Source organism: Calonectris borealis, chromosome W (assembly GCF_964195595.1).
Source record: "Calonectris borealis chromosome W, bCalBor7.hap1.2, whole genome shotgun sequence".
Classification (NCBI taxonomy): domain Eukaryota; kingdom Metazoa; phylum Chordata; class Aves; order Procellariiformes; family Procellariidae; genus Calonectris; species Calonectris borealis.
The window spans coordinates 41,909,405-42,053,583 of record NC_134351.1 but is presented as its reverse complement, the minus strand read 5'-3'; the positions used below and the strand labels follow the sequence as shown (position 1 = coordinate 42,053,583).

The window sequence follows — 144,179 nt, the reverse complement described above, 5'->3', positions numbered from 1 at the left end:
ACAAGCCCTCAGCCTCTGGAGGCGACTCCTGTCAGGCGTGAAGGAAAGGTATCCCTTCAAGGAAGATGTTATATGCCACCCAGGAAAGTGGACCACCATGGAGAAAGGTATCCAGTACCTGAGGTGCGACGAGCGAGGGAAGGCAAGCAGTCGACTCAATGTGAGTGATAAGGCCAGCTTCAACTTTATTGTAAAACCCTACACATATTTATACACTAAGTTCTACCTTATGCATACTTGTCTCACAATCATTGGCTTAGCTCTAAAAATTACATTATCATATTCCTCCTACTTTCGGTTACTGCTACGTGGTCCGGGTTCCATCCTGTTTTTCTTATACTGTACTTTCTCAAAGTTGCTTATCTGCACAGAGCAAGGTCAGCATGACTTTCTTTTCTCCCTTGTCAGCATGACTCAGAATTTTCCCACCGCGGCCTAGTCTGGCTAACTTTCTCCAACAATTCCCCCTTTTTCTTTTTGGACCACCAATACATTGTGGTTCATTTTTACAACATTATTTAAAATACAGTGATATGCTATTTTTACTATAACTATAATTGTTAATAAAATACCAAGCCAGCGCTTGCGCAGTGCCTATGTTAGGCACTAGGGAAGCAAATACATTGGCTGTGGTTGACCATAATTCTATATTGTCGTTACAATACCATTTACATCATGCTCAGGTCCCACACTATCCAATACATTCTCATTATCCACCATCCCCCTTCCCATCTTTTGATATAATACACAGATATCATTCCCTTAGTCTATGGACCACCCCTGTAAAATGTCCATAAAATATCCATAAATGTACACAAAATGTCCACTGCGTTCGTTTAGTCCATGACTTTGGGCTCCATCTGTTATGGTGGTCACTCAGGTCAGCAGAGGTGGTGTGTTGCGTGGAGTTACTGGGCACCAAAGCCGGCTCAGGTCAGGTCACTGCTGCACTTGCACTGCTTCTTGTAAAGTTTGTCCTCCGTTGGTTCAGGTGGTTCCTGCTGCTTGGGCATGGGCTTATCCACAGTCACAGACGCCTCGGGGTGTCCTGTCCCGCATGGACTCAGTCACAGGTCACAGTCCCTTCGATTCGAGTTCACGCTGCAGTTCCAGCCTGTCCAGTGCAGCAGCACAGAAGCAGCAGCGATGCCCTGGCCATCTGCCAGCCCAGGCGCATCCCCATTGCTGTTATCAGAATGTTCCCAGGCACAGCACAGTAAGACGATCAGCAGTGCAGCAGTACAGCAAGCAGCGAGAGCAAAAAAGCAGCCACTAACGAGCACAAGACTCTAATACACATTAAGGCAAGCAAGCCCCATGGCAAGCACAAGAGCCTGCGAATTAATAGCTAAACAGCAGTAACAGCTATAAATTCAATATCTAGCACATTCCAATCAAACGTGTCGTTATCTTGAACCCCTCGAGCCCCACGTTGGGCGCCAAAAAGGACTGTCGTGGTTTAACCTGGCAGGCAGCCAAATACCATGCAGCCGCTCACTCACTCCCCCCACCCCCAGCGGGACGGGGAGAGAATCGGAAGGGTAAGAGTGAGAAAACTCGTGGGTTGAGATTAAAGACAGTTTAATAGGGAAAGCAAAAGCTGCGCACACAAGCAAAGCAAAACAAGGAATTCATTCACTACTTCCATCGGCAGGCAGGTGTTCAGCCATCTCCAGGAAAGCAGGGCTCCATCACGCGTAACGGTTACTTGGGAAGACAAACGCCATCACTCCGAACGCCCCTAGCCCATTGGCCAGCTGGGCCAGCCAAAGTAGTTGTTGTGATTGCTTCAAAATAAGCCTCATTATGTTCTTAATATCTTCTGGACATAGCATCCCGCTACCCCAGATATAGTTTAGCATTTGCCTTGCAGGCTCGCTATGCACTCCCGACTCATTAACTGTGTTTCGCAATTGATTTAATATTTTCCAATCTAGGGCCTCATGCACCCCAGTCATAGCCCCTGCGTTATCTACCTGGTAGATTACCGGGAAGGCTTGAGGGCTAATTTGATCTAATAAATCAAAATCTTTTTGTTCAATAGCTTCTCGTGCTATTTTGTCCCAACCAACCCGCACTAAACACGGCTGTTGATGAGCTCGGGACGGTTTGGGGGTGGCCTTTAAAAGACTTTCAGCTTGAGCAGTCTCCTGTCCGCTACTGTCTACCCTTTCATCTTCACTGGGACCCTCCCCCTCCTCCTCCTTCTCCCCCGGCGGTGCGGAGGGACAAGCCCTTTCTGTCGGTGGATCAGGAGGGGGACGAGAGGGTCGGCGAACGACGGGAACAGGAATTCCCGAAGGCGGAGGTGAAAAGTAGTCACCCCCTGCTGTGAGACGTCCAGCGGCAGGATCGGACTGCTCAAGCCGATCGGAGGCGGCTGTAGCTATTCGCCTTTCAGTTTTATATCTTTTTATACAATTAATAACATCTCTCCAGGATTTCATTAATTTTCTTGCTGATTTATCATCATCAATTACTAGATCCCACAAACAATCTCCATAAGAACGCCACTCGTCTACTTCAAACATACTTTCAGGGTCTTTAAAAAACCCTTTTGCTTTCCCTAACGCAATTAACCCAGCCAGGTCCAGGTCTTTTAATTGGCTTACTCCCCGCTCTTCTAAAAAGCGTTTTAAAATATCGAAGGCTACCTCTACTTCCATTGCGCGCTATGTTGACCCTCTTAATTATCCGGTCGTTTGCAGCCTTTTCCCACGGGTAGCCTTCTATCGGACGGCGAACCCCTTTTAATAGTCCTGGGTTCGAGCACGGATCAGGCGCGCCGCGACAGCGTCCGCCGATCTTCTGCTCCCTGGTCGCTGCTACCAGTGCTTCTCCGATCTCGCTGTCCGGTGAAAAACAGGGATGGGGGGTCCCTGTTCGGGCGCCACTTGCGACGAGCGAGGGAAGGCAAGCAGTCGACTCAATGTGAGTGATAAGGCCAGCTTCAACTTTATTGTAAAACCCTACACATATTTATACACTAAGTTCTACCTTATGCATACTTGTCTCACAATCATTGGCTTAGCTCTAAAAATTACATTATCATATTCCTCCTACTTTCGGTTACTGCTACGTGGTCCGGGTTCCATCCTGTTTTTCTTATACTGTACTTTCTCAAAGTTGCTTATCTGCACAGAGCAAGGTCAGCATGACTTTCTTTTCTCCCTTGTCAGCATGACTCAGAATTTTCCCACCGCGGCCTAGTCTGGCTAACTTTCTCCAACACTGAGGGAATTAGCCATGCTGGAAGTGATTTATGATGACCTGAACAATGAGCAGTTACCCAATGATCCAGATGAAGTCAAGTGCACACGACCCATGTGGCGGAAGTTTGTACAGAGCGCACCATCGTCGCATGCCAGCTCATTGGCAATAACGACCTGGAAAGACGGAGAGGAACAAATGATGGATGAATTGGCTGGCCAACTCCGGCAATATGAAGAAAGTCTCTCTTCCTCCCTACGGGCCTGCGTCTCTGCTGTGGAGAAACTGCCGGACATGCTAACCGAGAAACTGTCTCGGGAGTTCCAGCAACTCAAAGAGGATATGTCCAACTCTCCACCTGTACGGGCCAGTGTCTCAGCCATTAGGAGTAAGCGCCCCTCAGCTCAAGAGAGAAGATATAGTGGATACATGCCCCGGGGCACCCTGTGGTTTTACCTGCGTGACCACGGAGAGGACATGAGGAAGTGGGATGGAAAATCTACCTCGACCCTAGAGGCACGGGTACGTGAGTTGCAAGGAAAAGCAATCACACAAGGGGGTTCTTCCAGGAAAACTGCTGCTCCAGTCTCCAGTGAGCAGTTCCCCAGACAGAGTAGAAGGGCTGATCCCACTTCTGACCTTAACAAAGAGACTTCTGATTCATACTTACAAGAAGTGAGTAACGAATACTATGACCAGGACTAGAGGGGCCCTGCCTCCAGCCAGGTGGAGGAAAGGGACAACCGGGTTTACTGGACTGTGTGGATTCGATGGCCTGGCACATCAGACCCACAGGAGTATAAGGCTCTCGTAGACACCGGTGCACAGTGCACCCTGATGCCATCAAGCTATAAAGGGGCAGAACCCATCTGTATTTCTGGAGTGACAGGGGGATCCCAAGAGTTAACTGTATTGGAGGCCGAAGTGAGCCTAACCAGGAATGAGTGGCAGAAGCACCCCCTTGTGACTGGCCCAGAGGGTCTGTGCATCCTTGGCATAGACTACCTCAGGAGAGGGTATTTCAAGGACCCAAAAGGGTACCGGTGGCCTTTTGGTATAGCTGCCCTGGAGACGGAGGAAATTAAACAGCTGTCCACCTTGCCTGGTCTCTCAGAGGACCCTTCTGTTGTGGGGTTGCTGAGGGTTGAAGAACAACAGGTGCCGATCACTACCACAACAGTGCACCGGCAGCAATATCGCACCAACGGAGACTCCCTGCTTCCCATGCATAACCTGATTCGTCGACTGGAGAGCCAAGGAGTGATCAGCAAGACTCGCTCACCCTTTAACAGTCCCATATGGCCAGTGCGAAAGTCTAATGGGGAGTGGAGACTAACAGTAGACTACCATGGCCTGAACAAAGTCACGCTGCCACTGAGTGCTGCTGTGCCGGACATGCTAGAACTCCAAATACGAAATGGAATCAAAGGCAGCCAAGTGGTACGCCACAACTGACATTGCTAATGCGTTCTTCTCAATCCCTTTGGCAGCAGAGTGCAGAGCACAGTTTGCTTTCACTTGGAGGGGCGTCCAGTACACCTGGAACCGACTGCCCCAGGGGTGGAAACACAGCCCTACCATTTGCCATGGACTGATCCACACCGCACTGGAACAGGGTGAGGCTCCAGAACACCTGCAATACATTGATGACATCATCGTGTGGGGCAACACAGCAGAAGAAGTTTTAGAGAAAGGGAAGAGAATAGTCCAAATCCTTCTGAAGGCCGGTTTTGCAATAAAACGAAGTAAGGTCAAGGGACCTGCACAGGAGATCTAGTTTTTAGGAATAAAATGGCAAGATGGACGTCGTCAGATCCCAATGGATGTGATCAACAAAATAACAGCCATGTCCCCACCAACTAGCAAAAAGGAAACACAAGCTTTCTTAGGAGTTGTGGGCTTTTGGAGAATGCATATTCCAGATTACAGCCTGATCGTAAGCCCCCTCTATCATCAAGTGACTCGGAAGAAGAACGATTTCAAATGGGGCCCTGAGCAACGACAAGCCTTTGAACAAATTAAACAGGAGATAGTTCATGCAGTAGCCCTTGGGCCAGTCCGGGCAGGACAAGATGTAAAGAATGTGCTCTACACCGCAGCCGGGGAGAATGGCCCTACCTGGAGCCTCTGGCAGAAAGCACCAGGGGAGACTCAAGGTCGACCCTTAGGGTTCTGGAGTCGGGGATACAGAGGATCCGAGGCCCACTACACTCCAACTGAGAAGGAGATATTGGCAGCATATGAAGGGATTCGAGCTGCTTCGGAAGTGGTTGGTACTGAAGCACAGCTCCTCCTGGCACCCCGACTGCCGGTGCTGGGCTGGATGTTCCAAGGGAGGGTCCCCTCTACACATCATGCAACCGATGCTACGTGGAGTAAGTGGGTCACACTGATCACACAACGGGCCCGAATAGGAAACCCCAGTCGCCCAGGAATCTTGGAAGTGATCACGAACTGGCCAGGTGACACGTGCTGAAGAAGCCCCACTGTATAATAAACTGCCAGAAAATGAGAAGCAATATGCCCTGTTCACTGATGGGTCCTGTCGCCTTGTGGGAAAGCATCGGAGGTGGAAAGCTGCTGTATGGAGTCCTATACGCCAAGTCGCAGAAACTGCTGAAGGAGAAGGTGAGTCGAGCCAGTTTGCAGAGGTGAAAGCCATCCAGCTGGCCTTGGATATTGCTGAACTAGAAAAATGGCCAGTACTTTATCTCTATACTGACTCATGGATGGTGGCAAATGCCCTGTGGGGGTGGTTGCAGCAGTGGAAGCAGAACAACTGGCAGCGCAGAGGTAAACCCATCTGGGCTGCCGCATTGTGGCAAGATATTGCTGCCTGGGTAGAGAACCTGACTGTAAAAGTACGTCACGTAGATGCTCACGTACCCAAGAGTCGGGCCACTGTGGAACATCAAAATAACCAGCAGGTGGACCAGGCTGCTAAGATTGAAGTGGCTCAGGTGGATCTGGACTGGCAACATAAGGGTGAATTATTTATAGCTCTGTGGGCCCATGATTCCTCAGGGCCATCAAGGAAGAGATGCAACATATAGATGGGCTCGTGATCGAGGGGTGGACTTGACCACGGATGCTATTGCCCAGGTTATCCATGAATGTGAAACATGCGCTGCAATCAAGCAAGCCAAGAGAGTAAAGCCTCTTTGGTATGGAGGATGGTGGCTGAAATATAAATATGGGGAGGCCTGGCAGATTGATTATATCACACTCCCACAAACCTGCCAAGGCAAGCGCTATGTGCTCACCATGGTGGAAGCAACCACCGGATGGCTGGAAACATATCCCGTGCCCCATGCCACTGCCCGGAACACCATCCTGGGCCTTGAAAAGCAAGTCCTATGGCGACATGGCACCCCAGAAAGAATTGAATCAGACAATGGGACTCATTTCCGAAACACCCTCATAGACACCTGGGCCAAAGAGCATGGCATTGAGTGGGTCTATCACATCCCCTACCATGCACCAGCCTCTGGGAAAATCGAACGATACAATGGACTGCTAAAGACTATGCTGAGAACAATGGGTGGTGGGACATTCAAGCATTGGGATACACATTTAGCAAAGGCTACCTGGTTAGTCAACACCAGGGGATCTTTCAATCGAGCTGGCCCTGCCCAGTCCAAACCCTTACGTACTGTAGAGGGGGATAAAGTCCCTGTCGTGCACATAAGAAATATGCTGGGGAAGACAGTCTGGGTTACTCCTGCCTCTGGCAAGGGAAATCCCATTCGTGGGATTGCTTTTGCTCAAGGACCTGGGTGCACTTGGTGGGTAATGCGAAAGGATGGGGAAGTCCGGTGTGTACCTCAAGGGGATTTGATTTTGGGTGAAAATAGCCAATGAACTGAATTGTATGATGTTAATTGCTATATAATACTGTGTGTCATCACTTCTATGGTTACTATATGCCATATGAACAGTATTGCAGTAAGAATCACCCACATTAATGAAGAATGAACTTTGATGAAACCAAGCAAAGTGCAGTGGTGATGGAACCAGAACTGGCTTCAGGATGCAACAATCCAACACCACACACCATCTCTCCTGCCCTGAAAGACTGTTATGACAGATGGAGCCCAAGGTCATGGACTAAATGAACTCAATGGACATTTTAGAGGGATAGTCCATAGACTAAGGGAATGATATCTGTGTGTATATATATCAAAAGACAGTGAAGGTGGTGGTGATTAATTGAGATGTATTGGAAAGTGTGAGACCTGGGCATGACGTAGATAGTATAGAATAAGGGGTGGATACTGTCCTGGTTTCGGCTGGGATAGAGTTAAATTTCTTCCTAGTGCTGTGTTTTGGATTTAGTATGAGAAGAATGTTGATAACACACTGATGTTTTAGTTGTTGCTAAGTACCCTATTAGTCAAGGACTTTTCAGCTTCTCATGCTCTGCCAGGTGCACAAGAAGCTGGGAGGGAGCATAGCCAGGACAGCTAGCCCAACTGGCCAACAGGGTATTCCATACCATATGACTACATGCTCAATATATAAACCAGGGGAGTTGGCCGGGGGGGCAGCGATCGCTGCTCGGGTATTGGCTGGGCATCGGTTGGCAGGTGGTGAGCAATTGCTTTTTGCAATAAATAAAATAATAATTACAAAACCCCCCAAAAACCCAAAAGCTGTGGTAGTCCATTATTTATGGAATTTTTTTTTTTTTAAACAGATTATCTGTGACACTAATCCCTTGGAAGCTGGACTGGAATGCTCTGTTAAGCTAAACATATATTATTTACAGTGTTCTATTATGTACAAGGTTAATCCTTTAAGTGTTTGAAAAGAAAAATGTCATAATCTGTAAAATAAAATAGGTATTAGAAAATGAACTCAGCAACCTTTTTCACTGTATTTAAGAATAATTACTTTATTAAGTACTGATTTGATTAAAAAAATTTTCATATTTTTCCATGTTTCTTGCTAACAAAATTATACATTAGATCAGGAAGTTGCAAACACTCATTTTAATGTTGTCTACAACAAAAATAATTCTTTGTGCTTTATTTTCCTAGAGAAATTTGTCATGTGCTTTTGCAAGCATACAGTATCTATATACAAGCTGAATAAGCCGAACAAGCCTGTTCATATTGTGAAAATGTTTTACCTGCTTATTCTTGTTAAAGGAGTTGTTCTGTAGAATCATTTTCCCTGGCTACCACTCTGGTACAGCAATTACTGAAAAAACCAGTAGATTTTTCAGAAGAACTGCTTACTGACAACTTGGCTATACGTCAAATATAAGATAAAGTAATATATTGGTTATAAAAAAATAAATTACTTGTTCATAGAATTTCTGAAGAGGTCCTCTGCTCATAATTTGTTCTTGCCTGATTTGAAGTTCAGAGAATGGGACTAGTTGAATTGAAATGCGTTGTAAAAATGAAAATATGTTATTCTATCTCCTTTTATCAGCATCCCCATTTTCTTATATTAATATTTTAGCAAATCAAACTCTGTTATAGTCTAATAGATACAGAAATTGCTTGTAATTCACTTTTCCAGTCCAATGAAACCCAAACCAAGTGTCAAAACTCTGTCAAATAGAGGACCTTTCTGTGAAACCCAGTGAAATAGTTTCCTGTGCAGCTCTAATGCCATCTCTTGCTACCAGTTAGCCCATCAACTCAAACAGCAATTGCCTGTACCATGGATGTGAAGTTTCTAACCTAAAAAATCAGGTCCTAGACATTTCAAGCTAGGTGCCCTAAATTAGGAGATATTTCTGACTTAATATTTTGTCTCAGTTTTTCATCTGTAAAATAGAGAAAGTGCCAACATTTTTACATTAAGAAGAGCGAGGAGAAAAATTAGCGTTTGCAAAGCATTTGGTCTTTACAATGATGTAATGTGATGCAGGGTCAAATTCTGTTCTTATTTATATTCCCTTTATACCTGAAAGGGTAATAGATAACAAATGACCCTTGATATTTTTTGTCGTGTCATGTGGAGGCACTGTGGAACTGATAAAAGGAATCCCAAACTTTAAATTACAGCTCCAAATAAGCAACAAATCTTAATCTTTGGGTAGGCAAGAATTATGGAGGCATGTTAAACCTAAAATGATGCTTTTATCTACATGAGTTCACCAGCAGTAACAGGAATAAGCCCAGGAAGATGTTTTCCCTCTCCAGCTGTTGAACCTGTCTATATGTGTTGAAGTTCTTCAACCTATGCAGGATTGATAAAACATCAATTTTTTTCCCTATTTAACATCAATATGTGCTCTAGCATGAAATACAAGTTCTAAACTTACTCCTGCCCAACTACAGAGCTCATCCACTGGAAGGCAAGGTGCTCCCAGGGATGTCAATGGCAGTTCCTACATGTAGTAGAGTTATAGCTGTCTCCATTGGGAAGTGTAATTTCACCCTAATCAGAGAAAATGACACATGCAAGGAAAGTAGAGTCTTATGGAATAGGATAGTGTTTTATTTACTCATCAAGGACTTTCCCATCTTGAGGAGAGCATTAGCAGGATTACAGGGGAATGCAGTGAAAAATAATTTCACTGTTACTAGTTTTTCTTTCCAGTTCCATTTGATACATCTGTTTTGTTTTCTTTTCTTAAGTATAAGCAGGAAAGCAGCCATTAGCAGGGAAAGCTGTTGCTTGCCAAGATGCCCATGCAGAACATGCGAAGGCACTAATATGCATGAAGCACTTGATTCTTTATTGCTCCACACACTTCTCTGCTTGGTTGAGATGCAGGGTTGGAACAGCTCTCTGGAGCAGATATTCACATTGTACATGAATCGTCATGGAATGAATCTCCAGCATAGATGCAGGATGTCAGCCTAAAACATTTGCCAGTTTTGCTGAACTAATGTGAAAAAGGAATTAATCAATGTTTATTTATTGACTCGGAAGGGGACGGTTGTGACTGTATGTTGACACTGCAGAGGTACCTGAGCTAACTCAGATATTGGAAGCAGTCTAAACAGTGTAGCATGAAGCACCGTGTGAGATTATTTACTCTGCTTCTTGGCAGTTTGGGGTTGTGAGACCCAATTTCATGCCTCTGGTTTTGGTGTCCGTTTGGTATGGCAGAGACCTCAGCATTCCTTAGAGGCCACCATGACTGAAGACAAGCAAAATACTCTGTTGTCATTTGCTCCTATTGTTATGGAAACTTCCCCCCCCCAAAAAAAAAGGGCAAACGGGACACAAACTATAAGCAACAGATACTTAAATCTGTTTGACATCTTGGTCTGTAGGAAGTTTCTAACAGGGATTATTCATTTAAGCATGCGCCCCCAACTGGGGGAAGTGCTGATTTCTGTGTAAATTAAAACCAAAATGCACTGTTCAGTTAATTACTGGAGTGTTTCTTACTGTGCAACAAGCAGCTGAAACAGCTCACAAAATGGGCAAAAAGTCTTCACTTCAATATAAGTGAATCTCGAGTGGTATGTCATGGAAAATGTAAATACTTTATAAACAGATTAAAGTGAACGAACAACCAAATGCCAATGAAGATAATAGAGTCAAAAAGTTTTTTAATTTCCACGAGAGGAAATTCAAATATCTGGGGAATAAATACGAAGATATGTAAATTCCCAATAAAATATTGATATTTCTCTGCATTTACAAAGTTTAGTGTATGCATCATCTCCAGGTACATATGGACTAGTAATTTTATTTGCATAACAGGAAAAACTCTTAACAACTTAAGTTGCCAAATTTTTTTTCACAGTCTATTAAATTGTAGCATGACAATAAGTAAACCTGTTTCCTCAGGATTTCTGTGGCAAATTTCATTTTATCAATAAGGCTGAAGATGTGGTATTGTTCTATGTGGTTTCCTCTAGACTGCTTGATACTCCTTTTTTCTCTAATGTTAGTGTTAGTTGCTTGCTTGCACAGATGAGCAGGATGGGATGTGATTAAACCAAAGTGGAGGGATGATAATAGAATTAATTTCTAATTTAAAGTATACATTGTCTTCATAACTTCACAAGAAAATCTGTCCGTTTTAGAGGTGGGATTTTTTTTTAATACCTGTTGTCTTTCTTTTGTTTGTTCAATTGGTCTTACATTTAGTATAGCCTCACTCACTAATACTTTCATCTCATGAATAAGCACTCTGCTACTAAATATTCAATAGAGTCCTAATGGTCTTTGTGGCAAGAAATTCACAGAATATCTTTAAAAAAGAAAAAGTTGCAATTCTTTTTGTTCCACATCCCAGAATAACATTTTAGTTCTGCTGCACATTTGAACTTTCTCAGGTTCAAGTGGTCAAAGATATAGCATATCACCTCTGAATGCTTTTTATTTTTCAAAACCCTGGTTTAAAATTAATGGATTTTTCAAATATTATCGTAGAAAAAGATAAGCAATCACCAGATGTTAATTTACTCCAGACCCTTGTTCTATGGTAAAATCAACTACATCTGTGTTTACCTTGCCATATGTATAAAATTTCATGTGTAAAATTACAAAGACCTCTCAGTCCTGAAGATCCTGTAGTCTCCCTGGGCACTCCATTCTAATGATTCACTATCCTTATGTTAGAAAATGTTTTCTTGCCACACTTTAAACTTACCTGGTAACACTTGGTGACTCTATGCTTTGATCGCGTGGTCTGTAGCACTGTTAAACAGCAGTATGAAATAAAAACCTTTCACCTGCAGAAGACTCAGAGGTTTCAGAAACATGGAGGCAAGGAGTGAGTAGGGGCAACCAGAAAAACAACCACTTGTAGCCATTTGCTTATATTTTCCACTTCTTAATTGTTTGGGTTTTTTTCTTTTTTCTTTTTTCTTTTTTTCCTTAAGCAATCGCTGACTTTAAAATGGGAGCTGTGTTTGCAGAACCATAGCAAATGATTCATTTTTATCTTCTCATTTCTAAAATCCAGTATAGGGTGTATAGGGCAGGCTTAGCGGGTAGAATGCCTGGCACTTGCTGTCCAGGTCTGCTGGGAGCAGTGCTCCAACTTGATGCTGGACAGGCCAACCTGCAACAGTTTCTGTAACTCCCCCTTATTGCCATTGTCCGTCCTTCCTTCCCTTTCTCCAACTTTCATCCCTCCTGTTCTGAGAGGAATGACCACAGTAGTGATCACTGACCCCACTCCACAACCTGGAATAAGGTTATGTTTTGTGCCATCTCTACTCTAAGCAAGAAAGGGAGGAGGAGGGAGAAGAAAGAGTACAGACTTTACTGAAGAAAGGATAAGGAGGCTGGGGGAAAGCAGAGGGATCTGAAAAAGGATGGAGTGATGAATAAGAGGTACTAGGTATTTGAGAGGGGGAAGGGTACTTTTTTTCCTTTCTCTTTCACTCCCCATTTGCCTATAACATATTTATTCAGTGTACTTTTCCACCTAAATCCTGTCCCCATCCAAATTAATTTAGGAGTGGAACCATATTCTATTGTTACTTCATTTGATATCAAGAGGGTCATAAACCAGAGGACTTATTCCATCAATTTACACAGAGTATGAAACACATTAGAAAGAAATCTGCAATGATTTTGTTATCTGTATAATATGCATGCCTAGTTACTCCCAGTGTGTTTGTTGTGTCATGTAAAGCAATAAGCACCCACTGAGCTAGGAATTTTGAGTGAAAATAATTCATACATACATACTGACTGGCCACATCTCCCTTAGAAAACTGTTTTGTGCGGTGTAAACTGTAGCTTTGGTTTGCTGCAGAAAAAGAAACTTGTTAAATATTTGCTACCTGCTGAGGAAAATGATCTTCAGTTATCACCCTGGTGAGGGGGATATTATTTGGAGTGTTACCCTGAAATTATTCAAGAGCATCCAACTAAGAATAATTAATTTCAAAATATTGCATTGATGCTGCCTCCAGTGTGTTGTAATGCAATGGTTATAGCAGATCGCAGCAGCTGTTGGTGCTGCCTTACTCAGTTGGGTGGCTTTGTGTACATAATTTGGCAGTATGCCCACAGTCATAAGTAGCATACCAAATAAATTACAACATTTCATTATTAAGAGATTGGCATATCTTTGCTGCCAGTTATTGTTGAATGGATATGACATTTTTCTTCCTAGATACCTAGACTTTATTGTTAAACTGCACAATCTTAAAAAAAAAATTGAAAGTTTTATAGATAATTTCTATTCCTTTGCTTCCCTTAAGCCACAAAAGATTTTTATAGAGGATTAGAATTAGGATCTGTATACAATTGAAAGCCAAGCACATTTGAAACACAGTAAGTTAAACTTTTCAGGGTACATCACTGTGCCTAAAAATCGCCTCATTGCTTAATGTCTCCTGAACTCTTTAGGAAACAAAAAGTATTTTTATCTTGTGCTAGCAAACACATGGTAACTGACACAAGGTAAAAGCCTGATGAGGACAAGGGCAAGGCAGATATCTATGTCTGATATGTTAATAGATGAGATAATCAATGGGCTCCCTTTAGCTATATGCTATTTGAAAATCTTAACTGATTTGTCTTCGTGATAGGATTTGCCATTATAATCTGTGCGTTGGGTAACACAAGTAAAAAGCACAATCTATCTTTTTAGGTTTTGTCTGGTGAACTGCACTCAAATTAAAGAATATGAAGATAAGCAGCAGATGTCCTTATCTTGCTCCTAAGAAGCTTTTTTTTTTATTTTATGTGAAAAACATTACACCTGCCTCAGCTTAATGCTTTGGGAGCTCATGCCAAGATAATGGAAAGTCTTCTGTATTTTGGGCTTAGCTTATTGGGACTCTCATTACTCTAAGTAGTAAAAGTTTTACATTGTTACTACATGTGAAGTGATTGTTTTTTTTAAACTAAGAGACAATAAGAGAAGCTTTAAATTTGATATTTGTTTGAGGTTGGAATTGTTTAGGATTTTGCTTTGTTTCTGTTCTTTTTCTTCTGTGGTTTTTTTTTGCTTTTTTTTTTTTTAAATATTCTTTTACTGAATTATACTGTCTTGAATGGGATATTTTTCTTGCATTATATTTAGTGTGACAAGCTAAAACAAATAGAAGCAATACCAAACTGACTATTTTTCTCCTAGAAACAGGAAGCAGTTGTTACCAAGAATAGCCAGACTGAGTTTGAATTAATCAGTTTCCAAAATGCTGTTTTGATTGGAATGAATGACCTCATGTACACACACTCATAAATCAAAACTGGAAAATGGTGGAAATGTGCTTAGCATACAATTGACATGGATACCCAAGAACTGTAAAATAAGAAGACTGAACTAGTCAGATTCATATGGTTAGAATTTCTTAAGAAGTCGTCACTTTAAATGTTTAAAAAATGTATATATACATCTTTTTTTTGCAGAATTGTACATTATATATACACATATATGTTCATACATACATTTTTATCCATGTTCATATAGTGTTCAGATATGTATGTGTATTTATATATATATGCACATATACATATGTACACACATTTTTGCAGAGTGTGTGTATATATATTCATATATGTGTGTATATTTTGCAGAGTTTGAATTCTAGATTACCTCTTAGTTATTTTTCCAGGCCAGAATTCTAAAAAGACAAGAATATTTTTAACCTTCATAAATCAACAAAGAACAAGCCCATTACATGAAAGCCCCTAAATCCATCTCCAGTTAGCATAAGAACTATGTAGTGGTTTATTCCAGGTGGCCGAAAGCCTGACCCAGTTGAAATTAATTGGGTAATAATTTAATTTTGTATCTGTGACGAATAACAGGCAAAGAATGATCCAGAAATACACAGACTCTAAAAGCTGCTAGCTCCTTGCTCTAATGGTTTCCATACCTAAAAGGTAATTAACAAGTGGAAGTAAAAATTATTTCTGCTGTGTCGTGGTTTAACCTGGCAGGCAGCCAAATACCATGCAGCCGTTCACTCACTCCCCCCGCCCCCCGCAGTGGGACGGGGAGAGAATCGGAAGGGTAGGAGTGAGAAAAACTCGTGGGTTGAGATAAAGACAGTTTAATAGAACAGAAAAGGGAGAATAATGATAATAATAATAATGATAGAATATACAAAATGAGTGATGCACAATGCAATTGCTCACCACCCGCGCTGACCAATAACCAAGTAGCGATCGCTACTTCCTGGATCACGCCTACCCCTCATATACTGAGCATGACGTCACATGGTATGGAATACCCCATTAGCCAGCTGGGCTGGCTGTCCTGATTATGTTCCCTCCCATCTTGTGTACCTAGCTCAGTCAGTAGGCATGGGAGCTGTCCTTGGACTAGGAGGGCACTTAGCAACAACTGAAAACATCAGTGTGTTATCAACATTCTCCTCATACTAAATCCAAAACACAGCACTAGGAAGAAATTTAACTCTATCCCAGCCGAAACTAGGACATGCTGTCAACCTCAAGATTCCAGTAATTAGTATATTAACAGGAGTTAACTGTCATCTATACAGTTAATCTGGAAGTGACCCATTAAAGCAGTACACATCTGTTACCAAGTCATACTCAAGGCTTTGATTATGGTTGCTGCATTAACCTTTATGGAAACTGTTTTTCCATTTCTAAATGAGGAATTCATAGAAGTATAAATTAACCAGAAATCTTGAATAAAAAAAAAAAACACACAACAACAAACAAACATGAAAATGATAAATGTTTTATAGGGCTTTCATCTCTCTCTACATCTATGTACTTGCAAGTATCTGAATACTCCAGAAAAAAGAAGCTGTGCTCTCAGTACAGCAGTAGCTACGTCAGTGCTATGTGATACTGCATTCCCAAAGCCACAGGAATTCTTTCTTCTGGAAAACTTAATGGTGACTCAGACGAGGAAAAGGGCACAGTAGAAGAATGCTGTCGGAAGCTGGTTCCGAGAGTCCTGTCTGTTGCCACTCTTACGTTACTAAGAGACCTAAAGATGGGAATTTACAGACATCCATACTGCCATTTTAGATGCTTTAGTGTATCAGTAACATCCTCACTGGGTTGGCAAATATGACACAGGAATGAAAGGAGACCTAACCTCTTCCAGAGCAGCAGCCAGAGGCCAGTCAGAAGTCCTGTCCTGGTTTCGGCTGGGATAGAGTTAAATTTCTTCCTAGTGCTGTGTTTTGGATTTAGTATGAGAAGAATGTTGATAACACACTCATAACATGCTCAGCATATAAATAGGAGGCGTAGTCTAGGACGTAGCGATCGCGGCTTGGTTATCGGTCGGCGGGTGGTAAGCAATTGCATTGTGCATCACTCATTTTGTATATTCTACCATTATTATTATTATTATTATTATTATTATCCCTTCCTTTTCTGTTCTGTTAAACTGTCTTTATCTCAATCCATGAATTTTACTTTTTCTTGCCGATTCTCTCCCCCATCCCACTGCGGGGGGGTGGGGAGTGAGCGAGTGGCTGTGTGGTGTTTGACTGCCTGCCAGGTTAAACCACAACAAGGCCCCAGGGCATATGACATTGCATTTGAATACCTGTGTTTAATTCCACAGTTGCATTCCTTGAGACTAAATGCCAGGTCCTACATTAGCATGCATAGGAAGGAGTTGATTCAATGCTAAATCCTAAATCTACCTGTACAATATTTAATTTCTGGCTTTTGCATATGTTCCCACAGAACTCAGCAAAGTTGGACAGAAATTAGAAGCTGAACTTTTAGGAAAAAATTATTCAGCAACTATTATACAAGAGCCACTGGTGCTGACTGAACCAACAAGAATGTGCTTTCAAAGAAAGGGTGAAAGTCTCAAAATATAAACACAGATGAGGATACAGGAAAGTGTGCAGTAGGAAATAGTACCATTAATATATCCTGGAGTGTACAATAACAGTTATCCTGAGACAGGCTCTCACATATACTTTCCTAATAAGCTTCGCTATGCCAAAACTCTGTTTCAATGATGCCTTCCACATCCCAATCCGGAAGTTAGAATCAGGTTTGTAACTCCTTTTCCAGCTTGGAAGAAAGAAGTGCTATTCATTACCATGTCAACCAGATCAGTCTGACTGTGCAGAAGGGGCAGGCTTTCTGCAGCCTGAGCAAAAGGTAATGAATCACAGATGTAATTCCTACAGTCAAGTGAGCTCAGAAACTGTACCCTCCATGGGCTTGTACCGCATTTCCAGCTGTAACCTCCCAACCACTAATTTCTCCTTGTAGCTGATGCAGACAGCTACCTGTCTCATTTTACAGCGTAGTATTTTAGAGGCCCAAACACTGATTTCCTTGTGGTCTTCTCATTGACAGCTGTTGTCACCCAAGTCCCACCAAGATCGAGCCTTTGCCTTTGAAATTTCAATTTCGTTTCAAGATTTGGGGAAGCAGACAAAAACCATGGAATACTGTTTCTGGGACAAGGCAATGCAAAGCAAAATTTCTTTAGTGCAGCCAACTTGTAAGACCAAAACAACTCCCTTTTCATCACTCTCTTACCTCTTACAAATGGCTGTGCTTTCTGTTTAACAATGCATTCAGGAGCAGAGATACCTGAAGTAGTTTTAAGCAAGTGTGGCTAAGTATTAGAATCACTGTAGCTACGATAGCCATATGTCTGACAGGGCTTCCTAGTTGACCTAGCTTCTTTTTTACTGCTCTGATACCCAAGTCAGCTTACTGAGTATTTAGGATAGCTCACCGTTGCAGCACTTTGCACAGCATGGATAAACTGTAAGGGGAATGTTCACACATATAAGTCAATCTTTCATAGTTATAAAATGAAAAGGAAAAACCTGAAGAAATGGATGGGGGATCTTGGCAGCTTTTGTGGTTTCCTGTCACTGCTTCTTTTCATTGTATGTTGTGATACGGTGTTGCATAAACTTGTGGTGTCAAGATACAACAAGAGGAAGTGAATAGGAGCAAGAATGTTTAAGCAGTACATCCATGTTTTAAGATGGCTTCCAACCAATGAAACCGAAATACCAGGGTAGAAAGACTGGCAGGGACATCTTTTGAGTCTTCTGCAACCTCATTAGCTAACAGAGGAGACACCTCTGTAATGAGGTGGAAAAATGACAATTGGTCATCTTGGAAATTTTCTGAAATACTCAAATTTCTGTGTGTGGAGAGATCAGGACATGTCAAAAGGCAGGTTTCTCAGACACATTTTATATAATTTTCCTTTATTCTCCTTCTAGCTCCAGAGAATTTTAGTACCCCAGAGTAGATGTCACTACTACCATTTGAATTTTTGTTCCAAGTTCCCACATACTATGGCAAGATGTGCCATGTTCATACTTTGTGTGGAATGATAAATCAACACGGATACCATAATCTTGTGTGTCACTCTAATGATTTCATTAATCATTGACCTCAAAACAGCATCCAAATTATTCAAACCCAAATTCAGAAAAGGTAGACTGAAACATAGGGGACTGAACATAGGCCATTTCCAGGATTTATTCTTTTGATTCAAGAGAATACTCTCTGATATAAATAGTATTTTCTGATTGGGATTCCAAATCCCTCAAATAGTAATTAAAAAAAATCCCACTAAGAAAATATGACAGCAGCAACATTCAGACTGTGACTGTGCAGTATCTGCTGTGTATGTTTTAGATGGTTTGATTTAATGTTTTAACTCTGGGAACTCAGGCAATCAGGTTATCCAATTCTGGTGGAGCAGGATAAACAGCAAATAACTCCTGACACCCCTCTACATGGGCATATGAGTTCAGTGGCACTTGAACACCGTGATACCTTTGAAAACATGTCAAGTTAATAGGTATTATGAATTTTATTGCAAAATTTGCATCCAACATTTCTGATTTCATCAACGCTGTCTAGATTTTCAAAGTAATTATTTTGAATGAAGAAGAATGGATTCCATGGGAATGTGCTAACATTTGAATGGAATTTTACATATAATAAGGACGTGGAAGAAGTTAGTAAAATATACAATTCAGTGAGACAAGTGTGACTGGTGATGGGATCTGAAATAAAACCAAGATAAATTGGAAATTTCCAGCCTTTTGAACAGTATGAATCACATATCAACAAAGAAAATATAACTCATAGCCACATACCAGCTTGCCAGTAATCCTGGAATTTACTTCAGGGAAAAGTGACTTTAGGACAGTATTGTTGCTTCTTGTTCCAATAGCAGTGTCCTATTTTGACACTGGGCTGATAAGCAAAAAAAGTCTTGTTGGTCTCCGTTCCAAAGAAAGAAATTTGGGTATCTGTTGTGGTTTAACCCCAGCCAGCAACTAAGCACCACACAGCCGCTCGCTCACTCCCCCCACGGTGGGATGGGGGAGAGAATCAGAAGGGTAAAAGTGAGAAAAACTCGTGGGTTGAGATAAAGACAGTTTAATAGGGAAAGCAAAAGCCGCGTGCGCAAGCAAAGCAAAACAAGGAATTCATTCCCTACTTCCCATCGGCAGGCAGGTGTTCAGCCATCGCCAGGAAAGCAGGGCTCCATCACGCGTAACGGTTACTTGGGAAGACAAACGCCATCACTCTGAACGTCCCCCCTTCCTTCTTCTTCCCCCAGCCTTATATGCTGAGCATAACATCATATGGTATGGAATACCCCATTGGCCAGTTGGGTTAGCTGTCCTGGCTATGCTCCCTCCCAGCTTCTTGTGCACCTGGCAGAGCATGGGAAGCTGAAAAGTCCTTGACTCTGTGTAAGCACTACTTAGCAACAACTAAAACATCAGTGTGTTATCAACATTATTCTCATACTAAATCCAAACCATTGCCCTATACCAAATACTGGGAAGAAAATTAACTCTATCCTAGCCAAAATCAGGACAGTATCCACCCCTTAATCCATACCATTTAAGTCATGCTCAGGTCCCACACTATGCAATACATTGTCATTACCCACCCCCCCAATTTCCATCCTTTGATATAATACACAGATATCATTCCCTTAGTCTATGGACCACCCCTGTAAAATGTCTGTAAAATATCCATAAATGTCCACAAAATGTCCACTGAGTTCATTTAGTCCACGACTTTGGGCTCCGTCTGTTATGGTGGTCACTCAGGACAGGAGAGGTGGTGTGTTGCATGGAGTTACTGGGCACCAAATCCAGCTCAGGTTGGGTGACTGCTGCACTTGCACTGCTTCTTGTAAGGCTTCTCCTCCATTGCTTCAGGTGGTTCCTGCTTGTCGTGGTTTAACCTGGCAGGCAGCCAAATACCACGCAGCCGCTCACTCACTCCCCCCACAACCAGTGGGACGGGGAGAGAATTGGAAGGGTAAGAGTGAGAAAAACTCGTGGGTTGAGATAAAGACAGTTTAATAGAACAGAAAAAGGGAAAATAATGATAATAATGATAGAATATACAATTTGAGTGATGCACAATACAATTGCTCACAACCCGCACTGACCGATAACCAAGTAGCGATCGCTACTTCCTGGGTCATGCCTACCATTCATATACTGAGCATGACGTCACATGGTATGGAATGCCCTGTTGGCCAGCTGGGCTAGCTGTCGTGGCTGTGCTCCCTCCTCCCAGCCTCTGCATTTGGTAGAGCATGAAGCTGTCCTTCACAGGGCACTTAGCAACAAGTGAAAACATCAATGTGTTATCAACATTCTTCTCATACTAAATCCAAAACACAGCACTAGGAAGAAATTTAACTCTATCCCAGCCAAAACCAGGACACTGCTATAGTAATTCCTATAACATGCAACTCAAATCATGGGTTACAACAATTTAAAGGTATATCCATTACAATCTCCACCCCTGGTCCCTTTGGACCAGACCATAGGGTTTAACATTGCAATGAACTCCTTCCCTTGCCCCTGCTCCGGCTTGGACTTATCCACAGACTGCAGTCCCTTAGGGGAGTACCTGCTCCAAGTGGAGCCTTATCTATGAGCCACAGTCTCTCCAGGGGTATACCTGCTGCGGCATAGACTTATCCACAGCCACAGTCGCTTCGAGGTGCACCGGCTCCAGTGTGGCCTTACCCACAGCCATAGTCCCTTCAGAAGTAAACCTGCTCCAGCATGGCCTCACCCATGGCTGCAGTCCCTCCAGGGGTGTACCTCCCCTGTCATGGGCTTATCCACGGCCACATGCTTTGAAGTGCTCCAGCATGACCTCATGCACAGCCACTGACGCTTCAAGGTGTACCTGCTGCAGCATGGACTTATCCACAGCCACAGATGCTTCGAGGTGTACCTTCTCCAGCGTGGACTTATCCTTGGGCCACAATCCCTTCAGAGGTATACCTGCTGTGGCACGGACATAATCACGGCCACAGACGCTTCAAGATGTACCTGCTCTGTCATGGGCTTATCCTCGGTCACAGACGCCTCGGGGTGTCCTGCTCCCGCGTGGACTCATCCACAGGTCACAGTCCCTTCGACTCGAGTTCACGCTGCAGTTCCAGCCTGTCCAGTACAGCAGCACAGAAACAGCAGCGATGCCCTGGCCATCTGCCAGCCCAGGCGCATCCCCATTGCTGTTATCAGAATGTTCCCAGGCACAGCACAGTAAGATGATAAGCAGTACAGCACTACAGCAAGCAGCAAAAGCAAAATGCAGCCACTAACGAGCACTAGACTCTAATGTACAGTAAGGCAAGCAAGCCACATGGCAAGCACAGGAGCCTGCCAATTAATAGCTAAACAGCAATAACAGCTATAAATTCGATCTAGCACATTCCAATCAAACCTGTCGTTATCTCGAACCCTTCAAGCCCCACGCTGGGTGCCAAAAAGGACTGTTGTGGTTTAACCCGGCAGGCAGCCAAACACCACGCAGCTGCTCGCTCACTCCCCCACGGTGGGATGGGGGAGAGAATCAGAAGGGTAAAAGTGAGAAAACTCATGGGTTGAGATAAAGACAGTTTAACAGGGAAAGCAAAAGCCGCGCACACAAGCAAAGCAAAACAAGGAATTCATTCACTTCCCATCGGCAGGCAGGTGTTCAGCCGCCTCCAGGAAAGCAGGGCTCCATCACGCATAATGGTTACTTGGGAAGACAAACGCCATCACTCTGAACGTCCCCCCTTCCTTCTTCTTCCCCCAGCCTTATATGCTGAGCATGACGTCATATGGTATGGAATAGCCCATTGGCCAGTTGGGTTAGCTGTCCTGGCTATGCACCCTCCAAGCTTCTTGTGCACCTGGCAGAGCATGGGAAGCTGAAAAGTCCTTGACTCTGTGTAAGCACTACTTAGCAACAACTAAAACATCAGTATGTTATCATCAACATTATTCTCATACTAAATCCAAACCATAGCCCTATACCAAATACTGGGAAAAAAATTAACTCTATCCCAGCCAAAACCAGGACAGTACCTTATTTATGTAACTTGTTTAATTTTCACCCAAGTCCTAAAGCAGAGATGAACAAAAGCACACAGGAAAAGCCTTCTTCCAGAACTTTCAGCACACCAGTGCTCAGTCCCAAAAATTGACTCTTAACCAGAGACTCAGGGACACAAGTCTCTGGAGACAACTCTCTCTTTCTTCAGAGACTTGTCAATCAAAAAGAAAGACACGATTCTGGCATACTCAATATTTGCCTTTCTTACTGAGAAATACTGTTTTTCATGTGGATTTTTCTTTCACCTGTTACCAAACGGCTATATAAATTCGGGAATGCACATATAGAATCATAGAATCGTTTAGGTTGGTGTCCTGGTTTCATCTGGGATAGAGTTAATTTTCTTCCTAGGAGCTGGTATAGTGCTGTGTTTTGGATTTAGTAGGAGAATAATGTTGATAACACACTGATGTTTTAGTTGTTGCTAAGTAGTGCTTACACAGAGTCAAGGACTTTTCAGCTTCCCATGCTCTGCCAGGTGCACAAGAAGCTGGGAGGGAGCATAGCCAGGACAGCTGACCCAAACTGGCCAACAGGGTATTCCATACCGTATGACGTCATGCTCAGTATATAAGCTGGAGGGAGTTGGCTGGGAAGCAGCGATCACTGCTCGGGGACTGGCTGGGCATCGGTCGGCGCGTCGTGAGCAATTGTATTGTGCATCACTCATTTCGTATATTCTATCATCATTATTATTATTATTATTTTCCCTTCCTTTTCTGTTCTATTAAACTGTCTTAATCTCAATCCATGAATTTTACTTTTTTTTTCCAATTCTCGCCTCCATCCCACTGGTTTTGCGGGGAGTGAGCGAGCGGCTGTGTGGTGTTTGGCTGCTTGCTGGGTTAAACCACGACAGTTGGAAAAGACCTTTAAAATCGCCGAGTCCAACCACAAACCTAACACTGCGAAGTCCACCACTAAACCATGTCCCTAAGCACCACGTCTACGCATCTTCTAAATACCTCCAGGGATGGTGACTCAACCGCTTCCCTGGGCAGCCTGCTCCAAAGCTTGACAACCCTTTCGGTGACGGAATTTTTCCTAATGTCCAATCTAAACCTCCCCTGGTGCAACTTGAGGCCGTTTCCTCTCGTCCTATCGCTAGTTACTTGGGAGAAGAGAGCAACACCCACCTCGCTACAACCTCCTTTCAGGTAGTTGTAGAGCGCGATGAGGTCTCCCCTCAGCCTCCTCTTCTCCAGACTAAACAAACCCAGTTCCCTCAGCCACTCATGGGACTTGTTCTCTAGACCCTTCACCAGCTTCGTTGCCCTTCTCTGGTGTCCTGGTTTCATCTGGGATAGAGTCAAATTTCTTCCTAGTGCTGTGTTTTGGATTTAGTATGAGGAGAATGTTGATAACACACTGATGTTTTCAGTTGTTGCTAAGTGCCCTCCTAATCAAGGACAGCTCCCATGCCCTACTGACTGAGCTAGGTGCACGAGATGGGAGTGAACTAGTCAGGACAGCTAGCCCAGCTGGCCAACAGGGTATTCCATACCATGTGACGTCATGTTCAGTATATGAACGGTAGACGTGATCCAGGAAGTACCGATCGCTACTTGGTTATCGGTCAGCATGGGTGGTGAGCAATTGCATTGTGCATCACTCATTTTGTATATTCTATCATTATTATCATTATTTTCCCTTTTCTGTTCTATTAAACTGTCTTTATCTCAACCCACAAGTCTTTCTCACTCTTACCCTTCCAATTCTCTCCCCGTCCCACTGGTTGTGGGGGGAGTGAGCGAGCGGCTGCGTGGGGTTTGGCTGCCTGCCAGGTTAAACCACGACAGTCCCTTTTGGCACCCAACGTGGGGCTCGAAGGGTTGAGATAACGATAGATCTGACCAAAGTGTGTTAAGGCAAAATTGTTATAAGCATTCATTATATTGATTGGTCACAATGTTGATTTATTGGCTGTCAAAGCTGTGGGGCTAGCTCTCAATGTTGGGTCATGTAATACCTTGCTTGCAGTATATGTTCCCGGTTGTGCTGTTTATCATTATTCGGAACGGGGCCAAGATTATCATTTTGCTGCTGTTTTATGAGGTGATAAAATCATTGGTCATAAGTCTAATCTGGTATCTGTACTCACCACTGCCGTCATCTCTGTACCTCGGGAACCACCTCTTAGAAACTATCAGTAATTACACTTTTTTCTCCTCGGAGAATGAATTTAAGGGGGAGACAGGATGGGACACTTTCTCCCACTTGTTCATCTTCCCTTCCATATCTTCAGAAAGTCCTTTTTCTTCTCTCCTCTTCATGAAGACGTCCACAATATTCCCTGAGAATTTTGAATATCCTTGGGATGTTCAAACAAGTGTGCTCATATTGCTATGTCTCCTGAATGTGGTTCAGGCCTTGTTTAGGGTTAAACAACTATTCAGGAATACTGTCCAGAGATCAACCCACAGGAACAAGAAAAGAGGGAGGGTGAACGGCGGTACCTCGTCAGGGTGGGCGGAGCGGTGGGTCCTGGGGGCGGCGGGCATCGGGAGATCAACCCCAGCAACAGACACGGTGGCTGCTCAAACCCCCACGACAGGCACTGTGGCTACTTCAACCCCCACGACAGGCACTGCGGCTACTCAAACCCCAACAACAGTCACTGCAGATACTCCAATCCCCGCGACAGGCACTGCAGCCACTCAAACCCCGGCAACAGTCACTACAGTTACTCTAACCCCCACGACAGGCACTGCAGCTACCCAAACCCCAGCAACAAGCACTACAGCTGAACCAGAGGACCAACCCTTGCTGGTATCCGTTGCCCCTGTACAGAAGAGGAAATCTTGGAAGCGGAGGTCAGGTCGTTTAGAAAGGGATGATGGAAAAGCAGGGCCATCACGAGGAGGGGAGGATGAAGAGGAAGAACTCATAACCGAGACGGAAACCACCTGATCCCTATCGCTGAGTGAGTTGCGAGATATGTGGAAAGATTTTGGCCGTTGTCCAGGCAAGCATATTGTCACCTGGCTGCTCCGACGCTGGGATAATGGGGCCAGTAGCCTGGAATTAGAGGGGAAGGAAGCCAAACAGCTGGGATCCCTTGCTAGGGAAGGGGGCATTGACAAAGCAATTGGAAAAGGGACACAGGCCCTTAGCCTCTGGAGGCAACTCCTGTCAGGCGTGAAGGAAAGGTATCCCTTCAAGGAAGATGTTATATATCACCCAGGCAAATGGACCACGATGGAGAGAGGTATCCAGTACCTGAGAGAATTAGCCGTGCTGGAGGTGGTTTATAGTGACCTGGACAACGACCAAACGCCCAAAGATCCAGATAAGTCCAGTGCACGCGACCCATGTTGCGGAAGCTGGTACGGAGTACACCAGCATCGTATGCCAGTTGGTTGGCAGTACTGTGCTGGAAAGAGGAAGAAGCACCAACGGTGGATGAGGTGGTTGGCAGACTCCAGGAATATGAAGAAAGTGTCTCCCCCTCCCTTGTCTCGGCTGTCGAGAAACTGTCTCAGGAGGTCCAGCAAATCAAAGAGGGTATGTCCTATTCTCCACCTGTACGGACCAGTATCTCAGCCATTAGGAGTCAGCGTCCTACTGCTCAAGAGAGAGGATATAGAAGGTACACACCAAGGGGCACCCTGTGCTTTTACTTGCTTGACCACGGAGAGGACATGAGGCAGTGGGATGGAAAACCTACCTCGACCCTAGAGGCACGAGTACGTGAGTTGCAAGAAAAGACAATCACACAGGGGGCTTCTCCCAGGAAAAATGCTGCTCCAGTTTTCAGGAAAAACCTGTCTCACGATGGTCCAGTTTCCAGTGAACAGTTCCCCAGACAGAGTAGAAGGGCTGATCTTACTTTGGATTGCAATGAAGGAATTCTTGACTCGCGTTTGCAAGAAGTGAGAAACAGATACTATGACCAGAACTAGAGGGGCCCTGCCTCCGGCCAGGTGGAGGAAAGGGACAACCGGGTTTACTGGACTGTGTGGATTCGATGGCCTGGCACATCAGACCCACAGGAGTATAAGGCTCTCGTAGACACTGGTGCACAGTGTACCCTGATGCCATCAAGCTGTAAAGGGGCAGAACCCATCTGTATTTCTGGAGTGACAGGGGGATCCCAAGAGTTAACTGTATTGGAGGCCGAAGTGAGCCTGACCGGGAATGAGTGGCAGAAGCACCCCATTGTGACTGGCCCAGAGGCTCCGTGCATCCTTGGCATAGACTACCTCAGGAGAGGGTATTTCAAGGACCCAAAAGGGTACCGGTGGGCTTTTGGTATAGCTGCCCTGGAGACGGAGGAAATTAAAAAGCTGTCCACCTTGCCTGGTCTCTCGGAGGATCCTTCTGTTGTGGGGTTGCTGAGGGTTGAAGAACAGCAGGTACCAATCGCTACCACAACAGTGCACCGGCGACAACATCGCACCAACCAAGACTCCCTGATCCCCATCCATAAGCTGATTCGTCGACTGGAGAGCCAAGGAATGATCAGCAAGACTCGCTCACCCTTTAACAGTCCCATATGGCCAGTGCGAAAGTCTAATGGAGAGTGGAGACTAACAGTAGACTACCGTGGCCTGAACGAAGTCACGCCACCACTGAGTGCTGCCGTGCCGGACATGCTAGAACTTCAATACGAACTGGAATCAAAGGCAGCCAAGTGGTACGCCACAATTGACATTGCTAATGCGTTCTTCTCCATCCCTTTGGCAGCAGAGTGCAGGCCACAGTTTGCTTTCACTTGGAGGGGCGTCCAGTACACCTGGAACCGACTGCCCCAGGGGTGGAAACACAGCCCTACCATTTGCCATGGACTGATCCACACCGCACTGGAACAGGGTGAGGCTCCAGAACACCTGCAATACATTGATGACATCATTGTGTGGGGCAACACAGCAGAAGTTGTTTTTGAGAAAGGGGAGAGAATAGTCCAAATCCTTCTGAAGGCCGGTTTTGCCATAAAACAAAGTAAGGTCAAGGGACTGTTGGAGAAAGTTAGCCAGACTAGGCCGCGGTGGGAAAATTCTGAGTCATGCTGACAAGGGAGAAAAGAAAGTTATGCTGACCTTGCTCTGTGCAGATAAGCAACTTTGAGAAAGTATAGTATAGGGAAAACAGGATGGAACCCGGACCACGTAGCAGTAACCGAAAGTAGGAGGAATATGATAATGTAATTTTTAGAGCTAAGCCAATGATTGTGAGACAAGTATGCATAAGGTAGAACTTAGTGTATAAATATGTGTAGGGTTTTACAATAAAGTTGAAGCTGGCCTTATCACTCACATTGAGTCGACTGCCTGCCTTCCCTCGCTCGTCGCAAGTGGCGCCCGAACAGGGACCCCCCATCCCTGTTTTCCACCGGACAGCGAGATCGGAGAAGCACTGGTAGCAGCGACCAGGGAGCAGAAGATCAGTAGACGCTGTCGCGGCGTGCCTGATCCGTGCTCGAACCCAGGACTATTAAAAGGGGTTCGCCGTCCGATAGAAGGCTACCCGTGGGAAAAGGCTGCAAACGACCGGATAATTAAGAGGGTCAGGAGAAGCGCGCAATGGAAGTAGAGGTAGCCTTCGATATTTTAAAATGCTTTTTAGAAAAGCGGGGAGTAAGCCAATTAAAAGACCTGGCTGGTTTAATTGCGTTAGGGAAAGCGAAAGGGTTTTTTAAAGACCCTGAAAGTATGTTTGAAGTAGACGAGTGGCGTTTTTATGGAGATTGTTTGTGGGATCTAGTAATTGATGATGATAAATCAGCAAGAAAATTAATGAAATCTTGGAGAGATGTTATTAATTGTATAAAAAGATATAAAACTGAAAGGCGAATAGCTACAGCCGCCTCAGATCGGCTTGAGCAGTCCGATCCTGCCGCTGGACGTCTCACAGCAGGGGGTGACTACTTTTCACCTCCGCCTTCGGGAATTCCTGTTCCCGTTGTTTGCCAACCCTCTCGTCCCCCTCCTGATCCGCCGACAGAAAGGGCTTGTCCCTCCGCACCGCTGGGGGAAAGGGAGGGGGAGGGTCCAAGTGAAAATGAGAGGGTAGACGGTAGCGGACAGGAGACTGCTCAAGCTGAAAGTCTTCTAAAGGCCTCACCCCCCCCACACCCCCCCACCCCTCACCCCCCCCACCCCACCCCACCCACCTCCCCCCCACCCCCCCCCCGTCCCAAGCTCATCAACAGCCGCGTGTAGTGCGGGTTGGTTGGGACAAAATAGCACGAGAAGCTGTTGAACAAAAAGATTTTGATTTATTAGATCAAATTAGCCCTCAAGCCTTCCCGGTAATCTACCAGGTAGATAACGCGGGGGCTATGACTGGGGTGCATCAGGCCCTAGATTGGAAAATATTAAATCAATTGCGAAACACAGTTAATGTGCAAGGCAAATGCTAAACTATATCTGGGGTAGCGGAATGCTATGTCCAGAAGATATTAAGAACATAATGAGGCTTATTTTGAAGCAATCACAACAATTACTTTGGCAAGCTCACTGGCAAAGACTTTGTGAAATATCTGCGCACTCGCCCCAAGCTCCAAATGATCGTTTAGCTGGAGTAACTGTAGAACAACTAATGGGTATAGGTCCTTTTGCCTCTGTAGAAATGCAGATGCAAACTGGCCCAGACGTGTTGTTAGAATCTATGAAATTAGCACGAGAAGCCTTGCAGAAAGTTAAAACTACACCAGCTCCTCCCTCATATATGTCAATTAAACAAGGAAGAGAGGAGCCTTTTGCATCTTTTGTAGAAAGAGTCACAGACGCTATTGACCACGCAGATATGGCAGATTTTATGAAAGGACCTTTGCTGAGACAGTGTGTATTAGAGAATTGTAATACTTATACGAAGGGCATCCTTGTCACCTTACCCTTAGACGCCACCATAGAAGTCATGTTAGAGCGAATGAGTAGAGTTCCTGTAGGAGCTCAAGCCATGTTAGTTGAAACAACCAGAGAACTAGAGGAAAAATTACTCAAGGCGCAGGGACAGGCGTTTGCAGCTCTTGCCCCACTGAAGCCTCCGGATGCCCACCAAAGTAAGACGACTGGCCGACGAGAGTATAAGTGCTTCCGATGTGGCTACTCAGGACATCTGCGTCGACAATGTCGGGAGCTGCCAGAACTGTCAAATGAATAATCATAATACTACGGTCTGCCGGCATTCGGGAAACGGGAAACCGAGCGCCAAGAGCCGCAGCGCGCCGACACCAATCGCGGCTCCGGTCACCTTCAGGCCAACGGCAGCCCCCAACCAAATGACAGTGCAGAGATACCAGACGCCGCAACCCAACTTCGACCAGCAACCAGGGGGAGCCTCGGACTGGATCTGGCAACAGCAGTAGATGTCACGCTAATTGACGACCGGCCGCGAAAAATTGCTACAGGAATTAAAGGGCCCATAGTTGTCAATGGACAATCTCATGGAGCGTTGTTGTTGGGGCGATCATCCAGTGGTCTCCAAGGACTTTTTATATTACCAGGACTTATCGATTGTGATTCAAAAACTCAGTACCCACATCGTTGACCGAGCAGTGGATCGTATTGACCCTGACTTACCTGTGGACTTAACCGTTTTGCACGGCCCCACACATTTTATTGGTGCACTCACGCAGTGCAAAAAGAAAAAGGGGGAGACTGTGAGAGTATTAGAATGGATATTTACCGGAATGCAACCAAAGACTACAATTCAAGATAACGACACGTTTGATTGGAATGTGCTGGATTGAATTTATAGCTGTTACTGCTGTTTAGCTATTAATTCGCAGGCTCTTGTGCTTGCCATGGGGCTTGCTTGCCTTAATGTGTATTAGAGTCTTGTGCTCGTTAGTGGCTGCTTTTTTTTTGCTCTCGCTGCTTGCTGTACTGCTGCACTGCTGATCGTCTTACTGTGCTGTGCCTGAGAACATTCTGATAACAGCAATGGGGATGCGCCTGGGCTGGCAGATGGCCAGGGCATCGCTGCTGCTTCTGTGCTGCTGTGTTGGACAGGCTGGAACTGCAGCGTGAACTCGAATCAAAGGGACTGTGACCTGTGGCTGAGTCCATGCGGGACAGGACACCCCGAGGTGTCTGTGACTGTGGATAAGCCCATGCCCAAGCATCAGGAACCACCTGAACCAACGGAGGACAAACTTTACAAGAAGCAGCGCAAGTGCAGCAGTGACCCGACCTGAGCTGGCTTTGGTGCCCAGTAACTCCACGCAACGCACCACCTCTGCTGACCTGAGTGACCACCGTAACAGATGGAGCCCAAAGTCATGGACTAAATGAACGCAGTGGACATTTTGTGTACATTTATGGATATTTTATGGACATTTTACAGGGGATTGTGCGGGCCTGTCCTACGTGTAGCCACCATGGGCCTGGTCTCGGAATCGGCGTGAATCCCAGGGGACTCGAGGCCAGAGAATTGTGGCAAGTAGATGTGACTCACGTTGCTGACTTTGGCAGACTGAGATATATACATGTTACGATTGACACCTATAGCAAATTTATATGGGCCACGGCACAAACAGGAGAACGAGCACTCCACGTAATGCGACATTTGACTAGTTGTTTTGCAGTTATGGGAGTGCCACAAACGATAAAAACTGACAATGGCCCTGCATACATAAGCGCCAAAGTGAAACGTTTTTTCCAAACATGGGGAGTGCGACATACTGCTGGTATTCCGCACTCACCCACGGGACAAGCTATCATTGAAAGGGCGCATCAAACGCTGAAACAATATTTGCAAAAATTTAGGGAAATCTCAGATGTACAAGAAAGACTTGTTAAGACTCTTTTTGTGCTAAATCATTTATGTATTTTTGCAGATCAGAAAGAGCCACCAGCATGGGTGCATGGTTATCCTAAAGAAAATAAGGATGACAAGCCAGTTTTCGTTATGTATAGAGATCCAGCAACCAGACTGTGGAAAGGTCCAGCAGAAGTGAAGTATATGGGTAGAGGTTATATGTGTGTACTTACTCCCACAGGGCCGAAGTGGATTCCAAGCCGCTGGACCAAAGCTGCTGTTGCTGATGATGATCAATGCAGCTCTGTCTGTACTGATCCCAGCGATGCCGTTGCCCAGCCGTGCGAACTTATGGGTGGCGTGGGCAAATAAAACTGGGATGACAGATTTTTGCCTGAGTTCAGCTATGGCAACTGAGCCCTTTAAAACATGTCTGATAGGCTTTCCTGAAATTATTGCCAGAGATTTTGATAATTGGACGTCTGTAACAGTTAATTGTATAAATGTTACTGTAGCAAATTGCTCGGTACAACTAATAAGAGCCCTAAATCATACTCTCCCTTGGGACCCCCAAGAAATTGACCTTTTGGGGTCAGAAAAAAATTGGAAATGCAACTGATAACGTTACTACTCAGACATGTTTTGTGTTTGGCAGCTTTAGCCGCTTTGCCGCACAGGCCCAGACCTTTCAGTCATTGATCGGCATACGCAGCTGCACTGATAACAACCCTTTTGTTAATACCACCGGTTGGACTGTTGTTTCACCTTTTACAATATAGAATTATGGTCAACCACAGCCAATGTATTTGCTTCCCTAGTGCCTAACATAGGCACTGCGCAAGCGCTGGCTTGGTATTTTATTAACAATTATAGTTATAGTAAAAATAGCATATCACTGTATTTTAAATAATGTTGTAAAAATGAACCACAATGTATTGGTGGTCCAAAAAGAAAAAGGGGGAAATGTTGGAGAAAGTTAGCCAGACTAGGCCGCGGTGGGAAAATTCTGAGTCATGCTGACAAGGGAGAAAAGAAAGTTATGCTGACCTTGCTCTGTGCAGATAAGCAACTTTGAGAAAGTATAGTATAGGGAAAACAGGATGGAACCCGGACCACGTAGCAGTAACCGAAAGTAGGAGGAATATGATAATGTAATTTTTAGAGCTAAGCCAATGATTGTGAGACAAGTATGCATAAGGTAGAACTTAGTGTATAAATATGTGTAGGGTTTTACAATAAAGTTGAAGCTGGCCTTATCACTCACATTGAGTCGACTGCCTGCCTTCCCTCGCTCGTCGCAAGGGACCTGCACAGGAGATCTAGTTTTTAGGAATAAAATGGCAAGATGGACGTCGTCAGATCCCAATGGATGTGATCAACAAAATAACAGCCATGTCCCCACCAACTAGCAAAAAGGAAACGCAAGCTTTCTTAGGCGTTGTGGGCTTTTGGAGAATGCATATTCCAAATTACAGTCAGATCGTAAGCCCTCTCTATCAAGTGACCAGGAAGAAGAACGATTTCAAATGGGGCCCCGAGCAACGACAAGCCTTTGAACAAATAGTTCAATAGGGAGATAGTTCATGCAGTAGCCCTTGGGCCAGTCCGGGCAGGACAAGATGTGAAGAATGTGCTCTACACCGCAGCCGGGGAGAATGGCCCTACCTGGAGCCTCTGGCAGAAAGCACCAGGGGAGACTCGAGGTCGACCCTTAGGGTTCTGGAGTCGGGGATACAGAGGATCCAAGGCCCCGCTACACTCCAACTGAGAAGGAGATATTGGCAGCATATGAAGGGATTCGAGCTGCTTCGGAAGTGCTTGGTACTGAAGCACAGCTCCTCCTGGCACCCCGACTGCCGGTGCTGGGCTGGATGTTCCAAGGGAGGGTCCCCTCTACACATCATGCAACCGATGCTACGTGGAGTAAGTGGGTCACACTGATCACACAACGGGCCCGAATAGGAAACCCCAGTCGCCCAGAAATCTTGGAAGTGATCATGAACTGGCTAGAAGGCAAAGATTTCGGAATATCCCCAGAGGAGGAGGTGACGCATGCTGAAGAGGCCCCACTGTATAATAAACGACCAGAAAATGAGAAGCAATATGCCCTGTTCACTGATGGGTCCTGTCGCCTTGTGGGAAAGCATCAGAGATGGAAGGCTGCTGTATGGAGTCCTATACGCCAAGACGCAGAAACTGCTGAAGGAGAAGGTGAATCGAGCCAGTTTGCAGAGGTGAAAGCCATCCAGCTGGCCTTGGACATTGCTGAACGAGAAAAATGGCCAGTACTTTATCTCTATACTGACTCATGGATGGTGGCAAATGCCCTGTGGGGGTGGTTGCAGCAGTGGAAGCAGAACAACTGGCAGCGCAGAGGTAAACCCATCTAGGCTGCCGCATTGTGGCAAGATATTGCTGCCCGGGTAGAGAACCTGACTGTAAAAGCACGTCACGTAGATGCTCACGTACCCAAGAGTCGGGCCAGTGAAGAACACCAGAACAACCAGCAGGTGGACCAGGCTGCTAAGATTGAAGTGGCTCAGGTGGATCTGGACTGGCAACAGAAGGTTGAATTATTTATAGCTCTGCGGGCCCATGACACCTCAGGCCATCAAGGGAGAGATGCAACATATAGATGGGCTCGTGATCGAGGGGTGGACTTGACCATGGACGCTATTGCCCAGGTTATCCATGAATGTGAAACGTGCTGCAATCAAGCAAGCCAAGCGAGTAAAGCCTCTTTGGTATGGGGGACGATGGCTGAAATATAAATATGGGGAGTCCTGGTAGATTGATTATATCACACTCCCACAAACCCGCCAAGGGAAGCGCTATGTGCTCACCATGGTGGAAGCAACCACCGGATGGCTGGAAACATATCCCGTGCCCCATGCCACTGCCCGGAACACCATCCTGGGCCTTGAAAAGCAAGTCCTATGGCGACATGGCACCCCAGAAAGAATTGAGTCAGACAACGGGACTCATTTCTGAAACACCCTCATAGACACCTGGGCCAAAGAGCATGGCATTGAGTGGGCAATGGGTGGTGGGACATTCAAGCATTGGGACACACATTTAGCAAAAACCACCTGGTTAGTTAACACCAGGGGATCTTTCAATCGAGCTGGCCCTGCCCAATCCAAACCCTTACGTACTGTAGAGGGGGATAAAGTCCCTATTGTGCACATAAGAAATATGCTGGGGAAGACAGTCTGGGTTACTCCTGCCTCTGGCAAGGGAAATCCCATTCGTGGGATTGCTTTTGCTCAAGGACCTGGGTGCACTTGGTGGGTAATGCGAAAGGATGGGGAAGTCCGGTGTGTACCTCAAGGGGATTTGTTTTTGGGTGAAAATAGCCAATGAACTGAATTGTATGATGTCAATTGTTATATGATATTGTATATCATTATTTCTATGGTTGCTATCCATGGTATAGCAGTAAAAATTACCCAGATTAATGAAGAATGAACTAACTCCGATGAAACCAAGCAAAGTGCAACGATGATAGAACCGGACGAGCGCAACAATACTGGAAATCAGAACTGGCTTCAGGATGCAACAGTCCAACACCACACACCATCTCTCCGGCCCTGAAAGACTGTTATGACAGATGGAGCCCAAAGTCGTGGACTAAATGAACTCAATGGACGTTTTAGAGGGATGGCCCATAGACTAAGGGAATGATATCTCTGTGTGTGTATATAAAGATATAAAAAGAAAGATGGTGGTGATTAATTGGAATGTATCGAAAAATGTGAGGCATGACGTAAATGGTGTAGAATAAGGGGTGGATACTGTCCTGGTTTCGGCTGGGATAGGGTTAAATTTCTTCCTAGTGCTGTGTTTTGGATTTAGTATGAGGAGAATGTTGATAACACACTGATGTTTTCAGTTGTTGCTAAGTGCCCTCCTAGTCCAAGGACAGCTCCCATGCCTACTGACTGAGCTAGGTACACAAGATGGGAGGGAACATAATCAGGACAGCCAGCCCAGCTGGCCAACGGGGTATTCCATACCATGTGACGTCATGCTCAGTATATGAATGGTAGGTGTGATCCAGGAAGTAGCGATCGCTACTTGGTTATCGGTCAGCGCGGGTGGTGAGCAATTGCATTGTGCATCACTCATTTTTTATATTCTATCATTATTATTATTATTTTCCCTTTTCTGTTCTATTAAACTGTCTTTATCTCAACCCACGAGTTTTTCTCACTCTTACCCTTCCGATTCTCTCCCCATCCCACTGGAGGGGCGGGGGGAGTGAGTGAGCGGCTGCGTGGTATTTGGCTGCCTGCCAGGTTAAACTACGACATCTGGACACATCCCAGCACCTCAATGTCCTTCTTGTAGTGAGGGGCCCAAAACGGAACACAGGATTCGAGGTGCGGCCTCACCAGTGCCGAGTACAGGGGCACGATCACCTCCCTACTCCTGCTGGCCACACTATTTCTGATACAGGCCAGGATGCCGTTGGCCTTCTTGGCCACCTGGGCACACTGCCGGCTCATGTTCAGCCAGCTGTCAACCAGCACCCCCAGGTCCTTTTCCTCTGGGCAGCTTTCCAGCCACTCTTCCCCAAGCCTGTAGCGTTGCCTGGGGTTGTTGTGACCCAAGTGCAGGACCCAGCGCTCGATCCCCTCATCCAAATCATTGATAAAGATATTAAACAGAACTGGCCCCAATACTGAGCCCTGGGGAACACCATTTGTGACCAGCCGCCAACTGGATTTAACTCCATTCGCCACAACTCTTTGGGCCCGGCCATCCAGCCAGTTTTTTACCCAGCGAAGAGTATGCCCGTCCAAGCCATGAGCAGCCATTTTCTCCAGGAGAATGCTGTGGGAGACAGTGTCAAAGGCTTTACTAAAGTCCAGGTAAACAACATCCACAGCCTTTCCCTCATCCACTAAGCAGGTCACCTTGTCAGAGAAGGAGATCAGGGTGGTCAAGCAGGACCTGCCTTTCATAAACCCATGCTGACTGGGCCTGATCACCTGGTTGTCCTATATGTGCCGCGTGGTGGCACTTAAGGTTATCCGCTCTATAACCTTCCCCAGCACTGAGGTCAGGCTGACTGGCCTGTAGTTCCCCGGATCCTCCTTCCGGCCCTTCTTGTAGATGGGCGTCACATTTGCTAACCTTCAGTCCACTGGGACCTCCCCGCTTAGCCAGGACTGCTGGTAAATGATGGAGAGTGGCTTGGTGAGCACTTCCACCAGCTCCCTCAGTACCCTTCGGTGGATCCCATCCAGCCTCATAGACTTGTGTGTGTCTAAGTGGTGTAGCAGGTCGCTAACCATTTCCCCTTGGATTATGGGGGCTTCATTCTGCTCCCCGTCCCTGTCTTCCAGCTCAGGGGGCTGGGTACCCTGAGAACATCTGGTCTTACTATTAAAGACTGAGGCAAAGAAGGCATTAAGTACCTCAGCCTTTTCCTCATCCTTTGTCACTATGTTTCCCCCTGCATCCTATAAAGGATGGAGATTCTCCTTAGCCCTCCTTTTGTTGTTAATGCATTTATAGAAACATTTTTTATTGTCTTTTACCACAGTAGCCAAATTAAGTTCTAGTTGGGCTTTGGCCCTTCTAATTTTCTCCCTGCATAACCTCATGATGTCCTTGTAGTCCTCCTGAGTTGCCTGCCCCTTCTTCCAAAGGTCATAAACTCTCTCTTTTTTTTCCTGAGTTCCAGCCAAAGCTCTCTGTTCAGCCAGGTCGGTCGTCTTCCCCGCCGGCTCGTCTTTCGGCACATGGGGACAGCCTGCTCCTGCACCTTTAAGATTCCCTTCTTGAAGAATGTCCAGCCTTCCTGGACTCCTTTGCCCTTCAGGACTGTCTCCCAAGGGACTCTGCCAACCAGGCCCGTAAACAGGCCAAAGTCTGCCCTCCGGAAGTCCAAGGCAGCAGTTCTGTTAACCTCCCTCCTTACTTCTCCGAGAATTGAAAGCTATCATTTCATGATTGCTGTGCCCAAGATGGCCTCCAACCATCACATCACCCACAAGTCCTTTTCTGTTCGCAAACAACAGGTCCAGTGGGACGCTTTCCCTAGTTGGCTCACTCACCAGCTGCGTCAGGAAGTTATCTTCCACACACTCCAGGAACCTCCTAGACTGTTTCCTCTCTGCTGTATTGTATTTCCAGCAGACATCCGGAAAGTTGAAGTCCCCCACGAGAACAAGGGCTAGCAATCGTGAGACTTCTCCCAGCTGCTTATAGAATATTTCATCTGTCTCTTCATCCTGGTTGGGTGGTCTATAACAGACTCCCACCATGATATCTGCCTTGTTGGCCTTTCCCCTGATTCTTACCCATAAACACTCGACCCTATCTTCACCATCGTCAAGCTCTAGACAGTCAAAACACTCCCTAACATACAGAGCCACCCCACCGCCTCTCCTTCCTTGCCTATCCCTTATAAGGGTTTATAGCCATCCATTGCAGCACTCCAGTTGTGTGAGTCATCCCACCATGTTTCTGTGATTGCAACTATATCATAGTTTTCCAGCTGCACAATGGCTTCCAACTCCTCCTGTTTGTTGCCCATGCTGCATGCATTGGTGTAGATGCACTTCAGCTGGGCTATTGATCCTGCCCCCTTTATTGGGGGAGAAGCCCTAATTCCTATGTGACTGTTCTCAGGTGCTTCCGTGGTTTCTAACACATCAATAACCCTTGTGTCTTTGCTGCCATGTGGCTCTCTATCCCCTACCTCCACTGAGATGGCAGACTGAAGGACCTCGCTAGCACACCGTCCCTCAAACATTGGCATGCCACCCCCAGGCTTATCTCTAGTGAGCCTGGTTTTATCCCTTTCCCCCTTCAAATCTAGTTTAAAGCTCTTTCAATGAGCCCTGCTAACTCCTGCACAAAGATCCTTTTCCCCCTTTGAGAAAGGTGTACCCCATCTGTCACTAGCAGGCCTGGTCTTGTGTAAACTGACCCATGATCAACAAACTCAAAATTCTGCCGGTGACACCAGGCTCAGAGCCAGGTATTGATCCGCTGGCTCTTCCTGTTTCTTTCCTCATCATTCCCTGCAACTGGAAGGATAGAGGAAAAAACCACTTGTGCTCCTGATCCCTTAACCAGTCGTCCCAAGGCCCTGAAGTGTCTCTTGATTGCCCTTGGTCTTCTTATTGCAACTTCATCGCTGCCTACCTGAAAAAGCAATAATGGATAATAATCCGAGGGCCGTACCAGGGTAGGAAGTTTTCTCGTCACATCTTTAACCCGGGCCCCAGGGAGGCAGCAGACTTCCCCAAGAAGTGGGTCTGGTCAGCATATTGGGCCTTCTGTTCCCCTCAGAAGAGAGTCTCCTATGACAACGACCCATCTTTTTTTCTTTATGGAAGCAGTTTTGACACAGGGCGTAGGCCGACTTAATCTTGGCGACACCTCCAACCTAGATGGACCATCGTCCTCGTCATTGTTTGGTTCCACTTGCAGAGCCTCATACCTATTATGCAAGGGCACCTGGGAAGGCGGGGTAGTCACAGAGGAGTTGTGCTTGCTGCACAGGGCAGGAACTTGTTGCCATTGCCCTCTATTCCTTAAGTCACCGGGTGACTTCTGCCGGGTGAAGAGAGGATAGGGAATCCCCCATATCATGTGTCCTGTCTGCCTGATGGGCCTGTCCCAGGGAAGATAGGGTGCGGTTCCAGTAGTCTATCTCTCTCTCAGACTCCCTGATACTCCTCAACCTATTCACCTCCTCCCGGAGCTCTGCCACTAAATTGAGGAGTTCCTCTACCTGGGCACACCTCCCACAGGTGTGCTCACTACTGCCATCCAGTACTGGCATAAGAGGAGGGCACACCCTGCAGCCTGACACCTGGGTGGCAGCATGTTCCCATGGGAGCTCTGTCTGGGAAGCTGGATCAGTCATGGCGGGTGCAGAGTTTAGAGTGGACATAGCCTTCTGTCGGGTGGATACCATTGCGCTCTGGTTGAGCCGGCAGAACTGCGCGTCGCGCCGCGCCGCAACCTATTTGCCCGCCCTAGTCGCTAGCGCTCCCTAGGGGCTTCTTTTATACGTGTGGGGGGCTTGGCCGCCGTTGCTCCTGGCCCCGCCCAGGTCTCGTCAGCCGCTGTCGCGCAAGCTGCGGGCTCTTTGGCGGTTCTCTCAGCTCCCCCTGAGGTTTCCCCGGTTCAGGAAACCCCCCTTTACACCGCGCTAGAGCGCTCCGCTGCGGATCGTGCCGGCACCGGAGCTGCTCGCCTCGGCGACTGAGATACTCCGCTAACATCAGCAACAACAATCTCTTTTTAAAAATAATTTCATAAACTAATCGGCCTAGAGCTACACTGCTTTCACCCACAACAGATATTCCGGAACCTCGCTATTTTTATCGTTAAACAAGCTCGGACTGAGCTACAGCACAGGGGTGCAGGCGTGGGACCCTAACCCTAACCCCGGGAGGTCTGCGCCCCAGCCCCGCCGGGCCGGTGCTCGAGGACGGGTGCTCCCCGCGCCACCGCCCCCGCAGCCCACCCCGCGGCCCAGTTCCTGGTGGCGGGGATGGCGCGGCGAACGGGCGTTCTGCCGCCGCTCTGTTTGTTGCGGCTGGTGGCGGCGCAGCCGCCCGCCCCGCACCTGGTGGTGGTGCTGGCCGATGACCTGGGCTTGGGCGACGTGGGCTGGCACGGCTCGGCCATCCGCACGCCGCGGCTGGACGCGCTGGGGGCGGGCGGCGTGCGGCTGTAGCGGTACTACACGCAGCCGCTCTGCACCCCGTCCCGCAGCCAGCTCCTCAGCGGCCGCTACCAGGTAGGGCGCAGGGCGGCGGTCGAGGGGGAAACCCGGGAAAACTCAGTCCCGGAGTTGTTGTACAGGCATGGCAGCGTATCGTGAAAAATATCCCTGTCTTAGTCATCTTCTGTTATGTACTTCTGAACTGGCCAGGCACGCAGTCAAGATGCAGTCAGAAGCAGATCAGCACTACGTGCTCGGTTTATGCAGCTAATTTTCCAGTGCAGCGTTTAAATGCATCCTAACCTGTACATTCTCCTTCATATGATGCCGTAGATGTAGACATTTATGGGCCCCTTGATGGAGTGCACACAGACTGAGCCTTAGTCTGGGTATCTAGCTGCTTCGTCATCATAGTTATGATTTTTCCCATTTTTTTTTCAGTTGCACAGGTATAAGAATTGGACTTTATCATACTGCTATACTTTTTTTTTTTCCCCTCTACCTCTTATTTTTATTGCAACTTTGGCAAAAAATGGTGGTGGTGGGGAGAAGAATACAACATGGACAGAAAGAAGAAACTCACAAAGGGTTAAGCGTATTTCAGAAACTTCCCCTCTCTCTCTAAAAAGTCCTGCATGTACATGTTAACCATAGTGATTTGTCAAAGAAACTGTTCAGAATGAAAATAAATGTCATCCTGTAACAGTGGATGTTATCTCTTGTTGTCACAGGAAGGTTGTTCTAGGTGATACTTTTTCCAAGCAACATTTGTTCTGTTCCTAGAAACTCCAAGAGTCAATAATAAAGAATAGGAAGATGTAATTGACTTTTTTTTTTACCAACTCTTTAAATTGTTTTATGTAAATAACCTAAAACATGTCTTCATTTTGACTATTTCTAGAATACAGTTCATACGCTGAACATGCTTATCTAGAAATGGGTCAGGGTTAACTGGACGTTGCTGCATCTGATTTTAAAGTGGAAATTGGAAATGCTCATAGTTCAGTCTTGATTTAAATTCATCATATGCATCTCACTTGATAATTTAATCATCTTCATGTTGACCTTTTTACAAATGAGTAAAATAATATTAGAAAATGGAAGTAATTTTTCTATAAAATTGAGGAGACATTTTGTGCAGGAAATAATTATGTAGCAAGTATATGGGATTTTGTTTTGTTTTACCCATTGATATGATTAACAATTGCTCAGAAATTTGAGAAAGTAACCTAAATCTGGTCCTGTCTGGAGTTGGAATTTTGATAGTCATCTTGCACTCCATAAAGAAAGAAGAGCAAAGGTATTGGTTTATGAAAGCGATAGATTTATTATTATTGTTATTATTGTTATTTTCCTCTCCTTTTTCTTGCTTTCTAGAGACAGTGGAAGAAATTACAATGCTTTGCTAGCTTGTGTCTTTCACTATATTAATAATCTTTTTTGTAATGCTGCATTAAAAAAAAAACAAAACCAAACAAAAACAAACAAACAAACAAAAACCACCTAAGGGTTTTTCCAGCTCCTGTTTCAAAGAAAATTAGTAACTAGTATACCCTTTGTGAGAGTCTACTTACCCACTCGCCTAAGATCAGGGCTTATTTGGTTTAAAAGTGAATTCAAAGTGTTGCTAAAGCAATGCTTTTAAAATTAATCATGCAGCTTGCTACACTGGAGTGCTTAGTGGAGTTATAAAATCTGTTGTCTTGTGGTCTAGGGGGTCTTGGAGGTTTTGTGCTTTGACACGTTACTAGAATTGACAGATTACTAGAAATATTTAGTAAACAAACAAGATATTTATACTTGTATGTGTATGTTTCCTGACCTAGGTTTAGGGTAGTGTGGTTTGGGTTTTTTTTTCCAGTCACAGTCAGCTTATAGTACACAGTAACTGAAGAGGTTTCTTGCATCAAGCAAAATGTACTACTTGGAGTATCGTTATCAGTCATGCTTTTGTAAAGAGATATAAAATTCACCACTTATTAAGATTGGAAACTTATGTGGAACTATTAGAGTTTAGATCTAGGCAGCATCTAAAACATGTTATCCCCAGTATCCAAATGCTTTTTTTGTTAAAGTGCTCACACTCACTTTAAGTATGTAAATAAATATACAAATGTGCCAGGTGACTATTCTCTGATACAGGTAAAAGCTTGGTAGCTTCACCTGCCATGCGTCTTTTTGCCCACCTCTATCCCATTTAAAATCTCTCACTCTGTGTTGAGATGTTGTCCCTAGCCTTCAAAGAGACCACAATGGTAATTGTTACCTGTTAGGATTTTTAGATGAAAACACAAAAGGCTCTGGGGTTGGGTTTTTTTATTGCACTCGATTTATGCCTGGGAAGATTTTGTTAACCCCTGTGGTGCTATTTCCTTGTCTTCCTCCATACTCCTCCTGTCCTCTACCTGTGGCTTCCTAATCTTCCTTGGTGCTACATCGGTGAAAACAGCAGGCCCTAAAACTAATGCTAGCTTCTGGTGTAGCTTTGTTTCTTTTTGCACCTGCTTATAAAGTAGCCTACAGGAATGTGTCACTGTGTTGTAACTAATATCTCTTCCTTCTTTTCTCTACTAGATCCACACAGGTTTACAACACCAGATAATTTAGCCATGCCAGCCCAGCTGTGTACCACTGGATGAAAAAACTCCTCCCAGAGCTACTTAAAGAGGCAGGATATGTTACCCACATGGTGGGGAAGTGGCATTTAGGGATGTACAGAAAAGAATGCCTTCCAACCCACATTACTTTGGTAATGGTTAAATTTAACATGGGCAATAAATGTGGTGTTAAAAATAATGAGAAACTGCCTGATTCTTTGAAGAACAGCAGATTTATTATTAGTGTATAAGTAAATCAATACTTGGGCATGCGTGTTTCCAAAGTATAACTGCTTAAAATAAGATAGTGCCTTAAATGCATGCCCAAGATTTACAACTTATTGAAGAAAATATCATAATTATTGAGTGGCTCCAAAGAAAGTATTTCTCTCTTAAGACCTGCATTTAATTTGTCTCCATGATGGTTAGAAGATTTAAGGTGTAGTGATTGGTTTGTTTTTAGAAGTGTCTTTAATCTGAATGTTTTGGGTTAGATCAGACAGTAGACATCACTTGCTCTGCAAATAACGTTACACTTCTAAAAGCTGATATTTTTAAAAGAGAGAAATAGATGTCATACCATGCTGTTTTCATACTCTGTGAACAGAGTAGCATTGGTTTCCCAGAGCCTGTGGCAAGGAAGGTGGTGTGAGAGCCTCTATAAAACAGCATCCAAAAGGTGTGTTATAGGAACTCACAAATTATGAAGTCAAGTCCTCAGATTAAAAAAAAAAGTGCCAGAATTAGATTGTCCAAGTGTGAGTGTGTTACAAAGCAACTTGTAACTGCACGTAGTTTATTCTTCCTCTTGCGAAGGCTCCTGTCCCAATATTGATTGGACATTTAATAGTTTTGCACAAGTATAATATATATGGATCATAATATAACGGCTCATTGCTTAAATGTATATGCCTCCTCCCGCATTGACTGCCTGCTCCTGTCCCTTCACAGGAGCTTGGGATCTTTTTGACAGCATAGATGTAGATAGGCTGGTGCTCGTCGTGAAATCTCACCCTGGGACTGAGCAGGCTCTTAATGCGGGGGCCTTAATACAGGCTGGCTCTAGGCATGGTCGTTGGGTGCCCAGCGTGACATTATTTTTCAGAGAATGTAGTAGTTTAATATCCTATAATGTTCATGTAATTCCAGTAGGCGTTGATTGCAATTAGGGGCATTTGATTCTTTGGCAAATTTGATACAGTCTCCCGCAATGGGCACTCAAAATGGAAAAACACAACTTGCGACTGAGTATATTGATGTAGGCAGTCTGCCCACAAAATCACTCTTTATGCTTTAAAAGAAAAGCCATTTTTTTCTCCTAAAAATGTATTAGAAGTTTGTATTGTATTTAAAATAGAACTTCATTCTTTCTGTACATACTTTTTTGCACAAGTAACTGTATTTGAAGCTGCTGAATAAAAATTCAAGTGAAGTTCCTCCATTTTGGATTTTTGTCCCCGGTTTTAATTTGGTTTTGCGTAACTTCAGAATATATTTTCCCAGATTCAGCTGTTTTTTCAGGGTATTGGGGAATAAATCTGAAATCTAATTTCAGAAATAATAATTACTGAGATTCAAACAATTTTGAAGAGTTTTGTTTCTGGTCAATAAAAAGCAAAGGCACTCAATGCTTAACAGGATATCCCTTGATAGGAGCAAATCTATACCTCTAGAATTTTTGCATAGTTTGTTTCTTTTGGGTGTCTTTAAATAATAATGTCTCTTTTTTTCACCAGTTGGTGTCAGCAGTGGATCAGAAATTACTTTGCAGCTGACATAAAGAATACTTCATAATTGGATGCCTTTGAATAAATGTAAAAAAAAAAAATCCAAACTTTCTAATAGAGAGAAAAGTCTTATGTGAAAATACAAATATACAAAATCATAGGTCATTGCCTTTGCTATCAGTGCATTAGTTTAATGCTAATGTCTGATATAGTTATGAATATAAAGTCATTGAACTGCTTTCAAAATGTTTTGTGTGTTTTGAAATTATTACTTGCATTAGCAATAAAAAGTCTATGAAGTGTTAAACGTTGAGCTACTTAGACCCATCAAGGGATGTCACTACAGATTGTCAAATGTTGGATGAGTGTTTCAGCTCAAAACCACTAAAGTTTTGACATTTATTTTTTTACTTCCATCCCGCCCCCGATGTATCTGTTTATATGACATTATGTTGGCCCACTTACTTGTCATCTTTTCCTGTTCTAGGCTATCTTCTGTGGAGTGAGGGTTATTATTCTCATGACCATTGCGTCCTCATCAAAGCAAATAATGTAACACGCTGCGCTCTGGACTTTTGAGATGGAGAAGAAGTTGCAACTGGATTTAAAAACACGTACTCCACTATTTATTCACAGAAAGAGTTATAGATCTTATAGCCAATCATAAAACTGAGGAGGCTGTGAGAGACTGAAAGAGTTAATGTGAGGTTGATGTCTCAAACATTGTAGCAAAACAAGTTCTGCAAGTTCTGCATAGCAACGATAGACCGCAAATGAGAAGTCGGTTAACGGAGGGCGTGGAGGGCGTATCGGAAGATTCGCAGTTCCGTGTTCTGCCAAGCAACGATGACTTATCACAAATGGCAAAAGGTCATACAGAGTTTATTTGAGGAAGGGGTTCGCGACCACCCGAGAAACCCTTCGCGACCACTGCCCCCCCAGTGACGCCTGCGCAGAAAACCGAGAGGCTGCGTGACTGGCGTGGTCGGGGGGGGTGGTGGTGGAAACGACTATAAAAGGACACCAGCCTAAGGAGCGGCGCGCCCCCATCACTGGAGGGTTGCTGCATCCGTCATCGTGGGATCCAAGGGTGGTGGTGATATCTCTCTACCTCCTTTCTCTTTCCTTTTTCTTTTTCCTCTTCTCTTTCTAAATGTTTCAATAGAACCCACATTGCCTACCGTTACGCTTTTCAAGTTTAGGTTGCTTACCGTTACGCTTTTCAAGTTCAGGTTGCTTCTACCTTAAATAAAAGGTTTAATCGATCGTTTGGTGTCGTTTCACCTTAATTTAGCCCGAGGGAATTTCGAAACCTCTACGACCTGCCCCCCCCCGCCGGTTTGCCCGGTCCGGGTCGTAACAGAGGTACAGTCACCAGCTGTTACTTTGATAACTTTTAACACTAAAGAATATTTAAAATAATGTTAATGAAATATTAATGCAGAGACCTATGCTTGGGCTGTAAATCAGGGCTTTTCAGCAGGGTGCACAGTGACAGCTAAATGTGAGAACTAGCACTGATAAAACTTGCCTTGTCTCCTATCAGAATCAGTTTTGGCTGCACAACCGTGGCCTGCTACCCTTCTCCATTTCTTTTTTAATAATAAAAGTAATGAATTTATAGAAATTATTTAGCATGTAGTTTGCTCTTCTAAAAAGAGAATGGAAAGTTTAGTGGGAGAAGTTTCATAGAAAGAAACTCTGTGTTATGAAGAAAAGATACACTTGATGTTTTTCCACAGCTTCACATAAGTCCTTTATCAAAGTTTTATTAGTTTATGCTTAGGGATTAGAAGAAAGAAGTGTAAAAGAAATCAAAACACAGTGCCTGTACCTGTGGATGAATCGGGGCTGCTTTTGCTGCAGTAACTTTGGCATTTAGTACTTCATGTTCAACTAATTTCCATTCTATCCCTTCCACCCCAGCCCCTCTTTCTCTTCCTTGCTTTTCAGTCTGTCTGTGAACCTCTTGAGTCTCTGAAGAATACATGAAACTGTATTCCTCTATTAAAGATGGAAAGAGGTGCCATTATGCAGGAATGGTGGCTCTTATGGATGAAGCTGTAGGAAATCTTACTGATGCTCTGAAAAGATATGGTCTTTGGGACAACACAGTTCTTGTTTTCTCTACTGGTAACTTAATTTAAATATTCTTTCAGTAATACCTTTGATATGGTGTTTAACAAGCTGACTGCAGAGACATCTGCCCCCTTTGTCCTTCCTCAATATATTTTGTAACTACAGAAGAGTGATGAAAGTGAAACAGAACTTTATACCAGAAGGAGCAGTTTCTCTCCCCCCTCTTATGGCTATCTCAAGCATGACTAAAACAGCTCTGAAGAAGCATCTGTGGAAATAGGGGATACTCCTATTGGAGTAAAAACTGAGGAGTACGGTGAAGTTGGAGGCATCTTACTTGCCACTGTGGTCACCGAGTATCTGTCAGAAATGAATCCTTACTGAGAGCTATCTACCAAATTAATTTGTCCTGAGCTATAGGTAGCTGTCCGATCAGTCTATAAATTGCCACATGTTGCATGAGGCACAAACTGCCAGACAGCAAGCACTTTGAAGACAAAACTCTTTCTTTCCCTTACTTTCATGTAACATGTAATTTTTGTCTTGCTTGAGATATTTTGCTGGCACCTTACTCCTATGAAGCAAAGGTCTGTTAATAAAAAAGCTTAATATGTGATGATACAGTTTAGGCTGCCAAATTACAGGTTAAGTTTTTGTATGTATTAGTACACGATCTGGTTTCTAGATTATTAGGATAATGCAAATAATACATTACAAAGCAGTCTCCTTTATTTCCAAATTAGGAATAAAACAGAACCTTTTTGAAATACAGCTGCTTGGCTGGGTTTCAGGAAAATAGTTGTTCTTGTTTGATTGGGACTGGGAAGTAGCCTTTGAATGCTTACAATTGCTCTTTTGCCCAGTCTTTACAGATTAGGGCTGTCAAAATGACAAATTCATTTTCTGTGAACACTTTAAAAAAACCAAACCAAACCAAAACAAAAAAAAACCCCAAGTTTTGATGAAAATGCAGTGATGTGTTTTGAGTTTAGCAGCTGCTTCATATAGGACTTGGAATCTTGGAATTTCATTTTAAGTCCAAACTGTTTGCCTTGTGGTGTTACATTTGTGTCCAGGTTTTGGCTCTAACAGGATTTGATAACTCTTCTATGCTTGTTTCTGCTTACGATGTTTTCATGTTTAGAACTGAAAGTAAGCAAATCCATATGGAAAATGATAGCAATATTTATTCCATATGGAAAAAATCCAGTCTTTGCTGATGGGGTCCTGGTAGAGTTATTTCAGTAATGTTTGTTCAGTACATTGTGGAATAAAACTAAAGACATCTGAGTTGGAATTATGGGGTATGACTGAATTAAAAAGACAAATTTATTTTTTGTTTATAAACATTTTTTCCAAACAATGACTGTATATCCTGCTTTTAACAGTAGTTATCTTGCAATCAGTTACAGGTACATTTCAACAAGAGTCAGAATCTAGTGTCTGTCCTATCTAATGGGACTTGTCTTGAGTTAATTAACATTTTAAACTGCCAGGAATGGAATTTAATATGATTGAAATGCAGGGAGATTGGGCCTAGATCAAGCAGATCAGAGGGCAGTGATTCATTTTTTCCAGTGTTCTCTCTTCACTTCAAACAATTATTCTTTACAGGCATAAACCATTGCATGCATTAAAGACCCGCTTTCCAAAAAAACAAATGTTGAAACCATCATTAAGCATTTAAAAAAAAAAAAAAAGGAAAAAAAGAGCGTGAAATCTATTCAGCTTTTCTATACTATATTTATTGCTTTCGCAGATGGTGTGTTTTAAAATGGGCATTAGAAAGTGGTTGAAAAGAAACATGAGAGGGTCTGCAATTGGGTGTCTTGTGCAGAGACTTGTGCTATATGAGATTTCTCTGCACAGCTTTCAAGTCCTTTGTAATTGGGAGTCTTAGTATGCACTGGTAGTTATAATATGGGTATATACTTATAGTATGGTATTAACTTTAGCTCTTGAGGGCATGCCTGCTTGAGGAAGCTGTGCCCCATCTTCCTGCCCCAAGTGCTCTTCTGGAACCTGTAGACCCTCCTCTTGTTCGGTATGGCAAAAGAGACATATTTTCCTCTAGGATAAGGAATTCTCTCCAAGAAAGTTCTTCCCATGTTGTGGAGTTAAGAATCAATTTAAGGATTTAAATGAAGACTGCAATGGAGAATCTAGGGAAGGATAAAATGCATCCATAATTTTAATGAGCAGTATCTATGTGTCTCCTCAGCATAGTAGTTAAAGACACAGGATCATAAAAGCACTCTCTGTTTTGTAATAAACCTGTGTAGTTTGAAAACTGTAGTGTTGGAAACCTGTAGAGGAAAAAGAAGTGACGATCCTACTTTTGCAGTAGGTTTTACTAGATTCATTACTAGTCCCTGTTTAATTGTGGCCAAAATTCACACTTGGATGTTTGCATCTCATTCCTTCAAAATTCACCAAAAAAAAAAAAAAATTTACAGTGATCATTTGCTATTGTGTGCTATACCAAGTAGCGTTAAAACAAACATACAGTCTTCCAGTCGATTCCTTCACTGTGAAATGTCAACCCCAAAATTAGAGATTTCTTTTTAGTGGGTGCTCATTGAAATACTCTAGGAAATTATATAATCTTTGCTCTCGTGGTAGATTTCTTTTTATTAAACTCTTTTGTGTTTCTTCCTATTTGTATATGTTATGGCTCAACCAGGATTCCCTTGAAAACATGCCAGTTGGCAAATGGAACTACTGCACATTTTAAAAGGGCCTTTAAAGTTCTTTAAGGTGACCTGATGGAAATACTGGGCCAAGAAAGAAGTAATCTGGTCATTAGCAAAGTCTGACTCCATCAAAGTAAAGCAACATCTCTGGTGTCTTTTTGAACAGACAGATACACAAGCTATATCTACAGGTAAATAAAGGGGGGGGGGAGATGACCTAGTTCAATGGTATGTGGTTTTATATTTGTGTATCAAGTAGTAGCTTGACAATTCTTGACTGGTGCAATATAAAATAGAATTTGCTTTTATAGAGCACCTTTTATACTGCAGATACAAGTAAGTCTATGCTAATGAGATCAGTGGTGAAAATGAAGTAATTGCCTGTTCAAGCAAAACAGAAAAAAATGTCTTGGGTGCCCATGGCCTTTTATCTGTTTGAAATCAAAAAGAACGAGATGTAGGATTTACTTTTCTTTTTAGGAAACATAAGAGAATATAACTACAACTTTCCTGAAGAAGATCTTGATTTAAAATAACTAGAAGTCGTAAAAAGCATTAAAGTGGTACAAATTTACCTCAGCATAATTAACACTGCCTTACAGTCCAAGTTTTGCTTCAGATGTAGACCTATGATTAGAGGTAAGAAATGGGGATTTACTGTGCAAACGCAATCCCACGAATGGGTTTTCCTTTGCCAGAGGCAGGAGTAACCCAGACTGTCTTCCCCAGCATATTTTTTATGTGCATGACAGGGACTTTATCCCCCTCTACAGTACGTAAGAGTCTTGATTGGGCAGGGCCAGCTCGAATGGCAGATCCCCTGGTATTGACTAACCAGGTGGCTTTTGCTAAATGTGTATCCTAATGCCTGAATATCCCACCACCCATTGCTCTCAGCGTAGTCTTTAGCAGTCCATTGTATCGTTCGATTTTCCCAGAGGCTGGTGCATGGTAGGGGATGCGATAGACCCACTCAATGCCATGCTCTTTGGCCCAGGTGTCTATGAGGGTGTTTCGGAAATGAATCCCGTTGTCTGACTCAATTCTTTCTGGGGTGCTATGTCGCCACAGGACTTGCTTTTCAAGGCCCAGGATGGTGTTCCGGGCGGTGGCATGGGGCATGCGATATGTTTCCAGCCATCCTGTGGTTACTTCCACCATGGTGAGCACATAGCGCTTGCCTTGTTGGGTTTGTGGGAGTGTGATATAATCAATCTGCCAGGCCTCCCCATATTTATATTTCAACCATCGTCCTCCATACCAGAGAGGCCTTACTCGCTTGGCTTGCTTGATTGCAGCGCATGTTTCACATTCATGGATAACCTGTGCAATAGCGTCCATGGTCAAGTCCACCCCTCGATCACGAGCCCATCTATATGTTGCATCTCTTCCTTGATGGCCTGAGGTGTCGTGGGCCCACTGGGCTATAAACAGTTCACCCTTCTGTTGCCAGTCCAGATCCACCTGAGCCACTTCAATCTTAGCAGCCTGGTCCACCTGCTGGTTGTTTTGATGTTTTTCAGTGGCCCGACTCTTGGGTACGTGGGCATCTACGTGACGTACTTTTACAGTCAGGTTCTCTACCCGGGTAGCAATATCTTGCCACAACGCGGCAGCCCAGATGGGTTTACCTCTGTGCTGCCAGTTGTTCTGCTTCCACTGCTGCAACCACCCCCACAGGGCATTTGCCACCATCCATGAGTCAGTATAGAGATAAAGTACTGGCCATTTTTCTCGTTCGGCAATGTCCAAGGCCAGCTGGATGGCTTTCACCTCTGCAAACTGACTCGACTCACCTTCTCCTTCAGCAGTTTCTGCGTCTTGGCGTATAGGACTCCATACAGTAGCCTTCCACCTCCGATGCTTTCCCACAAGGCGACAGGACCCATCAGTGAACAGGGCATATTGCTTCTCATTTCCTGGTAGTTTATTATACAGTGGGGCTTCTTCAGCAAGCGTCACCTCCTCCTCTGGGTATATTCCAAAATCTTTGCCTTCTGGCCAGTTCATGATCACTTCCAAGATTCCTGGGCGACTGGGGTTTCCTATTCGGGCCCGTTGTGTGATCAGGGCGACCCACTTACTCCACGTAGCATCGGTTGCATGATGTGTAGAGGGGACCCTCCCTTTGAACATCCAGCCCAGCACCGGCAGTTGGGGTGCCAGGAGGAGCTGTGCTTCAGTACCAACCACTTCCGAAGCACCTTGAACCCCTTCATATGCTGCCAATATCTCCTTCTCAGTTGGAGTGTAGTGGGCCTCGGATCCTCTGTATCCCCGACTCCAGAACCCTAAGGGTCGACCTCGAGTCTCCCCTGGTGCTTTCTGCCAGAGGCTCCAAGTAGGACCATTCTCCCCGGCTGCGGTGTAGAGCACATTCTTTACATCTTGTCCTGCCTGGACTGGCCCAAGGGCTACTGCATGAACTATCTCCCGTTTAATTTCTTCAAAGGCTTTTCGTTGCTCAGGGCCCCATTTGAAATTGTTCTTCTCTAAGGATAAACCCCCCATAATTCAAGAGTATGAAGTTAATGACCTGCTACGCCACCTGGATGCTCACAAGTCTATGGGGCCGGATGGGATCCACCCGAGGGTACTGAGGGAGCTGGCGGAGGAGTTTGCCAAGCCGTTCTCCATCATTTACCAGCAGTCCTGGTTAACTGGGGAGGTCCCGGACGACTGGAGGCTTGCCAATGTGACGCCGATCTATAAGAAGGGCCAGAAGGAGGATCCGGGGAACTACAGGCCGGTCAGCCTGACCTCGGTGCCAGGGAAGATCATGGAGCGGTTGGTTTTGAGGGTGCTCACGAGCCATGTCCAGGACAACCAGGGTATCAGGCCCAGCCAGCACGGGTTCATGGAAGGCAGGTCCTGCTTGACCAACCTGATCTCCTTCTATGACCAGGTGACCCGCCTAGTGGATGAGGGAAAGGCTGTGGATGTGGTCTACCTGGACTTCAGTAAAGCCTTTGACACTGTCTCCCACAGCATTCTCCTAGAGAAGCTGGCGGCTCACGGCCTAGACAGGTGTACTCTTCGCTGGGTAAAAAACTGGCTGGACGGCCGAGCCCAGAGAGTTGTGGTGAATGGAGTTAAATCCAGTTGGTGGCCGGTCACGAGCGGTGTTCCCCAGGGCTCAGTACTGGGGCCGGTCTTGTGCAATATCTTTATCAATGATCTGGATGAGGGGATCGAGTGCTCCCTCAGTAAGTTTGCAGACGACACCAAGTTGGGCGGGAGTGTTGATCTGCTCGAGGGTAGGAAGGCTCTGCAGAGGGACCTGGACAGGCTGGATCGATGGGCCGAGGCCAACTGTATGAGATTCAACAAGGCCAAGTGCCGGGTCCTGCACTTCGGCCACAACAACCCCATGCAACGCTACAGGCTTGGGGAAGAGTGGCTGGAAAGCTGCCCAGAGGAAAAGGACCTGGGGGTTCTGATTGACAGCTGGCTGAACATGAGCCGGCAGTGTGCCCAGGTGGCCAAGAAGGCCAACGGCATCCTGGCCTGTATTAGGAATAGTGTGGCCAGCAGGAGTAGGGAGGTGATCGTGCCCCTGTACTCGGCACTGGTGAGGCCGCACCTCGAATACTGTGTTCCGTTTTGGGCCCCTCACTACAAGAAGGACATGGAGGTGCTGGAGCATGTCCAGAGGAGAGCAACGAAGCTGGTGAAGGGCCTGGAGCACAAGCCTGATGAGGAGCGGCTGAGGGAACTGGGGTTGTTTAGCGTGGAGAAGAGGAGGCTGAGGGGAGACCTCATCGCGCTCTACAACTACCTGGAAGGAGGTTGTAGTGAGGTGGGTGTTGGTCTCTTCTGCCAAGTAACTAGCGATAGGACGAGAGGAAATGGCCTCAAGTTGCGCCAAGGGAGGTTTAGATTGGACATTAGGAGAAATTTCTTTACTGAAAGAGTGGTCAGGCCTTGGAACAGGCTGCCCAGGGAAGTGGTGGAGTCACCATCCCTGGAAGTATTTAAAAGACGTGTAGATGAGGCCCTTAGGGACATGGTGTAGTGGGCATGGTGTGTTGGGTTGAAGGTTGGACTCGATGATCTTAGAGGTCTTTTCCAACCTTAATGATTCTATGATTCTCCCGAGTCACTTGATGGAGAGGGCTTACAATCAGGCTGTAATCTGGAATATGCATTCTCCAAAAACCCACAACGCCTAAGAAAGCTTGTGTTTCCTTTTTACTAGTTGGTAGGGACATGGATGTTATTTTGTTGATCACATCCATTGGGATCTGATGACGTCCATCTTGCCATTTTATTCCTAAAAACTGGATCTCCTGTGCAGGTTCCTTGACCTTACTTTGTTTTATGGCAAAACCGGCCTTCAGAAGGATTTGGACTATTCTCTCCCCTTTCTCAAAAACTTCTTCTGCTGTGCTGCCCCATACTATGATGTCATCAATGTACAGCAGGTGTTCTGGAGCCTCACCCTGTTCCAGTGCAGTGTGGATCAGTCCATGGCAAATGGTAGGGCTGTGTTTCCACCCCTGGGGCAGTCGGTTCCAGGTGTGCTGGACGCCCCTCCAAGTGAAAGCAAACTGTGGCCTGCAGTCTGCCACCAAAGTGATTGAGAAGAAGGCATTAGCAATATCAATTGTGGCGTACCACTTGGCTGCCTTTGACTCCAGTTCGTATTGGCACTCCAGGTGAGTTCACACGGCATCATTCAATGTTGGCGTGACTTCGTTCAGGCCACAATAGTCTACTGTTAGTCTCCACTCTCCATTAGACTTTCGCACTGGCCATATGGGACTGTTAAAGGGTGAGCGACTCTTGCTGATCAGTCCTTGGGTCTCCAGTCAACGAATCAGCTTATGGATGGGAATCAGGGAGTCTCCGTTGGTGCGATATTGCTGCCGGTGCACTGTTGTGGTAGCAATCGGCACCTGTTGTTCTTCAACCCTCAACAACCCCACAACAGAAGGGTCCTCCGAGAGACCGGGCAAGGTGGACAGCTGTTCAATTTCCTCCGTCTCCAGGGCAGCTATACCAAAAGCCCACCGGTACCCTTTTGGGTCCTTGAAATACCCTCTCCTGAGGTACAGTTAACTCTTGGGATCCCCCTGTCACTCCAGAAATACAGATGGGTTCTGCCCCTTCATAGCTTGATGGCATCAGGGTACACTGTGCACCGGTGTCTAAGAGAGCCTTATACTCCTGTGGCTCTGATGTGCCAGGCCATCGAATCCACACAGTCCAGTAAACCCGGTTGTCCCTTTCCTCCACCTGGCTGGAGGCAGGGCCCCTGTAGTCCTGGTCATCGTATTCACTACTCACTTCTTGTAAGTGCAAATCAGAAGTCCCTTTATTAAGATCGGAAGTCAAATCAGCCCTTCTACTCTGTCTGGGGAACTGCTCACCGGAGACTGGAGCAGCAGTTTTCCTGGAAGAACCCCCTTTTGTGGTTGTTTTTCCTTGCAACTCATGTACCCGTGCCTGTAGGACTGAGGTAGGTTTTCCATCCCACTTCCTCATGTCCTCTCCGTGGTCACGCAGGTAAAACCACAGGGTGCCCCGGGGTGTGTACCCACGATGTCTCCTCTCTTGAGCAGAGGGACGCTTGCTCCTAATGGCTGAAACACTGGCCCGTGCAGGTGGGGAGTAGGACATATCCTCTTTGAGTTGCTGGAACTCCCAGGACAGTTTTTTGGACAATTTTTCCACAGCAGAGACGCAGGCCCGTAGGGAGGAAGAGAGACTTTCTTTGTATTGCCAGAGTTGGTCAGCCAATTCATCCACTGTTTGTTCCTCTTGATCTTTCCAGGTCATTATTGCCAATGAGTTTGCATGCGATGCTGGTGCGCTCTGTACAAACTTCTGCCACATGGGTCGTGTGCACTTGACTTCATCTGGATCTTTGGGTAACTGCTTGTTGTCCTGGTCATCATAAATCACCTCCAGCATGGCTAATTCCCTCAGGTACTTGATACCTCTCTCCATGGTGGTCCACTTGCCTGGGTGGCATATAACATCTTCCTTGAAGGGATACCTCTCCTTCATGCCTGACAGGAGTCACCTCCAGAGGCTGAGGGCCTGTGCCCCTTGTCCAATTGCTTTGTCAATGCCCCCTTCCCTAGCAAGGGATCCCAGCTGCTTCGCTTCCTTCCCCTCTAATTCCAGGCTACTGTCCCCATTATCCCAGCATCGGAGCAGCCAGGTGACAATGTGCTTGCCTGGACGACGACTGAAATCTTTCTGCACGTCTCGCAGCTCACTCAGGGATAGGGATCGGGTGGTTACCATCTCATTTATGGGTTCTGCTTATTCTTCCTCCTGTTCTCGTGATGGCCCTGGTTCATCTTCATCCCTCACTAAATGAGCTGATTTTCTTGTGTATTTCTTCTATAGGGGCGACTGATACTGGCATGGGTTGGTTCTCTGTCGCAGGGATTGGAGTAGCCACAGTGCCTGTCAAGGGGGTTAGAGTAGCCGCAGTGCCTGCCATGGGGGTTGGGGTAGCCGCAGTGCCTGTTGTGTGGGTTGGGGTAGCCGCAGTGCCTGTTGTGGGGGTTGGAGTAGCTGCAGTGCCTGTTGTGGGGGTGTCCTGGTTTCGGCTGGGATAGAGTTAAATTTCTTCCTAGTGCTGTGTTTTGGATTTAGTATGAGAAGATTTTGATAACACACTGATGTTTTCAGTTGTTGCTAAGTACCCGGTCAAGGACAGCTTCCATGCTACCAAGCAGAGGATGGGAGGGAGCATAATCGGGACAGCTAGCCCAGCTGGCCAACGAGGTATTCCATACCATGTGACGTCATGGTCAGTATATGAATGGTAGGTGTGCTCCAGGAAGTAGCGATCGCTACTTGGTTATCGGTCAGCGTGGATTGTGAGCAATTGCATTGTGCATTACTCATTTTGTATATTCTATCATTATCATTATTATTATTTTCCCTTCTCTGTTCTATTAAACTGTCTTTATCTCAACCCACGACTTTTTCTCACTCTTACCCTTCCGATTCTCTCCCCGTCCCACTGGGGGGGGCGGGGAGTAAGCGAGCGGCTGCGTGGTACTTGGCTGTCTGCTAGGTTAAACCACAACAGGGGGTTGGGATAGCCGCAGTGCCTGTTGTTTTGTTGTCAGATCCAGAAACTTTTCCTTCCCCTTGAGGGTTCTGAGTGGTGTTAAACAGGGCTCGGTAGGCATGGGCCAGACCCTAGCACATTGCAGTGATTTGTGTCTCCCTAGAATTGCCAGGGTGACAGCATACTTTTTCCAAATATTCTACTAGTTTTTCAGGATTCTGCACTTGTTCAGGGGTGAAGTTCCAGAACACTGGGGGTGACCGCTGTCCTAGGCACTTGCCCATGCAATCCCACTCCCCCTGCCACTCATAACTCTCCAGCCTTGGGGCAGACCTCTGCATGATATTCTTAAATTGCTTATTATCCTTGGACAAAACCGAAACAATATTCCCAAGGAATACCAATAGATGTATCTTAACTGCCCAGGGATGTTCAAGGTACTGACAAGTTATTGTAACGAAGGAGAAAACATCATAGAGGAAGGTAGTGAAGGGGCCATCCTGTATTTCCTCCATAAAAAACCTCTCAGAGGAAGAGGTATAATTGCTAATGGTCTCCATGAGGTGGTACCCAAAGTACAGTAATGGCTTCAGTACAAAACCCAAATACCAGATAACGCCCAAGGCCAGTGTTTTAATAACAATTCTCCCAGGCAAAACATCACTAATCACTGCAGAGCACAGCAGACTGCAAAACCCAACACCGATCTTTTGCATGTACAGCAAAAACAAGAGCATGGTGCAGATCAGATAAACTAATATCGAGACTAGATGAATCAATATTGTGACCGGCAACTGTTAACAGATATAAATTCCTTAATACACTCTGGTTAATCTGTTTTTATTTCAAACCCTTTGTGCCCCACATTGGGCGCCAAAAAGCACTGTTGTGGTTTAACCCTAGCCGGCAACTAAACACTATGCAGCCGCTCACTCACCTCCCCACCTCTGGTGGGATGCGTGAGAGAATTGGGATAATAAAAGTGAGAAAACTCATGGGTTGAGATAAAGACAGTTTAATAACTGAAATAAAGTAAAATAGTAGTAATAATAATAATAATGATAATAGAATATACAGTGCAAGTGATGCATGATGCAATTGCTCACCACCTGCCAACCGATGCCCAGCCAGTCCCCGAGCAGCGATCGCTACACCCCGGCCAACTCCCCCCAGCTTATATAGTGAGCATGACGTCATATGGTATAGAATACCCTGTTGGCCAGTTTGATTCAGCTGTCCTGGCTATGCTCCTTCCCAGCTTCTTATGCATCTGGCAAAGCATGGGAAGCTGAAAAGTCCTTGACTCTGTGTAAGCACTACTTAGCAACAATTAAAACATCAGTGTGTTATCAACATTCTTCTCCTACTAAATCCAAAACACAGCACTATACCAGCAACTATGAAGAAAATTAACTCTATCCCAGCTGAAACCAGGACATGTGCATAGCATGTGTTTATAGTTTTTGCAATATATTATAAGTAATTTGGGTGGAAACTTGCTAACATTAGAGCAAAGGAATCCAACCTCTAATTTCAGTTCTGTATTAAAGCTACTATCCATTGTTTTATTTAACTTTCATCTTTTTAATATGCTAAATAATTTTGAAGCAAAACTCCTCACTGCTCTTTCTTCCAATATGTCTGTTAATTCTTAAATGTGGATTAGCACTGTAGTGTCTGGCAGTTGCTAGAAGAGGGCTTTGAACAGTAAAATATGTGGAATTTTTCTCTTCAAGCCTTGGTTTACATTGCTAAGAGGACACCACGTAAATCCTTTCCTTAATGGAGCATATGATAGCGATGACTCTTTTTACTCCAAAAGATGGTCTTTTTATCAATTTAAAATTATGATTAATAAGAGCTGTCTTGGTTTCGGCTGGGATAGAGTTAAAATTTCTTCCTAGTGCTGTGTTTTGGATTTAGTATGAGAAGAATGTTGATAACACACTGATGTTTTCAGTTGTTGCTAAGTATCTTGTCAAGGACAACTAGCCTCCAGGAAGCTACCAAGCTACTACTCTCCCAAGACTGGGAGGAGGGAACATAATCAGGACAGCCAGCCCAGCTGGCTAATGGGGTATTCCATACCATGTGACGTCATGCTCAGTATATGAATGGTAGGCGTGTTCCAGGAAGTACCGATCGCTACTTGGTTATCGGTCAGCGTGGGTGGTGAGCAATTGCATTGTGCATCACTCATTTTATATATATTTTTTATTATTATTATTATTATTATTTTCTCTTTTCTGTTCTATTAAACTGTCTTTATCTCAACCCACGAGTTTTTTCCTCACTCTCACCCTTCCGATTCTTTCCCCGCCCCGCTGAGTGGGGGGGGGGAGTAAGCGAGCGGCTGCGTGGTAATTGGCTGCCTGCCAGGTTAAACCACGACAGTTCTTTTTGGTGCCCAACGTGGGGCACGAAGGGTTGATATAATGATAGATCTGATCAAAGTGTGTTAAGGCAAAATTGTTATAAGCATTCATTATATTGATTGGTCACAATGTTGATTTATTGGCTTTCAAAGATGTGGGGGTGGCTCTCAATGTTGCAATATGTAATACCTTGCTTGCAGTATATGTTCCCGGTTGTGCTGTTTATTGCTATTCAGAACTGGGCCAAGATTATCATTTTGCTGCTGTTTTATGATGTGATAAAATCGTTGGTTGTAAGTCTAATCTAGTACCTGTACTCAGCACTGCCGTCACCTCTGTACCTTGGGAACCACCTCTTAGAAACTATCAGTAATTACACTTTTTTCCCCTCGGAGAATGAATCTAAGGAGGAGACAGGATGGGACACTTTGTCCGACTTGTTCATCTTCCCTTCCATATCTTCAGAAAGTCCTTTTTCTTCTATCCTCTTCATAAATACGTCCACAATATTCCCTGAGTATTTTGAATATCTTTGGGATGTTCAAACAAGCATGTTCATATTGCTATGTCTCCTGAATGTGGTTCAGGTCTTGTTTAGGGTTAAACAACTATTTAGGAATACTGTCCAGAGATCAACCCCGGCAACAGACACAGTGGCTACTCAAACCCCCACGACAGGCACTGCGGCTACTTCAACCCCCATGACAACCACTGTGGCTAATTCAACCCCCACGACAGGCACTGTGGCTACTCAAACCCCGGCAACAGTCACCGCAGTTACTCCAACCCCTGCAACAGGCACTACAGCTACTCAAACCCCAACAACAGACACTGCTGGTACTCCAACCCCCGTCACAGGCACTGCAGCCACTCAAACCCCGGCAACAGTCATTACAGTTATTCCAACCCCCACGACAGGCACTGCAGCTACCCAAACCCCAGCAACAGGCACTACAGCTGAACCAGAGGACCAATCCTTCCTGGTATCCGTCGCCCCTGTACAGAAGAAGAAACCTTGGAAGTGGAGGTCAGGTCGTTTAGAAAGGGATGATGGAAAAGCAGGGCCATCACGAGGAGGGGAGGAGGAAGAGGAAGAACGAGACAGAAACCACCCGATCCCTATCCCTGAGTGAGTTGCGAGATATGCGGAAAGATTTCAGCCGTCGTCCAGGCGAGCATATTGTTACCTGGCTGCTCGATGCTGGGATAATGGGGCCAGTAGCCTGGAATTAGAGGGGAAGGAAGCCAAACAGCTGGGATCCCTTGCTAGGGAAGGGGGCATTGACAAAGCGATTGGAAAAGGGACACAGGTCCTCAGCCTCTGGAGGCGACTGCTGTCAGGCGTGAAGGAAAGGTATCCCTTCAAGGAAGATGTTATATTTCGCCCAGGCAAATGGACCACTATGGAGAGAGGTATCCAGTACCTGAGAGAATTAGGTGTGCTGGAGGTGGTTTATAGTGACCTGGACAACAACCAAACGCCCAAAGATCCGGATGAAGTCCAGTGCACGCGACCCATGTGGCGGAAGTTGGTACGGAGTGCACCAGCGTCATATGCCAGTTCGCTGGCAGTACTGTGCTGGAAAGAGGAAGAAGCACCAACGGTGGATGACGTGGTTAGCAGACTCTGGGAATATGAAGAAACTGTCTCCTCCTCCCTTGTCTCGGCTGTGGAGAAACTGTCCCGGGAGGTCCAGCAACTCAAAGACGATAGGTCCTATTCTCCACCTGTACGGACCAGTATCTCAGCCATTAGGAGTCAGCGTCCTACTGCTCAAGAGAGAGGATATAGAAAGTACACACCACGGGGCACCCTGTGGTTTTACCTGCGTGACCGTGGAGAGGACATGAGGCAGTGGGATGGAAAACCTACCTTGACCCTAGAGGCACATGTACGTGAGTTACAAGGAAAAACAATGACACAAGGGGGTTCTCTCAGAAAAAATGCTGCTCCAGTTTTCAGGAAAAACCTGTCTCACGACGGTCCAGTTTCCAGTGAACAGTTCCCCAGACAGAGTAGAAGGGCTGATCTTACTTTGGATTGTAACGAAGGAATTCTTGACTCGCGTTTGCAAGAAGTGAGAAACAGATACTATGACCAGAACTACAGGGGCCCTGCCTCCGGCCAGGTGGAGGAAATGGACAACCGGGTTTACTGGACTGTGTGGATTCGATGGCCTGGCACATCAGACCCACAGGAGTATAAGGCTCTCGTAGACACCGGTGCACAGTGTACCCTGATGCCATCAAGCTATAAAGGGGCAGAACCCATCTGTATTTCTGGAGTGACAGGGGGATCCCAAGAGTTAACTGTACTGGAGGCCGAAGTGAGCCTAACCAGGAATGAGTGGCAGAAGCACCCCATTGTGACTGGCCCAGAGGCTCCGTGCATCCTTGGCATAGACTACCTCAGGAGAAGGTATTTCAAGGACCCAAAAGGGTACCGGTGGGCTTTTGGTATAGCTGCCCTGGAGACGGAGGAAATTAAAAAGCTGTCCACCTTGCCTGGTCTCTCGGAGGATCCTTCTGTTGTGGGGTTGCTGAGGGTTGAAGAACAGCAGGTACCAATCGCTACCACAACAGTGCACCGGCGACAATATCGCACCAACCAAGACTCCCTGATCCCCATCCATAAGCTGATTCGTCGACTGGAGAGCCAAGGAGTGATCAGCAAGACTCGCTCACCCTTTAACAGTCCCATATGGCCAGTGCGAAAGTCTAATGGAGAGTGGAGACTAACAGTAGACTACCGTGGCCTGAACGAAGTCACGCCACCACTGAGTGCTGCCGTGCCGGACATGCTAGAACTTCAATACGAACTGGAGTCGAAGGCAGCCAAGTGGTACGCCACAAATGATATCACTAATGCGTTCTTCTCCATCCCTTTGGCAGCAGAGTGCAGGCCACAGTTTGCTTTCACTTGGAGGGGTGTCCAGTACACCTGGAACCGACTGCCCCAGGGGTGGAAACACAGCCCTACCATTTGCCATGGACTGTTCCACACCGCACTGGAACAGGGTGAGGCTCCAGAACACCTGCTGTACATTGATGACATCATCGTATGGGGCAACACAGCAGAAGAAGTTTTTGAGAAAGGGGAGAGAATAGTCCAAATCCTTCTGAAGGCCGGCTTTGCCATAAAACAAAGTGAGGTCAAGGGACCTGCACAGGAGATCCAGTTTTTAGGAATAAAATGGCAAGATGGACGTCGTCAGATCCCAATGGATGTGATCAACAAAATAACATCCATGTCCCCACCAACGAGCAAAAAGGAAACACAAGCTTTCTTAGGTGTTGTGGGTTTTTGGAGAATGCATATTCCAGATTACAGCCAAATCGTAAGCCCTCTCTATCACATGACTAGGAAGAAGAATGTCTTCAAATGGGGCCCTGAGCAACGACAAGCCTTTGAACAAATTAAACAGGAGATAGTTCATGCAGTAGCCCTTGGGCCAGTCCGGGCAGGACAAGATGTAAAGAATGTGCTCTACACCGCAGCCGGGGAGAATGGTCCTACTTGGAGCCCCTGGCAGAAAGCACCAGGGGAGACTTGAGGTCGACCCTTAGGGTTCTGGAGTCGGGGATACAGAGGATCCGAGGCCCACTACACTCCAACTGAGAAGGAGATATTGGCAGCATATGAAGGGGTTCAAGGTGCTTCGGAAGTGGTTGGTACTGAAGCACAGCTCCTCCTGGCACCCCGACTGCCGGTGCTGGGCTGGATGTTCCAAGGGAGGGTCCCCTCTACACATCATGCAACCGATGCTACGTGGAGTAAGTGGGTCGCACTGATCACACAACGGGCCCGAATAGGAAACCCCAGTCGCCCAGGAATCTTGGAAGTGATCACGAACTGGCCAGAAGGCAAAGATTTCGGAATATCCCCGGAGGAGGAGGTGACGCTTGCTGAAGAAGCCCCACTGTATAATAAACTACCAGAAAACGAGAAGCAATATGCCCTGTTCACTGATGGGTCCTGTCGTCTTGTGGGAAAGCATCGGAGGTGGAAATCTGCTGTATGGAGTCCTATACGCCAAGTGGCAGAAACTGCTGAAGGAGAAGGTGAATCGAGTCTGTTTGCAGAGGTGAAAGCCATCCAGCTGGCCTTGGACATTGCTGAACGAGAAAAATGGCCAGTACTTTATCTCTATACTGACTCATGGATGGTGGCAAATGCCCTGTGGGGGTGGTTGCAGCAGTGGAAGCAGAACAACTGGCAGCACAGAGGTAAACCCATCTGGGCTGCCACATTGTGGCATGATATTGCTGCCCGAGTAGAGAACCTGGTTGTAAAAGTACGTCAGGTAGATGCTCACGTACCCAAGAGTCGGGCCACTGAGGAACATCAAAACAACCAGCAGGTGGACCAGGCTGCTAAGATTGAAGTGGCTCAGGTGGATCTGGACTGGCAACATAAGGGTGAATTATTTATAGCTCGCTGGTCCCATTATGCCTCAGGGCCATCAAGGAAGAGATGCAACATATAGATGGGCTCGTGATCGAGGGGTAGACTTGAGCATGGACGCTATTGCACAGGTTATCCATGAATGTGAAACATGCACTGTCATCAAGCAAGCCAAGCGAGTAAAGCCTCTTTGGTATGGCGGACGATGGTTGAAGTATAAATATGGGGAGGCCTGGCAGATTGATTCTATCACACTCCCACAAACCCGCCAAGGGAAGCGCTATGTGCTCACCATGGTGGAAGCATCCACCGGACGGTTGGAATCATATCCCGTGCCCCATGCCACCTCCCGGAACACCATCCTGGGCCTTGAAAAGCAAGTCTTCGGGCGACATGGCACCCCAGAAAGAATTGAGTCAGACAATGGGACTCATTTCCGAAACACCCTCATAGACACCTGGGCCAAAGAGCATGGCATTGAGTGGGTCTATCACATCCCCTACCATGCACCAGCCTCTGGGAAAATCGAACGATAAAACGGACTGCTAAAGACAACGCTGAGGGTAATGGGTGGTGCGACATTCAAGCAATGGGACACACATTTAGCAAAAGCCACCTGGTTAGTTAACACTAGGGGATCTTTCAATCGAGCTGGCCCTGCCAATCAATACTCTTACGTACTGTAGAGGGGGATAAAGTCCCTGTCGTGCACATAAGAAATATGCTGGGGAAGACAGTCTGGGTTACTCCTGCCTCTGGCAAGGGAAAACCCATCTGCGGGATTGCTTTTGCTCAAGGACCTGGGTGCACTTGGTGGGTAATGCGAAAGGATGGGCAGGTCCGTTGTGTACCTCAAGGGGATTTGATTTTGGGTGAAAATAGCCAATGAACCGAATTTTATGATGTTAATTATTATATGATATTTTATATCATCATTATCTCTATGGTTGCTATAGCAGCAAAATCACCCGGATTAATGAAGAACGAACTAACTCTAATGAAACCGAGCCAAGTGCAACGACGGTAGAACCGGACGAGCACAGCAATACTGGAAATCAGAACCCGCTTCAGAATGCAACAGCCCAACACCACACATCGTCTCTCCTGCCCTCAAAGACTGTTATGACAGATGGAGCCCAAAGTCATGGACTAAATGAACTCAATGGACATTTTAGAGGGATGGCCCATAGACTAAGGGAATGATATCTGTGTATATATAAATATAAAGACGAGAAAGGTGAGGGTGATTAATTAGAATGTATTAGAAATTGTGAAATCTAAGCATGAAGGAAATGGTATAGAATAAGGGGTGGATACTGTCCTGGTTTAGGCTGGGATAGAGTTAAAATTTCTTCCTAGTGCTGTGTTTTGGATTTAGTATGAGGAGAATGTTGATAACACACTGATGTTTTCAGTTGTTGCTAAGTATCTTGTCAAGGACAACTAGCCTCCAGGAAGCTACCAAGCTACTACCCTCCCAAGACTGGGAGGAGGGAACGCAGCCAGGACAGCTGGCCCAGCTGGCCAACGGGGTATTCCATACCATGTGACGTCATGCTCAGTATATGAATGGTAGGCATGTTCCAGGAAGTACCGATCGCTGCTTGGTTATTGGTCAGCGCGGGTGGTGAGCAATTGCATTGTGCATCACTCATTTTATATATATTATTTATTATTATTATTATCATTTTCTCTTTTCTGTTCTATTAAACTATCTTTATCTCAACCCACGAGTTTTTTTCGTCACTCTCAGCCTTCCGATTCTCTCCCTGCCCCTCTGAGTGGGGTGGGGAGTGAGCAAGCGGCTGCGTGGTATTTGGCTGCCTGCCAGGTTAAACCACGACAAGAGCACAGACTGTCTCGGATATACTGATGTTTATACAGTCTCTCTCTCACACACACCCGTAGAGATTTTTTTCCAAAATTTTATATTATCTTTTCTTAATAATGACTTCTCAGTCTTTTTTTTTTTCATTCCAGTATATTGTGGCTTTTGTCTAATAAAATTTTGGGGTTTTTTGCTTGTTTCCAGCTTCTGGTTTGGTAGAAACCAGGGATCTGACTTTCACTGGTTCCTTGAGGGCAGTTTTTTTAACTTCTTCCTAATGTCTTTGTTTCTGAATAAACTTCTGCTCATTTTCTTTTGCTGGTAAGGGATTTCAGAGACACTTTTAATTCTAGATTGTTGTTGCAGGTGAATTATTAAGAGAAGTCATCGTTATGGGGTTAACAAAAAGGGTTTTATTAATGATCAAACAATGATCAAATGGTAATTAATCGATGATTGAATGAAAATCAAATGGCAATCAAATGGTGATTAAGCAATAACTGAATGTTAGTTAAACAGTGATTTAACAATGATCTGACGATGATGTAAGAATGATTTAGACAGCCGTCAAACACTACTACTTACTACACTTCTAATAATTAAGCTATAGGTGGATATATATAAATGTCGCTAGCATACAATATACTTTTAGGCCTAATGTAAAATGTCGCTTACCTTGTTATAGATATCAGATGCCGGGTAAGGGGTCTCTCAACTGGAGGAGTGTCGTGGTTTAACCTGGCAGGCAGCCAAATACCACGCAGCCCCTCACTCACTCCCCCCGTCCCCCCCAGTGGGACGGGGAGAGAATCGGAAGGGTAAGAGTGAGAAAAACTCGTGGGTTGAGATAAAGACAGTTTAATAGAACAGAAAAGGGAAAATAATAATGATAATGATAGAATATAAAAAATGAGTGATGCACAATGCAATTGCTCACCACCCGCGCTGACCGATAACCAAGTAGCGATCGGTACTTCCTGGATCACGCCTACCGTTCATATACTGAGCATGACGTCACATGGTATGGAATACCCCATTAGCCAGCTGGGCTGGCTGTCCTGATTATGTTCCCTCCCATCTTGTGTACCTAGCTCAGTCAGTAGGCATGGGAGCTGTCCTTGGACTAGGAGGGCACTCAGCAACAACTGAAAACATCAGTGTGTTATCAACATTCTCCTCATACTAAATCCAAAACACAGCACTAGGAACAAATTTAACCCTATCCCAGCCGAAACCAGGACAAGGAGTAACCTTGAGAGGTGTCCCTACTCATGGGGGAGATCACTGCTGTGCAGCCTGCTGCTGTACAGGAGAGCTCAATGGGCTCGGAGGGGCTACAGATTTTTATAGCGTAAAGTGATTGACTCATAGTCAACCCCCCCCCCGTTTGGTGTATGTGCAGGTGTGCAGCTGTAGCAGTTTTAGTTTTGTCTAGTCCGAGCTCGGGCTGGTACTGTTAGCTTCTCATAAGACATGGCCTAGACTCCTTAGTTCCTGAGGAGATATGGCCTAGCACAGTTCTCATGGTTTGCACAGCAGGGCTGACTTCAGTCAGGCCTACTTGTCGGTGATGCATGAACCAAAGTACTGTTCACTCAGTCAGAGTGGGTGCATCCGTCACAATTGTCCAAGCCAACTGAAGGACCAATTGGTTAGAGCACTTATTCACTGGTTGTGTTGTTAGAGGTGCTAATTTTGAAGGTTGTGTTGTCAGACAGATTTATTTTTTTTAGTAAACCTGCTCAATTACAGATCTGAAGACCTGATTTAATCAGTCCTCTCAGGAGGTTCTGAAAGGTTCAGTGCATTGTCAGCAAGGAAAGTGCCTGAGAATCTACTGCCTGAGCATCTACTGCTTCCTAAAGAGGAAATAAGCACAGGTGTCTTAGCTGCAAGCACCTTCAATCAGACAAGTTATTTGAGTCCATATATTCCCAAATACTACTTCTCTATCTTGATTATTTAAGCTTGTTATTATACAGGCAAAAGGTACATCTGGTCACTGTACTTGCATTGGTCAGAGTTATTGCATGCCGATGATAAATAATGAAAGGTGCATGTGTTTGGTGTTTAATACTCCAGTGCTGGCTTTTATTCTTTTTTTAGACTTTTTCCACATTAAAGTATGGGTGGTAAGAATAAATGTTTTTAGAAATAAAAGAATATCTTCTCTGCAGTGTTGTGTGTTGCACAGGACGTCTGGATTGATGCCTTAAGTTGCAGATAATAGTAATGAGACATCTAGACTGGTTTGTAAGAATATATTATCAAAGGTGGAAATGTTATGATGGAAATTAGTTAAAAAATGAAAACCGAGAAGATGTTGATAGTCAAGTAATATATTGATTTTTTTTTCCCCTGTTCTAAAATCCTATGAAAACCTAAAATGTTTTGTAGGAAATGTTTATTTATCTTCCTTTCCTTCTAGCATTAACCCCTCCCCACCCACCCTGCTTTTTCTGTGCAAAACCTAACATTCAAAATCAAGTTCCTGAACAGAGGATGACCTTGTGCCAAAGATACTCGCTTCTTTTTTTGCTTTGTGTTTAAAATTCCAACATAAGTGGAATCTTGAATTTTTTTTCTTGTTTTGAGCAAATGCCAGTGATTAAAGTGAAGTTCACTTGTAAATAAAACTCAGAAATGAATTTTGCCCAGAGTCACAAACTGGCCATTTTTGTTTAAAGCTTTGACTTAAGCATGCTAATAGTTATCCTATCATTGTTATTATTATTATTATTATCATCATTATTATTTTCCCTTCTCTGTTCTATTAAACTGTCTTTATCTCAACCCACGACTTTTTCTCACTCTTACCCTTCCGATTCTCTCCCCGTCCCACTGGGGGGGGCGGGGAGTAAGCGAGCGGCTGCGTGGTACTTGGCTGTCTGCTAGGTTAAACCACAACAGGGGGTTGGGATAGCCGCAGTGCCTGTTGTTTTGTTGTCAGATCCAGAAACTTTTCCTTCCCCTTGAGGGTTCTGAGTGGTGTTAAACAGGGCTCGGTAGGCATGGGCCAGACCCTAGCACATTGCAGTGATTTGTGTCTCCCTAGAATTGCCAGGGTGACAGCATACTTTTTCCAAATATTCTACTAGTTTTTCAGGATTCTGCACTTGTTCAGGGGTGAAGTTCCAGAACACTGGGGGTGACCGCTGTCCTAGGCACTTGCCCATGCAATCCCACTCACCCTGGCACTCATAACTCTCCAGCCTTGGGGCAGATCTCTGGGTGGTATTCTTAAATTGCTTATTAACCTTAGACAAAACCGAAACAATATTCCCAAGGAATACCAATAGATGTATCTTAACTGCCCAGGGATGTTCAAGGTACTGACAAGTTATTGTAACGAAGGAGAAAACATCATAGAGGAAGGTAGTGAAGGGGCCATCCTGTATTTCCTCCATAAAAAACCTCTCAGAGGAAGAGGTATAATTGCTAATGGTCTCCATGAGGTGGTACCCAAAGTACAGTAATGGCTTCAGTACAAAACCCAAATACCAGATAACGCCCAAGGCCAGTGTTTTAATAACAATTCTCCCAGGCAAAACATCACTAATCACTGCAGAGCACAGCAGACTGCAAAACCCAACACCGATCTTTTGCATGTACAGCAAAAACAAGAGCATGGTGCAGATCAGATAAACTAATATCGAGACTAGATGAATCAATATTGTGACCGGCAACTGTTAACAGATATAAATTCCTTAATACACTCTGGTTAATCTGTTTTTATTTCAAACCCTTTGTGCCCCACATTGGGCGCCAAAAAGCACTGTTGTGGTTTAACCCTAGCCGGCAACTAAACACTATGCAGCTGCTCACTCACCTCCCCACCTCTGGTGGGATGCGTGAGAGAATTGGGATAATAAAAGTGAGAAAACTCGTGGGTTGAGATAAAGACAGTTTAATAATTGAAATAAAAACCAAAGTAAAACAGTAGTAGTAGTAATAACAGCAACAACAATAATAGAATATACAAAGCAAGTGATGCACGATGCAATTGCTCACCACCTGGCGACCGATGCCCTGCCAGTCCCCGAGCCCCGATCCCCCCTTCCTGGACCACGCCTCCTAGTTTATAGACTGAGCATGACGTCACATGGTATGGAATACCCCATTGGTCAGCTAGGTCAGCTGTCCTGGCTACACTCCCCCCCAGCCCCTTGCGCACCTGACAGAGCATGGGAAGCTGAAAAGTCCTTGACCCATACAAGCACTACTTAGCAACAACTGAAACATCAGTGCGCCATCAACATTCTTCTCAAAACAAATCCAAAACACAGCACTACACCAGCTACCAGAAAGAAAATTAACTCTATCCCAGCTTCTCAGCTGAAACCAGGACACCGGCAACTGCTTAAATTCTCAGGTCTCAGCACTCAACGTTGTTGTGTGAGAAATATTGGTAGCTAGTATTTGGTTGCCTGCATTTCATATTGAAGACAATAAAGCTTTTTTTTTTTTTTTTTTTTTTTTTTTAACCCAAGGATGCTGGATGCTCAAGCAGCCCTACTGGAAGCTAGTTGGGCCACAGAACACTTTGCACTTTTCAAATCATACTATTTTTTTCCAAGTGCTTCATTTAGATCAGGCTTCCACCTTTTAAAATCTTCGCAGAGACATGCACTATTTTATTCCTTAGTAGAACAAAAAGGGTCTCCTGTGTGCAGTAGAAAGATGTTCACAGTAGGGGTTTACATTGATCCCTAATTAATGAAACAGAACGGAGATATTTTTTTTGTATTGTGGTTACAGTAAAAAGTAAGGCGTTGGACATGTACTTCCTGTTTCTTCCCTCAAATTCCTGGTTTTTAATCAGAAAATACTTAAAATATAAACATGACAAATTATGCTGAATGTCAGTTCAAAAACTACTATCGGAAATAATTTTAAACTCATGAAAATACAGAAAAAATATTCTTATAATAATTGCTATCAATGACTCTTCCAAGATCGTTAAAATAGATTTGAACAAGAACAACTATACAGCACTAGTAGTATTAATGATTCTTTGAAGTTACTTTTGTCAACTTCAGAAATACGGATTTTATTCTAAGTGTGGAAACTTGGTCAGAGAGAATTGAGAGTTACATGAGCTATCTCTAATTCATGTAGATATTTCGGAGTTAGTGTAGTCACAGTTCAACTTTTTCTGTAACCATCTCATATGTTATTCTCACCAAATGCAATAGATTCAGTATATTTCCAAATTGCTTCAACTATTTCAACTAGTTTCAACTCATTTTGGTCAGACTTTCTTCTTTTGCCTGAGAAACTGTCTGTTTTGTGTGACATCGCAAATCAATGTGTCTGCTTAAAAATCTAGGAAAAAAACTGGTTCTAAAATAGGAGTACGTGTATTGTCCTGACACTGGAATAACAGTTTTCCATTTTAAGTATAACTTAACCACTTTGGAAAATAGAATGATAGTGTAGTCTGAGTACCAATGATGGCATTGATAGCAAATCTTCTTGTGGTCTTTAAAGTAGTTGGAACTATATTTTTGAAGTCTTTGATTTTGGAAGCTTTGGATGTCTAATGATATATTTAGAATCAACATCAGAGGTTGTTCTTAACGATGTCTTTCTAAATCATTGGCTTGTATTATGGTATCATTTCTGCCTAGCAATAACTTTTCATTGTAGTAATTTGTAAGACTGTAGCAAGAATTAACTTATGTTTGTAACATGCTCTGAACATACAACATGTATGAACACCTAACAGCACTATGCAAGTACTTGCATGTTATGCCTATATTGTGAAAATATTTTTTGAAATGGATGAATAAATGTTGTGGGGAGGATTGTTCTGTTTCTTTCTTACCTATAATTCCTTTTAATTATTTATTTTTCAGATAATGGAGGGCAGACTTTGGCAGGTGGGAATAATTTGCCGCTGAGAGGAAGAAAATGGACCCTCTGGGAAGGAGTGAGAGGAGTAGGCTTTGTTGCAAGTCCTTTACTGAAACAAAAAGGTGTAGAAAGTCGTGAACTTATCCATATTTCTGACTGGCTGCCAACACCGGTGCACCTTGCTGGAGGACATACCAATGGCACTAAGCCTTTGGATGGCTTTGATGTTTGGAAAGCTATCAGGTAACTTGCATGTCAAATCACTGACTCAGAATTCTGGTATGAGATTAATTTAATCAGCCCAGAGAACAGAGCTGGAACTGGGTGGGGGGCGGAATATTACATGTTCCTTTCCCTAAATAAAGGGAAGATATAAGTGCCATTAACTTTGCTATCCATGAGAAAATTATCCAGGTTGCAGATTAATCCTGGTCACACATGCCAAACCTCCATACAGTGTTAGCTTGGTATGTTGAGTTTATCAGTGTGGACACAACAATGCACAAATATGGTATACTTTTTCAAGAACCCTCCGTGATCCAGAAGTATGTTAACTGATTTTGCACAGCATGGAGTACAAGTTAGTAAATTTTATGGACCCAGCCCTGCTCTCTACAGAGCCTAATTGGGTGTCTCTGCAGTATGCTTCTGAAATTGGACATGTGGGAAATCTATGCAGACATTAATCTAGCCGAGCATGGATTCCACTTTGATTCAGCAGGGTTTGTTAGCTCAGTACAGGACCAGTGAGGCTGGCTCAAAGTGTAACCATTTGAATTGTTCCATATCATGCTGTCCAGTGTCTCAGAAAGCCTGTGAGGTTGAGTACAAAAATAGACCTGACTTGGTTCCTGAGAGTTTGTGATGTTGTGCCTGATTTAAGCAAGCTGGAGCACTCAGGAGCACAGTGTAGAAATGCTTAGATGGCTGTAAAGAAGAGGCAGCTTAGCTCCAGTTGGGTTGGCAGTGAAACCAATCTAATGAATTTTACTGGGCTCTATCTGACTCTGTGCACTTCTCATGCTTTCTGGATTAACTGGGTTATCCCAAACCCCATTAGTTCAGATAATGGAGAGTCTTCTGTGCATTAAAAGAAAAATGAGTTAAATCCCATACATTTTTCCTCTGGAGAAGAATAATAAAAATGGTATCACAAATGCTGGATACTGGACTTGGGGCTCTGGGCACATCTGAATATGTGCTTATTACTGGTGTGTAAGTAGAAGAGAATGTAAAAGAATAAATGAAATAGGCATTAACTGGTAAAGGTGATTTTTCACTGGAACAAACTTTCAAAAGAAACTCTGGTGTTGCCCCTTTGTGATATCTTCAATCAAGACACATATTCAAACAGTCCTTCATCTTTCAAAGCTTTTCTTTTATTCTAATGTTCTTTTATTCTACTAAAATGGATTAAAGAGTCTTTAAAACCTGACTTTCTGCAGAATTTTAAACTTCTGTGACCAACCCTTAGTTTTGCAAAAATTGCATGGTGACATTGGTTTAGACTTCTTTGTTTCTTCCTCTTCTGTGCTGCATGTAATATATTAATTGATGGGGCTAAATTCTATTGTCTATGTTCTTAGAAGTTATTTTATTTTAATTGGTCTTTGAATATAGTTTTAAATCATATAAGAATCATTTAGGATGAAAAATTTAATACTGCTAAAGCAGAATAAAAGGACTAGCAATTCTACATGCTGTTCATCTGAGAACTAGTGTTTTGTTTCTTTTGATAGTCTTTGTTCTGTTTTTATAGCAGTCAGTCAATATTATGGATTATTCCGTGTATTTTACTTCTTTGTATATTATGTGTTATAACCTTTTGTCCCCTTCTCAGGGTTCCCACCCCAGCTTGCAGGAGAAATGTAGCTATTTATGTAGCAATTGCTGAATTTTCTGCAATTTTCTACATAGTGCATTACGATAAACACTGATTTCATGCGTCTTAGCATCCTAGACTCGTCAGTTCCTAAACAAGCGTGAGCAGGAACATTTGGGTTAGGATTTGAGATGAGAAACTGAGGGTTAGAGCAGGCAGAATCGAACCCATCTACCGGTCCAAATGTCTTGAGTTCAGAATTGTTTTGTTTGTACCTTTAGTAGAATTGCCTGTTTTGAAACTGCCTAGCTTGATTTCTTACTTAGTGCTGTCTCTGTTTCTGAGGAGCTATGGGGTAGTTTTCTTTTTCTGTACTAGCTGGAGTTTGCAGAGAGCTCATGGCCTTGTGCCCAGGTGTACTGTATGGCTCTGTTCCAAGTGGAAGAAGATAAGGATGTGTATAATTGAGGCCAGGGATCATTAACTGCCAGGAAGGAATGGAGACTCCTGTCTAGCCAGAGACAGTAAAATGTTTTACATGCCGATGTTACTGTGGGAAAACTTAGCATCAGCAAGATCCTGGGGTACTCCTAAACCATAGACTAACTTTTCTTCCAGTTACCAGCAGAATTCCTGTCTACTTCAGGTTCAGTTTCAACCAGGTATTCTTTGTCATGGACTGATCTTCTCAGATCAGGTTACTTTAGTAAGAAAATTATATGTGGGGAAGGATAGGTACAGCTGTGCATCCCCTGCACGCTCCTGGCACTTGAATCTTATCTCTTCATGGAGGGACTGAATGCAATGTTTACTAGCACTGCTAGGGAATAGGTGACCTCCGATATTTTTAGTTGTGCCAACTGGAGTGCCTCTGTCCACAGGGGAAAAAGTCAGTTTTTGTGAATTGTTAGGCTGCTGTTTGGCTGACCTTGCAGTCGAAATGTCAATTTTCACATGATTTTCCCATGTAATCAGGAGAAATGAGCGTACTAAACTTCATGATCATAACTCAAAAGGTCACTTGAATATTGGATAGCAAACAACAAAGGCACAGTGCCCTTTTAGTGACATCTGATGTAAAGTTCAAATATGTTGCTTTTCTAGGACCAGGTGGCTCATAATGAGTGAAATGATAATTTGCTAAGACTCTACCTCATTTGAAAAAAGGAAATGAATAGCCAATCACCATGTTACATCTGTATTTTTTTCAGCCAAGTCTAATACAAATAGCTGCATATGCTTCTTGTGATTTTTTTTTTTTTGGTGGACTTCAATCTTAAGCCTACTGTTTCACTATTTGTGTAACTGAAGGGAAAAAGGTTGTTATAAATTTGGAACTTTGATTTAGATATTCAAAAGGATATATGGGACAATGCAGATATTCTCAGAAGTCACAAAAGTATTGGATCCATTCCCAGTATCTGTCTGATCTCTGTCTATAAATGATCACTTTTCAAAGGACATGTTCTTAATATGATATCTATATAATCATAGAATCATAGAATGGTTTGGGTTGGAAGGGACCTTAAAGATCACCTAGTTCCAACCCCCCTTCCATGGGCAGGGACACCTTCCACTAGATCAGGTTGCTCAAAGCCCCATCCAACCTGGCCTTGAACACTTCCAGGGATGGGGCATCCACAACCTCTCTGGGCAACCTGTTCCAGTGTTTCACCACCCTCACAGTAAAGAATTTCTTCCTTATATCTAGTCTGAATCTACCATCTTTTAGTTTAAAACCGTTACCCCTCATCCTATCACTACACTCTCTGATAAAGAGTCCCTCCCCATCTTTCTTATAAGCCCCCTTTAAGTATTGAAAGGCCGCAATAAAGTCTCCCCAGAGCCTTCTCTTCTCCAGGCTAAACAACCCCAACTCACTTGGCCTGTCCTCATAGGGGAGGTACTCCAGCCCCCTGATCATCTTCGTGGCCCTCCTCTGGACCCGCTTGAGCAGGTCCATGTCTGTCTTATGCCGGGGGCCCCAGAGCTGAACAGAGTACTTGTAGGATCTCACAAGAGCAGAGTGGAGGGGCAGAATCACCTCCCTCGACCTACTGGCCACGCTTTTTTTTATGCAGCCCAGGATGCAATTGACTTTCTAGGCTGCAAGCGCACATTGCTGGCTCATGACCAGCTTTTCGTCCACCAGTATCCCCAAGTCCTTCTCGGCAGGGCTGCTCTCAATCCCTTCATCCCCCAGCCTGTATTGATACCAGGGGTTGCCCCGACCCAGGTCCAGGACTTTGCACTTGGCCTTGTTGAACCTCATGAGGTTCACATGGGCCCACTTCTCAAGCTTGTCCAGGTCCCTCTGGATGGCATCCCTTCCCTCAGGCATGTCAACCACACCACTCAGCTTGGTGTCATCTGCAAACTTGCTGAGGGTGCACTCAATCCCACTGTCTATGTCACTGATGAAGGTGTTAAATAATACTGGTCCCAATATGGACCCCTGAGGGACACCACTCGTCACTGGTCTCCACCCGGACATCGAGCCATTGACCGCAACTCTTTGAGTGCAAACATCCAGCCACTTCCTTATCCACTGAGTGGTCCACCCATCAAATCCATGTCTCTCCATTTTAGAAACAAGGATGTTGTGTCAAATGCTTTGTACAAGTCCAGGTAGATGATGTCAGTTGCTCTTCCCTTATCCACCAATGCTGTAACGCCATCGTAGAAGGCCACCAAATTTGTCAGGCACGATTTGCCCTTAGTGAAGCCACGTTGGCTGTCACCAATCACCTCTCTGTTTTCCATGTGCCTTAGCATAGTTTAGAGGAGGATCTGCTCCATGATCTTGCTGGGCACAGAGGTGAGACTGACTGGCCTGTAGCTCCTCGGGTCTTCCTTGTTTCCATTTTTAAAAATGGGGGTTATGTTTCCCCTTCTCCAGTCACTGGGAATTTCACCAGTCTGCCACGACTTTTCAAATATAATGGAGAGTGGCTTAGCAACTTCATCTGCCAGTTCCCTCAGGACCCTTGGATGCATCTCATCAGGTCCCATGGACTTGTGCACATTCAGGTTCCTTAGATGGTCTTGAAACTGATCTTCCCCTACGGTGGGCGGCTCTTCATTCTCCCAGTCCCTGCCTTTGGATTCTGTGAATTGGGCAGCGTGGCTAGAGCACTTGCCAGTGAAGACCAAGGCAAAAAAGTTGTTGAGTACCTCAGCCTTCTCCATGTCAGTTGTAGCCAGGTCTCCCGTTTTGCTCATTGCGGGGTGTCGTGGTTTAATCTGGCAGACAGCCAAATACCACACAGCCGCTCACTCACTCCCCCCACACCCCCAGTGGGACGGGGAGAGAATCGGAAGGGTAAGAGTGAGAAAAACTCGTGGGTTGAGATAAAGACAGTTTAATAGAACAGAGAAGGGAAAATAATAATAATAATAATGATAGAATATACAAAATGAGTGATGCACAATGCAATTGCTCACCACCCGCGCTGACCGATAACCAAGTAGCAATCAGTACTTCCTGGATCACGCCTACCGTTCATATACTGAGCATGACGTCACATGGTATGGAATACCCCATTGGCCATCTGGGCTGGCTGTCCTGATTATGTTCCCTCCCATCTTGTGTACCTAGCTCAGTCAGTAGGCATGGGAGCTGTCCTTGGACTAGGAGGGCACTTAGCAACAACTGAAAACATCAGTGTGTTATCAACCTTCTCCTCATACTAAATCCAAAACACAGCACTAGGAAGAAATTTAACCCTATCCCAGCCGAAACCAGGACAGTATCCACCCCTTATTCCATACCATTTACATTATGCTTAGGTCTCACATTTTTCGATACATTTCAATTAATCACCACTATGCTTCTTTATATATATACATATATATATATGCACACACAGATATCATTCCCTTAGTCTATCCCTTTAAAATGTCCACTGAGTTCATTTAGTCCACAACTTTGGGCTCCATCTGTCATAACAGTCTTTCAGAGCCGGAGAGATGGTGTGCGGTGTTGGGCCGTTGCATCCTGAAGCCAGTTCTCATTTCGGTACTGCTGCACTCGTTCAGTTCTATCATTGTTGCACTTTGCTCGGTTTCATCGGAGTTAGTTCATTCTTCATTAATCTGGGTGATTTTCACTGCTATACCATTGATAGCAACCATAGAAATAATGATATACAATATCATATAACAACTGACATCATACAATTCAGTTCATTGGCTATTTTCACCCAAAATCAAATCCCCTTGAGGTACACAACGGACCTGCCCATCCTTTCGCATCACCCACCAAGTGCACCCAGGTCCTTGAGCAAAAGCAATCCCACGGATGGGTTTTCCCTTGCCAGAGGCAGGAGTAATCCAGACTGTCTTCCCCAGCATATTTCTTATGTGCACGACAGGGACTTTATCTCCATCTACAGTACGTAAAAGTCTTGATTGGGCAGGGCCAGCTCGATTAACAGACCCCCTAGTGTTGACTAACCAGGTGGCTTTTGCTAAATGTGTGTCCCAATGCTTGAATGTCCCACCACCCATTGCTTTCAGCGTAGTCTTTAGCAGTCCATTGTATCGTTCGATATTCCCAGAGGCTGGTGCATGGTAGGGGATGTGATAGACCCACTCAATGCCATGCTCTTTGGCCCAGGTGTCTATGAGGGTGTTTCGGAAGTGAGTCCCGTTGTCTGACTCAATTCTTTCTGGGGTGCCATGTCGCCATAGGACTTGCTTTTCAAGGCCCAGGATGGTGTTCTGGGCAGTGGCATGGGGCACAGGGTATGTTTCTAGCCATCCGGTGGTTGCTTCCACCATGGTAAGCACGTAGCGCTTGCCGTGTCGGGTTTGTGGGAGTGTGATATAATCAATCTGCCAGGAATCCCCATATTTATATTTCAACCATCGTCCTCCATACCAAAGAGACTTTACTTGCTTGGCTTGCTTGATGGCAGCGCATGTTTCACATTCATGGATAACCTGTGCAATAGCATCCATGGTCAAGTCCACACCTCGATCACGAGCCCATCTGTATGTTGCATCTCTTCCTTGATGGCCTGAGGTGTCATGGGCCCACAGAGCTATAAATAATTCACCCTTATGTTGCCAGTCCAGATCCACCTGAGCCACTTCAATCTTAGCAGCCTGGTCCACCTGCTGGTTGTTTTGGTGTTCTTCAGCGGCCCGACTCTTGGGTACGTGAGCATCTACGTGACGTACTTTTACAACCAGGTTCTCTACTCGGGCAGCAATATCTTGCCACAATGCGGCAGCCCAGATGGGTTTACCTCTGTGCTGCCAGTTGTTCTGCTTCCACTGCTGCAACCACCCCCACAGGGCATTTGCCACCATCCATGAGTCAGTATAGAGATAAAGTACTGGCCATTTTTCTCGTTCGGCAATGTCCAAGGCCAGCTGGATGGCTTTCACGTCTGCAAACTGACTCGACTCACCTTCTCCTTCAGCAGTTTCTGCAACTTGTCGTATAGGACTCCATACAGCAGCTTTCCACCTCCGATGCTTTCCCACAAGGCGACAGGACCCATCAGTGAACAGGGCATATTGCTTCTCATTTTCTGGTAGTTTGTTATACAGTGGGGCCTCTTCAGCAAGCGTCACCTCCTCCTCTGGGTATATGCCAAAATCTTTGCCTGCTGGCCAGTTCGTGACCACTTCCAAGATTCCTGGGCGACTGGGGTTTCCTATTCGGGCCCGTTGTGTGATCAGCACGACCCACTTACTCCACGTAGCATCGGTTGCATGATGTGTAGAGGGAACCCTCCCTTTGAACATCCAGCCCAGCACCGGCAGTCGGGGTGCCAGGAGGAGCTGTGCTTCAGTACCAACCACTTCCGAAGCAGCTCGAATCCCTTCATATGCTGCCAATATCTCCTTCTCAGTTGGAGTGTAGTGGGCCTTGGATCCTCTGTATCCCCGACTCCAGAACCCTAAGGGTCGACCTCGAGTCTCCCCTGGTGCTTTCTGCCAGAGGCTCCAGGCAGGGCCATTCTCCCCGGCTGCGGTGTAGAGCACATTCTTTACATCTTGTCCTGCCCGGACTGGCCCAAGGGCTACTGCCTGAACTATCTCCTGTTTAATTTGTTCAAAGGCTTGTTGTTGCTCTGGGCCCCATTTGAAGTCATTCTTCTTCTGGGACACTTGATGGAGAGGGCTTACAATCAGGCTGTAATCTGGAATATGCATTCTCAAAAAACCCACCACGCCTAAGAAAGCTTTTGTTTCCTTTTTGCTAGTTGGTGGGGACATGGCTGTTATTTTATTGATCACATCCATTGGGATCTGACGACGTCCATCTTGCCATTTTATGCCTAAAAACTGGATCTCCTGTGCAGGTCCCTTGACCTTACTTTGTTTTATGGCAAAACCGTCCATCAGAAGGATTTGGACTATTCTCTCCCCTTTCTCAAAAACTTCTTCTGCTGTGTTGCCCCACACAATGATGTCATCAATGTATTGCAGGTGTTCTGGAGCCTCACCCTGTTCCAGTGCGGTGTGGATCAGTCCATGGCAAATGGTAGGGCTGTGTTTCCACCCCTGGGGCAGTCGGTTCCAGGTGTACTGGACGCCTCTCCAAGTGAAAGCAAACTGTGGCCTGCAGTCTGCCGCCAAAGGGATTGAGAAGAAGGCATTAGCAATGTCAGTTGTGGCGTACCACTTGGCTGCCTTTGATTCCAGTTCGTATTGGACTTCTAGCATGTCCAGCACGGCAGCGCTCAGTGGTGGCGTGACTTCGTTCAGGCCATGTTAGTCTACTGTTAGTCTCCACTCTCCATTGGACTTTCGCACTGGCCATATGGGACTGTTAAAGGGTGAGCGAGTCTTGCTGATCACTCCTTGGCTCTCCAGTCGACGAATCAGCTTATGGATGGGAATCAGGGAGTCTCGGTTGGTGCAGTATTGTCGCCGGTGCACTGTTGTGGTAGCGATTGGTACCTGCTCTTCTTCAACCTTCAACAACCCCACAACAGAAGGGTCCTCCGAGAGACCGGGCAAGGTGGACAGCTGTTTAGTTTCCTCCGTCTCCAGGGCAGCTATACCAAAAGCCCACCGGTACCCTTTTGGGTCCTTAAAATACCCTCTCCTGAGGTAGTCTATGCCAAGGATGCACGGAACCTCTGGGCCAGTCACAAGGGGGTGCTTCTGCCACTCATTCCCGGTTAGGCTCACTTCGGCCTCCAATACAGTTAACTCTTGGGATCCCCCTGTCACTCCAGAAATACAGATGGGTTCTGCCCCTTTATAGCTTGATGGCATCAGGGTACGCTGTGCACCAGTGTCTACGAGAGCCTTATACTCCTGTGGCTCTGATGTGCCAGGCCATCGAATCCACACAGTCCAGTAAACCTGGTTGTCCCTTTCCTCCACCTGGCCGGAGGCAGGGCCCCTCTAGTTCTGGTCATAGTATCCGCTTCTCACTTCTTGCAAACGCGAATTAAGAATTTCTTCATTACAATCCAAAGTAAGATCAGCCCTTCTACTCTGTCTGGGGAACTGTTCACTGGAAACTGGACCGTCGTGAGACAGGTTTTTCCTGAAAACTGGAGCAGCATTTTTCCTGGCAGAACCCCCTTGTGTGATTGTTTTTCCTTGCAACTCACGTACCCGTGCCTCTAGGGTCAAGGTAGGTTTTCCATCCCACTGCCTCATGTCCTCTCCGTGGTCACGCAGTAAAACCACAGGGTGCCCCGTGGTGTGTACCTTCTATATCCTCTCTCTTGAGCAGAAGAACACTGACTCTTAATGGCTGAGATACTGGTCCATACAGGTGGAGAATAGGACCTATCGTCTTTGAGTTGCTGGACCTCCCGGGACAGTTTCTCCATAGCTGAGACAAGGGAGGAGGAGACAGTTTCTTCGTATTCCTGGAGATTGCTAACCATGTCATCTACCTTTGGTGCTTCTTCTTCTTTACAGCCCAGTACTGCCAACGAACCGGCATACAATGCTGGTGCGCTCTGTACTAATTTCCACCACATGGGTCGCGTGCACTGGACTTCATCTGGATCTTTGGGTGTTTGGTCATCATCCAGGTCACTATAAACCACCTCCAACACGCCTAGTTCACTCAGGTCCTGGATATCTCTCTCCATAGTGGTCCATTTGCTTGGGCGATATATAACATCTTCCTTGAAGGGATACCTTTCCTTCATGCCTGACAGCAGTCACCTCCAGGGGCTTAGGACCTGTGTCCCTCTTCCAATTGCTTTGTCAATGCCTCCTTCCCTAGCAAGGGATCCCAGCTGTTGCTTCTTTCCCCTCTAATTCCAGGCTCCTGGCCCCATTATCCCAGCATCGGAGCAGCCAGGTAACAATATGCTCGCCTGGACGACGGCTGAAATCTCTCCGCATATCTCGCAGCTCACTCAGGGATAGGGATCGGGTGGTTTCCGTCTCGTTTATGAGTTCTTCCTCTTCCTCCTCCTCTCCTTGTGATGTCCCTGCTCTTCCATCATCCCTTTCTAAACGACCTGATCTCCACTTCCAAGATTTCTTCTTCTGTACAGGGGCAACGGATACCAGCAAGGGTTGGTCCTCTGGTTCAGCTGTAGTGCCTGTTGCTGGGGTTTGGGTAGCTGCAGTGCTTGTCATGGGGGTTGGAGTAATTGTAGTGCCTGCTGCTGGAGTTTGAGTGGCTGCAGTGCCTGTCGCAGGGGTTGGAGAAGCTACGGTGACTGTTGCCGGGGTTTGAGTAGCCACAGGGGTTGTCGTGGGGGTTGAAGTAGCTGCAGTGCCTTTCATGGGGTTTTGGGTAGCCACCGTGTCTGTAGCCGCCCCCGGACCCGCCACTCCGCCCGCCCCGATGAGGCACCGCCACTTGCCCTCCCTCTTTTCTTGTTCCTGAGGGTTGATCTCTGGACAGTATTCCTGAATAGTTGTTTAACCCTAAACAAGGCCTGAACCACATTCAGGAGACATAGTAGCAATATGAACATGCTTGTTTGAACATCCCAAGGATATTCAAAATTCTCAGGGAATATTGTGGACGTCTTCATGAAGAGAATAGAAGAAAAAGGAGTTTCTGACGATATGGAAGGGAAGATGAACAAGTGGGAGAAAGTGTCCCATCCCGTCTCCCCCTTAAATTCATTCTCCGAAGAGAAAAAAGTGCAATTACTAATAATTTCTAAGAGGTGGTTCCCGAGGTACAGAAATGACGGCAGTGGTGAATACAGATATGAGATTAGACTTATGACCAATGATTTTATCACCTCATAAAACAGCAGCAAAATCATAATCTTGGCCCAGTTCCGAATAATGATAAACAGCACAAAAGGGAACATATACTGCAAGCAAGGTATTACATGACCCAACATTGAGAGCCAGCTCCACAACTTTGACAGCCAATACATCAACATTGTGATCAATCAATATAATGGATGCTTATAACAATTTTGCCTTAACACACTTTGGTCAGATCTATCGTTATCTCAACCCTTCAAGCCCCACGTTGGGCGCCAAAAAGGACTGTCGTGGTTTAACCTGGCAGGCAGCCAAATACCACGCAGCTGCTCACTCACTCCCCCCACACCCCCAGTGGGACGGGGAGAGAATCGGAAGGGTAGGAGTGAGAACAACTCGTGGGTTGAGATAAAGACAGTTTAATAGAACAGAAAAGGGAAAATAATAATAATGATAATGATAGAATATACAAAATGAGTGATGCACAATGCAATTGCTCACCACCCGCGCTGACCGATAACCAAGTAGCGATCGGTACTTCCTGGATCACGCCTACCATTCATATACTGAGCATGACGTCACATGGTATGGAATACCCCATTGGCCAGCTGGGCTGGCTGTCCTGATTATGTTCCCTCCCATCTTGTGTACCTAGCTCAGTCAGTAGGCATGGGAGCTGTCCTTGGACTAGGAGGGCACTTAGCAACAACTGAAAACATCATTGTGTTATCAACATTCTCCTCATACTAAATCCAAAACACAGCACTAGGAAGAAATTTAACCCTATCCCAGCCGAAACCAAGACACGGGCGTACATTTTCTTTCGTCTTCCTTTGTTGTCCTATGTACCTGAAGAAACCCTTCTTGTTATTTTTCACATCCCTAGCCAAGTTCAGCTCCAGCTGTGCCTTGGCTTTCCTGATCCCCTCCCTGCACTCTCGGGCCATATCCCTATAATCTCCCCAGGATGTATATCCCTGCCTCCACTGCCTATGCATTTTGGTTCTGTGTTTTAGTTTGGCTAAGAGGTCTTGACTTAGCCAAGCTGGCCTCCTGCCTCCCCTGCCCAACTTCTTGCACATCGGGATTGAGAGCTCTTGCGCCCTAAGAAAAATGTCTTTAAATATCTCCCAGCTCTCATTCGCTCCTTTGCCTCTGAGGGCAGTTTCCCAAGGGATCCCATGCACTAGCGCCCTAAACAGCCAAAAGTTTGCCTTTCTGAGGTTTAGGGTCCTGACCCTACTTTTTACCTGTCCTGTACCCCTCAAGATTGAGAATTCTACCAGGGCATGATTGCTGCAGCCCAGGCTACCTCCAGTCTTGACCTCTCCGATAAGTTCTTCTGCATTAGTGAGCAACAGGTCCAGCAGTGCCTCTCCTCTGGTTGGGCTCTCCATCACCTGTACTAGGAAGTTGTCCTCAATGCACTCCAGTAGTTTCCTGGACTGCTTGCAGTTCGCTGTGCCGCTTTTCCAGCAGATGTCTGGGTGGTTGAAGTCCCCTATCAGGATCAGGGCCTGCAAGCGTGATGATTCCTGCAGTTGAAGAAAGAACTCTTCATCAACCTCCTCTCCTTGATCGGGTGGCCTGTAGTAGACACCAACCACAAAGTTTCCTTTGTTGGCTTGGTCTCTAATTTTCACCCGTAAGCTCTTGACCTGCACATTGCTGTTCTTCAAAGATAGCTCTGTGCAATTAATCCTACTTTTGGCATAGAGGGCAACTCCCCCACCTCTCCTTCCTTGCCTGTCCCTTCTGAATGGTTTATAGCTGTCAATCACAGCACTCCGATTGTGCGATTCATCCCACCAAGTTTCTGTGATAGCAATCAGGTCGTAGTTTTCCATCTGGGCAGCAGCTACCAGCTCCTCCTGTTTGTTTCCCATGCTGTGTGCATTGGTATAGAGGCACTTCAGCTGGGCTATTGGCCACATCCCCTTTTTAGAGGGGCTTGCCCTAATTCCCTTGAGGCAATTCACAGGTGTATTATAAGTAAATATAATTAATATAATTCTGAAAATAACTATAAATATATACATTTTTATATAAATCATGTTATAAATAATATAGAAATTAGATATAAATTTTGAAACTAAATATAAATTCCCAAATCCTAAACCAAAATGAACTTTCTGTAATGATTTTAAGATGATTGGTAGTCCAAATTAGGAATTGTATTAACACGACATAGATTAATATTAAGTTCTTGTGGTAAACAGAAGTGCTGAAAACCACACTTGTCTACAACTGTTCATTTCATGCTTCCTCTACTTAATTTTGACTTGAAGAACCAGAAGAAAGTTAATGGTTAGGAGCAAATGGCATGAAAAGATTAAGTTCAGAATCACATGTTTCTTGTGGACCAAAAATATCCTCTTTTGCATTCTTTTTACCTAGCTATATTTTAAGTTTCTTTCATACAATGCATGAAACTGAGGAAGTACAATATTCTTGTTCTCATTGTTTGAACTTTTCTTAGGTAAAAATTTGCATGCTACTTAGAAGCTCTTTGACAGGCACTTTGAATTCAAAAGCTTGTCTGCTCTTTCCAAATTGATCTGCTGACCTAGTAATTTAGGAATTACTGTTGCAACACTGTATCAATGAGAGACCTAATAGAAGAGGAGTGTGATTTTATTTAAAATAGAAGCTGAAACAAAATGGGTTTTACTCGCACTCTCACAGTCTGACTGTGTCTTAAGAAGTCTGCCCAGCAGCCAGGCACCAGGGCACGAGTTTTCAAGCCATCCATCTGGCAGCCAGGCACCATGATGCTTGTGACCAGATGTTAGGTCCAGGATCTGTTGCGATGGTGCAGAGGTCAAGGGACACCAGCTATGAAGTCCTTGTCACATCTTCTGTGTTCTTCTTAGGTTGGTGACCATGCACAGGTTTTGGTTATGCCTTTTTGTACCCTTTTGGTGCTGCTTCTTTATCCTGTCTCACCTCTGTGAGCCACCAGGTGCCATCACTGTTCTTTGTCTCCAGATGTCCATGTCCTGTGAAACAGGCGTAGATGTGTTGGGATCTTGCTGACCTGATAATCTGGGTGTTGTTAACACAGGCCATTATGAGAGCCCTTTCCCTGCTGTGCATTCATGCTGTTGTCTCCACACGCAGATATTCCCAGTCTTTCTCTATTCACACCAATCTTGGCCTTTCTGTTACAGTTCTCTACAGTAAAAGATAGTAGGCCACCAAAAAAGCTTTTCCATCCAAAATTTTGTTGCAGCATATCTTTAGACCAGTAGTTCTTAAACTTTATATTCCTCCAAGTACCTTTGGAATTAGATTTAAATCTCCCTTTAATGTCCCCAACTTCTTTTTGAAAATGACTTAGGATAGTATCACTGTACCAACATGGTTTTGGATATCAATCAGACCATTCCATAATTCCCAGGGGGCACCTACCTGGGGTTCCTCATGCCACTTCAGCTTGCCACCACTGGTCTCAGCTTTTCTCCCACTCAGCCCTTGATACCCTCCTGTTCCCACCAGCGATAGAGTAGGGTGCTACAGTATGGGCAATGTCCTTTCATTGTAACTCTCCACTCTAAAACTTGACATTTCAATCTCAGGTATTGTATTGGGTACGGCTGGGATGGAGTTAACTTTCCCCATAGCAGCCCTCTGACCCAAGCTGACCAAAGAGATATTCCATACCATATGACATCATGCTCAGCAATAAAAGCTAAGAGGAAGGGGGGGGGGCATTCATTATTAAGGCGTTTGTCTTCCAAAGCAACTGCTACACGTACTGAGGTCCTACTTCCCAGGAAGTGGCTGGACATCGCCTGCTGATGGGAAGTAGAGAATAAATTTTTTTTGTTTGTTTCCTTTGCTTCCATGTGCGGCCTTTGCTTTTCTTTATTAAATTGCTTTTATCTTGACCCACGAGTTTTTCATTTTATTTTCTCCCCCCTGTCCTGCTGAGGAGGGGGAGTGATAGAGCAGCTTGGTGGGCACCTGACCCACCACATAAATCATAGTAGGTTGCACTTTTCTAATACCTTAGATTATCATGAGTAACACTACTATATAGTGGAACCTCTAAAACCATGTACATATTAGAAATTATATCTAAAAATTCAGTAATAATATCACTAATATATTTTACAAAAATAGGAATTTAGAATACCAAGAACAATTAATGGAAAACAATACTAAAATGCAACTAGTCAAGGAATCTAAACCGTACTGCATGTTTCCAAGCAAGTATCTCAAAAAGCACTTGCATTTCCAAGAAACATCTGTTCTCCAGATGCTTGCTACTCTATTGAAATAGAGACGAGGCAAAATAATTTTCCTTACATAGAAATTTGCCCTGGTTGATACATTGTTTTTATATATTTTGGTTTTCAGTACTGAATATCTATTATGCCTGTGCTCAGAAAAAGTATTTTGTTTTGCATTAACAGGAAAATGAAAAACCAAATGATAAAGCACATGAAGCAGTATTATAGGCACTGAGAGATTCAGGATAAAATGCAGTCAAAATAGCTAATATTTCTTCAAAGCTTGTTAGCAAGTGTAGGCTTTCAAGTTTTATTCATACATTTTGCAGGGCAAGTTACAGTTTTATTTTTTTGTAACATTGGAAATATCACAATTGAATGGATGAAGTAAATGAAGCAAGATCAACTTGAATTCTCATGTACCAAATGGTTACATTAATTTGAGGAACTAAATACCTGTTTGGAAAAATTCTCATTGTTGTCGTATAAATTAATGCTGAAGAAAGAGCAATCTAAAGCTGAGAGTGATGTTTATTTCCAGCATATCTGAAATATAATTATTTTAGGAAAGCGTGTACAGATATGACCCAGAGAAATACAGTATATGGCAAGGTTTTGCAAATGCTTTTGCTGAGTGACACTGATGATGTTTTTGTTCAAGATAAACATATTTACCCTGAAAAACCTTGGATTCCTTTCCAAGGACACCTTCTGCCTGTTTAACACCACCACCACCAACAACAACAAAAGTGAAAGATTGCATGTAGATGTTTGTTCAAGTTCACTAAGGAGTAATAGATCTTTCTGTATGTTTTAAACACTTTGCAAAGCAGAAGATAGTGATGTTCTCAGCATAAATTAGCTGATTCTCATACCAAATCTGAAGTTACTCCATATGTTTCCATCAAGATGTTCTTACATAGAGGATTTTTTTGGAAAACAATACCTTTTAACTGCTTAATTAAATATTCAGTCGACATGGTAGAATAATAACCAGAGAAAAGAAAAAGTTCCTTATTTTTAGGGGGAGGAGCAATATATTAGAACATTAGAGTCTAAAAATAAATATTCTAAAATTAGAGAATTGTAAGATATGGTTACACTGGAAGCTACTAAAATACAAAGGCAAGATGCCCTAGAGAATCTTAGTGCTTTCTTATTTCAGCTCCATTGTCTAGAATATGTTCCTGATGCAAAAAAACCTTGGCAGGACATCTGCCAAGGTGGATCTGTTGTTAAAGCTGTGTCTTTTGAGGGGGCTAAGGTCAGCATGGAGCTCCATAAATGGGAAGGAGGACAGAGTTTCAGCACAGGGGAAGGGAACTCTGCTACAAGTGTAAATTCTCTACTTCTTGTCCCCAGGACGTTGTTTCTGTCTTCCTGATGTCCTTTCTATCAGCCGGCTGCTTTCTTCAACATACAATGCCATCTTCTTTTTGCTGACTGTTGTTTTGTGAATAATATATGCTGGTTATAAACCTCCATTTTGTGTGCAACAGAATTACTGAAATAACACCAATAACACACAAGCAGTTCAGTACCAGTTAATAGTGCTACAGAGCTTAACGCAGTAATGCCATAGGCTTCAGGGAGTATATCTCATGATTACATGTAAATCACATTTCCAAGTTACTAATATCAATATTCTGTCCCAGAAAAAAGTGGATTCAATAAAAATTATGACTGCAGCATGAAAAACTTGAATTAATGCAGGTATAATCTTTATATTTTGTGTTCTACCTGCTGTGCAATAGCATTCAAAGCTGCCCTGGTTTTGGCTGGGATAGAGTTAATTTTCTTCCTAGTAGCTGGTATAGTGCTGTGTTTTGGATTTAGGATGAGAATAATGTTGATAGCACACTGATGTTTTAGTTGTTGCTGAGCAGTGCTTACACTAAGTCAAGGACTTTTCAGCTTCTCATGCTGCCCTGCCAGCGAGGAGGCTGGAGGTGCACAAGAAGCTTGGAGGGGACACAGCCAGGACAGCTCAAACTGGCTGCACCTTCTGATTGGACCTTGCTGCGCTAAACCAGTCTGGTGAGCTCTGCAGATGGAGCTGGACCCAGGCTCCTCAGAGCTGGTTGCTCCTTTCCCTCCTTGCTAAAAGCCATTGTTTTTATCTGTCTTTCTGGTTGTTTCTTCATCACCCTGTTGATTTTTTTTTTCAAAAGTGATGAATACATGTCTCAGTCACTGGGTCTCAGTGTAGATTTGTAATTTATTAGAGAGTTTGCAATTACGTAAAAGCAGGATATTGCTATAAAAGATCTACTGTCTTCTGGGTATTTTCTGTTAGTTTTAAGAGTTTGGTAGTAAATTAGGAAAATTAAAAACAGAAAGCTAGAATTATGTTGAAACAGTGTATCATTTTCTCTGTAATGTATAGGTTAAGAAAGCTCAAATAAAATGCGTAAAGTAACTTAAAAGTTGCATAAATCAAAAATCTAACTTACATGCGTTGGAAGGAAAAAACAAAATTCTTTTGCCCCGTTTTTGTAACTTTGTCTTTTAAAAAAAAAAAAGCCAAGTTGTTGATGGTTTGACAGCTGTACAGGTAAAGTCAGCTCTTCCATTGTGAAAGATCTGCTTTCTTTTAGATATCCTTATGGCATTTCATCAAGTTTTGGTGATTCAGCTGAATTAAAAACCAAATGGATTTAAGTCTAAATTCCCCAAACTGCTAAACCAAACATATTTATGACCACACAGTAATTGCTAGATGGCCTGTCTTGAAGCAGTATTGAAACTTTATATCCCACAGAAGGCAATTTTTTTTTGAGAATGAGGACTAAATGACACGGTGAAAGAAAATGTACCCTTTAATTCAGAGTTGTTAATCAGAATCTGCCAGTACACTCTGTATTATTTTTTTAACAATCCCAATGGAGTTATTCAGTAGCAGCAGCAGATGTAGTGAATGGATGAGCATGCTTTGTGGGCTTCGAATGGGATAAATATACTCCATGTCTATGCCAGGCTAAGACCCAGAATCCACTCTCTGAGAATCAAAATGTGTAGAAAAGCAACTAAAATGTTGTAGAAAAGCTGACTGAGTTTATGTAGTGACAGCTGGAGTGGGAGAATGGTCAAGAATGGGGAAAAAGACAGATACATCCTTTGCTTCTCTGAATTTCCATTTCTCTGCAAAATTAAACATACTGCATGCTGGCCATCTGGAATCTGTCATCTTTTCATTACAAGTAAATCATAAATTGCAATGACCCCCTGTAAGTTTATAAAGCAGGAGTTGCCAATGTGTGACCCTGGAGCCACACGTAGCCCTCAACCACTTCACATGGTGCTTTCATGCTGGTCTGACAGTTTTGGGCAGAGCTCAGCTCCACTCCCTAATGGGAGGCCACAGTTCCAGCCAGCTCTGCTGCCATTCAGATCAGAGATGTAGTGTTTTTCCTTTGACTGTTGGCTGTATGAAGTTTCTGTGGTGTATCTATTGCTGTCGGGAAGTTTGGCCTGTGGTTATATGTTGCCTTGGCTCTTAGCCCTCCTGCACCTCAGTGTGAACCATCCATCACTATAGTATTCAATACTAAGTGTATGGCAATTGCACTTTTGGTGAGTCTCATAAATACTAATCCCCATGTTTCCTTTGGGATGTAGATTATCTCTTTTAGAATTTAGAAATGTTAAGTCACTTGATAAAGTGTCTAATGCCAGTATTATGACTGGAATTCAGAAATCTTTTTTATACTTGTCCTAGTTTTGGCAGGGATAGGGTTAAATTTCTTCCTAGTGCTGTGTTTTGGATTTAGTATGAGGAGAATGTTGATAACACACTGATGTTTTCAGTTGTTGCTAAGTGCCCTCCTAGTCCAAGGACAGCTCCCGTGCCTACTGACTGAGCTAGGTACACAAGATGGGAGGGAACATAATCAGGACAGCCAGCCCAGCTGGCCAATGGGGTATTCCATACCATGTGACATCATGCTCAGTATATGAACGGTAGGCATGATCCAGGAAGTGCCGATCGCTACTTGGTTATCGGTCAGCGCGGGTGGTGAGCAATTGCATTGTGCATCACTCATTTTGTATATTCTATCATTATTTATTATCATTATTCTCCCTTTTCTGTTCTATTAAACTGTCTTTATCTCAACCCACGAGTTTTTCTCACTCTTACCCTTCCGATTCTCTCCCCGTCCCACTGGGGGGGTGGGGGGAGTGAGTGAGCGGCTGCGTGGTATTTGGCTGCCTGCCAGGTTAAACCACGACAGTCCTTTTTGGCGCCCAACGTGGGGCTTGAAGGGTTGAGATAACGATAGATCTGACCAAAGTGTGTTAAGGCAAAATTGTTATAAGCATCCATTATATTGATTGGTCACAATGTTGATGTATTGGCTGTCAAAGTTGTGGGGCTGGCTCTCAATGTTGGGTCATGTAATACCTTGCTTGCAGTATATATTCCCTTTTGTGCTGTTTATCATTATTCGGAACTGGGCCAAGATTATCATTTTGCTGCTGTTTTATGAGGTGATAAAATCGTTGGTCGTAAGTCTAATCTGGTAACTGTATTCGGCACTGCCATCATTTCTGTACCTCGGGAACCACCTCTTAGAAATTATTGGTAATTGCACTTGCTTCTCCTCGGAGAATGAATTTAAGGGGGAGACGGGATGGGACACTTTCTCCCACTTGTTCATCTTCCCTTCCATATCGTCAGAAACTCCTTTTTCTTCTATCCTCTTCACAAAGATGTCCACAATATTCCCTGAGAATTTTGAATATCCTTGGGATGTTCAAACAAGCATGTTCATATTGCTACTATGTCTCCTGAATGTGGTTCAGGCCTTGTTTAGGGTTAAACAACTATTCAGGAATACTGTCCAGAGATCAACCCTCAGGAACAAGAAAAGAGGGAGGGCAAGTGGCGGTGCCTCATCGGGGCGGGCGGAGCGGCGAGTCTCGGGGGCGGCTACAGACACGGTGGCTACTCAAAAACCCACGACAGGCACTGCGGCTACTCCAACCCCCACGACAACCCCTGTGGCTCCTCAAACCCCGGCAACAGTCACCGTAGCTTCTCCAACCTCTGCGACAAGCACTGCAGCCACTCAAGCTCCAGCAACAGGCACTACAATTACTCAAACCCCCATGACAAGCACTGCAGCTACCCAAACCCCAGCAACAGGCATTACAGCTGAACCAGAGGACCAATCCTTGCTGGTATCCGTTGCCCCTGTACAGAAGAGGAAATCTTGGAAGCGGAGATCAGGTCGTTTAGAAAGGGATGAGGAAAGAGCAGGGACATCACGAGGAGAGGAGGAGGAAGAGGAAGAACTCATAAACGAGACGGAAACCACCCGATCCCTATCCCTGAGTGAGCTGCGAGATATGCGGAAAGATTTCAGCCGTCGTCCAGGCGAGCATATTGTTACCTGGCTGCTCCGATGCTGGGATAATGGGGCCAGTAGCCTGGAATTAGAGGGGAAGGAGGCCAAACAGCTGGGATCCCTTGCTAGGGAAGCGGGTATTGACAAAGCAATCGGAAAAGGGACACAGGTCCTCAGCCTCTGGAGGCGACTGCTGTCAGGCGTGAAGGAAAGGTATCCCTTCAAGGAAGATGTTATATATCGCCCAAGCAAATGGACCACTATGGAGAGAGGTATCCAGTACCTGAGAGAACTAGGCGTGCTGGAGGTGGTTTATAGTGACCTGGATGACGCCCGAACACCCAAAGATCCAGATGACGTCCAGTGCACCCGACCCATGTGGCGAATGTTTGTACGGAGCGCACCAGCATCGTATGCCAGTTCATTGGCAGTACTGTGCTGGAAAGAGGAAGAAGCACCAACGGTGGATGAGGTGGTTAACAGACTTCGGGATTTCGAAGAAACTATCTCCTCCTCCCTTGTCTCGGCTGTAGAGAAACTATCCCGAGAGGTCCAGCAACCAAAGACGATAGGTCCTATTCTCCACCTGTACGGACCAGTATCTCAGCCATTAGGAGTCAGCGTTTTTCTCCTCAAGAGAGAGGATATCGAAAGTACACACCACGGGGCACCCTGTGGTTTTACCTGCGTGACCGTGGAGAGGACATGAGGCAGTGGGATGGAAAACCTACCTTGATCCTAGAGGCACATGTACGTGAGTTGCAAGGAAAAACAATCACACAAGGGGGTTCTCCCAGGAAAAATGCTGCTCCAATTTTCAGGAAAACCCTGTCTCATGATGGTCCAGTTTCCAGTGAACAGTTCCCCAGACAGAGTAGAAGGGCTGATCTTACTTTGGACCGTAATGAAGGAATTCTTGACTCACGTTTGCAAGAAGTGAGAAGCGGATACTATGACCAGAATTAGAGGGGCCCTGCCTCCAGCCAGGTGGAGGAAAGGGACAAGCGGGTTTACTGGACTGTGTGGATTCGATGGCCTGGCACATCAGAGCCACAGGAGTATAAGGCTCTCGTAGACACTGGTGCACAGTGCACCCTAATGCCATCAAGCTATAAAGGGGCAGAACCCATTTGTATTTCTGGAGTGACAGGGGGATCCCAAGAGTTAACTGTATTGGAGGCCGAAGTGAGCCTGACCGGGAACGAGTGGCAGAAGCACCCCCTTGTGACTGGCCCAGAGGCTCCGTGCATCCTTGGCATAGACTACCTCAGGAGAGGGTATTTTAAGGACCCAAAAGGGTACCGGTGGGCTTTTGGTATAGCTGCCCTGGAGACGGAGGAAATTAAACAGCTGTCCACCTTGCCCGGTCTCTCAGAGAACTCTTCTGTTGTGGGGTTGCTGAGGGTTGAAGAACAACAAGTACCAATCGCTACCACAACAGTGCATCGGCGACAATACCGCACCAACCGAGACTCCCTGATCCCTATCCATGAGCTGATTCGTCGACTGGAGAGCCAAGGAGTGATCAGCAAGACTCGCTCACCCTTCAACAGTCCCATATGGCCAGTGCAAAAGTCCAATGGAGAGTGGAGACTAACAGTAGACTACCGTGGCCTGAACGAAGTCACGCCGCCACTGAGTGCTGCCGTGCCGGACATGCTAGAACTTCAATACGAACTGGAGTCAAAGGCAGCCAAGTGGTACGCCACAATTGACATTGCTAATGCCTTCTTCTCCATCCCTTTGGCGGCAGAGTGCAGGCCACAGTTTGCTTTCACTTGGAGGGGCGTCCAGTACACCTGGAACCGACTGCCCCAGGGGTGGAAACACAGCCCTACCATTTGCCATGGACTAATTCACACCGCACTGGAACAGGGTGAGGCTCCAGAACACCTGCAATACATTGATGACATCATCGTATGGGGCAACACAGCAGAAGAAGTTTTTGAGTAAGGGGAGAGAATAATTTAAATCCTTCTGAAATCTGGTTTTGCCATAAAACAAAGTAAGGTCAAGGGACCTGCACAGGAGATCCAGTTTTTAGGAATAAAATGGCAAGATGGACGTCATCAGATCCCAATGGATGTGATCAACAAAATAACAGCCATGTCCCCACCAACTAGCAAAAAGGAAACGCAAGCTTTCTTAGGCATTGTGGGTTTTTGGAGAATGCATATTCCAAATTACAGTCAGATTGTAAGCCCTCTCTATCAAGTGACCAGGAAGAAGAACGACTTCAGATGGGGCCCTGAGCAACAACAAGCCTTTGAACAAATTAAACAGGAGATAGTTCGTGCAGTAGCCCTTGGGCCAGTCCGGGCAGGACAAGATGTGAAGAATGTGCTCTACACCGCAGCCGGGGAGAATGGTCCTACCTGGAGCCTCTGGCAGAAAGCACCAGGGGAGACTCGAGGTCGACCCTCAGGGTTCTGGAGTCGGGGATACAGAGGATCCGAGGCCCGCTACACTCCAACTGAGAAGGAGATATTGGCAGCATATGAAGGTGTTCGAGCTGCTTCGGAAGTGGTTGGTACTGAAGCACAGCTCCTCCTGGCACCCCGACTGCCGGTGCTGGGCTGGATGTTCCAAGGGAGGGTCCCCTCTACACATCATGCAACCGATGCTACGTGGAGTAAGTGGGTCACACTGATCACACAACGGGCCCGAATAGGAAACCCCAGTCGCCCAGGAATCTTGGAAGTGATCACGAACTGGCCAGCAGGCAAAGATTTTGGAATATCCCCAGAGGAGGAGGTGACACGTGCTGAAGAAGCCCCACTGTATAATAAACTACCAGAAAACGAGAAGCAATATGCCCTGTTCACTGATGGGTCCTGTCGCCTTGTGGGAAAGCATCGGAGGTGGAAAGCTGCTGTATGGAGTCCTATACGCCAAGTTGCAGAAACTGCTGAAGGAGAAGGTGAATCGAGCCAGTTTGCAGAGGTAAAAGCCATCCAGCTGGCCTTGGACATTGCTGAACGAGAAAAATGGCCAGTACTCTATCTCTATACTGACTCATGGATGGTGGCAAATGCCCTGTGGGGGTGGTTGCAGCAGTGGAAGCAGAACAACTGGCAGCACAGAGGTAAACCCATCTGGGCTGCCGCATTGTGGCAAGATATTGCTGCCCGAGTAGAGAACCTGGTTGTAAAAGTACGTCACGTAGATGCTCACGTACCCAAGAGTCGGGCCACTGAAGAACATCAAAACAACCAGCAGGTGGACCAGGCTGCTAAGATTGAAGTGGCTCAGGTGGATCTGGACTGGCAACATAAGGGTGAATTATTTATAGCTCTGTGGGCCCATGACACCTCAGGCCATCAAGGAAGAGATGCAACATATAGATGGGCTCGTGATCAAGGGGTGGACTTGACCATGGACGCTATTGCACAGGTTATCCATGAATGTGAAACGTGCACTGCAATCAAACAAGCCAAGCGAGTAAAGCCTCTTTGGTATGGAGGACGATGGTTGAAATATAAATATGGGGAGGCCTGGCAGATTGATTATATCACACTCCCACAAACCCAACAAGGCAAGCGCTATGTGCTCACCATGGTGGAAGCAACCACCGGCTGGCTAGAAACATACCCTGTGCCTCATGCCACTGCCCGGAACACCATCCTGGGCCTTGAAAAGCAAGTCCTATGGCGACATGGCACCCCAGAAAGAATTGAGTCAGACAACGGGACTCATTTCTGAAACACCCTCATAGACACCTGGGCCAAAGAGCACGGCATTGAGTGGGTCTATCACATCCCCTACCATGCACCAGCCTCCGGGAAAATCGAACGATACAATGGACTGCTAAAGACTACGCTGAAAGCAATGGGTGGTGGGACATTCAAGCATTGGGACACACATTTAGCAAAAGCCACCTGGTTAGTCAACACTAGGGGGTCTGTTAATCGAGCTGGCCCTGCCCAATCAAGACTCTTACGTTCTGTAGAGGGGGATAAAGTCCCTGTCGTGCACATAAGAAATATGCTGGGGAAGACAGTCTGGGTTACTCCTGCCTCTGGCAAGGGAAAACCCATCCGTGGGATTGCTTTTGCTCAAGGACCTGGGTGCACTTGGTGGGTGATGCGAAAGGATGGGCAAGTCCGGTGTGTACCTCAAGGGGATTTGATTTTGGGTGAAAATAGCCAATGAACTGAATTTTATGATGTCAATTGTTATATGATATTGTATATCGTTATTTCTATGGTTGCTGTCAATGGTATAGCAGTGAAAATCACCCAGATTAATGAAGAATGAACTAACTCCGATGAAACCGAGCAAAGTGCAACAATGATAGAACTGGACGAGCGCAGCAGTACCGAAATGAGAACTGGCTTCAGGATGCAACAGCCCAACACCACACACCATCTTTCTGGCCCTGAAAGACTGTTATGACAGATGGAGCCCAAAGTTGTGGACTAAAAGAACTCAATGGACATTTATATATATTTATGTATATATATGTATGTATATGTATTATATGTATATATGTATGTATATGTATTATATATGTATATATATAAAAAGATAGTGGTGTTTTATTGAAAGGTATCGAAAAATGTGAGACCTAAGCATAACGTAAATGGTATGGAATAAGGGGTGGATACTGTCCTAGTTTTGGCAGGGATAGGGTTAAATTTCTTCCTAGTGCTGTGTTTTGGATTTAGTATGAGGAGAATGTTGATAACACACTGATGTTTTCAGTTGTTGCTAAGTGCCCTCCTAGTCCAAGGACAACTCCCGTGCCTACTGACTGAGCTAGGTACACAAGATGGGAGGGAACATAATCAGGACAGCCAGCCCAGATGGCCAATGGGGTATTCCATACCATGTGACGTCATGCTCAGTATATGAACGGTAGGCGTGATCCAGGAAGTGCCGATCGCTACTTGGTTATCGGTCAGCGTGGGTGGTGAGCAATTGCATTGTGCATCACTCATTTTGTATATTCTATCATTATTATTATCATTATTCTCCCTTTTCTGTTCTATTAAACTGTCTTTATCTCAACCCACGAGTTTTTCTCACTCTTACCCTTCCGATTCTCTCCCCGTCCCACTGAGGGGGCGGGGGGAGTGAGTGAGCGGCTGCGTGGTATTTGGCTGCCTGCCAGGTTAAACCACGACAATACTTCTTATACCTATTTGAACATAACACTAACATTTTATATTTTTATGCAGGTCTTGACATAAATGTTAGATTACATTTTTCAAATGAAATATCTCTGAGCTGGAAATCTGTAAAATTTTAATTGCGCACAGGATGTTAGAGTCAGGTTATATAGTGCTCAGTTCTCTTTACCTTGAACACTGCTATCTTATAGTGACACAAGTGGGGTTTGGGTGTTTCACATATAAGTCCATCTCAACATGACCTTTGATGTCTTCAGTAATTCATAAATACTATTCCATTCAGTTTAAATCTGTTTCCTGGAAAAAATAAGATTTTGAAAAAAAATTTTTTTCTTATTTTTCCAGGAAAAGTGAAAGTCAAGCATTTCCTTTTACTATCTCTCATTTTGCAATGTTTGACCTTGTAGGCTGTATTAATAAGTTTGCTCTTATTTAGAATAACTTTAATTTTTTTAGTGTGTAATTGTTTAAGAATGTAATAATCTGGATAAATGCTTCACCCTGTTGATGTTCACAGGGATTTTTTGCTGCCATTAGTAATTCTGGATTTTACTAAATTGTTTGTGTGGTGTTTTTTTTTTTTAAAGATATAATCTGTTGTAAAAATCAAGATGAAGAATACTTTGCAACAAGAACAAGAATATTTTTATATGCTTACTATTGTTGAAATTAAGTTTAGAAGAGTATGCATTTTGAAAGGTAAGAGACTGAGCATGATATCCTAGTATAAATCTTTCCTTTGGAAACAAACGTTACTATGAGAAAACTGAAATTAGAAGGGATAATAGTGGAGTTTGGATCTATATGTTCACAGCGTTCAACTAAGTGAATTAAGATAGGTGAGCTTCACTGGGTTCATCTATGGCACAGCCCTATGCCTTTTCAACATGACGATAGGAAGTTATAGTGGCTCAGGCCTCATCTGTTTCTTCAAGATCAGTATTCTATTAATTCTTCCAAGGTTAAGGTCACAGCTATTCCTCAAACATTTTTATTTAATAAAGTAACAGAAAGACTCGGAGTTTTGTAGAAAACTCATTGCCATAAAGCAGCAAAAGGTCACAAAATGTCTTTCCTCAGTGAAGTAGCCAAACACCTTATTTCTTCAGTAATTCATTGTCACAGTATAGGTTGGAAGATCCCTTGACATTTCCAGAGTTTCTTTGTTGAGGTGAAATAATTGCTCTATACATCACAGCTCAAAACAGAGAAATAAGTTAAAAGTATATATATGCAAAGGCCTTGATAGCCCACAGAGCCATCTGCATTTCAAAGTGACTACGGCAGACTTGTCCTTCCTTCTGACACATTTTCATGGACTCTCATAAGCAGTCTGTTAATTAGGGCATCACACACACAAACACATGTGCAACTTTAAAAATATACCTTACGAGTGAGAATGGGCAAAGACAAAGGTTATACAGATGTAACTGAAATGGAAAAATCATCACTTTCGAAGGGCTATTGACTATTGAGCTATCATTTAGAAACACTTTAGAATATTTCATTTATTTTATTCATTATAAGCATGAAGGAAAAACTGTTGGCTTTAAAAGACTGAGAAGAAAAGCAAAAATGAATTTACTTTATCTGTGTGAGAAGGTAAAAGTGTTCTCGTAGATGGAACAAAGTGCATCATGTGACTTTGAGCCTTTTCAAAAAATATGCAACATATTCTCTCCAGTAGGGAGAAGAGTTATCTGTGTTCTGTAGTAGAGACCATCAGTAACAACAGCTGTCCAAAACACTGCGGTAGGCTTAGAAATAACCATGAAGAACTTATTCTACTCTTATATTGATGGTATGTTTGGTATCATGAAGAGGGAAAATGCTACTTAATTAGACAGTGCTATTCAAAGATACCTCGTAACTTTTAGCTTTGATTTCTATGAGATTTTTTGGCTTTGGTGCTTTATAAGAAGGCAAAAGTCTAAGAAGCACTAAATAACCTACTGATTATAGGCTTGTTAACGTACAAAAAACAATGTCTATGCAAAACCAGTTTGTTCAGAAACAAGATACCCTTATATATACTTTCCTTAAAATGGTCTAAATAATCTGCTTGGGCTCAGAGTGTTGTTCATTTATTAAAGTCAGACACTGGAAATTTTATATTTAACTTTTCCCATAATAGAAGATTTTTTTTGTTTTCTATATTTCCCTGTAGATTTTCTCTCAGAAAGACTAAATTTGCAATGGATGTAAAACAGCTTGTCGTGGTTTAACCCGGCAGGCAGCCAAACACCACACAGTCGCTCGCTCACTCCCCACCCCCCAGTGGGACGGGGAGAGAATCGGAAGGGTAAGAGTGAGAAAACTTGTGGGTTGAGATAAAGACAGTTTAATAGAACAGAAAAGGAAGGGAAAATAATAATAATGATAATGATAATGATTATTATTATTATTATTATTATAGATTATACAAAATGAGTGATGCACAATGCAATTGCTCACCACCCGCCGAGCAATGCCCAAAACCAGCGATTGCTGTTTCCTGGAACACACCTACCATTCATATATTGAGCATGATGTCACATGGTATGGAATACCCTGTTGTCCAGCTGGGCCAGCTGTCCCAGCTATGCTCCCTCCCAGCCTCTTGTGCACTTGGCAGAGCATGGGAAGCTGAAAAGTCCTTGACTAAAGGGTACTTAGCAACAACTGAAAACATCAGTGTGTTATCAACATTCTTCTCATAGTAAATCCAAAACACAGCACTATGAAGAAATTTAACTCTATCCCAGCCGAAACCAGGACACAGCTACAAATGTAATAGAGCAAGTGTTGATCAATACTTTAAAAAATATATATTTTCTGAGATATGCAGTAAGCTCTAAATTTTGGCTTTATTGTGGATGATGGTGACTGTGCATGTTATGATAAGTATCCATAACATTTTTTTCTGTTTCCTGCCATTTTCTCCTGCCTATTTCTCCATCTCTTCCCAAAATTCCAGTCATGGAAGTAGGAGTTTCATATTCAGTTAATTCAGAGAAAATACAGTGAAATTGCTTCAAATCATGTATCCCATATGGCATTATCTATTCTAATCAGGAAGCTTTAAAAAATTCCTGCATTTTGTGGAAGATATTTCTAATTTCATTTTGACAGTTCATTGACTGAGATATGCTGAAATTCAGCAGTTATCAATAAAGACCTTTAAGACAATTTGCAGAGGACCAAAATGATCCTGGTGAGATCAGCACTTTTCGCTGGGACTGATTATACCCCAATTGACTGTCTTGTGTGCACTGGATCCCAGAGCTGAATTGGTTGCAGGAGGAACGTGTTGCATTTATGCTAAGATAACAATATGCACTTTGCCAGAGCAATAAGGAGAATTTCTTAAAACTCCTCCTGGAGTTTGCTTTGTGTTGTGCATTTCTCAGTGAAAACTAAGCAACAGGCTGCTTCACAGAATCAAGTCTAGCAAGAGGTAATTTTTGTCATGAAGTTTCCATTTTATAAAAGGCTAAAAATAAATTTCCAGTACAGCACCATCTACAAAGTTTCTGATGCATCTGTGTGAAACACAGTGCAAAATTTTCTGTTTATGGACAAGTGATAGTTTTGCTTGGGGAATCCTCATCTACCTGTGTCTAAGACTTTTTATGCTTCTGTAGCTATAGGGGAGAGAAATACTCCCTATTTCCCCTCTGGTTCCTTTTATAAATGCATGGAGAACAGTCGTGCATTTCCATACTGCTGACAAACAAATGAGGCATTTTAAAAGACTTTATGTTTATAAATAGAAGATATATAAGGTCTAAGTGTGTCTCCTAATTGTAAAAATATTAACTATGCCTTTTGTTCTTTTACTTTTTTATTTTTCAATAAAGTTTTCTTTGAAAATTTGGTCTTACTCTTATCTTGCAGGTGAGTAGTTGATTCATCTGACTGGTTTAAGATTTTAGGGACTGTATAAATTATATTACTATGTTAGAGACAGTCAAGAATTTCAGAGATTTTGGAAGAGATTTGATTTAATATTCATCAATTGAAATGAAAAATGTAGTACTTTTGCTGCTCTCAGTGCTATAACTGTGGTCTAGTGCATATATTAAAAACTTGAACCATGTTCAATATATTATTTCCTGATATTTAGGAGGAGAAAAATCTCATGTTAACATAAAGCATGTTGGTGCTTAATCCAAAAACATAAAGCAAAGAAATTCAAATAGAATGGAAATCCAATGTCAGCTTATATTTCTGACCCAGTCCATAGATTCGTACTACTTTTGTTATGTGTGCAGCTGAACAATGTGAAGAGTACAGCTTTCCAATTGCTAAAATGGCCGTCACTAGAAAAGATGTATGCTGAAAGGTTCCCACATTAAATCTTCTTGCTGCATTCTGTCTGTTCTCCCCAGATCCAGGTACTTCCAAACTGGGAAATACTGAAGGAAATCTGGATTTTTTTTTTCACTTACCATTCTGGTTTTTATGGTGTGAGGTAGAGTCCCTAATTTGGATGTATTTGTTTAAACGCCACACCAGACTGCCTGCAAATCAAAACCACCTGTGCCTACAGAATATTTTGCATCTATTGTTTCCTAGAGAAACACATAGATCATTGAATTAAAATTTAGAAGACAGTAAAAAGTTAATAATCTGTTCCAAATGGTGTACCCACTAAATTTGCTTACGTTCTTATATAAATGCAAAGTTTTATGTATGAATTTGGTATAAGTGGAAATCAAAATTACCCAAACCCGCTTGAATATCCCATCACCAAGTTAAAGGCTTATTTTCTCTTTTGTCATTCAAAATATTGGCATGTATTATATGGTTTGGAACAAAATATGGAGAAAACCTCCATCCTGGAGTTGCATAAAGTCTGTTGGGGAGAAATCTCTTCTGAGATGGGAGATCACAGATTCACAGATCAAAACCCCTTGTAACAATCAGGGCAACTCAGGGCACGAAGCTGGATCCCTGAAGCCCAGAAACATATGCCCAGTGTTGGGCTAGATTTTTTGGAAGGGAGAGAAAAACCTCTCATTTTGTAAGGTATGTCCCCATGTGAATTTAACCCTTAGTTTACGGTTTCACAGAATCACAGAATCATTAAGGTTGGAAAAGACCTCTAAGATCATCGAGTCCAACCGTCAACCCAACACCACCATGCCCACTAAACCATGTCCCTAAGGGCCTCATCTACACGTCTTTTAAATACTTCCAGGGATGGTGACTCAACCACTTCCCTGGGCAGCCTGTTCCAATGCTTGACCACTCTTTCAGTAAAGAAATTCCTCCTAATGTCCAATCTAAACCTCCCTTGGCGCAACTTGAGGCCATTTCCTCTCGTCCTATCGCTAGTTACTTGGGAGAAGAGACCAACACCCACCTCGCTACAACCTCCTTTCAGGTAGTTGTAGAGTGCGATGAGGTCTCCCCTCAGCCTCCTCTTCTCCAGACTAAACAACCCCAGTTCCCTCAGCCGCTCCTCATCAGGCTTGTGCTCCAGGCCCTTCACCAGCTTCGTTGCCCTTCTCTGGACACGCTCCAGCACCTCAATGTCTTTCTTGTAGTGAGGGGCCCAAAAGGGAACACAGGATTCGAGGTGCGGCCTCACCAGGGCCGAGTACAGGGGCACGATCACCTCCCTACTCCTGCTGGCCACACTATTTCTGATACAGGCCAGGATGCCATTGGCCTTCTTGGCCACCGGGGCACACTGCCGGCTCATGTTCAGCCGGCTGTCAATCAGCACCCCCAGGTCCTTTTCCTCTGGGCAGCTTTCCAGCCACTCTTCCCCAAGCCTGTAGCGTTGCCTGGGGTTGTTGTGGCTGAAGTGCAGGACCCGGCACTTGGCCTTGTTGAATCTCATACAGTTGGCCTCGGCCCATCGATCCAGCCTGTCCAGGTCCCTCTGCAGAGCCTTCCTACCCTCGAGCAGATCAACACTCCCGCCCAACTTGGTGTCGTCTGCAAACTTACTGAGGGAGCACTCAATCCCCTCATCCAGATCATTGATAAAGATATTGAACAAGACCGGCCCCAAAACTGAGCCCTGGGGAACACCGCTCGTGACCGGCCGCCAACTGGATTTAACTCCGTTCACCACAACTCTCTGGGCTCGGCCGTCCAGCCAGTTTTTTACCCAGCGAAGAGTGTACCTGTCTAGGCCGTGAGCCACCAGCTTCTCTAGGAGAATGCTGTGGGAGACAGTGTCAAAGGCTTTACTGAAGTCCAGGTAGACCACATCCACAGCCTTTCCCTCATCCACTAGGCGGGTCACCTGGTCATAGAAGGAGATCAGGTTGGTCAAGCAGGACCTGCCTTCCATGAATCTGTGCTGGCTGGGCCTGATCCCCTGGTTGTCCCACACATGGCTTGTGAGCGCCCTCAAGACAAACCGCTCCATAATCTTCCCTGGCACCGAGGTCAGGCTGACCGGCCTGTAGTTCCCCGGATCCTCCTTCCGGCCCTTCCTGTAGGTGGGAGTCACATTGGCAAGCCTCCAGTCGTCCGGGACCTCCCCGCTTAACCAGGACTGCTGGTAAATGATGGAGAGTGGCTTGGCAAGCTCCTCCGCCAGCTCCCTCAGTACCCTCGGGTGGATCCCATCCGGCCCCATAGCCTTGTGAGCGTCCAGGTGGCATAGCAGGTCGTTAACTGCTTCCTCTTGGATTATGGGGGGTTTATCCTGGTCGCTGTCCCTGTCTTCCAGCCCAGGGGGCTGAATACCCTGCGGATAACTGCTCTGACTATTAAAGACTGAGGCAAAGAAGGCATTAAGTACCTCAGCCTTTTCCTCATCCTCAGTGGCAATGTTCCCTCCCGCATCCAATAAAGGATGGAGATTCTCCTTGGCTCTCTTTTTGTCATTAATATACTTGTAAAAACATTTTTTGTTGTCTCTTATGACAGTGGCCAGGTTGCATTCTAGCTGGGCTTTTGCCTTTCTAATTTCGTCTCTGCACAACCTAACGAGATCCCTTTACTCTTCTTGAGTTGCCTGCCCCTTCTTCCAAAAGTGGTAAACTCCTTTTTTTCCTGAGTCCCAGCAAGAGCTCCCTGTTCAGCCAGGCCGGTCGTCTTCCCTGCCAGTTCTTCTTGTGGCACATGGGGACAGCCTGCTCCTGCGCCTTTAAGACTTCCTTCTTGAAGAACGTCCAGCCTTCCTGGACCCCTTTGCCCTTCAGGACTGCCTCCCAAGGGACCCTCTCGACCAGTGTCCTGAGCAGGCCAAAGTCTGCCCTCCGGAAGTCCATGGTAGTGGTTTTGTTGAGCCCCCTCCTTACTTCACCAAGAATTGAGAATTCTATCATTTCATGGTCGCTAAGCCCAAGCCGGCCTCCGACCACCACATCTCCCACCAGTCCTTCTCTGTTCGTGAACAGCAGGTCAAGCGAGGCACCTCCCCTGGTAGTCTCACTAACCAGCTGCGTCAGGAAGTTATGTTCCACACACTCCAGGAACCTCCTCGACTGTTTCCTCTCTGCCGTGTTGTATTTCCAGCAGACGTCTGGAAAGTTGAAGTCCCCCACGAGAACAAGGGCTAGCGACTGGGAGACTTCTGCCAGCCTCTTGTAGAATATTTCGTCTGCCTCTTCATCCTGGCTAGGTGGTCTATAACAGACTCCCAGCAGGATATCTGCCTTGTTGGCCTTCCCCCTCATCCTTCCCCACAAGCACTCGACCTCATCATCACAATCTTTGAGCTCTAGACAGTCGAAGCACTCCCTGACATACAGGGCTCCACCGCCTCTCCTTCCTCGCCTGTCCCTTCTGAAGAGCTTATAGCCATCCATTGCAGCACTCCAATCGTGAGACTCATCCCACCATGTTTCTGTGATGGCGACTAAGTCATAGCTATCCTGCTGCGCAATGGCTTCCAATTCCTCCTGTTTGCCACCCATGCTGTGTGCATTGGTGTAGATGCACTTGAGCTGGGCTGCCGATTTCTCCCCCAACATTGGCGTGCCATCCCTAGGCTCTTCTCTAGTGAGCCTGGTTTTATCCCCTTCCCCCTTCATTTTTCTTTTTATTAAAAATGTATGGAAGTTAAATATTTAATTGGTCTGAGCCTTTTCTTTATTTCCAGTTTACTGAAAATTAAATAAGTACAGCATAGAATTGGCATGTGTTTCTAATTGCTTTAGTAGACAAACAATAATTTATATAGCATGCAGTTGGCTGGGGCTTTCAGTGTGACCTGAGAATTTCCTCCTTTAGGGAGGAAACTATTGGACAGTTGGAAAAATGCTATCAGAGGAATGTTCAGAATATGTGGTTGTGGGAAGCAGCGCTGACCCAGAGAAAAGTTATAGGGTGGCTTCCTGAGTTTTAGTGCAGTGAAGTTATGGTTAATTTCTCAACTTTGTATTTCCCTTTCTGGCTTCACACTCCTATAAAGAATCAAGTGTTTGAGTGCCTGTTACATGAAGACCGCCTTTCTTCTGCTGTTTCAGTGCTGCAGGGAAGATCAAGCAATATGTTTAAGTAAACAGTTTCTAGATCTTAACTTCTGAGCTTAGTGACATGGATTTTGCAGCAGGGAAAATGACTCTGGAATTCAGTTTTCTCTGCTCATCCATATGCCTCATTTTTTGGTAACATTTGTGGGATTGTGTGCTGCTACTGATTTTTTTTTTTTTAAATTATTTTCTTAAGCTTTTGATTCTGAGACTTGGTAAATCGTATATTGGCGCTTTTGTTTTCTTTTGATTACAGAATCACTTTAATTTACCCCGGATAATTTGGGGGTGTGTGTGTTAAAACTTATGTGTTGTTGCCAGAAAGGATTGTTGTGAATACAAACGTGTAAGCCTTTTATATGAAAAGTTTTGTGGAAAACACACTGCATCTACTGAACTGTATGGATACAGGGGAATTTAGCTTCATTTGTTTGATTAAGAGAAGCTGGTAGGGAGTAAATTTCTTGTTTGTTACTACTGATGCTTAACCAGTTGTGGTGGGTTGACCTTGGCTGGATGCCAGGTGCCCACCAAGACACTTTATCACTCCCCCTCCTCAACAAGACGGGGGGAGAGAAAATACGACAAAAGGCTCGTGGGTCGAGATAAGGACAGGGAGATCAGTCAGCAATTACCATCACGGGCAAAACAGGCTCGACTTGGGGAAATTAGTTTAATTTATTACCGATCAAATCAGAGTAGGATAATGAGAAAATAAAAACTAAATCTTAAAACACCTTCCCCCCACCCCCTCCCTTCTTCCCAGGCTCAACTTCACTCCCGACTTCTCTACCTCCTCCCCCCGAGCGGCGCGGGGGGATGGGGAATGGGGGTTGCAGTCAGTTCATCACATGTTGTCTCTGCCGCTCCTTCCTCCTCAGGGGGAGGACTCCTCACACACTCTTCCCCTGCTCCAGCACGGGGTCACTCCCACGGGAGACAGTCCTCCACGAACTTCTCCAATGTGGGCCCTTTTCATGGGCCGCAGTTCTTCACGAACTTCTCCAGCATGGGTCCTTTCCACGGGAGACAGTCCTTCAGGAACGGACTGCTCCAGCATGGGTCCCCCACGGGGTCACAAGTCCTGCCAGAAGACCTGCTCCAGCGTGGGCTCCTCTCTCTCCACGGGGTCACAGGTCCTGCCAGGAACCTGCTCCAGCACGGGCTCTCCATGGGGTCACAGCCTCCTTCAGGGCACATCTACCTGCTCCACCATGATCCTCCATGGGCTGCAGGGGGACAACCTGCCTCACCATTGTCTTCACCACAGGCTGCAGGGGAATGTCTGCTCCAGCACCTGGAGCACCTCCTTCCCCTCTTTCTTCACTGACCTTGGTGTCTGCAGGGTTGTTTCTCTCACATATTCTCACTCCTCTTTCCCAGCTCCTGTTGCACAGCAGTTTTTTCCCCTTCTTAAATATGTTATCACAGAGGCACTACCACCGTCACTGATTGACTCAGCCTTGGCCAGCGGCAGGTCCGTCTTGGAGCCGACTGGCATTGGCTCTATTGGACATGGGGGCAGCTTCTGGCATCTTCTCACAGAAGCCACCCCTGTAGCCCCCCTCAGTACCAAAACCTTGCCACGTAAACCCAATACACCAGTCTAAATCAGAGCCCACTGGAATTAATGGAAAGGTTCCCATTAGTTTCAATGTGACTTTTTTTCGAGCCCTAACAAACCTCCTGCTGTTCCGCAATTAAGCATTAATAAGGGACAGTGAACCTGGCAGTCATGCAAGTTTTGTGTGTATGCATGTGGTGAGATTTCTAGGAGGTTAAAGACTGCTTTCATGAGGGTAATTTTTATGTAGAGTTCCATAATATTTAAGAGAATCTGTGATTTTTTACTTACTGCTTCTGGTATTGTAGCACAAAAACAGGCTAAGGTGATTTGAAGGAGTCTGCAGTGTCTATTGTTAGAAAAGTAATCACCTGTGATTTTTGAACAGCTTGGGTTTTCTTTCTTTTCTATTTAATGGGCATCATGTAAGTAAATGTTTTAAATCCTGATAATAGATTGATTTACATTAGAACAGAAGCTGTGATGTGCAAAACCTTTGATTTATTTTAATGGAAGCAGTTAGGCGAATGATACTACTACCATTTTTCTGACAATATATAGAAGCTGGTGAATACAATAGGGATTTCTTGGATGATTAAAATAGTATGTTGTTTTTAAAGACGATAATGAACATACTAGAAAATACCCTCTCTCTTGGTTTCATATATAAATGGGTTTTGCTTTGCCAGTCCCAGACTTCTGTCTGGGGATCTCCTCTGTGGTTTTTATAGACTACTAATCAGATCACAATAGGCAGGGAGGCATATGCGTCACCTTACTATGAAAATAATACTGGTTATCGTTTGTTGCTCTTAAATTCTAGTGGAAGTAGCCTGTGTGGTTTTTCCCCAGTGTTTGGTTCAACTATTAAGCAGAATTCTACTCCATGACAGAGTTGTTCACTCCTCTCTAGTAAAAACATTTTTACAAAGTAAATAATCTTTTTTTTGAATCACTCATAATGTTTTAGAGTATTGTCGTGGTTTTACCCCAGCCAGCAAAAATAAACGCCACGCAGCCGCTCGATCACCTCCCCCCCGGTGGGATGGGGGAGATACTCGGGAGGGCACAAGTAGGAAAGCTCCCGGGCTGAGATAAAAACAGTTTAATAATTGAAATAAAACTAAGTAGAACAGTAATAATAACAATGAGAACAACAACAATAACAGAATACACAAAGCAGGCATTGCACAACACAACCGCTCACCCACCGCCGACCCCGTGTCACGAACGGGGGGCGAGCCCCCCCCCACACACCTGGTTTTTATACTGAGCATGATGTCACATGGTATAGAATACCCCATTGGCCAGCTGGGTCCACCACCCCGGCTGTGCTCCCCCTCCCGGTGCAAGCATCACCCAGCAACAGCCAAAGCATCAATGGGCCATCAACGCTCCTTTCACACCGAACCCAAAACACAGCACACCCCCCAAGCTACTGGGAAGAAAGTTAACCCTGTCCCACCTGGAACCAGGACAATATCCACCCCTTATTCTGTACCATCTACATCATGCCCAGGTCTCACATTTTCCCATACATTCCAATTAGTCACTGCTACTTTTCCCTGCCTTTTGATATATACACACACAGAGATATCATTCCCTGAGTCCATGGGCCATCCCTCTAAAACATCCGTTGAGTTCACTTAGTCCATGACTTCGGGTTCCACCTGTCATAACAGTCTTGCAGGGCAGGAGAGATGGTGTGTGGTGTCGGGCTCTTGCATACGGAGGCCAGTACTGGGCGCTCGTCCGGTTCATTGTTGCACCTTGCTCAGTTTCATCGGAGTTCATCCTACATTAATCTGGGTGATTCTTACTGTAATACTGTTAATATGGCATATGGTAACCATAGAAATGATGACATAGAGTACTGTGTAATAACTAACATCGTACGATTCAGTTCATTGGCTATTTTCACCCAAAATTAAATCCCCTTGAGGTACACACCGGACTTCCCCATCCTTTCTCATCACCCACCAAGTGCACCCAGGTCCCTGGGCAAAAGCAACCACACGGATGGGTTTTCCCTTGCCAGAGGCAGGAGCAACCCAGACTGTCTTCCCCAGCATATTCCTCATATGCACGACAGGGACTTTATCCCCCTCTACAGTACGTAAGGGTTTGGACTGGGCAGGGCCAGCTCGAGTGACAGATCCCCTAGTGTTGACTAACCAGGTGGCCTTTGCTAAATGTGTGTCCCAATGCTTGAATGTCCCACCACCCATTGCCCTCAGTGTTGTCTTTAACAGCCCGTTGTATCGTTCAATTTTTCCAGAGGCTGGTGCATGGTAGGGGATGTGATAGACCCACTCAATGCCATGCTCTTTGGCCCAGGTGTCTATGAGGGCGTTTCGGAAGTGAGTCCCATTGTCTGACTCAATTCTTTCTGGGGTGCCATGTCGCCACAGGATTTGCTTTTCAAGGCCCAGGATGGTGTTCCGGGCGGTGGCATGGGGCACAGGATATGTTTCCAGCCATCCTGTAGTTACTTCTACCATGGTGAGCACATAGGGCTTGCCCTGTCGGGTTCGTGGGAGCGTGATATAATCAATCTGCCAAGCCTCCCCATATTTATACTTCAACCATCGTCCTCCATACCAAAGAGGCTTTACTCGCTTGGCTTGCTTGATTGCAGCGCATGTTTCACATTCGTGGATAACTTGTGCAATAGTGTCCATGGTCAAGTCCACCCCTCGATCACGAGCCCATCTATATGTTGCATCTCTCCCTTGGTGGCCTGAAGTGTCATAGGCCCACCGAGCTATAAATAATTCACCCTTATGTTGCCAGTCCAGATCTACTTGAGCTACATCGATCTTGGCAGCCTGATCCACCTGCTGGTTGTTTTGGTGCTCTTCACTGGACCGACTCTTGGGTACGTGGGCATCTACGTGACGTACTTTTACAGTCAGGTTCTCTACCCGGGCAGCAATATCTTGCCACAATGCGGCAGCCCAGATGGGTTTACCTCTGCGCTGCCAGTTGTTCTGCTTCCACTGCTGCAACCACCCCCACAGGGCATTTGCCACCATCCATGAGTCAGTATAGAGATAAAGTACTGGCCATTTTTCTCGTTCAGCAATGTCCAAGGCCAGCTGGATGGCTTTCACCTCTGCAAACAGACTCGATTCACCTTCTCCTTCAGCAGTTTCTGCAACTTGGCGTATAGGACTCCATACTGCAGCCTTCCATCTCCGATGTTTTCCCACAAGGCGACAGGACCCATCCGTGAACAGGGCATATTGCTTCTCGTTTTCTGGTAGTTTGTTATATGGTGGGGCCTCTTCAGCACGTGTCACCTCCTCCTCTGGGGATATGCCAAAATCTTTGCCTTCTGGCCAGTTCGTGATCACCTCCAAGATTCCTGGGCGACTGGGGTTTCCTATTCGGGCCCGTTGTGTGATCAGCGCGACCCACTTACTCCACGTAGCATCAGTTGCATGATGTGTAGAGGGGACGCTCCCTTGGAACATCCAGCCCAGCACCGGCAGTCGGGGTGCCAGGAGGAGCTGTGCTTCAGTACCAACCACTTCCGAAGCAGCTTGAACCCCTTCATATGCTGCCAATATCTCCTTCTCAGTTGGAGTGTAGCGGGCCTCCGATCCTCTGTATCCCCGACTCCAGAACCCTAAGGGTCGACCTCGAGTCTCCCCTGGTGCTTTCTGCCAGAGGCTCCAGGTAGGACCATTCTCCCCGGCTGCGGTGTAGAGCACATTCTTCACATCTTGTCCTGTCCGGACTGGCCCAAGGGCTACTGCCTGAACTATCTCCCATTTAATTTGCTCAAATGCTTGTCGTTGCTCAGGGCCCCATCTGAAGTCGTTCTTCTTCCTGGTCACGTGATAGAGAGGGCTTACGATCTGACTGTAATTTGGAATATGCATTCTCCAAAAGCCCACAACGCCTAAGAAAGCTTGCGTTTCCTTTTTGCTAGTTGGTGGGGACATGGCTGTTATTTTATTGATCACATCTGTTGGGATCTGACGACGTCCATCTTGCCATTTTATTCCTAAAAACTGGGTCTCCTGTGCAGGTCTCTTGACCTTACTTTGTTTTATGGCAAAGCTGGCCTTCAGAAGGTTTTGGACTATTCTCTCCCCTTTCTCAAAAACTTCTTTTGCTGTGTTGCCCCATACGATGATGTCATCAATGTATTGCAGGTGTTCGGGAGCCTCACCCTGTTCCAGTGCGGTGTGGATCAGTCCATGGCAAATGGTAGGGCTGTGTTTCCACCCCTGGGGCAGTCGGTTCCAGGTGTACTGGACACCCCTCCAAGTGAAAGCAAACTGTGGCCTGCACTCTGCCGCCAAAGGGATGGAGAAGAATGCATTAGCGATATCAATGGTGGCGTACCACTTGGCTGCCTTTGACTCCAGTTCGTATTGAAGTTCCAGCATGTCCGGCACGGCAGCACTCAGTGGTGGCGTGACTTCGTTCAGGCCACGGTAGTCTACTGTTAGCCTCCACTCTCCATTGGACTTTCGCACTGGCCATATGGGACTGTTGAAGGGTGAGCGAGTCTTACTGATCACTCCTTGGCTCTCCAGTCGACGAATCAGCTCATGGATGGGGATCAGGGAGTCTCGGTTGGTGCGGTATTGCCGCCGGTGCACTGTTGTGGTAGCAATTGGTACCTGTTGTTCTTGGACCTTCAACAACCCCACAACATAAGGGTCTTCTGAGAGACCAGGCAAGGTGGACAGCTGTTTAATTTCCTCCGTCTCCAGGGCAGCTATACCAAAAGCCCACCGGTACCCTTTTGGGTCCTTGAAATACCCTCTCCTGAGGTAGTCTATGCCAAGGATGCACGGACCCTCTGGGCCAGTCACAATGGGGTGCTTCTGCCACTCATTCCCGGTTAGACTTACTTCCGCCTCCAACACAGATAACTCTTGGGATCCCCCTGTCACTCCAGAAATACAAATGGGTTCTGCCCCTTTATAGCCTGATGGCATCAGGGTACACTGTGCACCGGTGTCTACGAGAGCCTTATATTATTGTGGATCTGATGTGCCAGGCCATTGAATCCACACAGTCCAGTAAACCCGGTTGTCCCTTTCCTCCACCTGGCTGGAGGCAGGGCCCCTCTAGTCCTGGTCATCATATTCGCTATCTACTTCTTGTAAGTATGAGTCAGAAGTCCCTTTGTTAAGGTCGGAAGTGGAATCAGCCCTTCTACTCTGTCTGGGGAACTCACTGGAGACTGGAGCAGCAGTTTTCCTGGAAGAACCCCCTTTTGTGGTTGTTTTCCCTTGCAACTCATGTACCCGTGCCTGTAGGACTGAGGTAGGTTTTCCATCCCACTTCCTCATGTCCTCTCCGTGGTCACGCAGGTAAAACCACAGGGTGCCCCGGGGTGTGTACCCACGATGTCTCCTCTCTTGAGCAGAGGGACGCTTGCTCCTAATGGCTGAGACACTGGCCCGTGCAGGGGGGGAGCAGGACATATCCTCTTTGAGTTGCTGGACCTCCTGAGACAGTTTCTCCACAGCAGAGACACAGGCTCGTAGGGAGGAAGAGAGACTTTCTTCATATTGCCGGAGTTGGCCAGCCAGTTCATCCACTGTTTGCTCCTCTCCATCTCTCCAGGTCATTATTGCCAATGAGTTTGCATGTGACGCTGGTGCGCTCCGTACAAACTTCCGCCACATGGGTCGGGTGCATTTGACTTCATCTGGGTCTTTGGATAACTGCTCGTTGTTCAGGTCATCATAAATCACTTCCAGCACGGCTAATTCTCTCAGGTACTGGATACCTCTCTCCATGGTGGTCCACTTGCCTGGGTGGCATATAACATCTTCCTTGAAGGGATACCTTTCCTTCACACCTGACAGGAGTCGCCTCCAGAGGCTGAGGACTTGTGCCCCTTGTCCAATTGCTTTGTCAATGCCCCCTTCCCTAGAAAGGTATCCCAGCTGCTTGGCTTCCCTACCCTCTAATTCCAGGCTACTGGCCCCATTATCCCAGCATCGGAGCAGCCAGGTGGCAATGTGCTCGCCTGGACGACGGCTGAAGTCTTTTCGCATATCTCGCAGCTCACCCAGAGATAGGGATCGGGTGGTCACCATCTCATTTACGGGTTCTGCCTCCTCCTCCTCCTGTTCTCGTGATGGCCCTGGTTCATCTTCATCCCTTACTAAACGAGCTGATTTTCTTGTGCATTTTCTTTTTTGTATAGGGGCGACTGATACCGGCATGGGTTGGTTCTCTGTCGCAGGGGGCGGAGTAGCTGCTGTGCTTGCCCTGGGGGGTGAGGGAGCTGCTGTGCTTGCCGTGGGGGGTGGGGTAGCCACAGGGCCTGTTGCTTTGTCATCAGCTGCAGAGACGTGTCCTTCCCCTTGGGGGTTCTGAGTGGTGTTAAATAGGGCTCGGTAGGCGTGGGCCAGGCCCCAGCACATTGTAGTAATTTGTGTCTCCCTAGAATGGCCAGGGTGACAGCATACTTCTTCCAAATATTCTACTAATTTTTCAGGATTCTGCACTTGTTCAGGGGCAAAGTTCCAGAACACTGGGGGTGCCCATCGCCCTAGGCATTTGCCCATGCTATCCCACTCGCCCTGCCACTCATAACTATCCAGCCTTGGGGCAGATCTCTGGATGACGTTCTTAAATTGCTTACTAACCTTGGATAAAACCGCAACAATATTCCCAAGGAGTACCAATAGATATATCTTAACTACCCAGGGGTGTTCAAGGTACTGACCAGTTATTTTAACAAAGGAGATGAAGGTAGCGAGGGTGCCATTCTCTATTTCCTCCATAAAAAATCTCTCAGAGGAAAATGTATAATTGCTAATGGTCTCCATGAGGTGGAACCTGAAATGCAGAAACGGCTTCATTACGAATCCCAAATACCTAATAACCCCCAATGCCAGCGTTTTAGTAACAAATCTCCCAGGCAAAACATCATTAATCATGGCAGAGCCCAACAGACTGCAAAACCCAACTCCAATTTTTAACAGGTACAGTAAAAACAAGAGCATGGTGCAGAACAAATTAATATATTACCAGATATAAATTCCTTAATATGCTCTAAATAATCTGTCGTTATCTCAACCCTTCGTGCCCCACGTTGGGCGCCAAAAAGGACTGTCGTGGTTTAACCCCAGCCAGCAAAAATAAACGCCACGCAGCCGCTCGATCACCTCCCCCCCGGTGGGATGGGGGAGAGAATCGGGAGGGCACAAGTAGGAAAGCTCCCGGGTTGAGATAAAAACAGTTTAATAATTGAAATAAAACTAAGTAGAACAGTAATAATAACAATGAGAACAACAACAATAACAGAATACACAAAGCAGGCAATGCACAACACAACCGCTCACCGACCGCCGACCGCGTGTCATGAACGGGGGGGCGAGCCCCCCCCCCCCCACCTGGTTTTTATACTGAGCATGATGTCACATGGTATAGAATACCCCATTGGCCAGCTCGGTCCACCACCCCGGCTGTGCTCCCCCCTCCCGGTGCAAGCATCACCCAGCAACAGCCAAAGCATCAATGGGCCATCAAGGCTCCTTTCACACCGAACCCAAAACACAGCACACCCCCCAAGCTACTGGGAAGAAAGTTAACCCTGTCCCAGCTGGAACCAGGACAAGTATAATCTCAGCAGAATAAAAAAAAAAGTTATTGAACATCTAATTTATCCCCTTGAGACTTGTCATTGCCAGGTGACTCTACCTTTTGAAAGCCCCTCTTCCTGGAGTGACAGTCTTCAGTGAGTTCACAATCTGTATGCACAAGATTGTATTCTTTTAAATGCAGTATCTTTTTTGGACATATGCTTAAGTGCCACTTCATTCCCTAAAGCTGAGAAAGGGCCTTACTGCAAGCACTAGTTTCTGCAGTTCAGTAGTTTCTTGTCTTCTGGCTATGTGATGAAACCTTGTTATGGCTGTGTTCCTTGCTCTGAATGCCTAACTGATAGAATCCTGTAATGGGTGTGTCTTGTCACATCTATAGCTCAGTATATGTCTCTCCAGCCTGCATTAGCAGAGATATGTCTGAAAATATGAGTGCTCCCAATGATCCTCCTGAGAGTCTTTGCAAACAAACAAGACTTTATTGCAACACTGTCCTAGTAACAATTGTTGCTTATGTGGTGCCTACCGACAAAAGGAAATCTCCTTTATCACACAGGGGTAAGGACAGCAGGGGACAAGAAGCTCAGAGACATGTTCTAGCTGTTCTGATAGCAACAAGCTGAGATGCTATTAAAAGAAGGTTTTACAAAGTGATAGAATAACATGGAGGTATTCCACAAAACATCTTCAGTGATTGAAAAAAAATGGCATGTAATTGAATTTGAGGATGTAGCCAAGATTGTATTTGTTCAGAGAATGTAGTCTAGTCCAGTTGGAACATGGCTGTTACTGGCAAAAGCAGATGATGAATTTCCCAGTTAAATAATTTTATGTCTCATCTAGTGTTTCAGCATGTTTGAGTTTTTCTTACTGTGGGTACATACTGTGTAGTAGTGCCATTTGGCATTGTAGATGTTGTCTAGTCAGGTCAGGTAGAGACTGTAGCCATATTGAATATACTAACAACTACCAAGATGATGTGGTTTCACTCAGATACTTCACGAGGTCTGAGTGGTAAGCACTCAAACTATTTGGCCTGTGTGTTACATTGATATGTCCCCCTGTCAATGAAAACATTAAGTGTGGGTAGTTAGGATCAGGCGGCCGGAAGATATCGCGCTGTACGGAAAGATAGGACCCCCTCCCCTAATAGCCAGTAGCATTTAGGTGTGAAGTAAGCAGGCGGAAATGACGTCGTAAACCCAAGGTATATAACACCGTGTTATCTACCAATAAACGCCATTTGCCGTCCACCACATTGGTGTCTGCGAGTTGATGGCCCGAGCGCCCCGGGGAGGGGGGTCGCCGTGCCGTTCCTGAACCAGGTCGCCACGCCGTACGAAGGCGACAAGTGGTGCCGAAACCCGGGAAAGCCCACCTGGAATCGGGTGAACGGTGGCCGGAGCGGCAGGACCAGCCCGGCGGGGAGGACGCTCCCGGACCAACAAGGAGGATGGAAGCTCTTGTGAAGGTCGTATCGCAAATACATAAGCAGTGGGGTATTGATTGTAGGCCCAAAGATTTTACCCTCGCCGTTGCGAGGCTTTTACACATTGGGACCATTGACCAGCCGGTCGATATCCTTCACCCTGAAGTGTGGGATAAATGTACTAAAGCGTTAGCCGAGGAGACGATGTCCTCGGGTTGTGGGAAAACCCTTAAGTCGTGGGGGAAAGTCGTACAGGCTCTGCAGAAGGCAATACAAGAACAGGAGACTTGGAGGGCGGCAAAGAACTGTTTGCTGGCCATCCCGAAATTGGGAGTCGGGGCAGCCACACAGACTTTGCACCCCTTAGATGGTGATGATTCTGCCGAGCCTAAAGATCTGAAAGAGGGCGCCATGTCCCCTCAATCCCTGAACCCTGACCCGCTTACGGAGGCGCAAGAGAGAGCTAAATCCTTCTGGGGAGGGCTGGCTGAGGAAGCCAGGGGCGTTACGAAAAGGATGGAGTCTGAGGAAGCCCGGGCTAAACCACCACCCTATACGCCCCAAGATGGCGCCGAGCACAAAGGGGATGGGCGGGCCGAAGATGCCCGCGGCGGGAACTGGGAGGAGGCGCTAGCATTAACAAGCGCACATGAACAAAAAGGGGAGGAGAACGAGAAGAAGAAAGGCGGCGGGAGTGGTCAGGAGGAGGAGGGGAGCGTGAGCGAAGGGCGGAAAGCCAATCAGAGCGACCATCTGAAAAAATGCCCTCAGAGGGCAGACACCCCCCCGAGCAAAGGGTGGGGCGAACCAGCAAGGAGGGGCGGGCCAAGAGGGAGGGAATGGCTCGCCCACAGGAGAAGCGGGCGGGGCTGGAGCCCGACAAAAAGGTATCAGAAACCGGAAGCAGCCGGTCAGTCGAGTTCCGGCTCCGGATCAGACACTAGCTGGGACGAGTGGCTCGTGACTGATCCAAGCTCAGAGGAGGAGGAAATGGGAGTACACACAGTCAAAAGCCAAAACACTTTCATCCAAAATAAAAACAAAAACCTCCCCCTCACCGACTGGAGGAAAATAAAGACTGTGTGTGCCGAGTGGGTTCCATCAGCCAGGCTAGTGTTCCCGGTCCGAGTGACGGACGGGGGACAGAGGGTTTACTCGCCAGTAAACCCTAAAGATATACAAGCGATCGTTAAGTCGATTGCAGATAAAGGCCTTAATTCTGCCATGGTCTCCACCCTCATAGATGGTGTCTTTGGGGGAGACGATATGCTCCCGTTCGATATAAAACAAACTTGTAGATTGATTTTTGATGGGGCAGGGATGATCGTTTTTAAACAAGAATGGGAGGACAACTGTGCGAGACAATTAGCCCAAGTGGCCGGGGCGGATCACCCGCTGCATGGTTCCGGCCTGCAGCGGCTGATGGGTACAGACCCCACCATGATTACCCCCCAGGCGCAGGCCCAGGGCCTGCGGGCCCATGAAATTATGACAACTACCCACGCGGCTAGAGAAGCCATTCGCACCGCTTCTAAAGTTATTGCCAAGCCGTCGCCGTGGTCCACAATTAAGCAAAATGAAAGCGAGAGCTTTACGCAGTTTGTGGATCGCCTTCAGGCAGCGGTCGACTCCTCGTCCCTGCCCGCGGAGGCGAAAGGCCCGGTTGTTGCAGATTGCTTACGTCAGCAGTGTAATTCGGCAACCAAAGAGATCCTACGATCACTGCCAGTGGGGTCAAATATCGCAGACATGATCAAGCATGTCACAAAGGAAGAGCATCTAGCCCCAATTCAGGTAGCTGTTCGCACTGCGATAGCTAATGTGATGACATGTTTTAATTGTGGTCAGGTGGGCCACGTGGCGGCAAACTGCCCTCGGTTGGGGAACCCGCCCACAGCGCTCCCCCCGCGCCAAAATCGACCGAGAGGACCGTGTTGGGCCTGTGGAAAGAAAGGGCATTTCGCCAAAGACTGCAGATCTAAAAAGCAGGGAAATGGGAAGGGGAGAGGGCACTCGGGCCGCACACAGCCCTCTCCCACTTGGGACATAATGCGGCCCAGTTATGCCAACCCCGGATGGGGCACAACACCCCCGAACCCGCTGCCCCCTCGAGACACGACCAACTTTATGGCTCAACCGACGATCCATCCGAACCAGTCCCTACCTCAAGGGCAGCAACAACCATCTCCTGGGGGCGAGACCCCAGGGTGGCCCTGGCTGTAAAATGCGATAGCCCGCCAGTAGTGTGGGGCATCTGTTCCCTCTATAATACCCTAGATGACACCACCATTAGTGTCCCCTTTTTGATTGACACCGGAGCAGATGTTACAGTTATTCCCGAGACAAACTGGCCCCCGCATTGGAAATTAGAAAATGCCCCCATGGTGGGTGGAGTCGGGGGGTTAACCCGGGCTCGGAAAAGTGCTCAACTAACAGCAATCACGCTTCACACTGAAAAAGGGCCGGAGAAAACCATTACCCTCTTCCCATATGTTATGTCAGGAGTCCCACCCCTGCTGGGAAGGGACGCTCTAGCCCTTTTGAAAGCCAGGGTGACAAATTTATTGTGAGGGCCACTGCCGCACACCCACTTCCACCTATTAAACTGACGTGGAAATCGTCCGACCCAGTGTGGGTCGAGCAGTGGCCCCTGTCAAAGCCTCGAATGGACGCTCTTCTTAAGCTAGTCGACCGCGAGTTACAGCGAGGTCATATAGAGCCTTCCACTAGCCCATGGAACACCCCAGTTTTTGTAATACCCAAACGAACTGGCGAGGGGTTTCGTCTCCTCCATGACCTGCGCGAAGTAAACAAGAAAATTCAACCAATGGGTCCCGTCCAAACACTGCTGCCCATGAACTCTATGATACCAGAAGGACAACCGTGTGCCGTCCTTGATATTAAAGATTGTTTCTTTTCAATACCACTGCATGAGGAGGACAAAGAGCGGTTTGCTTTTTCTGTAGTGTTCCCAAACAGCTCACGCCCTAACCTACGTTTCCAGTGGAAAGTGCTGCCTCAAGGAATGATCAACTCGCCTACTATCTGCCAAATTATAGTGGACCGCGCAGTAGCACCGGTTCGGCACAATGATCCAACTGCGACTATCATTCAATACATGGATGATATTCTAATCGCCGCGCCGACAGAGAATCAGGTGAACCAGCTAGTAACAGCGGTTTCGGAAACTTTAAAAACGAACGGGTTCGAAATCGCAGGCGCGAAAGTTAAAAGGGGACCATGTGTAACTTTCCTGGGGGTGGGGATCACCAGTTCTTACGTAACCCCCCCCCAAATAAAAATCCGTCGGAACATCAAAACACTCCATGATATGCAGCAATTGGTGGGATCCTTGCAGTGGCTCCGTAACATTGTCCTGATCCCTCCTGAAATCATGGCCCCCCTATACGATCTCCTGAAAGGAAAAAACCCCTGGGACCAAAAAGCTCTGACGACGGAAGCAATGAACTCTCTCGACTTTATCGACCAACAGGTATCGTCGAGCACGCTCGCCAGGTGGAACCCAGGTGTACCGCTTGATCTGTATGTACATTTCACAGAGGGCGGGGGAGTAGGGGCATTAGCTCAGGGGCCCCCTGAAAAGGCTCGACCAATACAATGGGTAGTCCTGGGAAAACCGTCACGTGCATTCTCTCCAGGAGTCGAGTGCCTTGGTAATCTCATCATGAAAGGCAGAAAACTCGCCCTAAGACACCTAGGCATCGAACCCGCCAAGATATACCTACCCTTCCGCAAGCAGCTCCCAAAGCAATCAGTAGCGATGTCAGAGTATCTAGCTATAGCTCTTGTTGGGTTTGGCGGAGAGGTCCGGTATGCTACAAAGCCCCCCTGGACTCAAATGCTAGCCATTGTCGACATCGACCTCCCACAGAAGATCATGGACCGACCCCAACAGGGACCAACGGTCTTTACAGATGCATCCTCAACAACCTCAACCGCGGCGGCAGTATGGCAATCTGGAGAAAAATGGCACTGCCTTAAAATGACCGACTGTGCGCTTTCAGCCCAGCAGCTAGAAGCGATGGCCGTAGTACTGGCGTGTGGACTATTCCCAGAGGAACATCTCAATATCGTGACCGATTCGATGTTCGTGGCCAAACTTTGCTTGGCCATGGCGGGGCCCGGCCTGTCAACATCCACAACAGCCCTGATGCTGGAAGAAGCACTTTTTTCTCGAAAGGGCACCATATCGGTCATCCACGTTAACAGCCACGACCCAATCAAAGGGTTTTTCCAAACCGGTAATGACAAAGCAGACGCCGCAGCGAAAGGGTTGTGGACGCTAAGGAACGCCCGTCAGCTACACGAGTCTCTCCACATCGGAGCTAAAGCGCTAGCGAAGAGATGCGGAATCTCGGTCACTGACGCAAAACATGTAGTAGCCACATGTCCCCACTGTCAGAAAACACCACTGTGGTCCAGTGGAGTCAACCCCAGAGGTCTCAAAGCCTCCGAATTGTGGCAAACAGATTTCACGCTCTGTCAGTTGCTAAAACCCCGAGCGTGGCTAGCAGTAACTGTAGATACATATAGCGGAATGATCGTAGCCACACAACACCTTAGAACCAACTCCAAAGCAACCATCCAACATTGGTTAACGGTTATGGCGTGGCTTGGCATTCCTAAGCAGATCAAAACAGACAACGGTCCGAATTTTGTCTCCAAATCAGTTCAGGCATTTGCTTTGAAATGGGGTATTACCCTGACACACGGCATTCCGTATAATAGCACGGGACAGGCCATAGTCGAACGAGCGAATCACACTCTAAAGTCTAAATTAGAGGTACTGGCAAAAACAGAAGGTTTCACCAGCGCCATTCCCCCGGGAGACCAAGCACGCCTGTTAGCAACTGCTCTTTTAGCACTAAATCAATTTCCTAGGGGGGAAGAGAAAAATAGCCCCACCCAAAAACATTGGGCCACTCGGGCACTAGAAGAAGGCCCGTTGGTCATAGTCAGAAATGAGCTAGGAGAATGGGAACAAGGGTGGAGGCTAGTCCTTACAGGGCGAGGATATGCCGCGGTCAAAAGAGATGGAACAGTTAAGTGGTGTCCGCTTAAGTCCATCAAACCAGACCTCCAGAATAAAACTAATAAAAATTGTGAGTTTTTCTCCACAGAACCGGATTATCGGACGCCCTCGTAATCCGTATGCTCCGGTAGCAGGAGAAGACGACAAATCAGCAAACGTCCTGCCCACACCTGAGAGTTCCGCACCAGCAGAATCCGGACAACGGCGACACAACCCCCATAAGCAGAGGCTACAATGTTTACACCCACAATGTATAATCTTCATTGTAGGGCTCGTCACTATAGGACAAGCAGCATCAGAACACCATCCTCATCGTCCATTTAAATGGTCCCTCATTCGAGTTGAAGATCAGCACGTTATCGCTACTCAGATTACATCAAGTGCACCGAGCTTCACTACCATTCTGTGTCAGCTTGTCCCGATGAACCCGTGCTGGGAATACTCAGAATTTTATATGTGCCCCAGCTCTAATCCTGGGAAAGGTTATTGTAACTACCCTGATCAATATTTTTGCGGTCATTGGGGATGTGAGACCATAGCCCCTACTTGGATACCGGGTGACGGTAAGGATAAATACCTGAAAGTCCGGTGGGGCCCGTATAAGTGTTCCATACACCTGGCAGAAGCAACCCGTCCAAAATGGCAAATCGCTCGCCGGGGACATGCCCCGGTACAAGGGCCAAAACGACCGCATCACCAAGCTTGCTCATTCCTCTTTCTAAATGTTACCAACCCCCGAGAAGACGCTTGGCTTCTTGGGAAAATGTGGGGAGTAAGGTATCTAGAATCAGGGTCAGACAGAGGTGGTTTTATCCTCATAAAAAAGGAGATTGTTCCGAAAGATCCACTGCCAGCAGGCCCCAACCGAGTAATTAAGCCTAACCCGGTTCCTCACCCAAAAATACCTGACCCGACAATACCTGCACCATTGCCACATAGTACTGTAAGTAGTACCGAACATATTGTACACACCACCAGACTTACTGCACAGACCGCCGTAATTTCTGACCAACATTCTCTCTGGAAAATGATGCAAGCTAGCTATCAGCTGCTGAACAAAACTAACCCCAATCTTACGGAGCATTGTTGGTTGTGTTACGGAATACGGCCACCCTTTTACGAGGCTGTAGGAGTAAATAACAAGCCCATGCGAGTAAATGGTTCAAATCCAGCCCAGTGCACATGGGACATAGAAAAACAAGGGATTACATTAGCAGAAGTAGTAGGAAGCGGCGTGTGTGTGGGTAAAGTCCCAAACCACAAAAAACAACTATGTGTTAATGAGACACAGGATAAAACTCCTGCAAAGTGGTTAATACCGGCCGACAATACCAAGTGGGTTTGTTCTATTATGGGAGTTACACCCTGTTTGTCGTTGGACAAATTTGATGAATCCTTGGAATATTGTGTCCAGGTAGCTATAATCCCTAAAATCTTTTACCATTCCGAAGACTTTGTCTATGACTCACAGATTACCCCAGCACACCATCTGTCAAAACGGGAACTCTTTACAGCACTAACAGTAGCCACTCTAATGATCATGGCAGGCACGGGAGTGGGTACAGGAGTAGCATCCTTAGTGCAACAAAATAAAGAATTCAGTGCCTTGAGAATGGCAGTAGATGAGGACTTAGCTAGAATCGAACAATCAATAAGTGCGTTAGAAAGTTCAATTAGATCACTATCTGAAGTAGTGCTACAAAATCGGAGAGGGTTAGACCTAGTGTTCTTACAACAAGGAGGAGTATGCGCTGCGCTGAGAGAAGAATGCTGTGTATATGCCGACCACACTGGAATAGTGAGAGACACCATGGCCAAATTGCGAGAAGGACTGGAAAAACGAAAAAGGGAACGAGAGGCGCAGCAAAATTGGTTCGCATCATGGTTTAACCATTCACCGTGGCTTGCCACCCTGATATCTACCCTGGTAGGGCCAGTAGTAACAATCATAATAGCATTGATCTTCGGACCCTGTATATTGAATAAGCTCGTGTCGTTTGCCAAGAGCCGGCTAGAACAAGTTAACATCATGATGATAGAACGCCGGCAATTGCTCTAAGAATATTCTTGCTTAGAATTTTTTACCTACCTCTAGTTCTACCTCTAATTGCCCTGTTATTCCTTGTTACACCCTAGTTATCCCTTGTATTAGCGTGCCTTATATTTTCTATTCAAGTTTATAGTATATATTTCAACGTTTTTTACCCAAGATTATGATATATATCTTTTTAAGATTTTTACATTTAGCTAGTTTCATTATGCATAGGGAGGGGGGAAATGTGGGTAGTTAGGATCAGGCGGCCGGAAGATATCGCGCTGTACGGAAAGATAGGACCCCCTCCCCTAATAGCCAGTAGCATTTAGGTGTGAAGTAAGCAGGCGGAAATGACGTCGTAAACCCAAGGTATATAACACCGTGTTATCTACCAATAAACGCCATTTGCCGTCCACCACATTGGTGTCTGCGAGTTGATGGCCCGAGCGCCCCGGGGAGGGGGGTCGCCGTGCCGTTCCTGAACCAGGTCGCCACGCCGTACGAAGGCGACAATTAAGGATTTGATTATTTGATTGCATTTGGCTCAACATCACACAAGATGGATGTCGCGAATGAGTGGTTTAGAGGCCGCTTAAAGAATCATCGTCAAAGAAATTAGCAGAAAGTGATTTTAATAGAGATTTATAAAGGTGCGACCTAATAGAATTCGATGGCAAGGTTCACTCTATTACTTATTACACGGATGAAACATATAAAGGAAAATCATCTAAGGGTTTATATTTCAGGGACAGTCTAGGTTTCATTCACAATTTAGCAACACTTAATTATCAACTAATCATTAACAAACTTTAGTAACGCCTAATCATTAACTAATTCAATATTTGCAAAGTGAGTTAGTAAGTCTACTACAATCACAACTTAATTACAGATTATGCTTACTATTAGTTCACACACACAGAGAAACATATATATATATATATAAAAATATACAGAAGGTACCTGTTAAAAATTCCCCTCGATTTCAGTGAAGAAATATTCACGTCGAATGTCTAGGCATTCCCTCTCAACGGGCGAAGGGTTGAGCTTCGAAAGGGACTCACCCAGGACCCAGCGGTCCTCCGAATATCGCAGGCCCGAAAGATCGCATGCTCTGAGAGGCGTCCCACTCAGAGGGAGATGCTGGGTGCAGCCGCTGCGGTCCAGGAGAGCTCAAAGGGCCTCACTTAGGACCACCATTTATAGGTTCGCAAGATGGTTGGCTTTAGTCATCCGTAAATTTCCATCCTGGCCACAGTCCCAGGTGGTAATTACTAAAGAATTCTCAAGGTTTCAGTGTTGTTCTGCTGGACACCTGGGCCAGGCAGGAGGAGGATGTTCCCAGCCTCAGCTATGCAGAGTTTCTGATACAGTCAAGGAGCGCTCAACTGCCAGATTCAGTACACCAAGGCCGAGGTTTCATGGAAATTTCTGAGATCAACAAGCGGCCCAGATCAACAAGTGGCCCAGGGAAGAAAAGGGGGGGTATGAATGCACCACCACAATGGGAAGAACCCTCCTGTGCACCTGCAGGGAATGGAAGCAGCCTGGTCCCTGGAGTACCCTAGAATATAGGAATTTTATTAAGCAGAGTGTACATCTAGCAGAGGATTTTAATTCACGAGGGATTGCAGATGTCACCCAACTTTGTAACTGGTTTCTGAACCTTTTCAGTTGTACTGTATTCTTTTTGAGATGGTGTCGCGGTTTAACCTGGCAGGCAGCCAAAGACCACGCAGCCACTCACTCACTCCCCCCACACACAGTGGGACGGGGAGAGAATCGGAAGGGTAAGAGGGAGAAAAACTCGTGGGTTGAGATAAAGACAGTTTAATAGAACAGAAAAGGGAAAATAATAATGATAATGATAGAACATACAAAATGAGTGATGCACAATGCAATTGCTCACCACCCGCGCTGACCGATAACCAAGTAGCAATCGCTACTTCCTGGAACACGCCTACCATTCATATACTGAGCATGACGTCACATGGTATGGAATACCCCATTGGCCAGCTGGGCTGGCTGTCCTGATTATGTTCCCTCCCATCTTGTGTACCTAGCTCAGTCAGTAGGCATGGGAGCTGTCCTTGGACTAGGAGGGCACTTAGCAACAACTGAAAACATCAGTGTGTTATCAACATTCTCCTCATACTAAATCCAAAACACAGCACTAGGAAGAAATTTAATCCTATCCCAGCCGAAACCAGGACAGATGGGAAGACCGGAACTACGGTTTTCCAGTTGCATAGAGCTTTTTTCTTTTTTCACTAGTGCTTTTCTAATAAATCCTTGCATTCAATTTTCTTTTTGACCAGTGCTGACATAATTCTGAAAAAGTGTCAGCTCAATCTGTCATGATCCCAAGGTTTCACTCTTAGACAATTATGGATAATGCACAGGCCATCATTTTATATGTGAATTTAGGATTGTTATTTCACACATGCATCACTTTACCTGTATCTATGTTAAATATCATTGCCTTTTTTAACGCCCACTCACCCAGTCTCATAAGGGCCTTCTGTTGTTCTTTACAGTCAGATTTAAATAATTTATCATCCACAGACTTTGTAATCTCACTGTTCAGTCCCCTTTCCAGGTCATTTGGAATACGTTCAACAATATGGGTTCCAGCACAAATTCCTTAAGGAAACCAATGGTGGCCTCTCCAGTGTGAAATCAAAACTTTTATTTGTTTCCCATCTTATTAGATGCTTTTTTATCTACGTGAGGATTTTTCCTCTTACCCCATGGTTGCTTAGTTTCTTGGCCTAGATGGCCTAGATGGCCATATGGTACAAGAAGTAAACTTTTGTTCTATGTGGATCCTGTTATGTATTATTATTCTCATACTAAATCCAAAATACAGCACTATACCAGCTACTAGGAAGAAAATTAACTCTATCCCAGCTGAAACCAGGACAGAAATGCACTGAAAAAGGTAGGTAACTTCTAATGTCCTTGTTTTGCAGATGAAGAAACAAAGGTAGAAGCTTCATTTCATCATCATCATTATTATTATTATTATTACTATTTTCTGTTCCTTCTCTGTCCTATTAAACTGTCTTTATCTCAAGCCATGAATTTTACTTTTTTTTTTTACCGATTCTCTCCCCCATCCCACTGGGTGGTGTTTAGCTGCCTGCCGGGTTAAACCACAACAGTCCTTTTTGGCGCCCAATGTGGGGCACGACGGGTTGAGATAACGACAGATCTGACCAAAGCGTGTTAAGGCAAATTTGTTATAAGCATTCATTATATTGGTTTAATAGTCGATGGTCACAATGTTGATTTATTTTCTCTCAAAGTTGTCGTGCTTGCTCTCAAAGTTGTGTTATGTAATACCTTACTTGCAGTATATGTTCCTTGTGCTTTTTATCACCACTGGGAGCTGGATCAAGGTTAACATTTTGCTGCACTGTGTAACACTGTTTTATGATATGATAAAATTATTGGTCGTGAGACTAATCTGGTATTTGTACACATCATTGCTGTCATCTCCATACCTCAGGAACCACCTCTCGGAAACTATTAATAATTACACTCTTTACCTTTTCTCCTTGGAGAACCAATTTATGGGGGAGACAGTGGGGACACTTTCCCCTGCTCCTTCACCTTCCCTTTCTCATTCATGCTAGTTACACCAGCTCTCGAGAATTTCAAATATCCTTGGGATGTTCAAACCAGCATGCTCCTATTGCTATGTCTCCTGAATGTGTTTCAGGTCTTGTTTAGGGTTAAACAACTATTTAAAAAAATCACCCAGAGATCTGCCCCAAGCCTGGATGGTCATGGGTGGCACGGCATGTGGGAGAATATGGACAGGTACTTAGAGAACTTCTCACCCCTGATGGTCTGGAACTTCACTCCTGAACAACTACAGGATCCTGATGAAGTCATAGAATGCTTGAAAAAAAAATGTTGTTGTTATTCCAAAGAGGCACAACTTATTGCACTGTGCCGGGCCCTGGCTAGTATCTACCAAACACTGCTCAGTATTATGCAGCACCCTCAGGGAGAAGAGAGGGAAAACAAACCAAGAGGCACTGTGGTTACTCCAGCCCCAGTGACAGGCACTGCAGCTGAACCAGAGAACCAACCCGTGCCGGTATCAGTTGCCCCTTGTCGCGAATGAGTGGTTTGGAGGCTGCTTAAAGAATCACCATCAAAGGTATTAGCAGAAAGTGATTTTAACAGAGATTTATAAAGGTGCGACCTAACAGAGTTCGATGGCAAGGTTTACTCTATTACTTATTAAACGGATGAAACATATAAAGGAAAATCATCTAAGGGTTTATATCTCAGGGACTGTATGTGTTTGGCAGCAGTCTAGGGTTCATTCACAGTTTAGCAACACTTAATTATCAACTAATCATTTACAAACTTTAGTAACGCCTAATCACTAACTAATTCAATATTTGCAGAGTGAGTTAGTAAGTCTACTACAATCACAGCTTAATTACAGATTATGCTTACTATCAGTTCACACACGCAGAGAAATATATATATAAAAAAAAAATACAGAAGGTATACCTGTTAAAAATTCCCCTCGATTTCAGTGAAGAAGTATTCACGTCGAATGTCTAGGCATTCCCTCTCAACGGGCAAAGGGTGGAGTTTCGAAGGGGATTCAGCCCAGGACCCGACGGTCCTCTGAATATCACAGACCTGAAAGGTCGTGAGATCTGAGAGGCATCCCACTCAGAGGGAGATGCTGAGCACAGCCCGCTGCAGTCCAGGAGAGCTCAAAGGGTCTCACTTAGGACCACTGTTTATAGGTTTGCAAGATGTTTGGCTTTAATCATCCGTAAATTTCCATCCTGGCCACAGTCCCAGGTGGTAATTACTAAAAAATTCTCAAGGTTTCAGTGTTGTTCTACTGGACACCTGGGGCAGGCAGTAGGAGTATGTTCCCAGCTCAGCTATGCAGTGTTTCTGACACAGTTAAGGAGCGCTCAACCGTCAGACTCAGTACACCAAGGCCGAGGTTTCATGGAAATTTCTGAGATCAACAAGCGGCCTAGGAGAGGGGGGGGAGGAAATGCACCACCACACCCCTATACACAAGAATAAAAATTGGATGCGAAAGTCAGCTCATTTAGTAAGGGATGAAGAAGATTCTTCTAAGAGGGAGCAGGAGGAAGAAGTAGACGAAGCAGACTACTCTGAAGGAGGGCCATCACGAGAACAGGAGGAGGAAGAGAGGCAGCCGCTGGTCAGGGAGGAAGAAGAGGCAGAACCCATAAATGAGATGTTAACCACCCAATCCCTATCCCTGAGTGAGCTGTGAGATATACGAAAAGATTTCAGTCGTCATCCAGGCGAGCACATTGTCACCTGGCTGCTCCGATGCTGGGATAATGGGGCCAGTAGCCTGGAATTAGAGGGTAGGGAAGCCAAGCAGCTGGGATCCCTTTCTAGGGAAGGGGGCATTGACAAAGCGATTGGACAAGGGACACAAGCCCTCAGCCTCTGGAGGCAACTGCTGTCAGGCGTGAAGGAAAGGTATCCCTTCAAGGAAGATGTTATATGCCACCCAGGCAAGTGGACCACCATGGAGAGAGGTATCCAGTACCTGAGGGAATTAGCCATGCTGGAGGTGATTTATGATGACCTGAACAACAAGCAATTACCCAAAGATCCAGATGAATTCAAATGCACATGACCCATGTGGCAGAAGTTTGTATGGAGCGCACCATCATCGCATGCAAACTTATTGGCAATAATGACCTGGAAAGATCAAGAGGAACAAACGGTGGATGAATTGGCTGGCCAACTCCAGCAATACGAAGAAAGTCTCTCTTCCTCCCTATGGGCCTGCGTCTCTGCTGTGGAAAAACTGTCCAAAAAAACTGTCCTGGGAGTTACAGCAACTCAAAGAGGATATATCCTACTCCCCACCTGTATGGACCGGTATCTTAGCCATTAGGCCTCAGCGTCCCTCCCTCTGCTCAAGAGAGAATATATTGTGGGTACACACCCCGGGGCACCCTGTGGTTTTACCTGCGTGACCACGGAGAGGACATGAGGCTGTGGGATGGAAAAACCTACCTCGACCCTAGAGGCATAGGTACGTGAGTTGCAAGGAAAAAAAATCACACAACGGGGTTCTCCCAGGAAAACTGCTGCTCCAGTTTCCAGTGAGCAGTTCCCCAGTGTCATGGTTCCAGGTGGGACAGGGTTAACTTTCTTCCCAGTAGCTTAGGGGGTGTGCTGTGTTTTGGGTTCGGTGTGAAAGGAGCCTTGATGGCCCATTGATGCTTTGGCTGTTGCTGGGTGATGCTTGCACCGGGAGGGGGGAGCACAGCCGGGGTGGTGGACCGAGCTGGCCAATGGGGTATTCTATACCATGTGACATCATGCTCAGTATAAAAACCAGGTGTGTGTGGAGGCACGCCCCCCGTTCATGACACGCGGTCGGCGGTCGGTGAGCGGTTGTGTTGTGCATTGCCTGCTTTGTGTATTCTGTTATTGTTGTTGTTCTCATTGTTATTATTACTGTTCTACTTAGTTTTATTTCAATTATTAAACTGTTTTTATCTCAACCCGGGAGCTTTCCTACTTGTGCCCTCCCGATTCTCTCCCCCATCCCACCGGGGGGGGGGTGATCGAGCGGCTGCGTGGGGTTTATTTTTTCTGGCTAGGGTTAAACCACGACAGTCCTTTTTGGCGCCCAACGTGGGGCACGAAGGGTTGAGATAACGACAGATTATTTAGAGCATATTAAGGAATTTATATCTGGTAATATATTAATTTGTTCTGCACCATGCTCTTGTTTTTACTGTACCTGTTAAAAATTGGAGTTGGGTTTTGCAGTCTGTTGTGCTCTGCCGTGATTAATGATGTTTTGCCTGGGAGATTTGTTACTAAAAAGCTGGCATTGGGGGTTATTTGGTATTTGGGATTCGTAATGAAGCCGTTTCTGCATTTCAGGTTCCACCTCATGGAGACCATTAGCAATTATACCTTTTCCTCTGAGAGATTTTTTATGGAGGAAATAGAGAATGGCACCCTCGCTACCTTCCTCTATGATGTCATGTCCTTTGTTAAAATAACTGGTCAGTACCTTGAACATCCCTGGGTAGTTAAGATACATCTATTGGTACTCCTTGGGAATATTGTTGCGGTTTTATCCAAGGTTAGTAAGCAATTTAAGAACGTCATCCAGAGATCTGCCCCAAGGCTGGATAGTTATGAGTGGCAGGGCGAGTGGGATAGCATGGGCAAATGCCTAGGGCGATGGGCACCCCCAGTGTTCTGGAACTTTACCCCTGAACAAGTGCAGAACCCTGAAAAATTAGTAAAATATTTGGAAGAAGTATGCTGTCACCCTGGCCATTCTAGGGAGACACAAATCACTGCAATGTGCTGGGGCCTGGCCCACGCCTACGGAGCCCTGTTCAACACCACTCAGAACCCCCAAGGGGAAGGACACGTCTCTGCAGCTGATGACAAAGCAACAGGCCCTGTGGCTACCCCACCCCCCACGGCAAGCACAGCGGCTCCCTCGCCCCCCAGGACAGGCACGGCAGCTACTCCGCCCCCTGCGACAGAAAACCAACCCATGCCGGTATCAGTCGCCCCTATACAAAAAAGAAAATGCACAAGAAAATCAGCTCGTTTAGTAAGGGATGAAGATGAACCAGGGCCATCACGAGAACAGGAGGAGGAGGAGGCAGAACCCGTAAATGAGATGGTGACAACCCGATCCCTATCTCTGGGTGAGCTGCGAGATATGCGAAAAGACTTCAGCACATTGAGCACATTGTCACCTGGCTGCTCCGATGCTGGGATAATGGGGCCAGTAGCCTGGAATTAGAGGGTAGGGAAGCCAAGCAGCTGGGATACCTTTCTAGGGAAGGGGGCATTGACAAAGCAATTGGACAAGGGGCACAAGTCCTCAGCCTCTGGAGGCGACTCCTGTCAGGTGTGAAGGAAAGGTATCCCTTCAAGGAAGATGTTATATGCCACCCAGGCAAGTGGACCACCATGGAGAGAGGTATCCAGTACCTGAGAGAATTAGCCGTGCTGGAAGTGATTTATGATGACCTGAACAACGAGCAGTTATCCAAAGACCCAGATGAAGTCAAATGCACCCGACCCATGTGGCGGAAGTTTGTACGGAGCGCACCAGCGTCACATGCAAACTCATTGGCAATAATGACCTGGAGAGATGGAGAGGAGCAAACAGTGGATGAACTGGCTGGCCAACTCCGGCAATATGAAGAAAGTCTCTCTTCCTCCCTACGAGCCTGTGTCTCTGCTGTGGAGAAACTGTCTCAGGAGGTCCAGCAACTCAAAGAGGATATGTCCTGCTCCCCCCCTGCACGGGCCAGTGTCTCAGCCATTAGGAGCAAGCGTCCCTCTGCTCAAGAGAGGAGACATCGTGGGTACACACCCCGGGGCACCCTGTGGTTTTACCTGCGTGACCACGGAGAGGACATGAGGAAGTGGGATGGAAAACCTACCTCAGTCCTACAGGCACGGGTACATGAGTTGCAAGGGAAAACAACCACAAAAGGGGGTTCTTCCAGGAAAACTGCTGCTCCAGTCTCCAGTGAGTTCCCCAGACAGAGTAGAAGGGCTGATTCCACTTCCGACCTTAACAAAGGGACTTCTGACTCATACTTACAAGAAGTGGATAATGAATATGATGACCAGGACTAGAGGGGCCCTGCCTCCAGCCAGGTGGAGGAAAGGGACAACCGGGTTTACTGGACTGTGTGGATTCGAAGGCCTGGCACATCAGACCCACAGGAGTATAAGGCTCTCGTAGACACCGGTGCACAGTGTACCCTGATGCCATCAGGCTATAAAGGGGCAGAACCTATTTGTATTTCTGGAGTGACAGGGGGATCCCAAGAGTTAACTGTGTTGGAGGCCGAAGGAAGTCTAACCGGGAATGAGTGGCAGAAGCACCCCATTGTGACTGGCCCAGAGGCTCCGTGCATCCTTGGCATAGACTACCTCAGGAGAGGGTATTTCAAGGACCCAAAAGGGTACCGGTGGGCTTTTGGTATAGCTGCCCTGGAGACGGAGGAAATTAAACAGCTGTCCACCTTGCCCGGTCTCTCGGAGGATCCTTCTGTTGTTGGGTTGTTGAAGGTCAAAGAACAACAGGTACCAATTGCTACCACAACAGTGCACCGGCGGCAATATCGCACCAACCGAGACTCCCTGATCCCCATCCATGAGCTGATTCGTCGACTGGAGAGCCAAGGAGTGATCAGTAACACTCGCTCACCCTTCAACAGTCCCATATGGCCAGTGCGAAAGTCCAATGGAGAGTGGAGGCTAACAGTAGACTACCGTGGCCTGAACGAAGTCACGCCGCCACTGAGTGCTGCCGTGCCGGACATGCTGGAACTTCAATACGAACTGGAGTCAAAGGCAGCCAAGTGGTACGCCACCATTGATATCGCTAATGCGTTCTTCTCCATCCCTTTGGCGGCAGAGTGCAGGCCACAGTTTGCTTTCACTTGGAGGGACGTCCAGTACACCTGGAACCGACTGCCCCAGGGGTGGAAACACAGCCCTACCATTTGCCATGGACTGATCCACACTGCACTGGAACAGGGTGAGGCTCCAGAACACCTGCAATACATTGATGACATCATCGTATGGGGCAACACAGCAGAGGAAGTTTTCGAGAAAGGGGAGAGAACAGTACAAATCCTTCTGAAGGCCGGCTTTGCCATAAAACGAAGTAAGGTCAAGGGACCTGCACAGGAGATTCCGTTTTTAGGAATGAAATGGCATGATGGACATAGTCAGATCCCAACAGATGTGATCAATAAAATAACAGCCATGTCCCCACCAACTAACAAAAAGGAAACGCAAGCTTTCTTAGGCATTGTGGGTTTTTGGAGAATGCATATTCCAAATTACAGTCAGATCGTAAGCCCTCTCTATCAAGTGACCAGGAAGAAGAACGACTTCAGATGGGGCCCTGAGCAACAACAAGCCTTTGAACAAATTAAACAGGAGATAGTTCGTGCAGTAGCCCTTGGGCCAGTCCGGGCAGGACAAGATGTGAAGAATGTGCTCTACACCGCAGCCGGGGAGAAAGGTCCTACCTGGAGCCTCTGGCAGAAAGCACCAGGGGAGACTCGAGGTCGACCCTTAGGGTTCTGGAGTCGGGGATACAGAGGATCTGAGGCCCGCTACACTCCAACTGAGAAGGAGATATTGGCAGCATATGAAGGGGTTCGAGCTGCTTCGGAAGTGGTTGGTACTGAAGCACAGCTCCTCCTGGCGCCCCGACTGCCGGTGCTGGGCTGGATGTTCAAAGGGACCGTCCCCTCTACACATCATGCAACCGATGCTACGTGGAGTAAGTGGGTCGCACTGATCACACAACGGGCCCGAATAGGAAACCCCACTCGCCCAGGAATGTTGGAGGTGATCACGAACTGGCCAGAAGGCAAAGATTTTGGAATATCCCCAGAGGAGGAGGTGATGCGTGCTGAAGAGGCCCCACCATATAACAAACTACCAAAAAACGAGAAGCAATATCCCCTGTTCACTGATGGGTCCTGTCGCCTTGTGGGAAAACATTGGAGATGGAAGGCTGTGGTATGGAGTCCTATACGCCAAGTTGCAGAAATTGCTGAAGGAGAAGGTGAATCGAGCCAGTTTGCAGAGGTGAAAGCCATCCAGCTGGCCTTGGACATTGCTGAACGAGAAAAATGGCCAGTACTTTATCTCTATACTGACTCATGGATGGTGGCAAATGCCCTGTGGGGGTGGTTGCAGCAGTGGAAGCAGAACAACTGGCAGCGCAGAGGTAAACCCATCTGGGCTGCCGCATTGTGGCAAGATATTGCTGCCCGGGTAGAGAACCTGACTGTAAAAGTACGTCACGTAGATGCCCACGTACCCAAGAGTCGGGCCACTGAAGAACACCAAAACAACCAGCAGGTGGACCAGGCTGCCAAGATCGAAGTAGCTCAGGTAGATCTGGACTGGCAACATAAGGGTGAATTATTTATAGCTCGGTGGGCCCATGACACCTCAGGCCACCAAGGGAGAGATGCAGCATATAGATGGGCTCGTGATCGAGGGGTGGACTTGACCATGGACTCTATTGCACAAGTTATCCACGAATGTGAAACATGCGCTGCAATCAAGCAAGCCAAGCGAGTAAAGCCTCTTTGGTATGGAGGACGATGGTTGAAGTATAAATATGGGGAAGCTTGGCAGATTGATTATATCACGCTCCCACAAAAGCGACAAGGCAAGCGCTATGTGCTCACCATGGTAGATGTAACCACAGGATGGCTGGAAACATATCCTGTGCCCCATGCCACTGCCCGGAACACCATCCTGGGCCTTGAAAAGCAAGTCCTATGGCGACATGGCACCCCAGAAAGAACTGAGTCAGACAATGGGACTCACTTCCGAAACACCCTCATAGACACCTGGGCCAAAGAGCATGGCATTGAGTGGGTCTATCACATCCCCTACCATGCACCAGCCTCTGGGAAAACTGAACGATACAATGGGCTGTTAAAGACAACACTGAGGGCAATGGGCGGTGGGACATTCAAGCATTGGGACCCAAATTTAGCAAAGGCCACCTGGTTAGTGAACACTAGGGGATCTGTCACTCGAGCTGGCCCTGCCCAATCCAAACCCTTACGTACTGTAGAGGGGGATAAAGTCCCTGTCGTGCACATAAGAAATATGCTGTGGAAGACAGTCTGGGTTACTCCTGCCTCTGGCAAGGGAAAACCCATCCGTGTGGTTGCTTTTGCCCAGGGACCTGGGTGCACTTGGTGGGTGATGAGAAAGGATGGGGAAGTCCGGTGTGTACCTCCGGTGTATGAGATTCAACAAGGCCAAGTGCCGGGTCCTGCACTTCGGCCACAACAACCCCAGGCAACGCTACAGGCTTGGTGAAGAGTGGCTGGAAAGCTGCCCAGAGGAAAAGGACCTGGGGGTACTGGTTGACAGCCGGCTGAACATGAGCCGGCAGTGTGCTCAGGTGGCCAAGAAGGCCAACAGCATCCTGGCCTGTATCAGAAATAGTGTGGCCAGCAGGAGCAGGGAGGTGATCGTGCCCCTGTACTCGGCACTGGTGAGGCCGCACCTCGAATACTGTGTTCAGTTTTGGGCCCCTCACTATAAGAAGGACATGGAGGTGCTGGAGCGCGTCCAGAGGAGGGCAATGAAGCTGGTGAAGGGCCTGGAGCACAAGTCTTATGAGGAGCGGCTGAGGGAACTGGGGTTGTTTAGCCTGGAGAAGAGGAGGCTGAGGGGAGACCTCATCGCGCTCTACAACTACCTGGAAGGAGGTTGTAGCGAGGTGGGTGTTGGTCTCTTCTGCCAAGTAACTAGCGATAGGACAAGAGGAAATGGCCTCAAGTTGCGCCAAGGGAGGTTTAGATTGAACATTAGGAGAAATTTCTTTACTGAAAGAGTGGTCAGGCCTTGGAACAGGCTGCCCAGGGAAGTGGTGGAGTCACCATCCCTGGAGGTATTTAAAAGACGTGTAGATGAGGCCCTTAGGGACATGGTGTAGTGGGCATGGTGGTGTTGGGTTGACGGTTGGACATGATGATCTTAGAGGTCTTTTCCAACCTGTATGATTCTATGATTCTATGATTCTATGATTCTACCTCAAGGGGATTTAATTTTGGGTGAAAATAGCTAATGAACTAAATTGTACGATGTTAGTTATTACATAGTACTCTATGTCATCACTTCTATGGTCACCACATGCCATATTAACAGTATTACAGTAAGAATCACCCAGATTAATGTAGGATGAACTCCGATGAAACTGAGCAAGGTGCAACAATGATAGAACCAGACGAGCGCCCAGAAGTGGCCTCCGCATGCAAGAGCCCAACACCACACACCATCTCTCCTGCCCTGCAAGACTGTTATGACAGATGGAACCCGAAGTCATGGACTAAGTGAACTCAACGGATGTTTTAGAGGGATGGCCCATGGACTAAGGGAATGATATCTCTGTGTGTGTATATATCAAAAGGCAGGGAAAAGTAGCAGTGACTAATTGGAATGTATGGGAAAATGTGAGACCTGGGCATGATGTAGATGGTACAGAATAAGGGGTGGATATTGTCCTGGTTCCAGGTGGGACAGGGTTAACTTTCTTCCCAGTAGCTTGGGGGGTGTGCTGTGTTTTGGGTTCGGTGTGAAAGGAGCGTTGATGGCCCATTGATGCTTTGGCTGTTGCTGGGTGATGCTTGCACCGGGAGGGGGAGCACAGCCGGGGTGGTGGACATAGCTGGCCAATGGGGTATTCTATACCATGTGACATCATGCTCAGTATAAAAACCAGGTGTGTGTGGGGGCTCGCCCCCCATTCGTGACACGCGGTCGGCAGTCGTTGAGCGGTTGTGTTGTGCAATGCCTGCTTTGTGTATTCTGTTATTGTTGTTGTTCTCATTGTTATTATTACTGTTCTACTTAGTTTTATTTCAATTATTAAACTGTTTTTATCTCAGCCCGGGAGCTTTCCTACTTGTGCCCTCCCGAGTATCTCCCCCATCCCACCGGGGGGGGGGTGATCGAGCGGCTGCGTGGCGTTTATTTTTGCTGGCTGGGGTTAAACACGACACCCAGACAGAGTAGAAGGGCTGATCCCATTTCTGATCTTAATGAAGGGACTTTTGTTTCGCATTTACAAGAAGTGAGAAATAAATACTATGACCAGGACTAGAGGGGCCCTGCCTCTGGCTAGGTGGAGGAAAGGGACAACTGGGTTTACTGGACTGTGGATTCGATGGCCTGGCACATCAGAGCCACAGGAGTATAAGGCTCTCGTAGACACCGGTGCACAGTGTACCCTGATGCCATCAAGCTGTAAAGGGGCAGAACCCATCTGTATTTCTGGAGTGACAGGGGGATCCCAAGAGTTAACTGTATTGGAGGTCGAAGTGAGCCTAACCGGGAATGAGTGGCAGAAGCACCCCATTGTGACTGGCCCAGAGGCTCCGTGCATCCTTGGCATAGACTACCTCAGGAGAGGGTATTTCAAGGACCCAAAAGGGTACCGGTGGGCTTTTGGTATAGCTGCCCTAGAGACGGAGGAAATTAAACAGCTGTCCACCTTGCCTGGTCTCTCGGAGGACCCTTCTGTTTTGGGGTTGCTGGGGGTTGAAGTACAGCAGGTACCAATCGCTACCACAACGGTGCACCGGCGGCAATATCGCACCAACCGAGACTCTGATTCCCATCCATAAGCTGGTTCGTCGACTGGAGAGCCAAGGAGTGATCAGCAAGACTCGCTCACCCTTTAACAGTCCCATATGGCTAGTGCTAGAACTTCAATACAAATTAGAGTCAAAGGCAGCCAAGTGGTATGCCACAATTGATATCGCTAATGCGTTTTTCTCAATCCCTTTGGCGGCAGAGTGCAGGCCACAGTTTGCTTTCACTTGGAGGGGCGTCCAGTACACCTGGAACCGACTGCCCCAGGGGTGGAAACACAGCCCTACCATTTGCCATGGACTGATCCACACCACACTGGAACAGGGTGAGGCTCCGGAACACCTGCAATACATTGATGACATCATTGTATGGGGCAGCACAGCAGAAGAAGTTTTTGAGAAAGGGGAGAGAATAGTCCATATCCTTCTGAAGGCCGGCATTGCCATAAAACAAAGTAAGGTCAAGGGACCTGCACAGGAGATCCAGTCTTTAGGAATAAAATGGCAAGATGGACGTCGTCAGATCCCAATGGATGTGATCAACAAAATAACAGCCATGTCCCCACCAACTAGCAAAAAGGAAACACAAGCTTTCTTAGGCGTTGTGGGTTTTTGGAGAATGCATATTCCAAATTACAGTCTGATTGTAAGCCCTCTCCATCAAGTGACCAGGAAGAAGAACAATTTCAAAAAAAAATCATCGGAGGTAGAAGGCTGCTGTATGGAGTCCTATACGACAAGTTGCAGAAACTGCTGAAGGAGAAGTTGAGTTGAGCCAGTTTGCAGAGGTGAAAGCCATCCAGCTGGCCTTGGACATTGCTGAACGAGAAAAATGGCCAATACTTTATCTCTATACTGACTCATGGATGGTGGCAAATGCCCTGTGGGGGTGGTTGCAGCAATGGAAGCAGAACAACTGGCAGCACAGAGGTAAACCCATCTGGGCTGCCGCATTTTGGCAAGATATCGCTGCCCGGGTAGAGAACCTGGTTGTAAAAGTACGTCACGTAGATGCTCACATACCCAAGAGTCGGGCCACTGAAGAACACCAAAACAACCAGCAGGTGGACCAGGCTGCTAAGATTGAAGTGGCTCAGGTAGGTCTGGTCTGGCAAAATAAGGGTGAATTATTTATAGCTCGGTGGACCCATGACATATCAGGATATCTAGGAAGGGATGCAACATACAGATGGGCTCGTGATCGAGGGGTGGGCTTGACTATTGATACCATTGCACAGGTTATCCATGAATGTTGAATGTGCACCATAATCAAACAAGCTAAGAGGCGAAAGCCTTTTTGGTATGGAGGATGATGGCTGAAATTTAAATATGGGGAGTCCTGGCAGATTGATTATATCACACTCCCACAAACCCACCAAGGCAAGCACCATGTGCTTACAATGGTGGAAGCAACCACCCGATAGTTTGAAACACACCCTGTGCCCCATGCCACTGCCCGGAACACCATCCTGGGCCTTGAAAAGCAAGTCCTATGGCGACATGGCACCCCAGAAAGAATTGAGTCAGACAACGGGACTCATTTCCGAAACACCCTCATAGACACCTGGGCCAAAGAGCATGGCTTTGCGTGGGTCTATCACATCCCCTATCATGCACCAGCCTCTGGGAAAATCGAACGATACAATGGACTGTTAAAAACTAGGCTGAGAGCAGTGGGTGGTGAGACGTTCAAGCATTGGGATACACATTTAGCAGAAGCCACTTGGCTAGTTAACACTAGAGGATCTGCCAGTCGACGTGGCCCTGCCCAATCAAATCCCCTGCGCACTGCAGAAGGAGATAAAATTCCTGTAGTACATATAATGAACTTGTTGGGAAAAACAGTCTGGGTTACTCCTGCCTCTGGCAAGGGAAAACCCATCCGTGGGATTGTTTTTGCTCAAGGACCTGGGTGCACTTGGTGGGTAATGCAGAAGTATGGGGGATTCCAATGTTTACCTCAAGGTGATTTAACCCTGGGTGAAAATAATCCATGATTTGAGCTGTATTTTATGGGAATTGCTATAGCAGAAACACCTTGTTGCTAGCCAGGCTAGGAGCAAGGGGAGGAGTTCATTGCAATGTTAAACCCTATAACCTGGCCCAAAGGGTCCAGGGGTGGAGACTGTAATGGAAATACCTTTAAATTGTTGTATCTCATGATTTGAGTTGCATGTTATAGGAATTACTGTAGCAGGAACCACCTGAACCAATGGAGGACAAACTTTACAAGAAGCAGCGCAAGTGCAGCAGTGACCCAACCTGAGCTGGCTTTGGTGCCAAATAACTCGACGCAACACACCACCCCTCCTGTCCTGAGTGACCACCATAACATATGGAGCCCAAAGTCATGGACTAAATGAACTCAATGGACATTTTGTGGACATTTGTGGACATTTTGTGGACATTTTATGGACATTTCACAGGGGTGGTCCATATACTAAGGGAATGATATCTGTGTATTGTATCAAAGGATGGGAATGGTCGTGGTGGGTAATGAGGATGTATTGGACAGTGTGGGACCTGAGCATGATGTAAATGGTATGGAATAAGGGGTGGATACTGTCCTGGTTTGGGCTGGGATAGAGTTAATTTTCTTCATAGTAGCTAGTATGGGGCTATGTTTTGGATTTGTGCTGGAAACAGTGTTGATAATACAGGGATGTTTTCGTTACTGCTGAGCAGTACTTACACAGAGTCAAGGCCTTTTCTGCTCCTCATACCTCCCTGCCAGCGAGTAGGCTGGGGGTGCACAAGAAATTGGGAGGGGACACAGCTGGGACAGCTGACCCCAACTGACCAAAGGGATATTCCATACCATATGATGTCATGCTCAGTAATAAAACTAGGGGGAAGGTTGGTGGGGGGGCCGCTACTCAGGGACTGGCTGGGCATCAGTCGGTTGGTGGTAAGCAATTGTTTTCATTTGCATCACTTGTCTTTCTTGGGTTTTATTTCTCTCTCTTTGTTATTTTCCTTTTCATTTCAATTTATTATTATTACTAGTACTACTATTATTATTATTTTATTTCAGTTATTAAAGTGTTCTTATCTCAACCCATGAGTTTTCTCACTTTTACCTTTCCATTTCTCTTCCCCCATCCTGCTGGGGTGGGGAGTGAGCGAGCGGCTGTGTGGTGCTTAGTTGCTGGCTGGGGTTAAACCATGACAGTGATCAAACTGCAGAAAAATAAAATGTCTAGTCTCTTTGCACAAGCAAAAACATTGCATTTTTGATATATGAGTCTATAAAGAGAGTATGTGGGCATGTGAAGGCAGACTTGATTACACAGATCCATAAAGGCATTCATCCTCTGACTGCTGAATTAGTCCATGGGGCTGTTGTTACTGCCTTGTCAACCATGCTGGGGAAAAAAAAACCCAAGAAAAAAACCCCAACCAAAACAATCTAGAGCATATGTAGAGAAAAACTGCTTAGATGCTTAGGGAATGAACGTTTTATCTTTCAAAGGAAACAAAAAGAATGTGACTTTTTTAGTCTGCCAAATTGGAAAAGGGATCCCCGTAAAATTCATATGGTGGCGGTGAAGACTGCCCAGGCATTTTGCATTTCATCTGCCATAGCAGAAGCTGAAGAATGAAGACAGAGGTAGAAACTTAGCTGTGCTGAAGAGAAGGAGAAAGTCAGGTAAATGCAAGGGGAGGAATATTCTAGCTTAAGGTGAAAGTCATATGATGAGAAGAAGAGAACTCATATCAAGTAATGTTTTTATTTATCTTAGTACTGTATCTAGTGCTTATATAATGTAATAAACTGTCAATCCTATAAATATCCCATATAGAGCGCTTTCAAACAAGCATCAGTCTGTTTTCCATGGCTGGTATGTCTGATAAAAGTTGACCTGTACTGCCTGTGAAGCAATGTACTTGGCTGAATAATAGACAGTACATTTCTTTGGCACAAGTGCTTGCAATGGGTGAGTTAACATAACTGACAGAGTTCTGTTTATAATAGCTCAACTTGAGTGCATTTATCTTTTTCTCTTCAATAAATTTTGCTGAAAGATAATATTCTACCAAACAATTTCAACTACAAGCTCTGGTAAAAGCATTTCTTAGTTTTGGAGTTGTTTGGTTTTGTTACCTGGACCAAATAACATTTTTTTTTAGTTGGTTTATCTTCTTGAATCTTATTATAAGTCTCATGTATGGCATTCTAAGGATATTTTGCAAAGTATGTCTAAAAATACAGTCTTTCATATTGTTTATTTGAAGTATTTTAAATAATTTATCTTGTGTAATGCTATAGCTTCACATACCATAGCTCAGCAACCAGAAGCATATTCTGCATGTTAAACCTTGAAATCGGAAATGCAGACTCTCATAATTTTTCCTTTAGACCAACCCTTAATATTGTCATTTTGAGATGTAATGTTTAAAAAACATGGCTGTGTTTTTTGATCTGCTGAATGTCTTTAATTGTGCTCTTTAAGAAAGTAAATGGCAAAGATGAGTATTCCCAGTAGCAAACAGTATGACAGAATAATACATAACATAACGATGTTGAAAAGTAAGCAATATTATTTTAAACTCTTTTGTATCTGCTACAGACATCACATGGCTGTGTATGGATTTATCTTCCAGAAGAGATTCTTCTGGGGATTTTTATGAATTTTTCCTTGTTTTTATAGGGTGGGTTTTTTTTTTTTTACCATCAGCTTCGGTGCTTCATGATCTAAGATGAGCTGAGCCCTCCCCAATCTGTGTATGCATATTCTAAACAAGTAGTCCCCTTTTATAGCCTTATTTATCTGGGAACATTATACAAGTCTGATGTAAAAAGAGAACTTCGGTATGCACAAAAAGTGCTTATTAAAGAAAAACTGATTCAAAGTATGAAGCCCAGTAATAAAAAAGAAACTTAGCAGGACCTTCATAAAAAAATAGAGAAATTGTGTCCCAGCATTTCCTTTCCAAACTTTCTTTTGCTCTCTTCTATCTGATGTATATTTGCCCCACTGTGATGTACAGAATTTACTCTTTTTAGAAACCTCTAGTACTGCTTCTAATATTGGATCACACATGATCATTGTACATCTCATGGATTGTCTTTTTCGTTTCGGTGGCAAAAATCTGTCAGCTGAGTCCTTCAAATTCCCTAAGCTGATTGAAAATCATCTCTTGAAAGATACTAGAAAATCAGCATTGGTTTCTCTCTACCTCCTGATGTCTTGTTTCTAGTCTGATTATAGAGTTGCCTTTTGGTAGATTTTTGGTAAACAGGTATCAGCTGATACAGTTAATATATAAAACCCTTAGATTTTATTTCTTAAAGTACTGTCTTGTTTATGAAAACTGATATGCAAGATGGTTGCAGGTTTGGATGCTCCTGGAGTGTCTTTCTGACTCCCTCCTGGTTTCAATAAAGAACTGGTCTCCTGATCATCAAAGAGCTTCAAGACTCCTTTTGAGAGCGAATTTGCACATGGTTGACACTTGAGTGTTTGCTGCAGTATCTGGATATGGGGCCATGTCATATGTGACTCTTTCTATGAAAGACACTGTGAGGACATGCGTCACACTCTGTGTCATGCCATAGAAGTACCTTGCTGGCCAGATGTGGATCTGTGTGAATGTAGCCAGCTCATTCCAGAGAGAGTCAGCTCTCTGCATGTGGATACATGTCAGGACCTAGGACTTGCTCCCTGGAGTGATCTAAGAGAATTAACAGTAGTAGCACTGATTCAGGATATCTTTCAATCCTATATTCCTAACTGGCAAAAGATACAGGCACTTGTATGAGCAAATTTAGCAATTACAATCATGAGCATTCTTAATATAGGTCTATGAGATACATATATGATATCTGTATACGAGATGAGTCCAGTTATCCAGACTCAGGCATGACTTTCTCCACTGGTAACCATATCACTTTTTGGGGTGCAGTTCAAGTTCTAAGACTTAAATACATCCAGTGAATTGTAGCACAGATCTTTGCACATATATATAACAAATTCTTTATCCAACACACAAAAATAAATGGATGATACTGCTTTTTTTCCCAACAGAGTTCTAAAAATGACTTTATGTATATGCAAGGTACTTAACATAGTTTACTGTTCCATTAAGGTCTTGACATTGACAATAGGACATCTTTACCACAGAACAATTCTTTTCCATGGGATGATACACTTTTCAATATATCCATGCATGCAGCAATCCGACATGGAAAATGGAAGTTACTAACTGGATATCCAGGTAATGAAGTAAATCCTTTTTGTACAATGTGTCATATCTCCCCCATGCCCCAAACACAGTTTTATTCTGTTTATTATCATTTCTCTAATTTATTCTGCTAACTTCTCATGTTTTGGTCACATGCAAAAATCTAGAAGGGACACTTCTAAAATCCAGACAACATATTCTTTCATTTTGCAAATATTTTGTATACAAATGACTTTCACAGTAGTGGAAAAACTATCAAGAAGAAAGTCTATTAAACTGATTTGAAATTAAGTGACATGGAAGTTTGAATCTCCATGGTGCAGCTTTTTTATATAAATAGGACTCTTGTATATGTAGCCCTGGACTAGAGAGACTCTGATGCTGGGCTAGAGTTAAGGAATGCAGCAACAGTCACTGGCCAGTGGTTTGTCAAGGGACCTAGTGAATTCCTAGATTGCAGTATAACTCTACCTCTCCACACTGCTGCTCTGTATCTGAGAATTAACCCTTGGTCTGTTCCAGTTTCTGTAGGTTGCAGTCATTGGTTCCCTCCACCATCTTTGTTCAATGAGTCAAAGATTCAGTCATCTGATCCACCAACAAAGAGACTTTGGCTATTTGATATTGTTCGTGATCCTGAAGAGAAAAATGATTTGTCTGAAAAATATCCTCATGTGGTGAAAAAATTGCTCTCACGGCTTCAGTATTATTATAAATGTTCTGTGTCCGTGTTCTACTCTGATGAGGATCCCCACTGTGATCCAGCAGCAACTGGGACTTGGGGTCCTTGAGCATAGTGCACAGCACTGTATCCTGCAAAACATCCCTGTAGCAGAGTTTGTTTTATGGACTCAGGGTCCTAGTCACATATTTCTTACCTTGTTTATTACACTATTGCTAATTGTGAGCTCATTTAAGAGTATTTCTTACTCTTAAAATGTGGTGGGAATCTTATTTCAGTCCTTTCGCACTCTCTCCTTCCCAACAATTGTATGTGAAATGTTGATAAAATTATAAATCTGTTGTTTGAATATTCTTTGTCAACAACATGCCTTTAAAGCAGAAGGTAAAATGTTGCCTCCCTCCCTGAAAGAGATTACTTTTGTTAAAAAGCTGCAATGAATCATGGCATCAGGGACATCCAGAATTCTCTTGTGGAATAAACTGATTTTTCGTTTCATGTTTGTCCAGAAGACAAATTCTATTGGAAGCTGTTATATATTTGTAAAGAATACAAAAAAATTACAACAGTTGACATTATAAATTTTGCTTTTGAAGTGCACCTCTGTCCAGAAAAGGGAACAGACAGAAATCTCACAGAGTAAAAAAACCCAAACTCCCGGAATACAGCAAAATCCCTAATCCCTGTTCACTGTTAATGTATCAAACTGGAGTAGAGAGTGGTGGTCAACTAGAGGGCAGGGCTGTCAGGCAGAGGGATCTTGACAAGCTGAAGAAATGGGTGAACAAAAGCTTCATGAAGTTAAAAAAAGGCCAAGTCCTGCACTTGGGGTGGAATAGCCCCATGCAAGAGTATACACTGGGCTCTGACCAGATAGAAAGCATTTTTTG

The 144,179-nt window shown here is 45.4% G+C and overlaps 1 pseudogene; it reads left to right on the top strand.

The window, feature by feature from the left end:
- Positions 1-39,682: 39,682 nt before the first annotated feature.
- LOC142074676 (arylsulfatase B-like) lies at positions 39,683-143,398 on the top strand (annotated as a pseudogene).
- The last annotated feature ends 781 nt before the right edge of the window (positions 143,399-144,179 follow it).